The sequence below is a fragment of the Cheilinus undulatus genome, linkage group 16 (genome assembly GCF_018320785.1).
Source record: "Cheilinus undulatus linkage group 16, ASM1832078v1, whole genome shotgun sequence".
NCBI classification, from domain to species: Eukaryota; Metazoa; Chordata; class Actinopteri; order Labriformes; family Labridae; genus Cheilinus; species Cheilinus undulatus.
The window spans coordinates 17,321,530-17,437,803 of record NC_054880.1 but is presented as its reverse complement, the minus strand read 5'-3'; the positions used below and the strand labels follow the sequence as shown (position 1 = coordinate 17,437,803).

Below are 116,274 nucleotides of genomic sequence, written 5' to 3'. Positions count from 1 at the left end.
TCCTGAGATGAGAGGGGTGTAGCCGTAGACCATAAATCTCTGACAGCCCCTCTAACAGACCGTTCATCTGAAACTCTGTCTCTTTCAGAATGGAAAAACACACTGAAACTTTCAAATAAAATCAGATTAAACTTCCATTTAGAGTAAGGGTGAAGGTTAGGATACCAGAAGTTAAAAGTTAAACCTGACCTAAAAACCTGATTACAAAATGTTTAATAAACAGTCTGCTTACAGGAAAAAAGTTTCCTTCCATGAAAACACACTAACACAGCAAGCGTAGCTTATGTAGTTCCGTTAGCTGCATAAATTATGTAGATAGCATAGCTACGTAGCTAACATAGGTTTCCTGTCTACATAGCTCCCTAATCTATATAGCTGCATAGATAACAGAGCTACGTAGATAACAAAGCTAAGTAGCTAGTATGCTTAAGCTAAGCTCACAAAGCAGCTATGTAAGCTACATAGGTAAGTTACCTACATAGCTACATAGCTTTAGCTATGTTTGCAAGAGCTCATTTTGCTTAAGCTAACTTAACTACATTGGCTTATGTGGTTATGTTAACTACAGTATGTAGTTATGGTCGCTTTAGCTAAAGCTAAGGAAGCTAAAGCTAACCACGGTTTGTGTAACTACTTTTAAAACAGGTCTATACATATTTTAATCTCAGATTAGACCTCTGACCATTTTCTCTTATTTATGAAATGTTTCTTAGTCTGTTATGTTTGAAGTATTGTTATTTTCATGAATGTAAGTGTCAGACTTTGTTTATGAATCTAGTTGATTTTTTTTTTAATTGAAAACGTACCAGCCAATTGGGGCACTTCTGTTCTGGAATAGACGGCGTCCTAGGTGACGGGTTCTGTGAGAGTGGCCATCAGAGAGGCAACCAGACTGTCTTGTCGAAATTTGGGCTAAGCCCCGGATGTTGAACATGTTTGGGTCCAGCCCTGGCATCTGTAATGATTTTCTTTCTAAACATGTTTTTCATCCTTTTGCTCTAATCAGTCATGTTTTCTTCCAACCAGCGACTATTTCATAAACTAAATTCAAGTTTTTAAACATTTTCAGAAATTTGAGTTGTGATTTCTTTTTTAGGAGGTGAAGGTGAGTCCTGAGGCTAAACCAGTTGGGAACCACTGCTGTAGATCATTTACTTAACAAGATCTTACTGTTTCAAAGCAAGTGTTAAATAGAAGTGTGTAAGTATTTTGACAACCTTATGACACACAGTCTGTGAGGTACAAACAGTAAAGCTGTGTTCTGCAGTATATTTCCTTTTCTATCCAATAGCCTGGCTGTCACAGTTCACAGCAACTGTTAAACCTCACAGCGACCCTCACATTTAAGAATGTGTTTGCCCTCCGTATCCATATTCATCACCATGGCAACATCATGAGAAGTATGGACCTAAGAAGGTACAGGCCGCCTAAATACACAAGTGAGATCTTTGGGGCTCTGATAGAAAACGAAAGACTGAGAGCTTTACCACAAACAGACTGGTGTTCTGTTTCTGAATAAGTGACTAATGGATGGAACAGCTGAATAAAAGAGAGGTAGTAATGGAAATGTAAAAGGTCTGCTTCTCATTTAGGGAAAAATAATGTGCTTTGTGCAACCTGTAAAGTAAAAGGGGAAAACAGAGTGTAGAAGATGGTAAAAGTAGCATCCTATGGTGTGTAAATGTGCTCAAATACATTCATAGTGCAGACAAAACAATCACTTCCTAGAGGCTCACTGTAATGTTCTGTATAATAATACATACTAACACAAAGCCTAACGTAGATTTATAATTAATGTTTCCATTCATTCAAGGTGTTCCTGTATACTGTAAAGCTCTGAGAGACCACCCTGATTGGTAAAAGCCATAGATATAAAATATTGAGTTTATTTCTATGGGGAAAGTGCTTTTATAAACAACATATGAACAGCTACAGTTTTATGTGTAACAAGGATTTTTTAAGTTTCATTCTAACGCTGCATTAAACTAAAAGCTTGGAACCAAACATTGACACTGTCAGAGAAAAAAACAAAATGAACTCCTGTGGCAAACATCATCACTGTGCGTGTGCAAAAAGGCCTTGGTAAGGTGAAAAATAGAAATACTCTACTTTGAATAGTAATACTATTTACTGTTTATAAAAATCTACTTCTGTCCCAAGAGCTCCAACCACTTGGTCCTGGTTTTAACAGTGGAGATCCCTTTGGCACCTTGCATTTTCCTGTTTGTGTGTCACTCTGGGAGTCTCTAGTTCATCAGGACGCTGCTCCCTTTGTTTGACTCCCTGACCTCCAACCCAGGGTACATAGGCAGGAGCTCAATTATTGTCCGTGAGGGGGGAGAGAGTTGTTCTGCTGTCAGGTCGACTTCCACAGAGGGCTGTTGTAGGTCCAACCGTCTCCCTGCACAGAGAAAAATGGTGGATGAATATGAAAAAACCTGGGGAAAAAAATGAATGGAGGGTAGCGGTCTGATGCACAAACTTTGTGTCTATCTTTAACCTCATGAGTTTAAAGCTCAGCCTTGTCTTTGAACAGGAATTAGTTCTGACAAAAAATGATGTTCACAAATTTCTTGAAGGTTCTGTTGAAAAAACATCACTGGATTGGTTATGTTTTGGCTTATCAAATCCCCAAAAATGTTTGCCAAAAGAATTTGCAGTGAATTTCACCCAAAACCTCTAATGAAACATTTCACAATAACCAAACAAATTCCCAAAAGTTTCCTGAAAATTTCCACATTCCCCCCAAAATCTAGGAAAATTCCTGAAAATGTTATGGCATAATTTCCTCAATTTTTAAAATCAAATTCCCAAATATGTACAAATACATTTTCCAAAATTCAGTGAAAAAGATGTAAAATTCCCTAAAACAGCAAAACAAATTATCTGATATTTTCAAGAAAATTCTTGAGAATTTCAAACGACACAATCCCCAAATTCCTAATCAAATTCCCCAGAATTTACAAATAAATTCCCACTTGCCATGAAAATACTAAAGTTTTTAATGCAAATTCTCCCCAAAAAATTCACATTAAACTACCAAAAGTATCCAAACAAATATACCCCAAATTACTATAAAAAATCCTGAAAATTTCAGAACAAAGTCAACCAAATTTCCAATCTAATTCCCATTAAAAAAAATTTAAAAATTCAAAGCAAATTTCACCCAAATCCTCCAATAAAACTTTCCAAAATATACAAACATTTCCACATTTTCATTAAAATGCTTCAAAATTTTCATAGCAAATTCTCCTAACATTTCAACCAAATTCCTTAAACTCCAACAAATATTCAGGACATTCTCAGGAACTTTGAGCAGAAAAACTTACTATGAAAAGCTTAAGAGAGCCAAACTGTAAAGTTCGTAAATGTGCATGCGGGGCCTTAGGAGGTTAAGTTATGCTGTAAAGTCCACACTAATCCTTAAGAGTTAATCTGTGTCACCGGTTACACCCAATGGTGTAATGGTGCTTGAAAAAGTGGGTATATGCTCAATATATGCCCACATTTTGTAGTGACATGTTCAGCAAAGAATAAACAGCCTTTATTAGACTGCTCGTGAATATTTAGTAGACCTAAACATACAGTAAGTCTAAGAACTAGTTCCTTTGTGAATGACACATCAGGACGGCTCATAGGTTGTTGTTTGAAATGAGCTGTCATTTTTATAAAGTTTATTTATATTTATATTGATATAAAACATTACATAACCCTTTCCTTCAAATGCATGTGTATGACACAATGAAGGAGGAAAGCTGGTTTAGCTCTGTATAACATCTGGTGTGTTTTGTATTTTTCCGTTATTATCACTGTTGCACAGAGGAGGAAGGTTCTTTTGACCAATCAACTCACTGTAGTAAATCTAGCTCCCCACTTAAGGGTCAGATAGGTACGGTAAAGACCCAACAGAAGGGTGCCAAAAACATAGGACGATATGGAGCAGTTATTTTGGTACCTTTCTCAACTTTTCTCAGTGGACATGCAAATAACTGCATACTGTATACACAGCCTTCACCTCTCTTTACTGTACCTCCTTAGTGAAGTATTTGGGAGTCCACGGTTTGTTATCAGCTGCTCGTTGCCTCTCCTCCGCTCTCTGTCGCTCCTCCAGTCTGTGTTTGTGCTCTGTGGCCTCGTCCATGTTCCCTTCCTTCAGAGACTTGGTGACATGTTGCCATAATCGCCTAGAAACACGATTAAACCATGAAATTTAGGAACAACTTTCCATTTTCTGTGTAAATAAAAGCATCAAGTTCTTGCCTTACCTGGATTCTGTCCTGCCCTGTTTGTCCACCGCCCGGAGCTTCTTTCTGATGACAGGTAGTTTAGTCGTGTCGATCACTTTGGTTTCTCCGCTGCTGTAGGTGAACTCAAGCGTGCCGTTCCACTCCCCCTGAGCTTTACATACGATGGTGTTTGTTGGGTTGTGTTTGACCTCTGCCGTCACTCTGCAACAAACACATTTAAGTCAGGAATTTGTCTTTATTCCTAAGCTTGTTTTTCTGAAACTAGCATCATTATGTAAAATTATTTTCCTTTCTAAATTATGCTTGTTAACTACAATGGTAACAACAAACAAGCTTTCTCCACAATATCTGGATTATTGGTTGGCACTTGTGTATGGGTCGCAGAGGTTTAAACTTATTTCCTGCTCGATGATTTTAATTGCATCCAGCAAAGTCCCCAACAGGCCGTTTTTTATGTGTGGCTGGGTCGCTCTTCTAGTAACATCTGTTTTTGCCATCAAGAGTTTTCACCTCTGTCAGATATAATACGGTACTTTAGCTTTCAGACTGCAGTGATTGTTTGTGAAGTTTACAGACTGTCTGCAAGTTGTTCCGGCCAGCTCCTGTAGTCACTTATTGTCTTTCATTGAGGAGTCTTTTCAATCAGACCGGCACTCCAAAGGTTCATTTACTTAGCATCAAAACCCCATTGTCTTTAATTATGATCTTATAATGGAGAAAGGATCACGAGTAAAGTAGTATCAAGACTTATCATAGCACACTGTGGGCCGAAAAGCAGTTGCTTGCGATACACCATGAATTGGGGTGAATTTTCATAGCATCAGGTCTCGTGCAGTATGTGGTGATGGTGGCTGGTTCATACAGTCATGAATAAGTTTCAGGCATGTAGGGTGCTAAGGATTCATCACAGAGCCCCGATGTGCCACAACCCGGGGTTGGAGAGAGGGCAGAGTACCCTCCTTCATTTTTGGCACAAACATGCCTAAAAGCTCTGCACATTCTGTATATTGGAGGCACTGGCATAAAGGGAGGAAAAGAATGGTATTTAAAGTGCATCTTATCCTCAGATTTTACCATTGAAGTAGAAAAAGGCAACTAGAATGCATATATTTTAAATGGTCTACTTTAAATGATACATTTATGCAGCTAATGTGAGTCTGGAAATTTTTAAGAGGGTAATGAAAAATAAAATCTTCTTGATCACTAATGTTTTACAGCCAATATGTGCCAGATTCATTCCCTTAATCAAAGTCTGAATGATGCCACTTTAATGCAACAACATTTTGTAAAATAATCTGTTAATAAAGGTTAACAAAAACAACTGTATAACACACATGCAGGCCTGCTCACAGAATTTGCTGAGCCCCTGAAAAACTTGGTAAATGCGCCTGCCCCAGCTGTGATTCACTGATGTTTTCAATGTATGTGTTTGATCAGTATTGGTCCTAGCATCTGACAGTGACTTTTCGGGGCTGAAAAGTGTGTCAAGTTTTAGGGTTCTACTATTGAAAAATTTATTTGAGCTTTTTAAACTCTTTTCACCACTTTTTCCTGTCAATTTTGCTACATTTTGTACACTTTTCTTCCATTTTTGCCTCTTAAAACTAGTTTTTGCTACTTTAAACCAATTTGCGCCACAATTAACCCACATGTTGCCTCTTTCAACACATTTTCAACACCTCTTGACCCATTTTTACCACTTTTCATACCCATTTTATCTACTTAAATGCCATTTTGACAATTTTTTGCCCGTTTTTAGCAATTTTTCCACTCATTTTTGTCTCTTTATGTCCTTTTCATATCTTCTGAGCACTTTTCACCAATTTTCACCCATTTTTGCCTTCTTTTACCATCTTTGCCTCTTCTGACCCATTTTCAACACGTTTTTAACCCTTTTCACAACTTTTCCTGTGAATTTAGCCCCTTTCAATATACTTTTTGCCCATTTTTGTCTCTTCAAGCCAATTTTTTTGCACTTCAGACAAATTTCCGTCACACAGAACCCATATTTTTCACTTTTCAGCCCTTTGTACCATTTTCCTGCCTATGGGCGTCCTTGCTCACCTGTGTACCTTCCCTCCATAAAACGGCTTAGTGTGAAAGGTGACGGTGGCCGAGTAGCCGCTCTTGACGCAGTTGATGGAGACTTTGCCCCCCAGCTCTACCCAGGGCACGGTGAGGATGGAGCGGGCATAGGCACAGGGCAATGTAAAGACGTATTCCTCATCGTGCTCCAGGAGACAGAGGACCCCTGAGGAGAGAAGACAAACATGAAGTTGTGTGAGTTGATTTCTGTGAACACTGCCTTCCTTTTGTGCATGATTAAATATTTGAGAATTGAACAATAACTAGATCTATGAGCCTGAACGTTTAGGACCAGCCTGCTGATTTTATTATGCAGTGATAATAAAATCTAATAATAAATGAGCTGCTTAGTCTTTAAATCTTAAGTAATGTTAAATCTAATACAGTAGTGTTTTTATGCTCTGTGTGATTTTCAAACTAAAGCAACAACCTGGTTGGAGGCAGAAAAATTGCTCTGTGTTACATTACTGGTATAATACTTTGCACAATGATGTCCTATTGTGAAGAACATTATATAAATGGGTTGGTATCTCCTTCAGGCAGTTTGTGTTTGCGTCTCTCTGGTGCATGTAAGCCCAGAAGAGATGCTATTATACTTTAAGCTCCTGATTGACTTCCAGCATATTATTCAACATCTGAATCATTCAGTCAGTGCATGAGTGGATTTATTTTGTCCTTAACAACAACGTCTTTCTGATTCTCCTCACATGTCCATGAAAAGCTTACTGTTCGTACGCCATAATCACATGTTTACACGGGATCAGGAATGCCTGCATCCATTGTGGCGCCATCATGACACAGAGAGATAAAAAACCTATGTAGTCACGGCAGCATTTATGTGAATGTGTTCCAGTTTGCTCTTTTAAGATGTTACCATAAATGAAAAATGTCTGTGAGCCTCTGCACATGAAGAGCTAGGGGTTTAGATCTTTTTTTAATAGTGAAAGGAGAAATCCTTGAGTGTAAAAATACTCTCCAAGTCATGCACTCATAATTCCACTTGAATAAAGTTCAGAAGTTTCATAATTATCAAGTACTTAAAGTATCAAAAGTCAAAGTATGAGTTAAGGAGAAGGGTTTCTTTCAAGAAAGTTATGCAGCTCCTGAAGTCTTAAAATATATATTTCATCTAAAGTTTAAAAAGAAAATTCTCCTCAGGAAGTTTTAAGCTGTATTTAAACGAGCTGATTTGAGCTGCTTACTCATGACCTAAATTAGACTGTCTGATAAGGTTTTTACTAAGGCAGGTGTGAAAAAATCCTACTTAGTCATTAATATCAGTATACTGAATTTATATCCAAGCATAAGCTGCAGCAGACAGATTTTAGAACAGATTTTAGGCGTGATATGCAGGAGAAAGGGGGCAACTAAAGGCTTGTTGCAACTGATTTTTTTGCCCAAATAATCCTCAAGGTTGTGGTTTTTATCAGTTTATGCCATTGACTCAGTGATACATTACATGTAGCAGACTAAGGAGAACAATTGAACTCTGGACATTTCCACTATTCTACACCACTTTTCCCATTTGGGGCTGCAGGGGGTTGGAGTCTATCCCAGCTACCAATGGGCGAGAGAAGGCATGCAGAGACATTAAAAAAAGATAAAAGACAACCAGATGTGCTCACATTCACACCTACGGGCAATTTAGAATCACCATTCGATCAACAAGCATGTCTTTGGTCTGTGAGTGGAAGATGGAGTACCCAGAGAGAGCCCATGCATGCAGAACAAAGGAAGACCCAGTCGGACTGGGATTTGAACCATGAATCATCTACTGTGCCACCTCAAGAGAAATACAACATTTACTGTAGGTCAATATTTAAAAGAACTTTCTATAAAGCAACACTGACATTTTTAAATGAAAGCATTATTTTCTCTTGGGACTTGGCTTAAATAAGAAGATCAACACCACTGTGATACCTGTATGGCAAGCAGCTAGCAGCCAACTGAGCTAAGTATGCGGACAATAAAGGAGAAACTTTAGACAAGATCCTTGAAAGTTAAATAAATAAATCTGTTTTTATGAAACTTTCAAATATAATGAAGTACACTGTTCAAGTTTATTCAACTTGTACAGAAAACAAAGATTAAAATGATTTAAAAGATTTGTAAAAATGTGGTTTTGGTACTGGGACCCATTTAGACTGATGGAAAAATGCACCAACCATTGTTAATTCATCTGATAATAACTAAACTCCTAAAAGCTAAAGATTGTCAAACTTATTTCTATACCAACATTAATGAAAACATCATCAAAGTTACACAAAATGTGTGCAACATGCCTTTTAATCCATTAAATATAACAACTGTACTGTGTTCCTCCATCTGCTGACTTGCCATCAATCCAACAAATCCAGGCCATTCATAAGCACAGAATCCAGCACTAACAGTAAAGTAGCTACAGAAATAAACTCCACTAATCAATATCCTCAGTATACAGGGGTCACCATGTTCTCTGACGGCTGCACAAGCCCGCGCACACGATGATGAAGTGCTGCGTCACGACCTGCTGACAGGTATTCAGAGGAACACTGAGCTGTGATGTCTGAACTGATCAGCTCATGTATCCAGATTCAGTCAACGGGGCTCAAGGACTTCCTGTCTCTCTGCTCAGGGTGACTTAGGAAAAATAAATCTACAGAACACGGCGGGATGCTGCTGACAGAGAGGACTGGATTATTGATTGCCATGGGAGAGGTCTCACACTGTTTCATAAAGGACAGGACATTGTGACAGTGTAAAAAAATTATGTTTTGACATTTTACTCATTTTCTCTTATGTTTAAAAAGGTAAGCTTTTTTAAAGTCGATGTCCTTTTTGATTGTTTGAGGTACATCATAATGATGTAGATTAAACTTAGAGCTCCAGTGAGGAAGCTTCTTCTGGTTATGAAACTGTCTAAAATTAATATTGATGCCTCTGTATGAGCTACAAAAAGAAAAGGGACTGTCAGCATAAAGACTGATCCTTTTCATAGTTATTTTAATGCCTGAGAGCGCTGCTGCTGTCAAAACCGCTGTTTTTTTCTTCTTTTCCCTCAGTGATCTCTCCACACTCAAACCTTTTAACACAATGTTTGATGTGTGACAGATGCTCTGTGTCACCTGCTAATCACATGCATGTTTTCTTATGTTTGAAACTGGGTTTATCCTGGTCCTCCTTCTAGGAAATGCTGTAAAAAGCACTTGTAGTTCCCTTCCCTTCAATCTCAATTTTTTTGGCATTCCTGCATATTTTTCTTGTTTTCCTGGCAGGGACAGAAATATACTGCCTTCTTTCTCTTTTCTTTTAGAGTCTGTACTTTGTTTCAGTCACTTTGATTTAATCATTTCAGTTTCACAAGTCACATCAAGTTATATTTATAAACCTGAAAATTGTGAAAATATAATTTTACTAAATTAGTTTTACCATTAAAGGTCATTCATCCCATGTGGTGTCTGTTCTTTCCTGAACTTGACACAAAGGTTATGCTCTACCAGCGGTTCTACTATATTAAAATTAAATAAATAATTCAGCACCTCTAATTGATATATCATGTAGCATATGGAAGCTTAAAGAAAAACAAAAAAGCACACCTTGAAGTCACCTACACTGTACGTTATAAATAAAAAGTCCAAGAAGTCATGCTGGCTCAGCAGAAAAATGGAGCCTCTGTTTAACAGCTTTTACCAGCAATAATCACATACATTGAATACACTTTATATATGTAAGAACACTATGATAAATGCCTGCATAAATACTGGAAATTTTAATAAATTTTTATTATCAGCAGCACTCTTACTGTTTTAAACAATATGATGCATTCCAATGTATAATAAATTACAGTGTGATAATATGAGACAATACCATACAGTATGATAAGAGATAATCCAATATGATATGATGCAATACAAAATGATACAAGACGATACATAACTAGAAAAGCACTCGGAGAGTGCAGACCTCCGCCATTAGACCTATCTCCCAATAGTACAGAATCCTTTGAAAAATTCCTGGATCCAGACGGGGATCCAGATCACTCCCAAAATCCAATCAGTTCTTTCTTATGCCATTTCTGACATTTCATGAAAATTTCATCAAAATCCATCCATAATTATTAGAGTTATGTAGCTAACAAACAAACTAACAAACCCTGCCAGTCACATAACCTCCTTGGCAGAGGTAACAAGACCATACGATACAAGACATACAAGATGATAAATATGTGATATGATACTAAATGATAAAACACAAGACAATACAATACGATGCGATACAAGACGAAATGATATGATGTGATACATTACAAGAAGATACAATGTGATACGATATGAAACGACAGAAAGGACCGCTAATATTGTCCACTTAGAGAAACTTGCCTTGAACTCAATGTTATTTATTTGTTGTTCAAGTTTTGTCCAGCCCCTCTAGTTTATCATTTTTTGGGTAATGTGCTACAAAGAAATTCATTAGAGTAGTCAGATACTTTTCTTGTTCTAATTAGTACAATATTGCATTAGTTCTGTATTCAGGTAATCTGATAGTTTAGACAAGTTGATAGGATATGAAATGATGAAAGATTATACGAGAAGATATGAGACAATACAAGATGATACGATACGAGACAATACTTCATGATCTAAAGAGCACCATAATGCAGTCATTCTGTATTAAAGTAATCTTCTGCTTAGATAGTTTGCCTACTTTTTCATCAATAGTGATCTGTCCTTAGTGTTTGATACCCACTCAACAGTAATCTGTCGTTGGAAAAAAGTCTATATTTCTCTTTTCGAGATGATATGATCAAAGATGATTCCAACCCCACAGTATAAGATGACACGATACATTAAAAGATAATGCGAGATGATCTGAGATGCTTTGGTTCTGTTTTCAAGTAATGCCTTACACCAGAGGACTTTGCTGAAACCCTTAAAAGACTCTAAAAAGACTGACACCTGAGACCCTCTCACATCTAAAGACTATTTGTTGGCAAGCCCCTGAGTTTTGAGTCTCAGACTAAGATTTTGCAAATTGTGGTCAAGTGGATCACGTCAAGTCAAGTCAGGTCGGAGCGGGTCAACTTGGTCAAAGTGACAAGCTAATTGAACTAGATGAATGGCTGAGGGGAGTGCATTAATTTGTAAGAAATATGCCCACTTGTTTCAAATACAAATTCAAAAGCTTGTTTGGTATTGTTTTCATTGAAACAACCATGGCTAGTACTGTGTGCTTCTTCCCAGTTTATTGTCAGCTTGTTCCCATATTAAGGAGTTGGAAAGACTATGAGACTTATGAGGCCGCAGTTACAGAACATGGGCCTTAAACTAGGCTGTGCAATGATAATAGAGTCAGTACATTCAGAAATAACTGAACAGTCAGCTACACACCATGCCAATACAACCAACATATGTGAAAGGTCATAAAAGAGTTTCAGTTTTTGTTGGTACCTATTACCTTTTATAGCATGTAACACAATAACATTAGTTGCTTTTAAATGGCTGTTGTCTTGCGAATTACCTTTAACTTAATGAAGTTAGAAAAAAGCAACTTTGAAATCTGATTTACTGTGATTGATGTAACTATACATTTATGTACAAAAATATTCTTAAATTTTACTAATCATGCCACATTCTTTTACATTCCACACAAAGAATGAGTCTATTTTTGAAGTTCAGATAACTTTTTAAAGCAGTGTTTGTTTAAAAAAACATATTACTGAGTAGTGCAGAGTTTGTTCTTAAAAAAGCTCAGCTGTAATTACAATCTTGTACTGTTAAATGCAGCAACGGAAAGTTCCAACCAAAGTGAATAAATCAAACTTATCAGATGTAAAGTATTTCATTTATTTTTTGTGTCAGCTTACCTTCTCCCACCATGGACACTCCTATCGACATCCCCATGAACTTGCTCTTGGTCCATACATGGGCGTTGACGCACATCCTCCTCTCCCGGCACTCACAGTAAAAACTCGACACTGGTGGATGATGGGAAACCTGCTCAGCCACAAACCGAACCCTGTAACATCCTCCTGTTGAATCCTCGTCCTGTTGTGTGTTGTTGGGGCCCCTGCTAGGCTCCCATGAAGACCCCTGGTTAGATCTGACTAAAGGTTTGACTTTATCCCGGGGAACTTCCCAGGAACAATGGAAAGTCTCTCCCAGCACCGGGTTGTACGGCTTTTTGGCCACGGCTCCTTTCCGGCCCTCGTGGAAGGCGGTCAGGTAGTACTCGACAAAACGTACGATCCTGTCCTCGGCTGTGGCCCCAGCTGTGATGGACAGGAACATGTCAGGGTGGGCCATAAAGTTGGCATACATCTCCAGAAGTGATCGCTTTTCTAAAATGAAGGTAGGTAGAACCACCTACAACAAAACCGACAAAAAATTTTTTTTATTTATTCAGGAAAAGGCAGGATTTATCACAACAATTCAGCCATAAACATTGCAAACTTTATTTCTAAGAGCATGTAGAGTTTCTATTTTATCAAAGTTGCAGTGTCTCACCCGCGTGAGGTCCATGCCCAGTTTGAGCTGGGAGAGCAGGTGGAGGATGATGCTCCGCTGGTCGTCCAGGACACCCAGGTCCTCCTCTTCATTATCCTCCGTATCTGTCACCTCTTCTATGGGGCTGATGTCTTCAAGCCCTGGGTGGTGCTATGAAGACAAGAAAATATGAGGATCATCACCTTTTTAATCTCATCTTTAAAGGGAATATGGAAGATTACTTTTAAGCTTGTTAAGGGTAAAGAGATTAGAGTTTTTGGACCCAAAAATAGACAAATTGCAGTCTGCTGGCTGGTAACTAGAATATAAATGCCTCAATATTTTTTTTACTTCCACTTGAAGACATAAATCTTTCAAAATAAAACATGACAAATACACAGGTGCATAGTTTTGTGTTAAAAATGCTCAGAATTTTCTATTAGGAGTTGACTATGTGATGATATAGACAGCACGTCATATAAATCAACAGTGTTTTCCATCGATGTGCTTTATATTGTTTTGGAAATCAGGTATAAAACAGGACTCTAAAAAGGTTTCAATGAAAAAATATGACACCAAAACGGTCACTGGCTGTATGTCAATATGGACAGCCCTTCTCTCATCCCTTCCATTGTGCAAAAGTAAAACCCTGTGATCTGAACTGACTATTGCAGCGGTGACGTAATTTGAAGACGAGATGGGGACTGGTGAAACTGTAGGATTGATGCCATGCCTCCTCTAACAAAATCCCTCATTTAACTCACTGATAAAATGCCAAAGATCCCTCAGATCTATAGAGTCAGCAGCAGAGCAGATTCTTTTGTTTTCCAGAGCAGGTATTCTTTGTCATAGAAAGCCCTGTGAGTATTTTGTTAGTTTTTTATTGTTGCCTCTTGCTTGAACCAATAAAACCACTCAGAACAATGAAAATTTGGCCAAACATCAGCACATTAATAACTTACAATCACCACACAACTCAGGTTTGAAGCAAATAAAAGATTCTTTAACTTTGCACTTAATATAGCCCTCTCTGTTTTCTGTCTTTCTTTAGTTTTTTGATACTATTTCAAAATGAGTTCATCTGACTGAGAGTCTACTTGTGTTTGCAGCTCTTTTGCTTTACTACTGCATACCATTTAAACACCACAGTTACTTTACAGAGTGGCAACTACACACTTAATAAGAAGCTGACTGAAGCTGTTATTATCAGCTTTGCTGTAGCATACCTAGCTGTTGTTTGACAGTTGCCATGTGTACTTGGAGGTTGGTTGTGTTACTGCTGTATTTTACCTTGTTTTTTACATAGCTCGCATACTGCATGACTCGTCCAAATTCCAACTTCCTATAATGCTTAAAAAATCCACATCACTCCCACAGTCTTTTACTTTTGCTAGAGGTGGAAAGAGTTTGTCATCCATGCTTGTTGTTTTTGATTCATGACTCACTGCATCGTGTCCTAATTCCAAAAAAGTTGGGACATTATATAAAATGCAAATAAAACAGAACACTGGGATTTGTGAAATTACTCTACGATCTACACCTTACTTCAACCTCAGTGTTTATCCCAAACATGCCTTAAAGTTCTGTATAGTACTGCATACAAACATATTTTGAGTTTGATGCCTGGAATACATTCCTGAAAAGTTGGGACATGCACATGTCTACCACTACATCCTTTTTTCAAACAGTTTTGACAGCTCTCCCCGTCTTTTCTTGCCTCTGTCCCAACTTCTTCTGAACATGTTGCAGACATCAAAACAATGAAGTTTATCAGTTTGAAAATACAATATCTTATTTTTGTGCTGTATTTAATTGAATAAAAAAAGGATTTGCAAATCAGTTTGTTCTCTTTTCACTCAAATTTTATAAAATGTCCCAATGTTTTTGGAATTTGAGTCTGTATTTGGCCTTCTGTTGCTGGCTTATCAGCTCTGTAACATCTGTATCGATGAACGTATTTGCAAGAGGTAAATGACAATAGACAGTATTCTTATTGATATTTAGAGCACAGGCCTTTGATCTACACTGCTGCCATTTAGCAGGGAGAAGCTCCCAGGTGACTGTTGCTCCATCCATCTTTATGTACAATCAGTTGTCAGAAAAGAAATATAAGCAAAGGAATAGTACAACTTCTTTATTTGAACTCTGGTGAGGATCATTTTCAATCTACTTCCAGATACAGTGGTGTTTGCTGTGCCACATGTCACCTGTAAAGGCCAAATGAAGGAAGATAAAGGTGCTTTCTTCCACCAACATTCACCTGTCAATAACCGTGATAAGGTCACCAAACTCATTTAAGACCAGCTTCCAGCCTGTGAAAGAGGCAACCTATAAATACCAAAGGACATAACCTCATTTACTTCTCATGGCAGCCCACTCATACTCCATTCAGGAATGTCATCCCACCTTTCAAGCCCCCTTTCAAGCCTTTCATATGGAGCACCACGTGTCTTTGAGCAGGAGTGCCTCCTGACACTAGACCTACACAATGCCTTACTGGGTGTAGAATACAGCAAAGGTTGTAGTTGTGTCTTTCATTTGTGTTCCAGCATTCAACTGGAAACTGATCTAGCTGAGGTTAAAGAAGAGCTGATGCCTTTGATATCTCCTGCAGTTTCTCGGGGCAGGACGGAAGACTGAAAAAAAACAAGAAAGAGGCTGATGTATAATGCAGAAAGTGCTCTCAAGCCTGTGGGCAACAACAACTCTCTGTGCACCCCCACCACCACACTGCTCTTTATCTTACATTTAAATCTGTGCTCAATGCACACATGTCCTTTATTCCACTTAAAATACCTCATTTTAATACTTAAAAAGGCAAAAAAGAAAGGAATAATGAGGGAATTTTAATTGCATGGAGCGCTCCTGCAAAAAGGGAGAGAACAAGGCTAGAAGAAAAGCTTTATTCAAGACCGGAGCGACTGCCTGAATGTTACCTGAATATTTCATTCCATGCATGTATGCAAAAAGCTTGGCATATCTACTCTGAGCACACTCTGCACCAAAACATTTCACACATGAGACATGGACACACACAAAAAAAAAAACTCACAGGAGGGAGCATGCTTGAACACACAAGTACAGGAGTCCCTGGAGCTGGTTGGTTCAGCAGAGCAGAGTGATATATATAGACGTGGAGAGGAAAGGAGGGGAGGTAGCGTAGGGGGAGGACTGTTGTGATTCCAGTGGTTCTGATTAATTAAAGAGGTTCTTGACGGAAACAGGAAATTACTGCTGAATAGAACGAAGCATCTCTGCAGAAAATATTCTCCAGTGAATGTACCGCTGGACTTGATGGCTTTCATTTAACACACAACCATTCAATGCAGTTTAACTTGCCCAGAAATGATTAATGGCGTGTCTAAGATGATAAATTAATGCAAACAGTGTTTGTGGAGCGTAGCAGCACGAGGATTTAAAAGTTCACACAATCAAAAAGGTTTCTAAACTTTGTCTTTTTTTCATCAAGACAACATGAAACCTTAAAATTTGGCTTTTAATTTGTACCATTTTACTTGTAATATGTTCATGACATTCATTTTAAGAATGCAATGACATTTTATTTTAATTCCAGCATATTATAAATTAGTCAAAGCAAGGGTTTGATTAGGATTAAAATGCAGATTGTTAGTGATTAGGGTTAGGTTCTTGTGGAAGGGGATTAGGGTTAAGATAAGGGCTGAGAAGTGTGGTTTTAGGTTGTATTAAGCTTCAGTTGGAGTCAAGGTTCAGTGAGGGTTAAAGGGCTGGGGTCAGGGTCTAGATGAAGCTGAGCCTTGTTCACTGATTCTGTGTTGAATCTGTGCCATTGCAAACACTGCAGGTTTGCATAGCCCTTAACCTACACAGAAGCCTGCCCACATTGCCCAATGTAGCACTTCTAAAAAAGTGACTAATATGGATGCTTAACAATTTAACTTGTATAGCAAATTAGTTGGCACAAGATTTATGAGTCAGTATAAATAATAATTAGCATGTCATATAACCAGTGCGGTGTCAGGTCAGGTCAGGTATGGGAGCATAGGCACGTCAACCTTGGTCCTGTACTTCTTTGGCCTGTTGATGGCCATCCTCCAGATCTGCACCTGGCCCATGTCCAATTTCATCAGGTATCCTCCCAGCTGCTCTCTCCAACATGCAAGCAGTCACCCAAGGCGTCTTGGACGACCTGTATGCATTGAGCTGGATCAGGCTGGAACACGCATCAGGTGCCTGTAAAAGCGCAGCTGCCATTCCCGTTTCAGGCAGCTGGGTCTTCCCATCCCTGCTCTCCTGAGCATGTCAGCATTAACCATACAGTCTTACCAATGATACCCAAAGATGCGCAGAAGAGAAGTTGTCAGAAAGGAGTCAGGTCAGCGCTTGTGGCTATCAGTCAAAAATTCAAAAAACTATGTTTGAAATGGTTAGCATACAAAACATTTCTCTAAATTTCAACATTTAGCAGATAAAGCAGACCTCATGTTTATTCGTAATCATGCCGCCTCTCACAGGGTTGGGATTAAGGCTGTTAACAGGCCACGAAATCCCTATTCGGTTAAACATGCATTTGAATTGCATTTAACTGACTTTTCTAAAGTAGAGAGAAAATGCTCAGAAAACAGAGTCATCACACGGTCACTGTGTCAGTGGGTGTGTGATGTGAGGCTGCTGTGCCAGGTAAAATATGGCTAAAGTTAGCAGCTAGCTCCGCCAGCCTTTGCAGATTAATATTGTGGTTGTTGTGGTTACTCACCACTTTGGTTGAGTAGTGATGCATGAGTATAACCCTAAAAAGGCTACATACAACTTTGATACTATTTTCTAGTTCAAACTGCCAGACCATGCTGTTCTCACTACATTCTAAATGCTAACTCTTCCACAATAGGGATCAAGTGTTTTGATTGGTCAGATCTGTGGTAACTGGGGAGAAACTTTGAAAAAATCAGTGATGCCACCAAAAATTTCTGTCCCAGTTTTGCACAGTGAAGTTACATTGCTGGTGAAAAAAACACATTTGGTGTGCAAGGGCCTTAAGTACTGCATTTGAAATCTATCAAAATCTACAATGATGTTTTTTGGCAACTTGGTTGCATTAGAGGTTAAATGTGAGGACAATGTTGACACATCTTCATCAAATGGCAACCTCTAGTGTTAAAAAAAAAAAAACTGAAGCTGATGTGGAAGTGTTAAATCTGCAGTTCCTGAAGTGTCCACTTGAGGCTGGCTGCAGAAGCACCTGAAGTGGAGTAACCACCCAATATTAAAATGCTAAGTTTAACAGTAGAAAATTACATGTTTACAGCCTGGTTCAAAGAGGGATTTTGGTCAGAATAGTTTAGGCTTTCATGATCACACACTGTATGGGGGGGGGGCATAATTAGAGGCATGGCTAATATAAGTACCAGCTTGCTGGCCAGACCTCGGCTCAACCTCCTTTTTAATAATTTGATCAAAAATTCGTTTTAGGGAGTGGTGTACCATGTTAACAGCCATGGATTGGATTTTAAAAGGCAGCTTCAGCAACCACATGGTTGATGTTACTCGGACTAAAGTCCAATACTTCATACAGTCCATGATCTCCTCTGATCTTTCTATGGTCCATTTGTTAGAAACTGCTTTACATGTTAAGAAGAAAAACATGCTGCTGAATGGCAGGCCATAATTAACTCTCAGTTGCAACCAATTATGAGGGGAAATGCTGTCTAATTGGCTGCTTGGGTTTCCACTCTGTCACCAACTGTCTCCTATTTGGCACTGAACAGGAAAAACACAGAAAGCTGTTTTTTTTAGATTTTTTTTTTTTTTTTTTTTTACTTTAAATCATGCCTGATGCAGCCGGTAAAGTTAGGGTTCATTTAAAAAAGTCGTCAACCTCAAAATTAAAAAGGAATATAATAATAAGCAAAATATTTACATAACATCACCAAATTGAAAGCAGCCAGACAGATTCTATACATCCTGACAACCTACAGCTTTTCTGATTAATAGCTCATGTGTTATCAATAAAGTATTAGTATTAGTATGTATTGATTCAACAACCAAAGTTTTACCCATAAATTAAAAACAGAATTAAGAAATCTTCATCATGATAGAGGAAGAGACTTGGTATTTCATATCCTTTTGTCCAATTTAGCAAATTTAGAGGATGCCTTACTTGTAAATGTTTACCACCAGAACGAGCCCTGCTGGCTAGTTTGTTCTATAATTTATGAAGTCAACAAAGAGTCTCTGTGTCGGAGGAAAAGCTCACATTTTAGATAAGTGATGTTTACTGCTAAAATGCAGTAGCCCCTTAGGCTGCTACTTCCCTTTTCAACCCGTATCTTAAAAACAGATGCAAAGACTAACAGCAAACCATGTGAGGACACAGGCACAAACAGAAACAGCTTGTAAACACTCACACTGCATTGCTGTGTAGCTACAGGCTTGACTGGCATAAAGCTGGATCTCATCTCCAAAAAGGGTAAAAAGGGTAAAAAAAAAAAAAAAAAAAAAAAAAGAACTGTAAAAAACAGAAGAAGCTATAGGATCCAGAGAAAGGAAGATAAGTTGTTGCAGCTCAAACAAACTCCTCAAGGTTCAAACCAGTGCAAACTCCAATTAAAGAGGTGTAGTCTCCAAGGAGAGCCTGTCAAAATACTATATCTTTTCAGAAGTTTTAAATTCTGATGGTGCCCAAAGGAAAAAACAAGCCTTCTTCTTCCAAGCTGAAATCTCTGCCTGAATGAGCAGCCTTCCTTGAGGAATCCTGGGTCCTGCTTCAAGAGACGTACAATGTGACTGAGTTAAGGTGGTAAGCTGCTGTGCGTGACTTACAGAGTCTCTCCCACCACCCACTCTGACAAATCAGGGAGGAGGGGAGGGGAGAGGGGGTAGAAAAGCTCAGGGAAAGTCCCAGTGACGTTTCCCTCTGCATCCTCCCTTCATCCCTCTGGCGTGCTTCCCTTACATCTCTTTCCATTTTTACCTCCTCCCTGCCTTCACCATCCCATGTCCCTGCGCTCTCCTCCCTCCTGTATTCCTCTGGCAGGCTTCGCTGCTTTTAACCCTCCTCCTACACCATATTTCCCTCCTTGTATTCTGCTTTTATTTTATTCAAGTGTGTGTATCGGCTTGATCTGGTAGACTTGCAAACCTACAGTTTGTGTACACTGATCTGTGTACACATGTAGCATGTTAAGATGGCAAAAATTTACCCATGATGTCACACTTGATAGTCCTATTTCAAACTCTCAGACTGCCATTTCCTAAAAGAAAATTTAATTTCCACAACTTCTACAATAATAACCACAAAAATAAAATGTTAAGAAAATAAGGATCTTGACCTAGACTGCGTATCTTAAAATGTATTCAACAACCTGTTTGCTAAAATAGGTCTATAATAACAAGCTAACATGTTATTTTATTTAAAAAAGTGACTAAACATGACGATACATAATCAATAACTTCTGCATTCAAAGTGTAATGTGAGTATTCAGATAGTATTTTAAGTTACTAAGTAGCTAAATGTTACCATTAGCATTTGCTAATGCCCTCCTAGAACTCATGTTTTAACATTAATTAGCAAGATGTTGTCCTACTGTGGCTAGCACATTGAACATTAGCTCGCACAAGCTGCAATGGCAAACCGCGCTAAAATGTGCCATTTCCATTCTTAAATTGAAACACTAACTACAATTAGCTGCCAGTTTACTATGCGTAAAAATAAGCTAACACTGCTAATATGTTAATATAAGCCTATATTTGATGTTGCCCTGCTGTTCTACTGTATATATTATAAATATTGATACACTGTGTAGCTTATATTGAACATTATTCAATGTTCTACTGAAGTTAATGCATAAACATTAGCTAGTATTGGCTGTAAATATATCAACTGTGTCCTCCTGTAGCTAATGCAAAAATGAAAGGCTAACAATCACTGTATTCCTACTGTAGATCGCACTTAAAGCACGATCTAGCTTAAGCTGTTATCCGTCTATAACTAATGGTAAACAGAGCAGAAATTCAATTTTTATATTCTCACATTAAAACTTAAACTACCGTTACCTGTTGCCCTACAGTAGGTAGTTGGTAAAAACAGCTAATACTGTTGTCAAACTCTAGCTAATACATTAACACAAGCCTACTGAACTACTGTAGCTAATACATGAATATTTACTGTCTTACAAATCCCACCCTTTTTTACTGAATGCATATATTTTGAGTGCATAACATAAGTATGTTATCTGGAACACACTGTCAAATAATGGATGTTGTGTTTACCATAGCTGATGCAAACATTAGCTGCTGTCCTACTGATGCTTACCCAACAAAAATATAAATAAAGGCTACTAATCATTGTTGTCACTCTTTAACGAACACACAAATCACTAATGATCACTGTTGTCTTAATTATAATTCATGTGTAAACATCAGCAAACACTTGCTGTTGTCCTGTGGTAGGTAAATGGTTAAACATTAGCTAACATTGGCTCTTGTCCTACTGAAGATAGTGTATAAACAATAACTAGTCCTGAGTTCTATGATTAAAAATAGCAGTAAAACACAGCAGCAGTTTTTCTCACCCTCATATGACGTCAAAAATGGTTTCCATGTTAATGTTGTCAATGAGCTTCTGTCTGACTCTTCAACCTACTTGTGCTCCTTTTTTTTTTGTTTTTACAAATTCCCTTCTTTATATTCCACTAAATATAATTCTCTCTGTAAAAATCTTCTGTTATAATCCGTTCCAGCTCCACAGACTTCCTTTTAATTGACTCCAATCTCATATTTGATTCATTCTTCCTCTCTCATCCTCCGCCCTCGCGCTGTCATCTCAGTCATTGCTTCCTCCATTCACCCTCTTCATTTACGACATCCGCTAGTCTGTTTCATCACCATCTTTCTCCTTCACTGTCTCGGTTTGATTCTTGCTTCCTGCTCTTCTTCTTTCCTCTCCACGTCTCCCTGTATCCATCTCTCTCGCTCTCTTTCTCAAGTCATCAGGGGACAGTGTGGGCGTCTGAAGAGGGCTTATATATATGGCAAGTCTGCTCATGTTTTCACTTCAAAGACTTTTAACTTCACGCTTCAAAACAGGCTAGATAATTTATTTTTGGTCAAAACATCACCTGAGAAAAGGAGGATAGTGTAGTAAAGCTTTGAAACCGTCCCCCAACTGAAGTGTCCTCTTTCTGGCTCTGCCTTTGAAGTTTGTGTGTCAGAGCAAAGTGGATCTCTCCTCCTTACCCTCCTTTAACTCCTTTGGGCAAAGTGAGCATAAAAGGGGAATGATAGCCTGTGTTATTAGTCATTGCCAGCACAGAGAGGACAGATTTGTTGGGCAAATATATTTTTTTCATCTCCTTCTACCTCAACTGGATTTTTAATTGGCTGGATGTGTAGATATAAAATATCGCAGGAACTTGGAGGTTTAAGAGGCCTGCATGTTCTTCAATGTACAATTGTTAAGACTTTGAATACCCCACAATCTACAGAACATAATATCATCAAAAGATTCAGAGAATCTGGAGAAATTTATGTGCACAAGGCAAGAGTGAAGGCCAACAGTGGATACTCATGATTTTCAGGCCTCCAGGCAGCACTGCATTAAAGACAGGCATGATTCTGTGCCGGAAATCTCTGCATGGGCTCAGGAACACTTCCAGAAATCATTGTCTGTCAAAACAGTTTGCTGTGCCATCCGCAAATGTAAGTTAAAGCTGAATCATGCAAATAAGAAGCCATATGTGAACACAATCCAGAAACACAGCCATCTTATCTGGACCAAAGCTCATTTAAAATGGTCTAAGGCAAAATGGAAAACTGTTCTGTGGTCAGGTAAATCAAAATTTGGATTTCTTTTTTTCATAAACCACAGATGTCATGTCCTGCAGACTAAAGAGGAGAGAGAACATCCAGCTTGTTATCAGAGCACGGTTCAAAAGCCTGCATCTCTGATGGTATGGGGTTGCATTAGTACCTATTACATGGGCAGCTTACACATCTGGAAAGGCACTATCAACGCTGAATAGTGATTAGAGATTTTAGAGCAACATATGCTCTCATCGATACAATGTCTCTTTCAGGGAAGGCCTGGCATATTTCAGCATGAAAATGTTAAATCCCATACTACATCCATCACAACAGCATAGCTTTGCAGTAGAAGAGTCTGGGTGCTGAACTGGCCTGCCTACAGTCTGAGTTAAAAGTAGATTAGGTTATTATGGAGTTTGACTCCATCCCAATCCACCTTGTCATATGAACCACTATTTTTTTAGACTGTGTCCTTAGTTGCACATTTCCCTTTCAGTTAAAACAGTACTGGAATAACACCAATAAACCAACTGATTATTGCTATGATTTAAATTCTCCTCAAAGAGACATGCTCACTGTGCAGCCTTTGGGTTGACTAACCTGGCCCCTTGCTGGTAAACATGTCACTTAGTGTATTTTGAAGCATTTTGCTGCATCTGTAGCCAGGGCCGTCCTCGTTCTTATTTGCTCCCTCTCTGCTCCACCTTAACTTTCCTGTGACAGTTCATTTTGCCTGGTGATAATATTGTCAATGCCACAATGTTGTCAATGCCAATTAAGAAGCAGCAGGTGGACAGTTGATATATGGCAAAAACACTAAGGCAACAGCTGCTATGAGCTGCCCATAGGGGAGGATAAAGGGGAGAGTTTTCTGGGGCCCTGCCAAACTGGGAGCCCATGGAGATTGGCAAAATCATGGTCTGTTGTATAGTTAAGCTCTGATAACCATATTTTATTTTTAACCTGGATAATAACCACTCTTATCAAAGCAACAAAAATATATTTTATTTATTTTTGCTGTAGTATGATCAATGTAGTCTTTTTTAAAGTAAACCCCTTTTCTTAAAAAAGAATTACCATTTATTCCTAATGTTAACCATGTGGATGGGCACACTGAACTGAAATATTAGGACAGGAATGTCAGACTTCATAGCTAGGCCACAAAGTGCACATACATCAGGATGCTAGAAAATAAAGCAGAGGAAACAGGGACAACGCTAACGGAAAAAAATAGGTGTTTGAAAAAATGGCAAAAAAGTTTAAAAGTGGCAAAATGGATTTAAAGAGGCGAAATGGGTGAAATAGGCAAAAATGAGCTGAAACAGTGGGGAAAAGGGCTTAAAAAGTGTCACAACAGTTTCAACATTAGAACCCAAATATGGCTTCATACACTTTTTGCTCCTAAATGAAGTAACTGTTAGCCCAACTGTTTGTTGGGACTCAGCAGAAACTGTGGGCAGCCCTGATGATGTGTGCATTCAAAGAGGTCTATGTATATTTTAACCCTTTCCTCCTTTTGGAGCCATGTGGTGGGGGAGGTAGCATCAGCACTGTCACTACCTAGAGCTCACATGTACTGAGTCTCTGTTGAAGGTGGAGATGCTGTTGTAGCTAAGAGCCATGTGGTAGGTTATGTAACATCAGCGGTGCATAGGGGCATGATTGAGATTAGGGGTTTCTTCACTACTGAGCGCTTATCCTTTCATTAGGGCAAATGCTGTTCTCACTGACTGCACATGGCAGGCCAAAAACACCCTTAGGCCACTGGTAAATGTCCCAGTGCTCCCAGTTAGCTACCAATGAATGGGAAACAAAAAATTGGAAATAAAAAAAAGTAAAGTGTACCTTGCTATGATGGATGAGTATGATGGATGAGTATGATGGAACTGCAAAATTATGTTGATTTGACTGAAAACAATGATCATTTATATGAAGTTTAGATTCTGGACAAACCTTCCCATCCATACTATTTAAGCACCATTACAAACATCAGATACAGTTTTAGCTATTAAGTATAATATTTGGGGAATATGGGGCTACTTATCAAAACAAGGGCTGAGTAAAGGCAATGTTTTATGTTTGTACTGGTCCAACTAAATCACACAAATATAGGTTTAGTCTACAGCAAAATATTAATTATAGAGAGCAAGCAATCTACCACTGTGAAGCAGCATGTACATACAAAAAAAAGAATAAAAGCCATGAAAATGTCATGCAGAGATTTTCTCAGCTACCAAATATAAAACCCAATTTTGGTTGCTTTTAACAGCAAAATGAAAACACACTGTGCCACAATCAGACCTCCAAAATCTCAACCTCTTCCTGAAAAACATGAGGCAAGTAGGACTGACATGTTGAGTCTCAGTGCTTCATATATAAATCATAATAAGCTGTTTCATCAGCACAGCCTCTAATGAGAGGATATGAAACACTGCCAGTGCAGACACAGCTGTTACGGTACGCATCCGCTCACACAGGCACACACACACACACACGCACACATTTACACCACCATTTTTAAGAAATGAGCATCATTATGATGCACACTGTAGTGAGAAATGCTCAGGCCAGTGTGACCAATTAGACCCTTGAAGAATACAAATACATGGGCATGGCTACAGTTAAAGACCATCATTTGTATGTAGCTGGTTTCACCTGGTAACAAAGTGTTACAAAAGTTGCAAACTGGCTCTTACAACTTTAGTGACATGAAGGAAGTTGAGCAGGGATGGAGGTAATCGTGCTCAGGCACAGTCATGGTAAATGTGAAAACACTCTGAGATAAGATAGTAAGAACTTTATCAAACACTTAAACATTTCTCATTCAAAAGGTGACAGACATCTCTTTAGAACGGTTTTCTCTCTGACATTAAGTCTACTTTACTGAAACTTTAGTGGCAAACATCATCTAAAAGCTTTGACAGACTGCTGCAGTGATCGACATTGAACTCTAAAAGCCATTTTACTTCTATTCAACAACACTAAATTAAAGAGCAGCAGAAACCTTGTTAAAGAAGCTCTTGCACCATTTACAAACTAGAAAAGCACTTGGAAAGCGCAGACCTCTGCCATTAGCCCTATCTCCCATTAGTGAAGAATCCTTTAAAAAATTCCAGGATCTGTCCCCATGTGCCCCCCACCACACCATTCGCCGATTACCCCCTCCCCAGTGGGGTGGAAACATGGTGAGATACAGCATCGGCTTCGCTATGGGTGGACTGTCATGGTGGAAGCCGATGCTGGTGCCAACAGATGCACTGACAGTCTCACCCATGATCTCATCAGACGACTGGAAGTCATGGCAGAGGGTGAATATTCCTCTATTCTCCCCAGCATTGTGAGTATTCTCCCTACAATTGGCTGTCTTTCTCTCTGTTATGCTCTGACTCGTCTCCTCGACTGGGCCTGGGTCTTAGAACTATATAAAATCCAAAACTTTGAATAGAAACACACCCAACATGCTGCTGGGATTGAAGTTACTCATGTCCTCCATCTCCTGGTGTAAAGTGATAAGAGTGCAGACCTCAGTCATTAGCCCTATCTCCCAATAGTACAGAATCCTTAAAAAATTCCTGGATCCAGAAGGTGATCCAGATCACTCCCAAAATCTAATCAGTTCTTCCTTATGACATTTCTGACATTTCCTGAAAATTTCATCAAAATCCATCCACAACTTTTTGAGTTATGTTGCTAACAAGCTAACAAACCCACCCGATCACATAACCTCCTTGGCGGAGATAAAAAGTCAAACTATTTTCTCACACTGTAAACTGAGCAACTTGTTTAATGAAAAAGCTTGTGCATTTGGGCGGTAAAGATAATGAATTTTCTAAGTATATTTAGTGGTATTCAGTTAGTTTTATTGAGAAAAATAGTAAAATATTTTCATTCTAAATACATGGGTTGCTCTGTGTTTTACTAAAGCACAGTGAGAGACATGGGAGAAAATATTTTCCTACAGCCAGTATTTTCCAGGATCTCTTAAGTAAATCCTGAGTTCAATAAAGAGAGTGGATTAGAGAGCCGAGAGTGAGTCATGGGTTGATATTTTCCACGCTGAGCTCAGACCTGAGAACACGCAGCTCTTTATTTGATGTTTTCACCCTGGGACTGACCGGACCTTTGAGCCAGTTAATAAGACTGAGGTAAAGCTGAGTGGCACCGTCACGTGGACACTTTTTCATTACTTAGCTGATTACTGAAGCTTTACAAACCCTCATTAACTCAATTCAAATTAACAGTAGGGCTTATTATTTCATATTCATGTTGCCTAACAAACACAAAGTATATTTCTGTATTAGCCACTATTAAAGTGTTACAATTTTACCTTGTTTATGGTGAATCTATACAGAAGAGATGCTGCTCATCAGAGGATGATGCTGCCCTCTGCTGGTATTGAACCAAACAACAGATGGGGCAAGGGAGTATGAGCTCAAAGATGCTGCAGAAGGCAGAACAGAAGGAAAATGGAACTGTTATCCTAGTAGTTTGTCAGATAACTATTACAGGATTAATTTTCAGTGCATTTTACTGTTATATATTTGCTTTTTGATTTTCTAAATGCTCTCTTTTAACTGTGTAAATCACTGAATAAATCAATTTCTCTGTTGGTTGTGCTCTACAGATAAATTTGCCTTGCCCGTTCCTATTTTTGATTGGTGACTATTTATCCAGCTTCAAAAATCAAGGAGAAAAAAAACATTAAGAACAGAAATAATTGTGTTTATTTCCCAACTAAAATTTCTAAAGTAGAATGATTCTAATTTCTCTTGGATTTGCACAAATGTATTTTTGCTTTTATTTTTTCTCACTTAGACTCCTGTGGTGCATTTTTTAACCAGAATAGGTCAGAGCTTTCTCCACAGACTTAAGTTGTTCAGAAAGCTACTGTTCAACTTTTTATAGGAACCAAAAAATAAAAACATAACATTCCTGTTCTTGACAGCTTGCACTGACGTTTTATTTTTCAGTGATACTGATTTAAAGAAAAGAGATATATTACATAATGACCATTTTTAATTGAAAAGTGACAAATATATATGTTAAGTTGTGATTGGATGTTGCCTGTTGTAAAGTGATAATGTTCTTTTGATTATGTTTCAACTGAATTGTCGTTTTAGATGTGAGACACATTTGCACCATGAGTGAAGTTAGCCACCGAGTTCAGGTTCCTGTCTGTTTGGGCTCAGATGGCCTAGTTGTTTAAGGTGCGCCCCATAAACGCGGGCGGCCCGGGGTTGGAATCCGGCCTGTGGCTCTTTCCAGCGTGTCTCTCCCTCACTCTCTCTGCCCTGTTTCTGATTCTATCCACTGCTCTTTCTATCAATACAGGCATAGAAAAGCCCAAAATAAATCTTTTAAAAGAAAAGGATTCCCCTCTGTGACTTAGAGTATTCCCAAAAGATGCTTAGTGAGCATGCATTGCCTTGCTATGAGGTTGACTGCTTTGTTCTTCAGATTTTCAAGAGTTACTGCAACGCTGTCATATTGTAAAATATTAAACACTGTCATAAGTGCAGTTTATATGTAGTGCGGACCTATATAAACACTTCTAAAGTGTTAAATGTAACTCTTTATTATTTTAATTGACACTGTCAATGTTGCTGTGTATTTTACTTACTCATAAAGGTGTGACTTTACCTGAACAACCCGGTTGGAGATCTATTCTTTAGGTGTTCTCGCCTCTAAGGAAAGATGATTTTTTATTATACAACTCCTCAGTAGCTACTCAGTACTTAGTACTTGAACCAAACCTTATATTAAATACTTTTTACGAGTATTTGAGTAGATTTATAGACTAGTACTTTTACTTAAGTAATTTTTAACCAGAGTAACTGCACTTTTACTTGAGTTCAACTTGAGTAGTGGAGTTTTTCAACCTCTGCTTTTAAAGTCTTAAATGGTCTTGTACTCAGACATATAAGAGGTCCTCTAAATGTACTTGGGCATCCCTTCAATCATTGGTTCTGCTGGTTGTACCAAAACACTCACTTGTACCTAAAAACGAGCAGGGCTTTAAGAGCTAACCTGTAAAGCAGATGGATTGGTCAGATTTTATGTCTGTCATCAGGCAGATCTATCTAAACTTCAGGCTCAAATGACTGTTCCAGACTGAGAATTACAGACCAATCCGAATCATTTGAGGAGAAAAGGCGGTAAGAGTGAAGAGTTTAGCTGCTGTTTTATCCAAACCATACTGTATTTCTTTAATAGAAAAGTAAAGAATCGCACAGAAAAAAGAGACAGTTTTACTCTTCTTCTGAGCATGAGTGCAAGGAACAGTGATCAGTGGTATTGGTTGCCTGTTGGGCTTATGATAACTACTCCTACTGGTAGTAGGCAATACCGTCACCAGTTAAATTTGTTGCTGTGGAATGGGTTTCTGCCGCACCACCATCACCAGTTTAAATGCACGTGTTGTGATACATTGCACAAGTGCAATAGAACCGCTGCCACTGTTGAATGATAACAGACTACAGCTCAATCTGAGTCCAGTCAGTGTTACAAGCAGCTGGTTAACTAACTGGACGCCACCCGCTTGTGCTATTTTAATTAAGCAAACTAAACAGGTAAAACATGCTCTTTCCTCTCCAAGTTTGATGGCTGTAATAACCGCAACATACAGCTAGTTTGTGTGCTTTTAAGATGTCTGTCAGCCCGTCTCGTGCTTTAACGCAGGCTGCACAAGTTAGTAGTGCTGCATTTGTTTTTCTCAGATTGTACTGAGTCCAATGCTGTAGTGATTCATCTGATAAGGGCTTAAAGGCTGTTTTAAAGTTGTGTTTTAACTCGTTACTCTTTTTTAAGTCCATGATGATTTAAAGATCACCCGTACAGCAGCCAAAGCTAATTTAATCAATGATAACACGCTACTTCCGTTAAGTTCTTCACAATAAAAGTCCGTAGCAGGCCAGGGCGATATGGCATAAATATCACATCACAGTTTTTTCTTCTCTCCCCCCCCCCACCCCACCCCCCACCCCCCACCCCCCCCACCCCCACCCCCACCCCACCCCTTCACGATAAAGTTATTCTATCATGGCATTACAAATTCAGGTGTTACAATGCCCCTTCTTCCTGTGAAACAAACCTGTAACGGCTTACTAAAGTCATGTCTGAGCATTAGAAAAACTAGGATATTTTGTGTTTTCAGAAGCAGCTTGTGACACCTCAGCAAAAATAGGTGAAATTATCCCATGACATGGCTATGATAGTAAATCTGGCATGTCGAATTACTTTAGAGCTCAGGTTTTTATCCACAATGCTTCATATTCACTGCAAAACAGAACGTACACCAGCATACCGGCTGAAGCTGTAGATCGTTTTACACATTTGTTTTTGAAGCAATAAAAGAGATGTAAACACTAAGTAGTAATAAAATAGGAATAGGAAGGTGAAAAAACAATAAAAGAGACAACAGCAATATAAAAAATTCGACACTTAAAAATAAATGTAAACCACAGAACAAATAAGGCATTAAAAGGGAAAAGAGTAGTGAAAACATCTCCGTGTTTATTTCGTAAAGCACTTTGCAACCTTGTAAAGAAAAGAGCAATAAAATTAAACTTTATCACTCCTTACCTACTCTTCCTCTATCTGTTAGACCTGACTGTGGCTCAGTCTTTCTGAGCCGCAACAACTTGCATCCACAGAGAGACCATTGATGACACAAGTACCAAGCAAAAAATGTGTGCTGCTGCTGCTGTAAATGTATTTAACCGACTGGTTTATGCAAGCGCTTGCAATTTTTCCTCCACTTTCCCACTGTCACGCTCTGCCACGTGCTTTCTCCTGTTGGCTGCACACCAGGACTGAATATCAAACACTTCTGTGGGGCTAAATAATTCAAATAGCTAACCTTTATTATTCTGGGGTGATGTCTTTTCTTCCTTGCACTCACAAGATTATGGAGGAAATAGTCCCCTGGCATGGGACCAAGATAAGAAATTGAAGATTAGATCAAGAAGTGACCTTGAGCAGAAATGGATGCAAACATTGCGTCCATTATTTAAGCTGATGTGACAAATACGGAAATAGGAGCTGAAGGAGAACATTTCATTAAAACCATTAATAATTCATAGCGGTTCTCTTGTTTCTACTGTTGGCTGAAGGCTAAGAACAAATGTCAAAGGGCTTTTTTTTTTACACCATTTTAACTGGAAACTTCCTGATTCAGTGACCTGAAGCATTTAGCTGTTAACTCCATCTGCAGTGTGTTTCCCTGCCACAAGATGGCAAAATATCCACCTTTCTAGATCCAACTTCAACAGTAAGAACAATACATATTTAATATATTATCCACCAGATCTGTGTGCTATTCAGTCTAGGTTTAAATGTTTTTTACTAAAATCAACCCAAGGGAAAACTCCCCACAAAATCTCCTCCACATAGAGATATAACTCCCCATTGCGCTGATGAGACAGGAAGTAATCAGACGGATGATGGGGCAGAATCTCATTAAAAGATGAATAAACTTCACTGTCATGTCGGACTAATGTGTCTTGGCAATCTGCATCATCTCCACTGTCTCCCAGTCCCTCTTCTTCAAACATCGGCCAGAGCATCTTTGAAGACTAATGAACTCTGGTTGGAACTGCAGGGTAGAAATGAGGAGCAGGCAGGAGGTAAAGTGACAAATGTTACAGAGAAGCAGCATGGGGATGTATGAGAGCCTGATTTAAATGTGTCACTGCAAAATAAGATGCCTGTTTAACCTTTCCAAGATCTGACACCATCACAGGAGCACAGCTATGTGAGACAGCAGACATTGTTTTTACTGGCAAGGTGCAAACTACAGAGGAGCCATGGGGGGCAGCTCCCTTTAAAAAGACATGAGATCTCCTTGAAAGCATCACTTGGACAATTTTGTGAGTCTCTAAAATATTTACAGTTAATTAGTTTTCCCATTAATTTCTGTTTTCTGTCATAATCATCATTATAAAACATAATATCAGGCTGTATGCTTCCTGCATAAAAGTGAGTCTGATTCTCTTTATTTGAAGATGATGCATCATACCAGTTTTCCACCTTGTTAACAGTCTCCTGTGGTCTAAATGAAAGGTCTGTGTTGTGCTTTGGTAAAAATATAACATGGATAGCTACCTGTCGTGCCTGCATTGTGCCAACTGTAAAGTTTAGTGGACGGTTTAGGATAACGGTATGCAAGGCTGTCCATAAGGGGGGATAAAGGGGAGAGCCTTCAGGGGCCCATGGAGGATGATCCATTTTAAAGTTATAGGATAGGGCCGATCAGTTGGGCAACTTCAAGCTGGTGTTCCGCAAAACCAAATTGCGGCATTGTTTGGAGTGAACCCTAGCACCATCTCCAAACTGAAGGCCAAGTTCCATATAACGGGGAATGTCAGAGACAGGCCACAAAGTGGGCATCCCAAGATGACAACACCCCAAGAATACTGTTTTCTCACCCTGTCAGCAAGAGCTCTATCCTCCAAGATGACAACACTCACCCCCCAGAGCAGGTTTTATCAGAGACTACCTCCAGAATTTGGGAGTGGAGAGGATGGAATGGCCTCCCAGAAGTCCTGACCTTAACCCCACTGAACACTTGTGGGATCAGCTTGGGCGTGCTGTTCGTGCCAAAGTGACCAACACAACCACGTTGGCGGACTTGCGACAGATGCTGGTTGAAGAATGAGATGCCATCCCACAGCAGTGTGTGACCAGGCTGGTGACTAGCATGAGGAGGTGCCAGGCTGTTGTGGCTGTGTATGGTGCTTCCACACACTACTGAGGCTCCTGTTTGTTAAATTAATAAATTGTTAAACTGTCAATATGTCTTGTTTCTTCAAACTTCAATCATCCAATCCACCAAACACCAAACAAGAGTCAATGGCAGAATCAGCTGTTTGGCACTGGCAGAGAAGATTTGGCACATTTTTCATGGGCACAACCCACATAGTCAGCTCTGCTGCTCATCCCACAAATGCATGTTCCTTATAAATGTGGCACCATTTAAAAGGGTAATAAACAGGCTTTCCAACAGTATAAAACTTATTGCCAAGAAGCATTGTTACAACAAAGAAATAATGAACAAAACACAAATTTCCTTACTTTTTGTTTTATGTTTATAAGAGAGGATACAAGCAACCTTGCAACTGGTCCAACACATATATATTGATATCATCATAGAATCAAAACTGTGGTTGGCCAAACCCTTGCTCCAAATTAGATGCCTACATTTGTTTGCATTAACATGCACAGATATACACAACCATCCTAGACAATTCTACAACAGACGTCTTCATGCAGAAAAAAAAAATTCATTCAAAGCAGCCCCTGATCAGCACCTAGCCACCATGTTTCATTTAACAACCAAACATTCAAAACTGCCTCAATAAGCAGCTTACAATGTGATAACAAGCAATGTGTATGAGTGAATATGTCAGGAAAAGATTGTGCATTTCTGCATCTAGTAGGCACAAAGTATACTAAAAATACATAAAATGCCTTATATATTGAGAGGATGTTGGTTCTGTGAGGGTTCATTAGCATAAGTGATGTCTTCTCATATAGCACTTGTCATTATTTATACAAGTCATGACCTGGCATTAGTAATGACTGGAGTGCGGAGTCATAATAAAACTTTATTGGGTGGACACATACTGATAGTGGCAGGAGTATTAGATAGTCGGCTGAGGCTCCCTAAATCTCAACTACTATTACACTGTCTGAAACCTCTTAAAAGGCACCAAATCATGATTGTGAGCCACCTCCCCTTTTCTGCTTTTAATACAAACACTGGTGCATGCTGAACTGCTTAACAATTAGCTGTAAATGGGTTGACACTACAACACAGTAATAGCCGCTCTACACCCAAATGTCAATAGAAATTATCATTACCATGACAGTACAGACAGCTGCTGGCACCTCCATGGCAGTTTCGGAGAGTGCTGATTCACTGCTCACATCAAGGGTACAATGTCCCTCTCTGCTCCCTGTACCTTGTTTTGTGGTTGGATTTAAAGCGACTGACAGTTTGCTATAAAGTCTGTTCCTTTAATGACGAACCAATGAGGGTCAAGACAAGTAATGGCCCAAGCTTAACATTAATCATAAGGTTATCATGAGAAGGTGTGGCTGTTTGCTGGATGACACTTGGCCCATTGATCTTCATCTTGTTCCTCATAGAAAAGAATTTATTTTCTTTCAATGGTTAAATAATGTAATAAAAGGATCAGGGATCAATTGGGTTTAAAAGAAACATGACCTATATTCATATGACTTCGAAGCTTAAAAAGTTCCTTTAACTGTAATTTAATGGCAGTCATTTTCCTCTGAAGTAGAAAAGCTCTGATGCTTTACTGTACTGATGAGTCGAAGTGAAAGTAAATGTTGGGATAATTTATTTGATGCTTCAGGTGATTTTAAGGCACCTAAGAAGTAACTGAGAAAATTCATAGGGAAAATAGAGCATTTTTCAAAGGTATTAGCCATGGCAGACAAAAGCTTCCACCAGCATCCTATAACTTTTGCTAAAATTAGCCTTTTATTGTGTAACTAAAAATGTGTTCACACTGTCGGAAAAAGTGGCCTGAATTTAAGCAAAAACGCAGCAATTAACCTCAAAGTAGAGCTGGGAATGTGCTAACATTAGCATTTGTGACGTAGCTGTATAGGTTATCAATTAAGTTGTTCAACCATGAAATATGGCCTGATAGCGATTGGACTGTAAACTAAGGATGCATCAATACCACATACGAGTATGTGTACTCACATTTGGGTACTCGCCAATGAAGAACAAATACTCGTACAAATTACTGGCAAATATTACCCCATAAAAGTGTTGCACTGTAAGATAGGAAATATCCAGCCTCTAAGCTTCATTTGGTACCTTGGAGCAGGTTCTTAGTATTATTTGCTGTCAACTACATTTTTGTACCCTTAAAAATGGTCGGATATAATAGTAGTTTTCATCTTAATTCTCGTTAATATAATCCTTTTACATTTAAATAAGATAGGGATGCAAAAATTCCCATTTCAATGAAAAGCTATCAGTGGTCGATTTTTAAAGCTAGACAGTTAGCTAACACCCAAATCCTCCAAAAAGTGCAAGGCATAACATTTCTTGAGATTTATTAAGTTCCTTTTTTCATTTTTGTTTAACTGCAAAGAAGCAAACATTAAAACAACACATTAAAAACAACAACAGAAAATGAGGCACAGTCAAAAAACACAATTAGCAAACCCAAAATGCTGCTAGCTTACTGCTAAAAGCTCAGCTAACTACAAAGTTACAGATTCAAATGTTGAACACAACTCAAATGTTATTTTCTGCCTCTTTCCCTGCCATAAAATATTAAAGACACCATACTCCCAGACAAACTGTGTCCAATTCAACAATGCAAACGATAACCCTGACAGAAAGAGAAGCAACTGCTGCCTGCTCTCTGCAACTCTGATAGCTATTCAATCTCACGAGGTCACAAACCTGTTTTCAGCAAAGAGGGGGCAGTGTTAAAACAAAAACTTAACCCAAACTGTATAAAAAGATGTAAGAGGCAGGAGGAAGCGTATAAAAAACCTTACAACTTTACAAAGGACAAAAGAAGTCAGGTTTCTTCTCATGCTAAGGTTAGCTGGTGTCAAATTAATGATTTTACCTTGAAATATGACCTGATATCTGGCAGACTATTCACTTATCTTTTTATGTAAAGTCACATTAGATTTAACCTAATAGTAGATTCTACATGATATCTAGCAAAAACTACTCTTCTAGTGTTACCTAATAAGCTAGGAAATGCCAGGACTCTTAGCTTAAGGATAGCTAGCCAGGAATGCTATTCATGCTTGTTAGCTGGTATCATATAGCATCATCAGAAAGTGTTTTTACTCTTAAATATTGCCAGATATCCCTTTGATTTTTCAGTGAAATCTCTATTTTCTGGTACAAAGCATTTTTAACAACTTTATAGATCCTAAACCTAGCAGTAATAGTGGCTAACCAAGCACTGGTTAAATGCTAAAGCTAGCTGTTGCTCACTTGGCTGTCATTTCCTAATGTGTTACAAAATGTTGATATATCCTGAATTAAGAATAGATTTTAGGAGTTTGTTTTTGGTGCTTTTAAGCAAAGCAATTTTCTATTATAATGATGTTGGAAAATGAAATGAAAATTTAAGGGATGGGAGTAGAAACTTGCTAATTGAATTTGAAAAGCTAAAATAGTAAAGCATGTGATACTATGGTATTTTCTGATGTAAGCTAGCAGGAGCTGTGTTTCAAGGGTCCCCAGTCATAAATGTCACCACCAAGTAAAACTCAAATGTGTACTTCCTTTGAAGTTTAATCAAAGTATTTAAAAAAATTATAATAATTGCAACATCTGCTTTCCATTTGGTTATGAAACCACAGCGTCACCCGCCCCTCTTCCTCTTCCACCAGCCTTGACACATGATTGCGTCAGTGTCACCTGGACTCTATTACCACTCTATGATACATGGTGGTCCAGACAGCTCGACAGCCGGCCCCTCTCTGCAGTCGACAAGCAGGGCATGAATTCATAAAGCCCTCTCCTCTCCCGGGATGGGCTCAGTTCCAACTCTGTACTGTGTGACCCACTTACTTGACAGCAGCTCTGTTAAAACTTTCAGAAGCAACGAGTGCTTCTCTTGCCAGGCAACAAAGGCAAACATAAGAGAACGAAAAGAAAGTGATGCAGAAAGTGCCTCAACATCCTGATAAGCAACAGATTTATTGCAGGCGTATATACTAAAGAATGAAAGAGTTGCTTATTTCATTCACGTTTTTGTTTTAGCTTCCCTTATCTTGTAACTCGCCGTTGTCTTTCAAATCCCTTTACAACAGCTAGAAAACTGACTTTAAGGGCCTTGAAAAGATAACTTCATCCATAAAGTAATTATTCAGTCAGCTTATTTTTTATGAGATAGAAAAGCATTTCAAAGAAAGCAATCTTTAAAAAATGTCTCTGTTGGCATGTTTTCAAGGGCTTTTGAAAGTCTGAAATCAATTACTTGTCACTTAACTTAACAATCAGCAACCTGCTGAATGCAAGAAAAAGGCCAATGCACTGAAGCCTTTCATTATCATTTCTGCTACCTTTTTATTCCTTATACAGAATTTCCTACAAAGCAAAGATCACAATTATATGCCTTTGTGGCTCTATGTGTCCAATAAGTACTGTCTAGGCTTTTGAGGACAGTTTGCTTGAATATGCAGACACAGAAAAACAAAATTCATCATGCTTTTCTGTCTAGTAATGCCCATTTACATCTGAGCCACAGCTAAGAATTGGCAGGGACCTCATGATGTGATACATATTGAAAACAACACAACTGGATTTGTTTAAGTCAGGACCACTTTGTCAAGAAACATACATGATTTGGGGCTATAAATATATCTTTATTAGCAGATAATAGCATTTCTGCTGTTATTTCTGTTTGGCGGTGTGGCTCTTCTCCCCCTGCCCTTTCATGGAAAGCATCAAGCAGGAATAGCACACGTTCCTGCTCTTCCCGTGCTGATAAGAAAAGCCTAAGGCAGGGAGAAAAGCAGCAAAAACCCAGAGCAGAGCCGGTATCAGTGACAACAGAATGGCATTTTTTAAGTCAGAAGCAGAATGAAGGAGTAGCTGGGGTGGAGGAGGGTTGTAATAGCGGCATGCAAAGAGAGCAGCAGAGCCTAGCCAGGCTAGAGCAGTTTAAATAAAGGCCAGACTATATGAATTCAGCCAGATTTTGGCCTTACTGTGGAGCTCACTGTCAAAACTTGGGTCTGATTTTGAGCACTGGGAATGAAATGGTCTTGTAGTGTGACATAATTAACAATGCGTCCAAGACACCCCACAATCACATCTTGAAAAGACTAGCATGTCAGAAATTTGTGTGCATCTAAAATTATATGGGCAACTGATGTGTTCATTTTATTTTATTTTATTTATGTTATCACCTGCCTTATGAGTTCTATCTGATAAAGAGCCAGTCCATATCGTCCTCCTCTTAAAACATCCATAATTGTTATCCATAATCCAGTCTATAATCGTTTCTTGTTTTCTCCTTTTACAAGCAAAAGACCACAACAATCGCACAGACCACTTCTGTTTTAGAGTGACTGACTCTCTTTAACAAATTGCTCTTTAGAATAAAGGAAATTTCTAGGTATTTAACCTTTATTAAGCCAGGTTAGTCCCACTGAGATAAATGATCTCGTTTTCAAGGGAGACCTGACCAAGTATGGCAGCAATACACAGTTTTAGCAACCAGCACACTGAAACTATACTGTTTACAATAAATGTTGACAACAATAATGACTTATCATTTCAAACAATGGCAGAGAAATTTTGAATCGAAGAGTTTTCACTAAAGATTAAAAACACTTATGAAGTCACAAGATCTTGTGATTTAAAATCAGTCAGTTCCAAGTAGAAGATGCTGACAACCTGAAAGCCTTCTTTGCAAACTCAGGGAACAACAAACTGCACAATGTCAAACAAACGCAGGGTGTGCAAACCATCCTTCAAGATTAAGAGACAGGATAGGTAGTCCAGAATTTTGCCCAGAATGGCTTTAAATGGAGACGTACCAATATCAAAGAAATCCATAATCAGTGACAAATCTCAGAGCTCCATGAAACACACAAACAGTCCAACCTATGAAGACTCTGAGCAGAGGCATTCATGTACAATACATCGCCATAGTTAAGGACAGGTAAAAACAAAAAAACTCAACTAGAATAATCCCGGCCAAAACGCTCAATTTTTTAGCTCCATACTGAATCTGCTCCTTCAGAGACAAGTTTTCATCAAGTAAAATCCCTAAATATTAAAAAGAAGATGCTAACTCTATTTTTTTCTGGTATCTTGTAAAAATGTTCTTGGGCAGTGTTTCTATTTTGCAGCTCTTAAGGATGTAAAGAACATAAGCTTAGTTTCGTCAGCATTTAGAAAAAGTTGCATCTGACAAAGCTGATCTTGTAACTAATTTAAAAGCATGCTGAAGATTTGCAAAGCTAGTGCAGGTGTAGGTGCACAGCAAAAGATGACCATATCATCAGCATAAAAATGAAAAGAAGCATTTGGAATATCCTTTCCATGCTAATTGATATAAATAGTAAACAAGGGTGGTCCCAAAACCAAACCTTAAGGTTACCCTTTATGGATAGTACCTCTGTGTGTTACTCCTTCTAACTGAACAGCCTGAGTTCTGACTTTTAACCTCTAAAATCTTAGAAGGTGACCCTCAAGTCCAAGTGTCGATTTGTGCCAAATCTGACAAAAATCTCTTAATGTGATCATGAAATATTGTGTTCAAAAGATTTGTTAACCTTGTTCCTCCAAAATATATTCATCCTTGAGTCAGAGTGAACATTTGTGCAAACCATTACAGAGATGTCACATTCACAAAAATGGCCTGGATGGACAAACTAATCCAAAAACAAAACACAGCCCGGCTTCAAGCACTGAGGCATGTGAAGAAGCTTTGACTCAAAATGAGGTTAAATGTACACCTTATCAGAAACACAAACTTCAGTTTGTTCAAAATACTTTCATATTTGATTTATTTATTGAAACGATGCACAGGAAATATGTTTTAGAAAATGCTTAACGAAAGACATAGGTAGTATTTTAGATATTTATGATATGTATACTCATCTTTGTTGCAGTAGAAATATCAATAAGGCTAAGAAGCAAGAACTAGATTATCATACACAACCATGCCTTGCAACAAGCACCCTTTGCATAAGTCAAAAGCCTCCTACCATCAAACCATCAATATTCCAGTTTTAGTATATTAACACTGCAGCCTTATGTTGGTCTCAGTCCCACATCTTAGACTCTGATCTCTGACAGAACAAGACAACGTGGGAAGAAAGACGAGCGAGACAGAAAGACAGAGGTGATAATTGACAGTGTGACACGTTTCTCACCTCAGCACCATGGGACAGACTCCTTTTCCTGAAGGCCGGAGAGGGCTCGGCTGATCGTAGAGGAGTCAGACCGCCGTTCTTCAACAGCTCCCCTGAGGGCGACTTTGGTACAGTCCACACAGGAACACCATCTGAAACATTACAAGGCAGAGTCAGAGCTGAATGCTAGCTTTGGTTTAACAAGGGAGAGAAGGAGAGGCTGTGGATTTACTACTTTGGTCTTTTGATTTTTGAGTGAAATTATGCTAGATGCTTAGTTGGATGAAATAAAAGGTTAAAAATGTAAAAAGGACACATTATATCACCCTGTATATCCTATTAAATGTCTTAAATATTGTAACATCCACATTCAGTAGTAAGGTTTTCACAAGGGGAAAAAAAGAGTGTGACTGGCATGAGGAAATTGTGTGTGTATTATGTGTGCTTGTATCTACCCTTTATAGTTAAGTCTGAAGGAACAGAAAGATGATTAATTTCGTCACATGGCCAAAAGTATGAAAAATCTTTGCAGAATTAATTAAAATCAATATAGTCTCATCTTTCTGTTGACAAAGCTTTTTGCAGGTTCCTGCAGTGGTTTAGGAATTAAAATGAAACAAAGATTCTTTTGATCCTCTACTATCGTCCCCTTAAAGGGATGAACTGTCAGAGATGATTCAACTTATTAGTCTTTATTTAGATCAAAGCTTCCAGTGGTGTAAAACACAATCCTCCTAATGTCTTCCAGTCTGTTGTTGTGGAGGTTAAATTTGACAGTCATGCTCACATGCGGTTTGTCCTTGGTAAACACTGTCAGAATGTTTGAAACTTTTAAGATCTTTTCTGTTATGACCACATTACAAAAGTTTCTGAATGAAGAATCTTTGGAAATCTGGAATCTGTTTACTAATGTGTTTTTTTTAATCAAACAAACCTTGCACACTGAGTCCAATGCTTTTATTGTTCTATATTTGCAGTACGCCTATGCAGTATTGTCGTTCTTTCCCCCCCTCAAAAAGAGAAGAACACTGGGTCGGTCCACTTATAACAGAGCACTTCATTTACTGAGCTTATTTGTAAAAGCTTGTGTGATACGGTGCTGTGCCAAGTACTAAAAAGCTGGTTTGAGAGAAAAAAGGCATTTCCTCAGTTCAGCCTTTCTTATTTATGTTGTGAGTACAAATGTTTCTCTTAATCTATCATGTTCCACAGATAAAGTAAAAAACAGTAAAATTGGGCACTGTAGGATGTTTAAAGTTTCATTGCAAAAGAGAGAAAGGGAGCTGCAGTCACTGCTCTGAATAGTAAAATAATCCTCTAAACACCTCAGACGGATGCAAAAAACAGTTTGAGCATAAAATTGGACTCAGTGTGCAAAGGCCTAAAAATCCACAGCCACACTAGCAGCTGGCCCATATGCTAACAGCAGCATGCTAAAATGCTACGGGTGATAATGTGAGCATGCTGACATGCTCATGGTGAAATGTTAGCATGCTATGCTCAACAAGATTTTCAGGTAACATTGTAGTTTTTAAAAAATGTAATAAAAGCCACAAAATGTGAAAAATTTTAACTTCACATTGTAATAACACATCATGAATTTAATAATAATGTATATTGATCTTTATGATGAATACATCCTTTCTGGTTGTCTGTTATAAAATGTACCATAAAGGGGCATTTCATGAAAAAAGAGCAACTCTTGCATTTTGTAAAAAAAAAAAAAAACAGTATATGTCATGGTTAATGGGAGAATTAAGAGAAATGGATTTCATATTTTTGTTTGCGCGATTATTACAAAATGTGGCAGAGTATTACAAAATGCAGGGTTTTTTTTTTACATAAAAACGTAAATGTAAAATTTAGTGTAATTATTGCTTAATGCCATGTTAAAATTTAGCATGAATGTCATAAATAAAGATATTGTATAAACTATCAAATAGTCCTTACCATGGTTCTGAAACACTTCCCTAAATCCATCAATGCTAACCTTCAGGTGACACTGGGGAAAAGATACATCCTCTGGGGGACATGAATGTCTGTAGAAACTTTTGTGCCAATCAGCTGAGCAGAAGCTGTGATATCTCACAAGAGTAGCTGAAAATTTTACCTGCTTGCTGCACTTTAAGAAAGCTTAGAAGATTACTAGGTCAGTTGGTCCCATCTTCTGGGAACCATCTTCTGTACTTATGTTGTAGCAGTTTGTGTATTAAGCACAATTTACACAGGATTAGAATTACCTGTGGACCTCTGTGTGTGCTGAAATATGTTAGGTAATTTGCTCTGGATTTTATACTCCCCAAATTACAGACATGGACGATTCACAAATGGGGCTTTAGTTGTTATACACTTTGGAAAAAAAATGTGGGACTAGTACACAAACCAACAGACCCATATTTCCATCTTTAAAGATAACAGTTTCAGGTAGCTATAATGGTAAATCATGAAGCAAGGGTGAGTTATCAGATATAACAGATGGCAGTATTTCGGGTTGCCCTATAACAGCATTGAATTACATTTTATTGTGAAGAGAAAAACAGTTGATTTTAATGTTTCACCAGATGTTGCTGTCTAACTGTTGTCAACGTAATATGTACTGTATGTTTTTTTAAACTGTTATGTGGCAGCTGTTTGGAAAAATATTTTAACCACCAAGGGTGGGAATCACAGGGTAACGCCACAATATAATGTAATATGCTATGATCCAACAGGACACAATTTGATAGCATACGAAAAGACACCAAATAATCAAAACGAAATGATACTGCAACAAACAATGTGATGATACAATATGATACCAAACGATACAATATGATACAAAACAATACAGTAGGATATGATACAAATAAATACTATACAAAACGATGCGGCATGATCAGTACCATACAAAACAATACAACACAATATGAAACAATAGGAAAAAAAAATAATAAAGTAGGATATGATGCGATACGATGTGACAGTACATTTTGATACGATATGATATCAAAGTATCAGGATACTGGGATTCTGATATAACCCATTTTTATAGTATATGCATAGTATCATATTGTATTACTCCACATCACATTGTATCTTGCAGTATCCTTATGATTTGAGGTACATTGAATCTTATTGTATGCTATCAGATTGCATCTTATTGCATCGTACTGTATGTGTTGTATGTTAACTGTCCTGTGATTTCCAACCTGATTGATAAAATATTTCTCCAAACATTACTCTGATGCAAAACAATACGATACCATATGCGATACATGACCGTTACGATAGCATCAAGATACCAGGATTTTGAGGTACCAGTTTATAAGGAAATCATACTATGAAACATCACAGCTAATTAAGTGAAGAAAAGAAAATGTCCCTAAAAAGACACCAAAGTGCAGCATTTAATGTAAATTACCCATGGTAATAAAGTCTAATGACTCATGCCAAACATAGCAGGTTGGATTACTGGCAAAAGTCAAGCCATTAAAACAGTCACTGCCTTGGACAGGCTCCCACCGTTGTGCTTCACCCTATCAGAATTTGACATCCATTGCACTGGTCATATTTTTGTCCCTTGTATTTACATCCCACTGGAAAGTTTTCTCATTCTAAACCAATGTATAGTTTGTATATATCACAGTAGAAGATCCAATTTCTAAGTAATGTTAATGGCTTACAGGGATCTCTAATCTCTAGTCCCAGCACTCAAATTGTGTTAAAAGTCTAAAAGCTCCAAGATGCCATTCTTTGATATCCATTAGTGAAAAGCAAGCAGTGCTGACACGGGCCGACATGCTGGAGAGCCTGAGGCGAGTCTGTCTCGACAAAATGTGCTGATATAGCCCTCGGGCCAGGCCTCAGCTTTGGTCAACTGACAGATTCATTGACAGGAACCTGAAAAGTGTTATTGAACCTCCCCCAAAGATACTGGACTCCCACACAGCAGAGAAATAAGCAGGGGTAGGTCTGCCCCAAGGCACGTGGATGTGAGCAAGTTGTAAATACAGTGCAAATTGAATTTTTTGAAAAGGTTATTCTCAAGACATTTGAGGTTAATAGAATCGTAAGTGTTCAGTGGTTCAAGATAGAGTTTTAAAAGGAGCATTTTAGTTCATGCTTTTAGGATGATTTCCCACAGTTTACAGTCAGAACAATGACAGATTTGTCATGTCACAATGAAGCACCAGAAGTAGAAACACTCACTGAGCAAAGGGATGTTTGGACCATTGGATAGAGGCATGCAAGTGAATACAAAGGCTCTCGCAGATCAAACAGTGGAGGGACAAACTCATGCAGATGATGTTTCCAATGGTTTTACCTTCCATTTCTGGGCTGTGACATTAAAACTTTTAGATGCATTCACATTTAACTCGTACCCTTTTCTTACTACTCCCTTTTTTTCTGTTAAAAAAGTGCTTTTTATGCATCAGTCCATGTAAAGCTGCGAGGGAAGGAGTGAGCCAAGTTAATTTCCTTTATGGACTATCGTTCCCTTAAAGGAAAAAGGGATAAAGAGAATAAGGGTTGGGCTTCAGACTCTTTATGGCAGTGACAGAGAGGGAAAGGGGATCCGAAAGGGATTAGAACAAGTGGCAGAAACCCTCTGTGACATCAGCTGATAGTATGCTGTCTGGTTTGGGATTGGCCGGTTTTGGGTGGGAGTCTACACAGATCCTTTAAATTCTGGACTGTGTAAGTACTGAGCTTTCTGTAATAAACTGCTCTATTTTTGTAGGTAAAGGAGCCCGGAGAGACTCAGCCAAACTTAGTCAAACCTTATGCTTAACTCTCCACCAAAGAGTTGTCTGATCCATGCATTATGTTGACCTAACAAAACCATTGGACCAACCAACCAACCAACCCACCAGCCAGCCACTACCTTTATCAGCTATACCAAATCTGGATGCTGCCCATGCCAATGCACCATACTACCCCATCACTTGGCAAAACTGAGGATCCTAACAAAAACTCCTCACTGAGTTGAAGGGGGTACATGCCGAAAGCGAGGAGCAGATGGACCCCCACAGGACTTATCAGCCAAGCAGCGGAAGGAAATAGGTTTGTACTTGCGGCCCGGTGGTCCCACTCCACACCAACCCCTGTCTGATGAACAGGTACAGGGCAGGGTGACTGTTGGCGCAAAGAGAAGACCAACAAACTGTGAGGACCGGCAGATTGGCTGGGATTTGCGTACCCACTCAAATGCAGACCCCCAAAAGATCTAAAAGTCAAAGATTGACGTTTACAACAAATACTTAAAAATACTCAACAAAAAAGATGAACTTGTAGACATTAAGAGATGGCAGCTCTAACTTTGGATTCAGGGAAACTAAGGGAGAAAAATCTCATGGACCCCAGGGTAAATACACTATGTTATGCCCTAAGCATCCCTGGGGTTATCCCAAGGTACTCCTGATGTGCTTGAAATACCTCCACAAAAAACCAGCCCTTAGGCCTTTGAAAAAATGTGCTTACTACCTCAAATGATTTATTCAACAAGAAGGGGCTATGTTGCTGTACGTGGTTCTATGCAGATAACTGAACCTCCTAACACTGTCTCCAAAGGCATGTTCAGTCAGATAGCAAGGAGAATTTTAGAGGTTGTCGAAATGCATGAAAAGTCAGGAAAATGTAGGCGTCAGTAGTTGAGAGTAAATAGCATTAGAGGACTTAAATGAGGCAGGAATGCTGCTTCAGTTGTCTCAGGATTAATGAACAGACACAAGATAGTAAAAGCTAAGAGATAACAGAAATACAAGACAGAACTAGAGCTGCCATAAGCTGGTCAATGAGCTCTCGTTGGGCCAAAATCTCATAGCAGGTGAGCAGTGGTTGGGAATAAAGTAAGGGTGTGAGCACTGGCAACAAACAAACCAGTGATGCAACAAATTTGACAATATTATCTGAATTTTTCACAGTAGTTGCGCTCCAAAAAACTTACAAACACATCTAAACAACTGTGCAGGAAGGTCCAGGAGTTTGGTAGCTGCTAATGACACATGCATCTCCTCTCTGCCCTTTACAGTTTTATTCTTCTGTCAGCAATTATGTTCAATGAATCCAATTAAAAATGTATTTTTCAGGCTTTCCAACTTTATTTTTCAGAGGACAGGATAGTGGATAGGATAGGAAATCAGGGAGAGAGCGAGCTGGCAATGTTATGCGAGAAAGAAGCCACAGATCAGATTCAAACCTGTGCAACCTGACTAGCTGCTGTATGTAGGGCATGACTTAACTGCTAGGCCATTGGCACCCTTTCTTAAGTCCCTTTATCATCTCATTAACTAAGTGAACGTTAATATTTGACAGATTCCGGACAGAGAGACAGCAGAGGAGAGAGACTGAAACATATCAATTGCTGTAAAACTTTTAATCTAAGTCCTGACCTTTGGACCTATTTTCTGTTCACATCAGTAAATAAAGCTTCTTTGCATGCCGTCTGGATAGTGTTCATGTTTTTGGAAACCACACATCGCAGACTGGAACAAGCGGGTCCTGTTAATTGTTAGTGTTAAAAAATATCACCATGCTGTGGCAGCATCATGCTATGGGAGTAAAGGGTCTGAATACTTATGTAAGTGTGATATTTCAGTATTTTTCTATTAATAGATTTGCAAAAATTTCAAAAAGTCTTATTTCACTTTGTCATTATGAATTACTGAGTGGAGATTAGTGAGAGAAAATGAATTTAAATAAATGCAGTATCAGGCTGCAACATAAAAACACTGGAAATAGAGAAGGGGGTCTGAATACTTTCTGAATGCAGTGTATTTCAGTACAATGCAACAAGGCTAAGGATATTTATGATGTCAGAAAAAATCTGGTTTTGTGTTTGTTTTTCATCCTGTTTTAAATCTTTTTTATTTAATAACCAATTGGCTGGTTGACGTGGGTGTGATTTCAGTCAGCCGAGCTTTTCTTTGGGTGACTTCAGCCCGAGAAGAACTTCCATAAAAACAGTAATACACTTGGCCAATCGGCTGCTTGGTGGTAATCAGCGTGGACTGTAAGAAAAGTACTGCTGTAAAATTTCCCTTGCTTTCTGCTGTAACACATTTGGATCAAAGTTATCATTCATCATTAAAAGTATCCTAAAAAAGTTCGCAAAGAACAAAATAATCCACTTTAACATAGCTGAGAGACCAAAGGTAAACAATTCAAACAAATCAGGTACTTTAAAAGCTATTTTGTTCAATTCAGCAGAGTTAAATTTTGAACTAAATAGTGCAGTAATAGACAGGGACTTGACCTCTGCTGTGTCCTTTTCTGCTAGCACTTAGAGTGGGTTACAATATGTATTTAAGAAAATTTAATGGGCATCTTACTTAACCTCTGAATAGTCACTGGGATCAATTATAAAACAGCTGTTAATCTGCCATCTGACCCAGCTTCATATCTTTAGTCCTACCTTCAAAGCCCTTTGGCAGTGAGCATACTTAATGCATTTTTAGTGGAGTGCAGTTATAAATCAGCTCTAATTGTCCTTGATAAAAACAAGTCTTGCCCCTTCAGTGGAGGCTTAGTAATTAAATAAGACTGTTAATAGATTATAAATATTCTTCTGTACCTTGGAAACTTGAATTAATCCACTGGGCTGAACACATACAGATTATCTAGCTGTCCATCTGACCTTCTCTTGTTCTTTGTGCGGTCTAACTTCAACCTTAAGTTACTGATCCTGAACCCCGTCCTTGGTGTTATGTTAATAGAACCAACCACAGGCTTCAAATTGTTTACAGTGTAACAACTTTATTGGATCCAAAGACCTGTCACAGAGAGCGTTAACATGGCAGAGGTCCGACATCATTTTAGGCACCAGTGTGGATTCCTTTGGCAAAGACTGAATCCCTTGAGGAGATTTTGAAGTGCATAGTGTTAGTCATTATATTGAGGTTTTACCCATTCCCTTATCAACCCTGATTCATTCTGACATGCATGTTGGGAGAAATTATTTCAAGTATTCTGTAAACAATACTGACAAGAAATTCATGTTCAGACACACGTCACATTCATGCTTGTACTTGGCACTACCAGTTTGAGGAACTTGGCATTTCAATGTAATTGAAGACATTGAAGAAACACAATGAATGAAAGACAGTACAGAACAACACGAACAAATACAGAACACGACAACAACGTAAAGTAAACAAAACGAAACCATTAATTTAACACACAAATGCAACATTCAACAGCATTTACTACAAACATTTAAGTTCAAGGTACCAATCAGGCAGGGACAAGAGCCACAGTCAAGCTGCCCCAGCTGAACTTTGCCACTGGTATTTGGCTCTGGAACAGGGGACTGGAAAGACAAGAAGGATAAGGGAGATGGAGGGGTCGGGGGCTCCAGTAGCAGCACTGGAACAGGGCCTGGGGCGCACTCACCGGAGGGGGCTCCGTGGGGTGTGAGGTTGCAGTCGGAGCTCTGAGCGTGATGTGGTGCCTGGCTGTGGGTCTGGGTCTGTTGGAGGATGTTCAGGCACTCCCCGAGGCAGCTGAGGGTGGCAGCTGATGTGGCTTTGAGCAGCAGTAGATCCTGGTCCAGACAGGAGACGGGGCCTCTGGTAGGGAGAGAGTCGATGGACTGGACCAGGTTTTTCTGCTGGCCCTCTGCTTGAGACATCACCTGGAGGACAAAGATTCAAAACAATGAAAATACTATCTGCAATTACACGAGAGTCACAGATGTTTTTTTTTATATACTTTCGTACTACTTAAGATGTCCAGGTTATTCAGATAGAGAAACCTGGAGACACAACTGAAAAATGGGTTTTCTCATAGACTGTAGAAAAAACTGGACAAAACAGGGGTGACATCAGCAATTTGGTTACCAAATGGGACGAGTGAGTCATTTCCATGACGGCTTTCACATTGAAAACATTAGATCAGCCTAGTAACAGAGAAGAGGTGGAGCTGAGGTGTGCCTTTGGCGCCATGACAAACAGCTACATCATGCTGCGGCAGTTATATCAGCCACGCCCCTAAATATGCATAACTTTTATGGTTCTTCTTTATACTACAATGCACAAGCTATAAATAAATTCAACCTTCCTGCCATGTGTGGCTGGACTTGAAAAGAGCTGTTCATGCCCAGTCCTCATGCAAACTTGCATAGCTTGAGCAGTTTTGTAAAGAAGAATGGATTAAAATTGCAGTGTCCAGATGTGCAAGCTTGATTGAGACATTTCTGATTGTAGCCCCAGATGCATCTAATATTTATGCATCCACTGATTTTACATTATATATTTCTATTTAACTGACATTATTTTGTAGAAATCTGTTTTCATTTTGACATTAAGAGTTTGTTTATTATGTCGAATAAATCAAATTAGCTTTGCCCTGATAAATGAATAAAATCCACAGAAGGATCAAACATACAAAGAGTTTTTTTATAAGCACTGTCGAAGCTGTCTCAACTGAAAATTGTTTGTTACCTTGGGCAGCATGCCAATTATTTGTCCAAGAGGGCTAAAGGGTTAAGGGTTAGCTCAAGAGCTCAGTGACAGAGCAAATTCTGATGGTGTCACCTCAGTCTCAACAACAGGCAACAACTCGGCTCCAAGACAGAGGATTCAAAAACAGTAACTGATAAAACTCTTCAAGAAAGTTTTCCCCCTGCTCTTGCAGACACACAACATTTCCTTGTGTGAAATATTTCTGTATGACTCACCTCTCACAGTCGAAATGTATCATAAAAGGAAGGAAACAAAGTCAGCTCTCGCTTGTGGGTAATAAGCTTCTCCCGAGGCTAATGAATCTGGCTTGTTTATCAGCCCCGAAATGTTGTATTCATTAATATTGTATGGCTTCACACACGCTCGTCCTCTGCATGCACTTGAAAAGCACATCTGTCTTCCTGCATCACTACACAGATCTATTTTTGACTCACTGTGAGCTGCTGCAGTCGGATTTATGGAGCAGACATTCATGTAAAGGAGGTCTTCTTTTAAAAAATACCGAGGATGTCCAATTATTCAGCCGTTTACTCATCTGGGAGGCTGTATTCGTCAGGCAGGTGGAGCTCAAGTTTTTGTCTCCTGTGCTTGTTATAAATAGATTCTCAGTGTTCAGCATGCTGATAGAGTATCATTTTTACAGCGCCCTTCAGATAATCAAAGCCTGCCGTTTCCTTTTCACAGCTTAACCCTGAAGTCAGATGTTTCTCTGTCCATTCATGAAAAACAATTTTTACTCCACTTTATGGGATTATTACAGATGCAATGGCAGGTGTTTTTTTATTTTCTTTGTATGATGTTACAGAAATGTTAGCTGGGCAATACAGACAAAAAAAACTTTTCGAGGCATTTTTTTTTTAGGGACACACAATACATAGCAGGGGTGTCCAAACTATGGTGCAGGGGCCCGCAGCAAATTCTAAAGATAAAATGAAATATGGCCAACATTAAAACATGAAACTTGTTCTGTATTATTGTTTTAGTATATTCTCTTGGTTTTACTGGTTTTATTTTGAGCACCGGTAGAACAATAGTTTTGTTTTTAAATGATGTTTTGTGCAGCACTTTGGAAACATTCAGTTTATAAAATGTGCTATAAGAATGAAGTGGATTGGATTGGATTGGATTTAAATACATACTGTACATATTTTTTTGAGTATTACGTCATGATGAAACATTTCTATGGGAGTGGCCCAGTGTTAAGTCCCACCAAGGGTTAGATCACACATCCAGGGTTTAGATCGGCAGTTAGATCATGGGACCCATATGCAGGGGTTACAGTCATCACCCAACTTGCAGTCCAACATCAGCATTTATTCTCTCCACGCACTCTCAACTGTCATCAAAAAAATGGAAAAAAAAATCTTTATAACAACTGCCTTAAGTATTCAGACCCTTTACTCATTACTTAGCTGAAGCACCGTTGGCAGCAACTACAGCCCAAAGACACAACAAGTGTTGCAAACCTGGATTAGGGAATTTTCTGCGGTTCGTCTTTGTAAATCCTCTCAGACTCAGTCAGCTTGGATGGGGACTTTCTATGGACAGTAATTTTCAGGTGTAAGGGTTTGAGTCAGGGCTTTGACTGGGACACTGCTGAAAAGCATCCCCACAGCATGATGCTGCCACCACCATATTTCACTGCTGGAATGGACTTTGGGGAGGTGATGCCTGGTTTCATCTAGATATAATGTGTTGAACTGAGGCCAAACAGTTCAATCTTGGTATCTAAGACCAGAGAATCTTGTTTCTGACAGTCTCAGAGTCCTTCAAGTACTTTCTGCAAACTCAAAGCAGGTTTTCATGTGTTTTGCACTGAGGAGAGGCTACCAATCTAGCCACTCTGCAATGAAGCCCAGATAAATGGAGGGCTACAGTGGCGTTGTTCTTCTGGAGCTTTCTCCCTTCTTCACATAGATTCTCTGGAGCTCAGTCAGAGTGACCACCACTTTGGCCCTTCTCCCCCGATTGCTCAGTTTGGCCTGGTGACCACAATGGAAGAGTCCAAACTTCTTCCATTTGAGAATTATGGAGGCCACTGTGCTCTTTCAGTGTAGCTAATTCTTTTTGTAGCCTTTTTCAGATCTGTTCCTCGCAAAAATCCTGTCTCTGAGCTCTGCAGGCAGTTCCTTTGAACTTATGGTTTGGTTGTTGCTCTGTTATTGTCAGCTGTGAGGCCTTTTATTGAGGTATGTTCCAAATCATTTCCAATCAGTTTAATTTACCACCACAGATGGACTCCAATCAACGTGTAGAAATGTCTCAGCAACAATCATGGGAAACAGGAGGAATTGGTGCCAAATTTCACAGAGATGAAGATTATGAAATGTGATGTTTTATGTTTTTTTTTTTTTTATGAATTTGCAAAAATTCTATAATTCTGTTTTTAATTTGTCATGATGGGCCACTGATTGTGGATTAATGAAAGAAATTAATCTAGACAATTGTAGCACGGCTTTTCCTTTTGTTTGTCACAGTTTCCTGTTTTAGCCAAATATTGATAATCTGTGATAGACTGATACTAGCTTAGGCAATCAGACATCTGATCTGTCTCTGACTGTAATTGAAATAGATGAGAGGTTAAGATGCCATGGGAGAAGGTAAACTGAAGTTCTTTCTACAAACACCCATCTACAGGATGAGTTTTTGGTACTAAATGGAAACATTCGTTGAAGACTTAGCCATAAACTGTGTGCAAATATTTATATCATGCACTTTCACACTTCACGACACAAAATGCAATATGGAAAAGTAGGCAAAGAAATGAAGATTTGGAGGATGGCTGCATCTGTGATGTACCACTGAAAGCACACATCAGAGCTGCCTCAGGGTCTGTATTCACTAAAGGGGCCTTTAGCAGGTGGCTGTGCAGTCCTCTGAGCAATTGTGTTGCTATGCAACGCTAAGTAACTCTAAAAAGACCATACCATGCTCAAAAATAACACAGCTCACTAAGTTTTATGGTGTTTGAGGACAATTTTGCACATTTCTGGTGTAAACAACACCAGAGACTTAAATGAATGCTGTAGAGATTTTTCAAGAGAAAGAATTAGAAAGAAAGAAATTAAGAAATACATTTTAAATCATGTACAGTATCACTAAATGTACTCAGATCTAACTTTACATTTTTCCTATCCGTGTCTGTGTTTGATTACACTTTTAGTAATGAGCATAAAGAAGACATTAAATTACAGAGGACCTTTGTAAAAGTCGAGTCAGAGCGCTAACAGTGATGGCAGCTCGCCCCCCCTCCTCACACACACTCACAGAGCTCTCTGGAGCCAACAGGACCACAGTGCTTCCAGAAATAGCCTAACCCCAGTGCTCCAGCTCTGCAGCGGCAGTGCGAGTGCCCGCTGGTGCTGCTGCTCTCTGAGTCAAGGCGTTTGATGAGTCCACATCAGCCGTGACAAGCCGGCCGGGAGAGACGGTAATGTGGTCTGACTCCCACCGTCACACAGTCAGAGGATAGACAGATGCATGCATGGATGGACTGACGGATGAGAGACGACAGCATGACAAAGACCGGAACATCCAAAATAAGACTGCACGAATAAATTAGTACTTAAATGCTCTTTAGGGTATCTGAGGAAGAGATGTTACAACTTTATTTTGCAAAAATGTTACACATCAAAATTTAACAGGTTGGTTTTGAAAACACATCTTTTGAAAGTGTCTTCAGAATTAAATGCTTTGTTTTTATATCACACTCAGGTTGTACTGAATATCAACACTGCTGTGATGGTGTCACAGAAAATAATCGCAGCTGTTCTGAGTTACTGTACAACAACACATCATTTGGTGTGATATCTTTGTAATACAAGAGATTTAGTGTATAATAGTAACAGAAATAGCTCCACAACTTAACTAGAACTTAAATTTTCCTCTACTCTTTTAACTTTGTGTATCTCCACCACAAGCTGTATAAAAGCTGGCTGTATTCTCAGTGAAGTGACTCTCTCGTTTTGTGCAAATTTGAAGCCTATAGGTGATCACCAGATTTGCGCATAACTTGTATCCCCCAAAATATATTTTTTTAATGTGCTAATCAGACCAGATAAACTTGAATTTGATGCTGATTTTCCTGCTGTAAATGGGCTTTTAAATATGACTGTTAGTGTGGATTTCTTGACCTTTGCAGCCAACCTGAAGCAGACACTCAAGTCATTTTTACATCTTTTTATCCAACAAATCCTGACTTAAAGGGATATTTCAGTATTTTTAAAGTTAGGTTGTGTCAGGTACTTTGCAATACAAGTGACTGTTGGATTGGGCTTTTTCAGAGAGGGGAAAAAAAACAAAGATCCTGAGTTACCTGTTGGTATAGATGTATAAACTGTGAGCCCATGTCCACTTAGGCCCCGTTTACACGACAAAGTTTTTGAGTGAAAACGCAAAAGTTTTGTAGTGTTTTGGCTGTCAATTTACATGGCAACGGCATTTTGGTGCCTGAAAACGGACGTTTTTGGAAATGGGCTCCAGAGTGGAAGTTTTTCAAAACGCCCCTGTCTCTATGTAAACAGGGAAACCGGCACTTTCTGAAAACGGACATGCGCACTGCAGCTGCAGTAAATATCCATGCGCGAGTAGGGGGGGGGGGCGGGACGCCCAAAACAAACAAAGATTGCCGACACCAGTGTACTGTTTGTGCTCCTCACTTTTTTGAATTTAACTGTACTACTGGATCAGCAGAGACATATTTTGTGCCTGCAACTGATTCTGACTCGACCCATACGCCGTCGAAGTGCAGCCCGAAGGCTGGCTTGAAGGTTCATTGCAAAATCACACCACCATCTACTGGCCTGGCATGTATACTACATATACTAAGTTACAACACTTCTTCAGATAGATGGATAGATACTTTATTAATCCAGGAGAAAATTCTTCAGGACATTTCTGACTGAGGATAGCAACTCACAGATACTTGCAGCCTGCATCACTCCCCATCTAGAGTTCCCTGCCTTACAAGACACTGATGAGATGTCCAGAAGTGCTGAATAGAAATTTGTCATTCAAATGTCACTTTATTCATCTAATGGCTGATAACAAGAGAAGCGACAGTCGGCACCATATGTTTAATTTATGAAAACAATGTCAGGTGGTCAAGTTGAGAAGCTAGCTAAAACAGCTGGTTTTAGTTTGGTTTGTTGTTTTTGTCTCTGACAAAGCCCACAGCCCCAAACAGTTGATCAGATGCAATGAAATGGAAGAGTACGTAGCACAGAGGCTTTCTAGGTGAAAAATAAAAGGCTTCAGAAATACCTATATAGTGTACAACTTAGCCAACATTGTTTTTTTACCCATTTGTACCTAAAACTTGCTAAAGATAGCATACCTGTCTACTACGCTGTACAGCCTAGCTTTCTCCACACGTCCTCTCTAAGAGGCAACTCTCAGTGAAATCTTCTTAGGCTAATAGCATGAGTATTGCAAAGTACCTTAGACAACTCAACTCCTTCAAACAATCCTTGAGACAGTATTTCTGACTAGGTGCAGCTCCCTTGCTTCGAGCCACACTATTGATTTTGAATGAATAGGTTGCAATATGTCTGCTATTTTTTGTAAGACTAAAAACATGGCAGCCTCCTGTCCTATCGAGTCATATCAAATTTTCTCAAAATACTGATGGGTTTTTGTAACATACAAGTGATAAAAATTATAATCTTATAGGTGAAAATGTTTATCATGCAAGGTTCCTTTAAAGAGCCCAGTCTGAAATGTTAGTAAGACCCACTACAACTTTTTTCCTATTTCTAAACTTGTCTAAAATTAAGTAGACAGCATTACCAAATGATTACCTTTGTTTGGCTTCACAAACTTCTTTCTACACCAATGGTTGGTGTCACAGAGATGTCCATAATTTATACTGTCCATAGGTGGACTCTAGCTCTATTACGTCACAACAGTCCTGATGGTCAAACCATATATCTGTGCTTGTGCTGCAGCTTGGCACTCACACTGTATATTTGAGTCTATCCCCTGCTGAGAGGATGGTTCAGTGAGTTTAACGGGGCAGGGCTGAGAGGGAAGATCATGTGGAGAATCACTGAGGTGCAAATGCCACTTTCTCTTCATGGTTGTTTGAAAAGATATTTGTAAGCATTTGTAGCTGGGTGGGTGTCTTTTAGGGATTTTTATGATGTTTTTAGCCACAGCAAGCAGAAATAGACAGGACAGGGCCTACAGTACAAGATCCCCGATGCATCTGCGTGACCATAAATCCAATAATAATCAGCACGCAGCAGCTTCCAGGTTTCTACTGCATAAATAGGAGCAGAAAGAGATTGTTTTTTTTACTGTCAACTCAAGAGTCCCCTCAACCATAAGCCAAACCCGTCAGGCACAGCCTGAAATAAAAAATAAGAAGGAGCACAACAAATGACGAAAGAAGGGAGGCAAAATGAAGCGGATATGAGTCAGGACACATGGAGACGCAATTCCTCAGAACTAAAAGAATGTGAAAGGCTAAAGAGAAAATGAATCACACATCAGAGAGGGCTGCGTTTCCTCCGCCTGTAGAGAAAAAGCACAAGCACCAGAGGAGTGTTTGTTTTGCTTAATGATCACACCATCTGCTCTGTATTTACTCAAACCATCCCGGGTTCACTCGAGGAGACACACTCTGCTCTGGAGAGGTGAGAAATGACTCTCCCGCTCTCACCCTGATCGCTAGTTGCTCTCTTTCTGTCAAAGACTGAGTCACTTAGATGAGATATTCTTAGCGAGACACAGCATGGTGCATCTGTATGGGGAATTTAACGACTTGAAGCCAGCAAGGTCTTCAATGAGTGAGAAGGCATGAAAGAGTTTTTTTCTGTTGTTGTTTATTTGGGGGAGGGGGGGCATGAAACACTGGTGCTCTTCAAATGGTGTCATGAGAATGACGAGCAGTTGAACTGTCAGTGTAAATGCTAAGTTTTTAACCCACAGTTTAACTAATCAGTCTGTTTCCTGCTGTTTTAGCCAAAGAAAGGAGGCACAGTGATACAAAGGTGCTCCGATCCCACTGTGAGGGCTCAATGGCATGACAGGTGATTATGTAAGCGATGTTTTTCAGTTCCTATGGTGAATTAGAATGCTCTATTTGGCAGACACCATACAAAGATGCTTTGTCCTAGTTTAAGTCAGACAGTAAGAGAGAGCTGTCTTTGTTTAATCAGGGCAAGGATCAGGCATGCAAAGGTAAAAAATTGTATACTTGTCCCTCCATAAACAAATATCCAGAAAGACAGGAGGTCAGAGAAAGGGCATCAAGCTACAAAATGAGCAATAAAATAATGAGTCAAAAAGAAATTCTCCTATTTTTTTTAGATTAATGCTTTTCATCAGTTTCAGTCCTGATCAAAACTTACAAATATTTAGTTATTTTCAGGATTTCAACCCTTTAAATGCCAGTTTGAATGCAAGAAGTAACTGTTGGTTGGATGGATGGATGGATGGATGGATGAAAGCATGCATGGATGGATGGATGGATGAAAGCATGCATGGATGGATGGATGGATGGATGGATGGATGGATGGCTGAATGGATGGATGAAAGCATGCATGGATGGATGGATGGATGAAAGCATGCATTGATGGATGGATGAATGGATGAAAGCATGCATGGATGGATGGATACATGGATGGATGAATGGACAATCAACAAAAGCGATCAACAGCCAAAACTTTAGTGCTTAAAATTTCCCGTTTTCATGGAAATATCACCAAGAAACAAGAAAACAATGCAAAGGACAAAGGCACAACACAAATTAAAAACTTGCTCTAAAGAGTAAATCTAATACTTAAAAAAGCTTATTTGGTAACAATTTGTCTGGCATGCTAGGGAGGGAGAGTTCAGGTTACCGCTTGTGTTATCAGTTGATTAGTGAAATGATTCATGACCTTATTACCCAACTATTTCATATCAAACTACATCATACATTATAGCAGTTTTGTACAGACATTTTAGAGAAATGTTCATTCATAATGTTTAATCATTCAACTAGTCAAATAACCCTCTAAACCATATTAACTTTCCAAGTAATGAAGGAAAAGGACATCACAAAATAATGACGTTCATACACAATTTCCATTCAACAGTTTTTGCAACAGCAACAAAAACAAGTCAGAGAGTAATCTGTGGGGATGCAACAACATCTTCCACAACGACAGACATGTCCTCTTTCTTGTCAGCTCTTATTCCTCCTCTCTGTGGCTACATTTAATTTGGGCAGAAGTGATTTATATTTAGAAAGCCTCTTGTCCCTCCTTGTCCATGTTTTATTCTCATTCCAGCCTGTAAGTCAGCTTATGTACATAATTCAGCAGCCAGATGCACAGCTGCATGGTGACACACTGAAGATCCTGTTTCAACTCTTGAAAAAAGGGTGAAAGCAAATTTTGTTGCAGATGTTTCAGAAGTCAGGCGTAAAATCATGACTTCATCATGTCTTTATTATTTTCACTTCAGAAAACTCAACCATTAAGGGCTGATCTTTAGTAATTAATCAACATGAACCAAGTTCAGACAGGCTATTAAGAGGAGACGTGGAGAAACAATCTTCTCTTAAAAAGATAAGCACAGAGGAGGATGACTGCTGAGTTAATAGTGGCGTAGAAGATGAGGACCGAGTGGTAACCAGAAGTGACAGGTATGCTGACTGAGGCGGAGAGAATTAATGAGGATTTGAAGTTCAAAATAAATCAGACACTGATGGGAATTTTCAAGAAGGGGCATTTGTAATTAGCAGAGAATGTGCTTTCAGGTCTGTAAATTCAAACCTGATGGAAAAGGTGGGAAGAACTGTTAATATGTTTAGGTTCAGGGATTAAAGGACAGTGTTGTCTTGGATATTAAACGTTCAATTCAGATGAGCACACCTTTACTATTAACTACTTTTGTGAATTGACAGTTTTATATATCATATAATAAGTTTCACTTTTAATACTCATCCAACAACACCAGCTCTTCCCTTTTCTCCGTCACCAGCCATGTTAATCAGTATTGATAGATACCATAAAAATGCTAACAACGCTGAACAGTAAACATTGAGCACACTGCAGTCCGTGTCAAGGTTGCCAGGAAGCCAGAAATATCTGCTGAACTCACTGCAGCAGTGTCCCACCTGAGACCAGAGAGCAGGCGCTGAAGACACAAAGGCCACAAAAAATACAGAGCAGAGTTTGTTGCAAATAATGAAAACAGACAAATTTTTTAGGTGGACTTTAACCCAAGTTAGAGTCTGTGTAATACTCTGACTCCAAAGGGGTTTTTAAGATAGCTCAGTTCTGTCAAAACTATCTAGTCTATCACTAAGAAAACAACACCAGAATAATGGCTAAGAAAGAAAGAAAACTTTCTAGAATAGTGCTTCCTAAAGTGAGAGCCACAGCCCCCTGGTGGACCCTGGTGGTACTGCATGTTACTGTGGTGATTTACAATTTTAAAAGTACATTCAAAAATAAAATTTCAAATTTAAATTTGGCTTGATTAAATTTCAATACTTCGTGAAGTCCCAGATGTAACAAAAAAACAACCAGAAAACTTAACTATTACGTTACCATTTTATCCTTGTTGGTCTGATGTATAGAACTGGTGTCATGGTTTAACTGTTGTTGAGTTGACTGCTGACAATTAAAAATTGAACTATATTTGCAGAATCATAAAGTAGAGTGAAAGAGGGAAATACGAGTTAACATGAAATATGGAGGTGGATGAAACACAGCAAAGTTGTTAACTTTGATGGCTGCAATGCAATCACAGAAACTAATTAAAGCTACAAAACATTTACTAACATGTATCTGCCTGAGGTCTACTAGCCTGACATGCCAGGCTGTTTCATATATCCATTGCAAGAATATATTCTACATTCATATGGGAAACCTCCCATAGAAAGCATAGGAAGGGCGAGACTTTAAAAAACACTTGAAAGGTGCTTGGATGGACACTCTGTCTGTCACATTCATTACGGGCCAGTCAAGGGGAAAAGACAAAAAGACAAAAGACAACCCTGTGTTCAACATTCAAACACATCTTTAGTTTATGAACAGTCGAACTTGATGTGGATAAAATTCATGCCAAGACTGAGATGAGCATCTTCTCCTCCAAGAGAAGCTTTCAGTGTGGCTTATTGTTCTTGTTTAAACAAGAAATTTGGCACGATTCTGATTAAGCTTCTGCTGTTGCTACATTTGAGCTAATACCTCCACCAGTCACGTCAGGTATAGGAGCATATGCCAGCATGAAACTTTAACGTGTCAACCTTTGTCCTGCACTACTCTAACCACCTGGTGGCCATCGTCCAGGCCTGTGCCAAGCCCATGCCTCATCTCTCCAGGTATCCTCTTAGCTGCACACTCCATGACACCTCCGGCATCTAGACCAGCCCACCAGATCCTTTGCATCCGGTATGCATTGAGCTGGATCAGACCCAGGAAAGTGTGCCAAGCGCAGCTGCCATTCCCGCATCAGGCAGCTGCCACTTCCCACCCCTGCTCTCCTGAGCATGTTAGCATTAGACACACGGTCTTGCCAATGATACCCAAAACTGTACCAAAGAGAGGTTGTCACAAAAGAGTCCAGTCAGTGTCTCTAGCCATCAGTCAATGTCCTGGCCTTACAAGAGTATAGAAAGACCGGGAGGATCAAGGACCAAAAGCCTCTGACTTTCGTCCGCGTGCTCAGATATTGAAATGCCACACTGTCTAGCTCAGTGAACCCATCGCCCCAGCACAAGACCAAATGTGCGGTTCATCTCAGCCTCACAGTCAGCAGATTGATGAGTTATGCCATCAAGGCAGGTGAACTGCTCTATAACTTCCTCGCTCTCAAATTCTCAGACGCAGATTCGATGGCAACTGCCAACAGCAGAATGCTTTATCGGTGGCATAGCATGACACTTTTAAAAACAATGCTAGTAAAATGAATAAGCATGGCAACAAAATGTACATATTCAGCTTCTCTGGACAAACAGTGCAGCTCAACGGGAGTTCACTGTGACAGCAGAGGGTAAGTGGTGCTGCTGCACAAATTATGGGGCACACAGTCATAACAAAAGTCATAGCAAAAAAGTTGAGGTTTCATGAATTAACGGAAGTTAAAATGTAAATGTATCAAAATATGTACTCAGAACTTTGCACAAAAAAGGGAAAAATAAAACCTGAAAAAAGTAGCAATGTGCTAACAAAAAAGCCCAACATGTAATTATGTTTTATCCTTGACGTAAAGAGTGTTATTAAGAGGGTATGATTGCACACTGGCTTTGAAAACTAGTGAGTTTTAAGAGTAAACACAAAATAGGAAAACTTTTCATGCTCTACAGTGTAATTTTCTTCTGTTGTATTTTACATTTGTATCTCAGTGTTATCTGGAGGAACATTAGCAAATGTAGATTGAGCTGCCAAATACTTAAGCAGAAGTAGAAAGGTTGCCTCAACAGTTGTTCATCTATAATAAAACATAACTATCAAAATAATACCACCGCAACAAAGAGAAATGCACTGCATTAGTGGTACAAGACAAGAAGTAGCTTGCTTGGGAAACTAGCATACTAGCTAGCCAGTAGCTTCTTTAGCCTCATCGTTCACGTGACAGTTCCCTAAGTTTAAGTCAACAATGTTCAATGTCTGTGCTATAGGAGAATGAAGCAACTTTGTAATGGCCGAAATCATATTTTTAAACGTTTTGGGCCTAAGGACTTATCACTTTTTTAGCTGTAGCAGCATTGAGCCAATTTTTAATAAATTAGCAAGCTAAAAATAATGAGCATTAAAAACTAGGGTCAAAGATGAAGTGAAATTGGACAATCCTTTCATGTTGTTTCAGCTAATCTGCTTCAGATTAACAAAACACTTTACAAAAAGTGTACCCATCATTTTAAAATCTTCCTATCTTGAGCTGTTGCCTTGCACACCCACCTCTTTGACCTCCAGCAGCCGTCCTGGATACTGACTCTTGGCCCGCCGAGCTGCAGCTGGAGATTTGTGATGGGTGATGGTGACGATGTTGCTGGGTGAGGCTGTGTGGCTAAGGTGCCTCTGAGAACCCGGAGATGAAGATGGGGTTAGGTGGGGGAGCAGGGAGAAGCTACGGGTCCGACCTGAGGACGAGGAACTCTGGAAGAGGGGAGAGTGTGAGAGAGCAGAGAGAGAAACTAAATGTTAAAAGAGCATGATGATGTAAACAGAAGAGAGCATGTTCTTTTAACATTATCTTGAAGTTAAAGGTTAAATGCCAGAGTACTTCTCCCTAAATTGAATAAATGTCTGCTGTAAAAAGAAACAATATTAGATTTGTACTCAAGAAAGAGCCTTTACTTCCCTGTAGCCATTAGCCAATGTTGGAACCAAATTATATTTATTTATTTTCTTAAGATTTATTTTTGGGCCTCTGTTGCTTGTATTGTGGATGACAGGACAGACAGAGTTTGAATCAGAGAGAAGGACCAACAATGTGGAAAAGGGATGTGAGTCTGAGCTGAACCAGGGTCACCCACATTGAGGATTGCAGCCCACCAGCTAGGCCAACTAATATTCAAAGACCCTCAACTTTAATCAACCATTCATATTACTGGTTGGTTTTTTTTTTAGACTTTTATTTATCAGTTCTTTCTGAGTAAATGATTTAAATCTTGCTTTAATGTGCCAATTCAAAATGAAATTAAAGCCAAAAATAGCAAGAAATAAGCCCTATAACATTAAATATATATTAAAGCAGTTAAACTAGAAAAAAAGGGTAGATATAATTTAATGTGCAAAGATCCTTGAGTGCTTTACACATTTTTTTCAGTGTTTTTCTTTAATAAAAAAACTTCCTACTTTTTTGATAGCTAGCTAGCATTAGCCATGGCTTACCGTTAGCCAGTTTATTTGTATAGCCAAATTAAAGCCCATTATTTTACAATTTAACCAAATCACAGAGAGAACTCAAACAATCCCATTACATCGCTTTCTTTTTTTAATCCAACAAACAATATGAGAAAATATTCAAGTTGTAATCATGTAGAAAAGATAAATATAATGCAGTGTCTCATAAAATCTTAAAAAGAGATGGATAAGAAAAACTGAAATAATATAAAGTATCATTTGAATAATATAGTTTTGGATATGACAACCTGTTGAAATAAACAAAGCTGCCAAGCAATAAAATCTTGCTGGTCAATGTTGGTTAAATGCTTTTCATTGTTGGTCTGATGCTTGCCAGTGCTAGTTTGATGTTGGCAATTGCTGGTCAACTGGTCAGTGCTGGTTTACACTGGCCATTCTTGGTCTGATGCTGGTTAGTGCTGGTTGTATGCTGACCATTGTTGGTTTGATGCTGATCAGTGCTGGTTTGATACTGGCCATTGCTAGTCAACTGGTCAGTGCTGGTTATGCTGGTCATTGTTGGTCAACTGGTCAGTGCTGGTTTACGCTAGCCATTGTGGGCCTGATGCTGGTCAGTTATGGTTTATGCTGGCCATTGTTGGTCAACTGGTCAGTGCTGGTTTATGCTAGCCATTGTGGGCCTGATGCTGGTCAGTTATGGTTTATGCTGGCCATTGTTGGTCAACTGGTCAGTGCTGGTTTACGCTGGCAATTGTCGGTCTGATGCTGGTCAGTGCTGGTTGTATGCTGGCCATTGTGGGCCTGATGCTGGTCAGTTATGGTTCATGCTGGCCATTGTTGGTCAACTGCAGTGCTGGTTTATGCTAGCCATTGTGGGTCTGATGCTGGTCAGTTCTGGTTCATGCTGGCCATTGCTGGTCAGCTGGTCAGTGTTGGTTTATGCTAGCCTTTGTTGGTCTGATGCTGATCAGTGCTGGTTTATTCTGGCCATTGTTGGTTCAATGCTGGTCAGTGCTGGTAAAATGCTGACCGTTGTTGGTTTGATGCTAGTTAATCCTGGTCCTTGACGGCTTTGATGCTGGTCAAATGTTCGCTTGTCCATTTTGTTTTGATGCAGGTCACTTATGGTTAAATGCTGATGTATGTTTGTTTATGGTTGGTAAGTACTGGAATAACACTGTCATTGTTGGTTTTCATGCAAGTTAATGCTGGTCTTATTAAATACCATCAAACAGATTAACAGATTAACCTATTTTTTCCATTAGCCAGTAAATTTATATTCCATCTGTTCTTCTTGTTCAAATATGTAAATTGTGAGAGTTCCTTAGTAAAGTAATCCCATTATATAACCCACTGGTATTTAGCCCACTTTGAAAGTAACACATACATTTATAAAGACTTTCTTTGGCACCATCAATGAATAAAAAAAAAAGGGGCAAATCGTAACGCAGAATGGGCCTGAACAAATAAACGTGGTATTTTTTCATTTAATCTACTGTAAAATGAGCCAATTATCAAAATTTGATAGAGATATTTCTTAAGGGTGAATGCTATTTGCAAACTGAGCTTATTAACTGCAAATAATTGTCTTGCCATTAACTGTTTAAAAGAGTGTGTTGTCATGGTTGTTTATCAACACTTTGCTACTCCTTTTGAACGACTACCTCTGACAAAACACATCATAACATATAGACATATTGTAAATATAAGCTGTATTTGACACATCCATATACAGTATGTTTCAAGAGCTCAGATAATGGCGAGGGACTTTAAGTGACCTGAGTTGAAAAATAAAATCTGCACATTGTCAGAGAAATCAAGAATTTGCGGGTACGTTATTTTGACAAATGCATAATATTCTGATTTACCATAATGTTCATCTGGGTTATATAAAGAACAGTCATCCTTTGTGTTTTTCTTTTGTAGTTTTCTGGGTTGAAGCTTAAGTCACTTTTCATTCTTCACTCTGATGCCTTCTTCACTTCCTCTCTGTGACTTTTCCGCTCGCTGACCTCTGTGCTCACACTGCAGTGATGTCAGAACAACATCCCTCTTTTCTGTCTTTACTTTATATTTGTTTACAGCAGAGGAAGGAGAAAAGAAACTGAGATTAATCCCTCACAGGGGCGTGAGGGTCTGGTCACTGCAGCAGCAAAATCAAATAAAGAACTTGCAACTTAGCAAAATGCTTACTGAGAGGTAAAGAATACGCATTTTGTTCTCATCAATGACCAAGGAAGTCAAAACTAACACTTTCACATCTGCTTATATCATCATCTACACGATCAGGATAAAATTACTTGTTTTTTTTTTCATTATCAGTGTGGCAATACAGATAAAGAAAACAAAGCAAACATATGAAATATAAAGGATGTTCTTTTGTAGTTGCAGAACATTCTCCATGTTGTGATTCATTTGCATTCAAACACTAAATAGAGGAAGTTATTAGGGTATCATACAATGTAATCACAGGAAATTGCCAGCCTACACCAGAGAACCCTGTTTGTGATGTGTAAAGCTTAGCCACAAGCTGTGAGTAAGCAGAAAAGTAAACAAACAGTCCCTGAGAGATGCGAGTGCTTTCATGAAATGGAACAGGAAGATGTAAAAAAAAAATCAAAAGGAAAAGGAAAGAAGGGAATAAATTTAGTTAAGTGTTGGGCACAGATGTGAGGGTGGAACATGCTAAACACTGAGTCTTATGTAAACAATTTCAATCTCTGATCAAATTATGGCTAAATATGTAGGGAAATATTCAAGAACAAAACTATATATAGCTGATTCATTCATTAGTTTCATCTCTTTTTCCTCCAGGGTTTCAGGGAAAAAGGGTTTCATTTCCATAAGTTCTCTGTTCAAACTTGAGAAAGATGTGGAGCAAAAGTTTGCCTTGATAATTTGTTTTGTCAGTGGAAAAAGCATGTGTTTTCAAAGACAAAAATGTTTTTTTTATATGCTTCTGTTAGGCAGTGAAACTCAAGACTCAATGTGGTTCTGACCGAGCACTTTCCATTTTATGAGCCACTTCACCTTTGTCACATTGGCTCTCTTTACACGCTTGGCTCCTTTGGGCCTTCAGTGGCTATTTGGTCTGGAACAATGCATCCATGACTTTAGCCCTTTTGCCATCCAGTGACTGGTCGAACCGTGTTTTGTGTTTTACTATGGGGGAGAGGGTGAGTGTGATGGGTAGAGCTCCCTGATGTGGTTATTATGTGTACTGCAGACATTAATGTCCCATTAAACACTGTAGGAGGGAAATTCTGAAAACTCTATGGCCACCTGTTGGTCCTGACCCAAACTTTGGGAATGAGTGGCCTAGGGCAGTGGTTCTCAACTGGTGGGTCTGGACCCAAAGGTGGATCACAGAGCTGTTTCCTGTGGGCCGTGAATATGTGCCAGCAACAAAAATGGTCAAAGAGTCCATGAAGCACTTTTAATTTTTTTTCTGTGGTTTTATGTTTCTGACAGCAAAAAGAAAATCAAAAGAGTGCTTGGCAGATTTTTTTAGGATTAGTCAGGAATTTTCATTTATCTAAAATTTTTGAAGACTTTCCCCTGTAAACCTCCTAGAAAACTTAAAGTAATTTCTCCCAAAAAGTTTCAGAATTTTCCCTCTATTTAGGAGAGTTTTCAGTGGCAAATTACTCTAAAATTCTCTATGGTTTGTCCTGTGAATCAAAAGAAATTTTGCAAAGAATTTTTCCTTTTTTGAATATTCCACCATGATTATTAGGACTTTTTCAAGAACCTTTCAGCAGTCGTATCCAGGAGTAATTTTCACAGGAAACAGAGAATTTTTTGCAACTTTCCAGGACATGTTTTGGAATTTTATTAGGAATGTGTCTCAGAATCTTCTCTTTGGTTTTCTTCTCTTCATTCTGTACTGTCTTAACTCCAAACAACAAACAAACATTGAAGGAATCTGATAAATCAAATAGAAATAGTTGCTCATTAGTGAGTTGGTGTTGGGTCCTGAGGCAACACCAGTTGAGAACCACTGGCCTAGGGCAACAGTTCCCAACCTAGGGTCCAGGATCCCCTTGGGGGGGTGGGCACATTGGTCTCATGATAAATCCTACATGCCTAAAATCTATGCACATGACTGTGTATCTAAAAAAAATATTGTAAGAACTGTTTTACTCTGCAAAAAAGTAAGAGAGCTTAAGAAAAATAGAGTCATCATAAGTAAGTCCTCCATTGAAGGCACCTGTGTTTGAAATTTATGAACATACATGGGATTGGTAATACCATCTCCCAATTGGAGATTAGTTGAGCATGTCTGACAGACTCAACTCAGGGGTAAATTAATCTCTGTGCTTGCACTGCTTTCAGTGGACTGTGGGTGGACTGAACCCTGAGTGAGGCAGCGTGGGTTGATGGTTGAAGGGTCAGCTGCTGACCTGTTAATTCAACGCTACAGGGAAGAGGCACTAATTACACATAATTAGGTACTCTCTAATAACCTGAATAAAAGGAAGAGGAAATACTTTTTAAATACTGAAGCGAAACACTTTGTACAATAGTATATTTAAAAATTGGATAGGCTGATAGGGGGGACATCTAAAGCAGCTGTTGATTGTTGTAACATATTTTCATATAAATAAGTAAAGGCTCAATCATGTTTGTTGTCAAAGTAGATTTCAAATCCAGAATAGACAGAGCCAGCAGTATTTAAGGGCTGGACTGCACACATGCTCTCTGTTTAGTCAAGCTGTAGGAGAGAAATAAGGATTGGTTTGGTTAGGACACTGGTAGGATATTTCACTGGATTCACTCAGGTGTGTCGGCCAGAACACCACTTAAAGCCAGAATATTCCAGAGTAGACAATAATGAGCGTTGAGATTAGATTATGGATGTTTACTTCCTTTCCATCACAGTAACATATACAATCTGCCAGCGATCATGCAGTACAACTTTGCTGTGGGTTTTCTGTGGCTTAGCTGTGGTTTAGCTGTTGTTTAGCTGTGGTTTCTATAAGGACAGAGCATAACACAGAACTATATGTAAGTATGCATCATCTTCAGCAGAAATAATATAGAGTAAATAAGGAAGCTATCTCAAGCTTTAAACATAAAGTCACATCATGTTAGCTGAGGAAACTATTAATAAACATGCCTGTGCTGCAATGTTGACTAATTAGCAGGGAGCTAACATCTAAACACAAACTTTACTACACTTTACAGAACTATGTTAGCGAACATAGAATGAACACAACATAGCTCTCATTATCACATTTATCACAGCACATCAGTACTCACTCCTCTCATTCACGCACAGCGAACCTCTGATAGAGTCAATCCACAGCACACTGACCGCATGGCACTCTGCACTACACTGCTTATTTTCCTGATATTATTTGCTGGTAGCCAGCAGGGGGAGCTCTTTCCTCAATAACCCTGCTATACCGAGGAAACTTAACAGCTATCTAACGATGAATGGAACAGCAGAACTAATAACTTTAAAGTAACTTTGGGGCCTTTTCTACAGCCGCCCCAAATGTATATAATACATTTGCTCATCACTAAAGGTCACAAAGTTCTATTGTTTGGCTGCAGGTGGAGGTGTAGCATTGTCCTCATCCTTTCCAGAAGGAAGCGCAGGTAGAACCACCAGTCTGGACACTGGCCGGGTGTAGATCCTCTCCTTCACTCTCACATCAGCTGACCTAATGTGTCCATCAGGGCTGGAATGAGTCTTCACCACCTTTCCAATTGGCCAGAGAGCCCTAGGGAGATGTGGGTCAGTGATCATTACCACACAGTCCTGTGTAATGTCAACTTGTGAAGCCTGCCACTTCTGCCGAACTTGTAGACTTGGGACATATAGCCGAATGAAACGGGCCCAGAAGTGGTCTGCCAAAACTTGGGAGTGTTTCCAACGGCGGCGACTCAAGAACTCACTCTCAGGGTAAACAACTTGAGGCAGTGAACCATCAGGCCGCCCCATCAGAAGAACATTTGGTGTCACTGGGTCAGGGTCACTAGCATCTGAAGACACATAACCTAAGGGCTTACTGTTGAGGATTCCTTCTACTTCAGTGAGCACGGTGGAAAGTACTTCTTGAACAGGTTGAGCACCTACTGTGGCATAGAGTGCACTCTTTACAGAGCGTATCTCCTCTCCCATACCCCGCCGAAGTGGGAGCAGCGGGGGTTAAAATGGAAGGAGATATTCTGTGGAGCAAGGAGCTTCTGTAAGTCATGTGCCAACCTCTGGAATGTCTCATTAAGCTCTCTCTCTCCCCCCTTGAAATTTGTCCCTTGATCAGAGAACAGCTCCGCTGGCGTCCCTCGTCTGGCGATTAATCTTCGGAGAGCCATCAGGAAGGCATCCGTATCAATAGCTGATAGGAGGTCCAGGTGCACTGCCCTGGTGGTAAGACACTTAAATAAGATCCCCCATCTCTTCTCCAAGCGTCTTCCCACTTTGACCTCAAGCGGTCCGAAGCAGTCCATCCCGTCGAATGAAAGGCAGGTTTAAACAAGCGCAGACGGGCCTCGGGCAAGTCAGCCATCTTTGGTACCTTGGGTTTAGCTTTCCAACGTTTACAGTCAGCACAGCTCATCTGGTAACGCCTGACAGCTTCCGTCCTCTCAGGATCCAATAGGAGCGGCGAAGCTCCGAACACATGGGCCTGGGTGCTGAAGGCGGTTGTCGAAGTCCTGGATCAGGAGCCTAGTCACTGGATGGCCTGAGTCCAAGATAATGGGATGCAGAGCTGTCAGTTCTAGATCTCCAGCTCGTCGGAGTCGTCCGCCTACACGGATAAGACCTCCAGCCTCGTCCAGCTCTGGAGACAGGGTGAGGAGTCGGCTGCTCCTGGAGACTGGCTTACCTGCCTTTAGGAGGTTGTACTCTGGCTGAAAGGTATCCATCTGAGCTCTTTGAAGGATCAACCTCTCAGCTTGGCGATAGTCGTCTGCAGTAAGTTGATCATTAGGACCATTAGCCGCCCCATGCAACTCCTGTGCAGTTGCTCCTAGGAGCTTCCTCCATGAGTCATACTGGTTCAGATCTGAAGAAGGAGGATTCGATATGGTAGCAGTGACTCCACAGAAGATTGACTTTCGCAGCTCCGAGGCATCTTCTGCTTGATCAACAGCAGAGATTTGTGGCCATTGATCTGGACTGAGTAGGAGAAAGGGGGGTCCGTGACTCCATCGGTTTGGCTCTGCAAGCTCCTTCAAAGTCTTTCCACGTGTCACATCATCAGCAGGGTTCCTTGTGGAATCGACATATCTCCAGGTGTGCTTATCGGTCAACTCTTGTATCTCTGCCACGCGGGTGCCAACGAAGACCTTAAACCGACAGGACTCCGATTGCAGCCAGGTCAGCAGCACCGTTGTGGAGTCAGACCACAGGACTATCTGGTCAATGTTGATGGTGAGCTCTTTCTCCAGCACCTGCAAGAGCTGTGCACCAGTAAGTGCAGCACATAACTCTAACCGAGGCATGGACTGAAGTCGCTTGGGGGAGACTCTGGAGCGAGCCAACAGGAATGATAGATGCACCTCACCGTGTCTGTCCATGGTCCGCAAATATGCCACGGAGCCATATGCCTCTTCAGAGGCATCACAGAAGATGTGCACCTCTCTGTGAAGACCAGAAACATCCACCTCCTTTGAAAGGAATGGGCGAGGCAGGGTGATTCGAGGGAGGACTTGTAGTTCTTCCTCCCAAGCCTTCCACTGCTGCAGGAGTTCTTGAGGAAGAAGTGGATCATCCCATCCTCTGTGTTTGTCCCACAGGTGCCTGACAAGTACCTTAGCTCGAGTGGTGTATGGTAGGATGAACCCCAAGGGGTCATATTGACTCGCCAGCACTTTATATATGTTGCGCATCGTGGGCTCACCATACTCAACATGGCGATGCTTGTAGCCAAGGATGTCATCATGAAAAAGCCAGCTTAACCCTAGAGTGGATTCTGGGGCATCGGTCTTGTCATGGGCCATCCACAGCTCAACACTGGCAGAGCGAGCTTCGTCAGGTAGGTGGCTTATAACATCTGGCTCATTGCTGGCCCACTGACGCAGCTCAAAGCCTGCAGAGGCAAGAAGGGCTCTGAGCCTGTCGACCAGATGCCTCGCTTCAGCAATGGTGGGGACACTCTGGAGACAATTATCCACATAGAAACATTTCTCTACCGAAATCCTCACATCTTCACCTGGCTGGGTGTTATTTGTGACATGGCGCTGCAGGGCAAATGTAGCGCAGCAGGGGCTACACGTTGTTCCAAACGGCAGCACCTGCCACTCATACACTGCAGGGGGCTCTCCTCTATCGGCATCTCGCCAAACAAACCTGAGCAAGGAGCGATCTTCTGGGAGGAGTCGAACTTGGTGAAACATACCTCTGATGTCTCCACTGACTGCGACAGCATGCTCTCTGAAGCGCAGCAAAACTCCAAGAAGCGTGGCTCCCAATGTTGGTCCAGGAAGCAGGTAATCGTTCAAGTTGTGCCCTTGATACTGATAGGAACAATTAAATACCAGTCTGTTCTTGCCGTTATGACTCACCAGATGATGTGGGATATACCACGCTTCACGACCTTCTTCAGCAGGTGCTTCAGGGCCACACTTGATCACAGAGCCAGCCTTGATCAGTTTCTCCATCTCCACTTTGTAGGCTACAGATTTGGTAGGGTCCTTGGCCAGACGCCTTTCCACACTGCGTAAAGTGGGCATTACTGCTTCTGGAGTAGCTTGAAGCACTGGCATGGTCTTACGGCGGAGCAGAGGGGTGGCGTAACGCTGTATGCCGTCGACTTCCACTCTGACGGTCTTAGCCTCGAGGATAGTGAGGGCCTCTGTGTCCTGCTTTGAACGAGTAACTAGCTTCTCGCTTCTAAATGGAACTGTATCGACCAACCACAGCTTCTCAACATGCTTCATGAGCTCACTTACTTGGGGTGCTACTGTAGTCAGTAGACACTGTGGTGGATGGGAGAGGTGGCAGACTACACTTGCTGGTCCCTGTAGTGTCCAGCCCAGTCTGGTGTGAATGGCTGCAGGTCCTCCTGGAGGACCCAACCTGACTGGTTCAATAGGGGTGACCAAGTGGGGGTGGTCACTCCCAATGAGCAGCATGGGCCTGATGTTGGTGAAGGTGCGTATAGGGAGACCGACCAGATGCTTATAATTCTTCCTAAGTTGCTCCATGGGGTAGGTATGGCTCGCTAGCCCAATACGTGCAGTGGTGAATGCACCTGTGATGCAGAACTTGGTCTTTGGCTTGAAGGGTGAGGAGATTGAGAATGACACCGACGCTCCACGAAGGGTCTGTACATCCTGTCTGATGGTTCGCAGGGGTAGATCCTCTTGGATGCCTTGCACACCTAACTGCTCTGCAGCGTCTGGCAACAACATTGTTCTTTCTGAACCATCGTCCAATATGGCGTAGGTGTTGATGGTTCTGTTACCGTGGTGAATGCGGATTTTAACCACCTTTAGAAGGACCCGACTGCCTTCTGTGGGCCTATCAAGGTACAGTACCTCTGTCGTGGCTCCTGCTCCACGGCTCCCCAGTGTTGGTGTTGATGATGACTCCTTAGGTGGCCTCACATTGACATCATGCAGCACCTGGAGGTGTTTCCCTTGACAGAGGTTACATGGCCTTTTCAGGTTACACTGGGCTGCCTGGTGACCCCTTGCACAACGCCAGCACCTCTTGTTAGCCTTTATCCATTCTGTCAGCTGATCCTTTGTGAGCATGGATACTGCAGTACACTGACTGAGGTGGTGTTCCTCATTGTTACAATATGCACAATATGGCTTGCTCTTATTTCCTCTGTAGTGGGAACGTGGCTCGAGAACCTCAGGTTTCTTGTCTGCATCCTTTGAGCCATGAAGGACTGTGGTTTGGCGCTTTGATTGTCGTCCCTCAGGTCGGAAACCCTGTTTCTCTCTGGCCCCTCTTACAGCTAACTGCCCCTCTGAGTCCTGGCACCATGACTCATATTTTAGCCACTCTGAAAGGTCAGTTAAGGTGTGGGTTCGCACACCCTGAGACAACAGGCAGCGGCGGAATTCTGCTCTCTGCTCTGGTGGGAGCTTACTCAATAGACGGGCGACATGTGAGCCACATTGTAGCTCTACTTCTCCATCAGAGCCTAGCGTCCTAAGGACTCCCACAAGGGACTGTATCTGAAGTGCAAACCTTTCAAATGCAGCAACATCTCCTCTTCTGACATCCGGTGCATCCATCACAGCTGCAATCCGCTTAAGTGCTATCTGATGCGGTTGGCCAAATTTGTCACTGAGGGCAGCCATGGTGTCTGAGAAGGGTGTTGGTGAATTAAGGTATGCATCTGCTATCAATCTGGCCTCTTCTAATTGTAGGTGATCAACCAACACTTGGTATTTAAACAGCTCGGATGCTTCCTGAGGTAAGAGGTTCTCTAAAGAGATCTTGAGCCGTGCAAACTCACTTGGGTCCCGGCTGGAGAAGTTGCGGATGGTGGGGCGTGGACCATGGTAACTTAGCTCTGAGGTGATAGGGTGAGTGCTCTGAAGAAACCTCTGAGCTGGAGGCTGTGTCCATGCCATACCAGGTTGCTGCTGGGGGGCTACTGATTGATAGCCAGGCTCATTCTTGTGGCCACCATAAGCTGCAGTACGCTTTGGCTCAGTAGGAGGAAGCTGTGTGATGGTGGCCGAGGCTGGACAGGCCTAAACCAGGCAGGTGAGGCGGCCAGTCTCAGCCTGTGGCTTTGCAGAAGGGAGGGCATCATGTGTGAAGTGTTGAACTCTTGGCTGGCTGACTCGTGGTTTAACAGTTGAAGGTAGCCCTATCTCTTCCCTTGGATGTGGAAACTCATCCCTTCTCTGATTAGGATGGTGTAATATTGGTGGGTCCCCAGGCTGCCATTCCTCCTCTACTGGGTCTGGCCATGGAGGTGGGGCAGGCCAGTCATCCATTTCCTCACTATCAGGTTCACTTTCAACTAGGGGTGAGGGCTGCGTCACTCCTTGCTCTAATTTGGGGATATTCGGTGAATATGGACTCTGTAGGTTCCGGACAGCATCCACAAGTTGCCTCATATCTTCTCTCAGGGCTCTAAGCTCAACCATGCCCGATGACATGCGCTGCTGAGTCTGTTGTAGGAGCTGCCTCTCATAACGAATGTCCTCCAGCTCTGATCTGTTATCCTCATGTGGAGGTCGGTGGTGCAATGCTGCAGGCTGGGTGGTGGAATGGTCCTTTAACTGCTGCCTTAACTCCCTCTCTGATGGCCACTGGTGGGCTAGCTGATTTCCACAACTGTGCTCCTGGCTCATAGTACTGTAGTCAAGGAGCATCTCTTGGGGGTCAGCATCCCATCTCAGCAGGGGACTATGCGTGGGAGATGGTAGTGAGGTGAGGAGGTCATCCTGGCCTTACCCTCCTGGTCAGCAGCACTCCTATGTCTCTGGATGATGTGGTCTTGATAATCCACCTCATAATCTGCATAACGTGCAGGGGGACGAATGTTTCGTCTGGGACGTGCACCAAGGGTCTCATACTCTGAAAATGGTTCCATCTCTGACGTAAACCCAGTGTATCCGGCTCGAAGGACCATTTAATGTAGGAGAGAAATAAGGATTGGTTTGGTTAGGACACTGGTAGGATATTTCACTGGATTCACTCAGGTGTGTCGGCCAGAACACCACTTAAAGCCAGAATATTCCAGAGTAGACAATAATGAGCGTTGAGATTAGATTATGGATGTTTACTTCCTTTCCATCACAGTAACATATACAATCTGCCAGCGATCATGCAGTACAACTTTGCTGTGGGTTTTCTGTGGCTTAGCTGTGGTTTAGCTGTTGTTTAGCTGTGGTTTCTATAAGGACAGAGCATAACACAGAACTATATGTAAGTATGCATCATCTTACGGCAACAGAAATAATATAGAGTAAATAAGGAAGCTATCTCAAGCTTTAAACATAAAGTCACATCATGTTAGCTGAGGAAACTATTAATAAACATGCCTGTGCTGCAATGTTGACTAATTAGCAGGGAGCTAACATCTAAACACAAACTTTACTACACTTTACAGAACTATGTTAGCGAACATAGAATTAACACAACATAGCTCTCATTATCACATTTATCACAGCACATCAGTACTCACTCCTCTCATTCACGCACAGCGAACCTCTGATAGAGTCAATCCACAGCACACTGACCGCATGGCACTCTGCACTACACTGCTTATTTTCCTGATATTATTTGCTGGTAGCCAGCAGGGGGAGCTCTTTCCTCAATAACCCTGCTATACCGAGGAAACTTAACAGCTATCTAACGATGAATGGAACAGCAGAACTAATAACTTTAAAGTAACTTTGGGGCCTTTTCTACACAAGCACAAAATCAATAACATCACCAGAACAACTTAAAGTCCACAGCTTCTCTCTTTGTGCACTTCCTGTCAGGAGTCGTGTGAGCGTGTGCTTCCACACTAAACAGAGAACGCATACAGGACTGCTCATTTATTTCCACATATCAGCTCTATCATGAAAAAGGTCAGAGACCCCTAGTTTAGACTCCAACACTGAGGAGATGACTGACATTTTAGCTCCGTTAAATGATGGCCAAAGCAGCTGCTGGGAATGTTAAATTACACATTTTAAAGCACATGCAGCCTTAGATTTGTTAAAGCTGGGTTCAGATGTTTGTCCCAGTTGTTACAGGCTCAGGTCATAAAGCAATCAGAGCCTTAAATTTGTGTTGCAATTTGATCAATATTTGGCATAGCAGTCAAAACAGAGGTACACGATCAATCATCACGACCAACATGATGTTGGAATGTAGAGGGACTGGGCTAGAAGACATCCGGAGAGACGACTGTAAACAAGCATGTATTTATTGAGCTTTGTCTATTCAAATGCTATGGTTAATGATTCACTTCGCTTGATGCTAATGCTAATGGCTGTTGCTCAATAAGTTCCTGAAGTACAGCTGCTTTTTCTCACAATATCTAAAATTTTCAGTCTGCAATCATAATAGTTCCTCTAAGGCAGCTGTTCTCAACTGGTGGGTCGGGGAACCAAAAGTGGGTCGCGGAGTCCTTTCCAGTGAGTTGAGAATGTTTAACATTTCCAAGAAATAAAAATTGCTCTAAAAAGTCTGTGAACTCTTTTAAAACATGCATGTCCTCTCTGATGTCTGATGTGTACTGTATGAAGTCCAAAATTCTATTTTTCATTAAACAAGTCAATTTCTCATTGAGGAGTTGATGGTGTATCCTCAGGCCAGACCAGTTGAGAACCACTGCTCTAAGGCTCTTCATGCAAAGGTTGTTGCAAATTAGCATTCACTATAAACACTATGATACTTGCATGGGATGGCTGTTCTCAGTTGTCTATATATACACCGCTTTCCACATTATTAAGCAAATGACATTTTTCTCTTATTTTCCTAAATATTGATGCAAATGACAGTCAGAATATTTTTCAAGTCATCAGCTGTTAGAGCATAACTCAAATGTTTCTGAAAAAACTTTATAATGATAACCTTTTTTTTTTATAAAAACCTCAAAATGCACTGTCCCACATTATTATGCAAAACAGAGTTTTAAAAGATTTCATAGGTTATAAAGAGCTGAAAATGGTCATTCATTGAATTTGCAGCATTAGGAGGTCATATTTACTGAAATCAAAAGCTATTTCAATCAAAAACATCTTAAAAGGCAAAGTTACATGTTACCATAGAAGACATTTGTGGCTGATTCATAGCACAGACGGGTTCCTGCAGATAAAGGCATGATGAAGAAGGTTTCTGACAGACAAATACAGCAGATTAAGAGAGCAGCTGCTAAAATGTCATTATAAAGCAGCAAACAGGTATTTGAAGCTGCTGGTGCCTCTGGAGTCCCACCAACTTCAAGGTGTAGGATCCTCCAGAGGCATGTAGTCGTGTATAAACCTACTATTCAGCCACCCCTAACCAGTGCTCACAAGCAGAAACGTTTGCAGTGGGCCCAGAAATAAATGAAGACTCATTTTCAAACAGTCTTGTCGACTGATGAGTGCCGTGCAACCCTGGATGGTCCAGATGGAGGAGTAGTGGATGATTGGTGGATGGCCACCATGTCCCAACAAGGCTGCGACGTCATGTTCTGGGCTGGATTCACGGGGAGAGAGCTGGTAGGCCCCTTTAGGGTCCCAGAAGGTGTGAAAATGACCTCGGCAAAGAACATAGAGTTTCTGACTGACCACTTTCTTCCATGGTACAAAAAGAAGAGCTATGCCTTCTATAGCAAAATTTTCTTCATGCATGACAATGCACCATCTCATGCTGCAAAGAATCCCTCTGTGTCATTGGCTGTTATGGGCATAAAAGGAGAGAAACTCATGGTGTGGCCTCCATCCTCCCCTGACCTTTAACCCTGTTGAGAACCTTTGGAGCATCCTCAAGCTAAAGATCTATGAGGGTGGGAGGCAAGTTCAATGGATGCAAGAATTGTGAAGGTGATATCAAAGAGGGCTTGCAGATGTTTTTGATTGAAATAGCTTTTGATTTCAGTAAATATGACCTCCTAATGCTGCACATTCAACAAATGACCATTTTCAGTTCTTTACAACCTATTCATTCGCATTAATATTTAGGAAAATAAGAGAAAAATGTCATTTGCTTAATAATATGGAAAGCGGTGTACTGTATCTGCCCCTAACAGATTAACTATAAATAAATAGATAAAGGTAGGGATGTTGTTGCCGGAGCTTGTCAAGTTTTTCCTCTGTCTTATAGGTCCATCTAAGTTGGGCAATTAAAAAAGAAAAAGGAAAAAATCATGATTATGAGATGAAAAGTCATAATTATGAGATTTCATCTCATAATTATGACTAAAAAAAGGTCATTGTTGTCATTGTCATTGTTAAAAAAAAACACAAATAAAGAACCCAAAAACCTATCCAGATAAATTGCGACATTCGGATAGAGTGAATGTGATTGTGGTTGGATGAGAAGTATAAACATAATACCATTCTGACACCCTATTGGTTTGTATGCAATCCATCGCACCTGCGCACGACACAAATCACGCCTCACTCCAGCAAGGAAAGAGCAGACATATTTAGCCTAGAACGAAGAATGTCTGTGGCAGAGACTCAAGAGAACTTGAGTGAAATGTCCCAACCAAGCACCAGCGAGGAGGTTGGTAGTACACATAAATGGTTCTTGAATGTATTTGCATTGTACTAAAATGCGTTCTTTTTCAATGGACATAAATGCGGCTGAAACAGGTGCATCCCAAATTTTTCAACATTAACATTTTAATGTAAAATTATAGTCATTATGGCCTTCAGAAAAATGTTTTTTGGGGAGGTGAGGTACTGGTAGTGCACTATAAGCCCCTGTGGCGCTGCGTAAACTTTTGTCCTTAATGGCATTTTTTTCCCCCTTACATTACTTTTACTTTTATACTTTCAGTAGTTTTGAAACCAGTACTTTTATACTTTTACTTGAGTAAAAAGTTTGAGTTGATACTTCAACTTCTACAAAAGTCTTTTTAAACCCTAGTATCAATACTTCTACTCAAGTAATGAACGTGAATACTTTTGACACCTCTGAATACCTGCCGTATTACCAACAGAAGAAGAAGAAACAGTGTTCTTTTGGTGGAACAAAACAGTGCTTAATCCAGCACAGCTATTTAACATCAATGAATCAAAACCCTGTGTCATCATCTCTAGAAGTAACCCTCAAACGAGTAGCTGAGTTGTGGTGCAATGCAATATGCAATGCATATTTTTTCTCTTACTGGTAAACTTTGAAAAATCAAACATGTTAGACTTCCTGTCAGGAGGTCGGCAGGTATCCTAGACAAGACCTTGATTGTCAATCACTATGAAACATTACACTGATTTTCAGGACCCCCCCCCCCCCCCCAACTGTAGGATTGGTTGTAATCATGCCTTCAATATGTCGTCTGGCCTTAGCTTGAGTGAGTCTCATTCCTCATTCTTGATTTTGGTAACAGAGGCTGACAAATTGGAATTCATCAGCAGATGGAGACTGCTCAGTTTTTGTAGATTTTATATCACATTTGTTTGTTTTGTTGTTAAGTTTTCTTGAAATTGTATTATATTTCACCTGAGTTTGATTTATATGTTAGTTCTATTCCTGGCTCTATCTGGTTAGAATACTATGTAATAAGGTCAGAGCATTTATTGCTCCCTGCAATCGGGATCGCGGTGTGTCAAATGTTTGTATGAAAATAGTGATTCATATCCATGTCAATTATTAAGACTTGTGGTTATAACACAAATGCACATTTATTCAGTCTTATTTCATGTGGTCGACTCTAGATAAGAATTTAGTATTATCTATCCTAAGAAGAGAAGTAGCTTCAAACACACCCACCCTCTTATTTGGTCTTCTTCTTCATCAGTTTCATAATAAGAGCCTCCCACGGCCAAGTTTGATAAATGTGTTTACTGCCTCTGTATCGATCAGCGATATAAAGGGTGTCAGTACACTTTTATTCAGTTTCTTATAAAGACTCTCCCTCATGGCTCCTGTTTGCTACAATAAATAAATCTTTCTACACCTTTTCCTGTCTAAGAGGTCTGTTATCAGAGATGTAGCCGAGCCTCCACCGCTGGCTGCCTCATCACCACAGCGGCAGCGATAATGATCTGAGAGGCAGACAGCGGCGCTCTGGGACGGATTAGACCACAGACGTGGGGACAGTAATAACAGCTGCTGCCGTGGCAGAGCCTCGCAGTCACCGAACAGGAACAAAACACCCGTTCAGCTTCGCCTGGTACTGGGGAAAAAAGATGTACTGTCCTTCCACTTTTCTTTGCGTATCCAATTTTCTCCCTTATCCTGATTGTGTTTCTCATCATGGCTGAGCAGAGTAATTGGACTTTGCTCTTAACTCCAGCTGTGCAGCAGTTTGAAGTGCTGACGATCCATACATGTGGAATAAATCAGGCTGATGTCTAATGAGACTGCAGTATTTAACGGTTTAGATGGACACATGAAAAGTGATTCTGTGAAGTATAGTCAGCATGGGGAGGAAAGTGACTGCCCCTTGTCCTTTTTAGCCCATGTCGGGGTGCAGATGGCCTTGTGGTTAAGTTGCACCCCATGTAGGTGAGTGGCATGGGTTCAGGTCTCTTTTATCCCTGTTTCCAACTCTATCCACTGCTCTCCTCTATCAAAAAGGCACACACACCCAAAAATAAATCCATGGGGCTTTTATTAGTTCTCAGGAATGGATCACACCTGGTACTGTTTCTGGTATCCCTTCTGGTGCTCAGCGAGCTGAGCTGACTCTAAATTGTGACACCAACACACTGCTGGCCACCATGTGATCAGGAAGTTATCCTCATCAGGAGTGTCATGAATGTGATTTTTGATGTGGGGATCAACGCCCTCTCACTGTCGGGTTCATACTCTATGACTCTTGGACGTCATGGCATTACCAGAAACATGTGATATGACGCCCCCACCTACATTTGGTGAGGTTCTACCAAAGTATATATAGTAATGGAAAGAAAATGCCTGAAACAGAGTTGAGTTCTGGCGAGTTGAGTTGCACAAATGGTGGGAACTCACCAATAAGTCTGAGCCTCCTCCAGCTCTTTCCACACTAAGATGTTCATCTGAGCCCTTTAGCTTCCTCACCTGAGAAATAAAAAACAAAGACAGACAAACATATTTAGTTACAACTACAGTTAAGTATGACAGAAATGAGTTGCAGGTCTTTACCTGCAAGTAATAAATGTCTATGATGGCATCTCCTCAGGGGTAGCACATACACCTATGCAAAAAGTAAACCTTAATGCTGAGGATGATTCAATTTAAGAACGGAGCCAATAAATATTAGCCTGCACATCAAGCTCTGAATTCATTGTTAAATACAAAGAGAAAATGTACACTGTATTAACTAAAATCATACCATTCATATTTATCTCATTTCTTGTCAAAAATATGTCAGTCTTAGTCCAGATAAAAACACAAAAACTCAAGGGCATCAAGCCTCAATCACATGTCAAACTGAGGTTGTTTTAATCTCCATATTTTAAGGTCTACATAGCCATGTCAGAAAAACAAAGGCATTTTGACTGTTTAAAGAGTGTCTTGTCTCTTCTATGGCCCTTTAACAGCACAGAACTGTAACAAGGCTCAGCTGTCATTTGGCCTGAAGAAAATAATATTTTTTCCACAGCAGCATAACACCGCAGTTACTTCACAGTCCATTACGATGCTGCAGATGCATAAGAGAGCACAGCACAGCAGGAGATTCACATACACACTGTCAGATATGCAAACATATACTCACCCCATTACCTTGCTATTACTACCTGCTAAGCCAACATGCAGGCTTTCACTTTGACCCCTAGTTATACTTTCAATACCTTTACACAGAAGGCAGAAAAAAAGAAATCATAACATTTAAAATGTAAGCTTTTTGGAGGTGAGGGAGAACTCCTGTGTTTTGTATCAAGTTCAAATAAACATCTGATTTCAAGAATTTACATGCAAAAAAAAAAAAAAAAACATGGCCTGAATCATCTGGATTAATTCACATACTGTATGTAGTCGCCTCTGCAGCAAGCAAAATTTTGTCGTTTAGTCTTTTGAATAATAAACAAAGTAAATAATAATAAATATTTTCATATTTACTAATTACATACTAATAACAAGCAAAACAGGCTTTATTTTTCACATATAACATCTAAAGATAGGATGCTTATCTAGACCTAGCACTGATGGCCTAGTGTTTAGTGTTTAACTTTTGTCCTCTAGCTGTGCTTAAGTCTGGCCTGTGGCTCATTTCCCACATGTCCTTCCCCATGTCCTCTCTACCCAGTTCCTTACTGCAAAGGTTGTTTGCAGTCACATGATCCATGGTGGGCTGCTAGTGGGGGCCGGCCATTATGAATGAACGGGAACAGAGTAAAGTACTTTAGAGCTCTAAATGACCTGTACACAACAATTATCATCAAAAATCTCTATGTGCTGTACATTGAGTACGATCCCTACACTGCAAAAAATGTTATTTTACCACAGTTAAACCAATTTACCTGCTGTGGAGGCGATCAAAATCACAATTTACTCAGTCCAGCAGATCCTAGCGAGAAGAAGGGAGGCAAGAGTTTTGAGGGGCCATGTACTGAGCTAAGAGGCTAGCTAGCTGTGCCCCTTCAATATATATATAAAAAAATACTCATTTGGTCATAGACATGCTTTTAATTGAAACTGTGATGTACTATCAACCTTGAGGGATGAACACTGGAGTAACGGTGTGGCGTTCACAAACGAGCCAGTTCTACTAAATGGCCCTTTAATGTGAGCCATGGTAGCTAGCTTCTGTTTGAGAGCCAGTTTCCTTCCCTCTATCTTTTTCATAATTTAACTACATTTAAAAAAAACAAACTGCTAACATATGAGCTGTTTGGGGGCCAAACAACCTTTTCTACTGAGTTGAGTCAAATGATCCAGATCTCTAAAAAGAGACTGATTTCCCATCACAACCACTGAGACTCGACAGACTTCAGCTGAGGAACACATGCAAGATCAGAGTTTACTGTACTAAACTATGACAAAACCCAGGCTTTAGACTGAGGTTTTATATTTTTTTTCTTTGCCTGTTTCTAAATGTGCTTCTTTTTTTGTTTACTTTTTTTGCCTTATTATTTCACTACTTAAAGGGCACAAAAGCAGCTTCAGAATTCTTTTTTAGTGTTTTATTTTTTTTAGATTTGTTTTGGGGCCTTTTTGGGCCTTTATTGGATAGAGGAGGACAGTGGATAGACTCAGAAACAGGGACAAGAGTGGGGGAGAGACATGCGGCAAAGGGCCTCAGGCCAGATTCAAACCCGGGCTGCTGCGTACATGGTACACGCCTTAACCACTCGACTACCTGCAAGCCCAATAATGCTTTTACTTGTGCACTTTGAATGCTTGGCGTAGTTGTAAACAGCTCAAGACGTGGTCTTTTTGTAGCGTTTCTCTGTGCAGAAATCATTTTTTGGCCCCCTGAAGTTCTCCGCTGCTGTATGGCATCATCTGCAAAGAACCTTCACTGTCTTATGTACAATAGGCTATAAGCCCAAAAATCAGTGTTAAACAATAAAATAAAAAAGTATACTTGAAAAGAGTTGAGATTTTAAAGCGTAGGGAGATTGTAATCCTTTAGTGTCTCCGCTCGTCTTGCTTGAACTGGCACAGTATGAACCCAAGGTCCTTGCATAATCCCATCCCACATTTGTAATAATGCTAATGTGGTGATAAAACAATAGAAACATCCCTCAACTTTATGACTCCCATCCAAGAATGACCATAAATTTACTTTTAGAAGAATCAATACCTCTCAGACACAGTGCATAAAAACAAAACTATCAGTTTTCCATGATCTGGATTCATAGCAGGTCAGTTATCGTGGATTGCACAGATGTCCCCAATAAACTGTTAATTTCCCCCCTTCTTTATAATAGCAAACAAATATCTGAATACAGCATTTCACAACACTTGGAAAGACCCTGAACATTATTGTGAAAGCCTCTGATGTGAGTTAACATTAGAGTTCTTAAATCCATATTTACACTGGTTTCATTTACATCAGGTACTCCAATGTTAGCTTAAAACAACAACTGGAAAAACATCAGGCTCAAAATTTAACACCAAAACTTTGCCAAGGTGATAACAAAGTTTGGATTATTTTATCACCTTCTTGCCCTGCTGATTTACCTGCAGCAGAGAGTGAGGAGGAGCCTCATTCTCCACTGGATCAGGGGAACAGGGATGAACCCCTCAGAGAAACAGACAGCACATAAAAATACACCAACTAATCCCTCCAAGCACGGGATAAAAAAAAAAAAAAACTCTAAAAATGCACATGCCTTAATTTTAATCCTTGGAGCTCATACTGGAAAGGAGTAGATGTGGAAAAGGAAGATACTACGAACCTCCAGCAGAGTAATCTCCGAGGAATGAACCCGTAGAGCTATGAGGAGGGCAGTTAAATGGGACATTTATTCAGAAAGACTTTCATCCCTTTAAAAAGCAGCAGGAGAGAGCTACCCTGTTTGCCTAAATCATTTCTGCCAATGGAAGTGCTAAAAATATTTCTGAATTAAACAAGCACGAGTAGTTACACATGAAGCTCAGCTCTGCAGAAATATCAGCCCTTACTTAGGATTTTAAATACTGTTTTTCAATCTAAATGATGTTTCATGCTGATTCTATTAAATCATTTTTTTAATTTGGATGTTTTTGTAAGAAACTGATATAAAGCCTACAAAAAGTATTCGCCCCCTTGAATATTTAACCCTTTCATTGATTTTTAAAATTAATCATGGTCAATATAATCTGGCTTTCTTGACCAAAAGAAATATTAAAAAACAATTTAATGCCAAGGTAAAATAGATTTCTACAAAAAATATAGATAAAAAATATGTCGTAAAATAAGTGACTGCATAAATATTCACCCCTTTTAAGTCAGTGTTTAGTTGAAGACTCAGGGGCTGCAATCACATCACTGAGTCTGTGTGGATAGGTCTCAATCAGGCTGGCGCATCTGGACACTGCAATTTTATTTGATTCTTGTTTTTAAAATTGCTCAAGCCCTCTCGGGTTGCACAGGGATCAGACATGAACAGCCCTTTTCAAGTCCAGCCACAAATTCTCTACTGGACTGAGGTCTGGTCTTTGGCTCAGAACACCAGAACATTCCCCTTGTTGTCTTTAAACCACTTTTTTGCAGTTTGCTTCTGGACATTTTTCTTGCTGGAAAAGAAATCTTCTCCCATGCTGTTAACTGAACAGGATCATCCTCCAGGATTTCCCTGTATTCTACTGCTGTAATTTTGCCCTCTGTATTTACAAGCCTTCAGGGGCTGGCTGATAAGAAGCATCCCCATAGCATGATGCTGCCACCACTGTGCTTCACAGTGAGGATGGTGTGTTTGTGGTGATGTGCAGGGTTTGTTGTCCACCAAACAAAGGGTCTTGTCTGATGTCAAAAAAGCACCATTTTGGTCTCATCAGACAAAAGATCTTTCTTCCACTTGACCATGGAGTCTCTTACGTGCCTTTTGGTGACCTTAAGTCCGACTTTTTTATCCATCTCCTAACTTGTGCTTTTCAGTAAACGTTTCTGAGTTGCTTGGAGTGTTCTTTCGTCTTCATGGTGTAATGGTAGCCAAGAATACTGATTATTGACTGGACCTTCTAGACACAGGTGTCTTTATACTACAATCACTTGAGACACACCATGTCACTAACTGAGAGACTACTAGTACCAATTGGCTGGACCTCTGTTGAATTAGGTCTGTCACGTAAAGAGGGGTGAATATTTACAGTATGCAGTCACTTATCTTACATATTTTCTTTTTGTTAAACTGATATTTCTTTGTAGAAATCTGTTTTCACTCTGACATTAAAGATATTTAAAAATAAATAAATAAATAGATTGTAAAAAAAAAAAAAAGCCAAATTATATTAGCCATGATCAATCTATAAAATCAACAAAACAATAAAACATCCAAAGGGGTTAACACTTTAATAGACACTGTATAAATGTTTGGTCATTCATCTTAATCAGTTGTTTTCCCAACAATTGCATCTGACCACTGGGTGCAACACTGTACCTACCAAAGAGCTAGTCTGTGTAGTAAACTTCTGACCTAAACATTTACATAAGAACCAGGTTAACTGGTTAGCTATGCTGCTTTAGCCTAACACAACAATTAAGAAAGATAACATGTTTTCTTAGCGGGAAACACATCTTAAAACTAATTGAAGTAATCAAACATATTTGTTTCCATTTACAAGAGAACTATTTGTTGGGGGCAAAAATTACAAACAAGCAAACTAGTGCAGAGTTCCTCTTGCAAGATCTCAAGTTGAAAACTTCTTTAATGACAGGCCAGAAGTGTCGGGACAATAACATACAGGACTGTTTGCAGAGTTTAGTCTGTTGGATCCAGTTTTGGTGCTTCATTAAACCCATTAAATACGTCTAAAATTCTGTCAGTTTGTCAGCTCAGTTAGCTAAAGAACAGTTACACCTGGCAGTTACTGATGCTATCTAACTGCTCAAGAGTGTTGTGTATACAACAATTGTGTATACATTGACATTAGAACCAGCTTAACATGTTAACATACAGAAAGGGTTTTCACTGGGGCGTGAGGCGGGTGCAAACTTCATAGAGAAAACAAGTCATGTTAGAAGGCTGCAGTTAAGGCCTGTGTCTCCAGCTGACACAGTCAGTGCTCACAACCACAGTTTCAGTAGCTCAACTTCTTTGTAGTGTTAGAAATTTACTCTCTCAGTGGATCTTTTCAAACTATTAAAGTGTTATGCTCATATTAACACTGTGAGGTGTAAATATTCATGTAAATAATCACAAAAAAAAATGGGAATATTGCTGAAATAAAGACTTAAACACAACAGTGTGTTATAAAAGTGAAACACCTGTGGCAAAGTCAGGTGTTCTGTAAGGATGAAGCAAAGAGACAAACGAAGTGTTGGGAAACATCCTTTGATAAGAATCAGCCCCTCCCCTTTTCTGAAGACCACCACATGGTGGAAGTAACTCAGTGGATAACTTCACCCATGGTGCAGAAGTGTCTAACATCAAAACAACAACAATCCACCAAAAACATGAGCAAAGGAGTATCAGCAGTGATCCCTGCTCAACTTTTTACAATATTCTGCATCCCACAAATCTCAGCATTTCATAAAGCTACAGTCATGGACGAAAATACTGGCATCACATGCTTGAAATAAAATGATTTACCCACAGTTTTAAAAGGGTGCCAATAATTTTGTCCAGCCCAATTTGTTGAGTTTTGGGTAAAATTATGTCAATTTTGTCTTTTTTCTTCTGATTTTTTTGTGTTGTTCCAATGCACATAAAGGCAATAAACACATGTATACCAAAAACATTTGTTGGTTGCAACAATTTCTGGGAGAAATGATGTATTTTCTGGAAAAATTCCAGTGGTGCGTATAATTTTCGTCCATGACTGTATATCCGCAGAGGAGATATAGGACACAGAAAACTTTTTTGATGGAAAAAACATAAGAATTCAAAATGCATATCAAACACTGGATATATCTGTATTTTCAGCGGATCACAAACTTCCAGTAAGCAAACATTTACTCTGATATAAGAGCAGCTATGACCTTACTTAGAGCTGTTCTAGTGGTCTAAAAAAGACCTAGCAGAAGCTTTAAACTATGTGGGTTATAGGTTTATAAATGGTACTGGTGAAAGAGGATGCATTTTAAAGTAAAAAACACCACAGACTTACAACTGAGTTTAAAGTAGAATAGAAAAAATAGTTTGTGCACGAGCTTTCTGGCCTGTAGAGGATATTAACCTGTAGGATGACCTGCCTCTGTGCACAGACCAGCAAACTGCTGAACTCCTGAACCCGCTCTAAGGTCGGGTAAACTCTCACACACATAAACAGACACACACAAGAGGGGGATCTCGAGGGAAATGTCAAGGCTTTTCCAGTCACTTCTGTTCCTGAAGAACATATGCCAAGAGCTTAGAGCAGGATCATGTTAACATCTCTCTTACTTTCTTCTACCTAGTGTGTGAGAGCTTATGTGTGTATATGTGTTTATACCTTGGCGCTGCTGTCAGAGTGACGTCTGGCACATGCTTGTAGCTGACTGATCCAAAACTGCTGCTCCTTGGCATCAGATGCTGTAAAGACGCAGAAAAAAACACATTAATGAAATTACAAGCCTTAACTTAATCGAAAAGACTAGAGGAAGCAAACCCTGACAAAAGTTTACAGTAATGCCAAGGTCTGCTTGTAAGAAATCAACCCGCTATTATTTGGAAAAGAGTCGGCTTTGGCTGTGAATGAAATCAGTGAGGATGTCATCAGGCAGCAGCCTCCAGTGTTGAAATATGCAGCTGGAGCTGGGTTAAAAACACTGCAGGTTCTCAGGTGTCCACTTAAAGATTGGCTGCAAAAGTCAAAGAGTACACATTCAGGAACACATGATTCCAAAAATCATCAGCAGTTATTGTCTATTATGATGCATGCCTTTGCAAATGGATGCCTATTTTTCCCACTTTTATAGCTGAGGAAGGAAAAATCATAACTCCCAGTGGCAAAGCACCAGTATGGGTTGTTTCAAAGGAATTCACCCTCAATTTAGCAAGTGCTGCACAATTTTCTACATCAAGTTTTCATCTAAATGATATTTTACATTTTAATTTATATTTTCTGAAATGTCCTTGCAGAGTTCTGGTACCTCTTGTACTCTTTGTAGTTGTTCTTTGTAGCCAGGTGAAGCCAAATTTGAGGCTATAATAGCCTTTACACTCGCTGTTCTCTGGGAGACTACATCAAAGATTCATGTCCTCTGAAATGAGTCTATTATGAATGACTCATGATGCCAATAAAACTCATTTTAAAAAATGGGCAGATTTATGAAATAATGAGAATTTCAGCCATGTTGGCTGTTAGTCACCAGCTAACAGCACATCTAACAACACTGAAACTAAAAGACATGCATAGTGATGTTAAGCCAAGGCTCTACTCTGCTCTGTGTCAGTTTTTAAGTACATGAGCCCCCCCCCAACAAGATGCCACCAATCCTATTACTATGTAAGTACCGATACAGAGCTAATGAAGTTAGCTTATAATACCAGAGTATATTTAATGAGGCCATTTCTTCAAGTTGTCCTCCCATCCCCCAACAGTAGAGCAGGAATAATCACATTATCTCATTTAAGGTGTGACAATGACACTCACACATTTTTATCTCTAAATGGCTCTGATAATCAAGATTAGCCACAGATAAGATTGAATTTGGCTAATTTGATTTTGTAGCCATTTTCAAATGTGGTACAGGAAAGCCTCAGTGCTATCATTTGCGAGTTGCAGGTTAAAAGTCAAACTACATAACTATTCACACAGGATTAGTATTACCTGTGGAGCTCTGATAATTTGTGAATCAACCCCTGACGTCAAAGTCTGTAATAACCTGAGTTTATTGACATTTCTGAAGGAAAATATGATGGTGCAGCATGGCTGCAGCAATGAAAACACAGGGAGTATTTATTCCTAATGTTCATACAAAAAAAAGCAGTCATGCACATCACATTCTGCAGGTTACGTTTTCTTTGTGTGTGCTATGCATACTTATAACCAGAGTTTCGAAAAGATGTCTGGTTCAATGTTTTTTCTCTCTATATATTTAAAAAACATTTTTAGATCTGTAGCAAGCTGTCTATAACCAATAATCCAATGCCCCCTAACTCTTGGGCATCAAAGCTTCATCTGAATTTATGTGATGCTGATCAGATGAAGAAGAAGAGGAAGAAATCATAAATCCCTCCCATTAATGTATGAGAGAAGAGAGATGTCTCATGTTATTTATGAACATTTTCTGTTATTTTTAATAATTTTTTGGAAGTTGATGCTATAGGTATTCTGCACTCTATTAATTTGGGATTGTCACACACCAACAAAACATACACTGTGTTGTGCATGAGATATACAGCTAAATAATACAAACATTAGAACAGGTACAGTGAGAAACTAGCTGTAGGAGACAGAGTAGAAGCCCTGTTTGTATTATGAGAGCAGTGGCGCACACACATGCAGCTGGAAAGTATAGATTGATTGAATGAATACATTACATATAAAAAACAGTCCTTTTTAACCTAAGATAAAATTAACTGACGGAAAAGCACTATAAACTAGAAAAGCACTCGGAGATCACAGACCTCCGCCATTACAGAGTAGTACAGAGTCCTTCAAAAAATTCCTGAAATCAGACGGTGATCCGGATCACTCCCAAAATCTAATCAGTTCTTCCTTATGCCATTTCTGACATTTCCTGAAAATTTCATCAAAATCCGTCCATAACTTGACATGACAGGACAACATAGAAACAAGAAAAGATGAAACGTGATGAGATGAGACGAAACGTGACAAGACGAGACGAGACAAGATAAGACTATAGATCCCAAAGGGGAAAATCTGGCATTGCAGCAACATAATAGAAAAACACTGAAAAAATACAAAAAGATTCAAATACGCATAGGCAACATAAATAAATTATAACACAGAATTAAAAAATCATAAAGACGGTATGTACAATGGACATTCTGTGCAGTAAAAACAAATTAAGGTAACATGAGTTTACGTAAAAGGCCATAGTATGCTAACTAGAAGCCACTATGTAGACAGTTATGTTGAGAGTTATCGTTGATGTCACTGAGACTACGTCCATCTTTAATACAGACCATGGATGTCTGTGATCTTATTTTCTCTCAGATGATTATCCAGGTTACCTGCTGCTCACTGAATTTGTTATCCACTGAATAAAGTATTCAGCACCACCGTGACATCTAACCCTCTTCATTATCCCCTCTGTGCTAAATTGAACAATCAGTATTCAAGAAGCCAATTTTTAAGCAGCGCAGGAAGCAGAGTGATACTCCCTGCATGCTTGTGGTTTTCCCCTTTGGCAGTAGATACAATACACCCTGTTATCAGAACACAAACTGCCAGTTGAAGCTCAGATTTGCTGACTAACAGAGAGCAGTGGGCTGCACAGCTGAAACAAGGAGATGCTGACTGACTGTTTGAAGTGACCCTCTCCAGGTCAGATTGGAAAATAATACCCTTCTGCTCCCATTTCACTGACTAATTATTAGACAATGATGTCTTTGACGGGGCTGAGCACCGACAGAGCAGAAGATTCAAAGATGGAGGATTATTTCGCCTGAATTCTTTCAACGAGCCTCTGTTCATCTTTTTTCCTATATTTCTATACAAGGTCAAAAGCAAGACACAACTCCAAATTATTATAAAAAACACTTGTTTGTTTTCATCTACTGACTGTTAAAGATCTTTGAACCACGGTGTCACATGCAGATCACTTCTTATGGCCAAGCAAAATCCCTAAACTAATACTACTATTGAATTATGAAGCTCTGAAATATAACTGTAATTTCTTGTATGTATTTTCCTCACTAGTTAAACCTTGCATATCTCTATTGCAGCCTCACACTATGAAGAAACCAGCCGTATTTGTTTTAGACTTTGAAAAGCTTTGTACTGGCTCATTTTATGACTTCAAGGAACGATTAAGGATGCACACTAGCAGATATTAGCTAAAAAAGTGAATTACCACTATAGAAAGAAAATTTCTGCTGATATTTACAACCAAAATGTTAGCTATAAAAATCTGCATATATCAGCCCTAAATTTAGGCCATACAAATAATTATTTTTTTGGGAATTTTGGGCATTACCAGCAGACCTACATCAATTGAAATCTTTTTCTTTATTGATCACCATTCCTTACACTTTAAAGTGAGTTTAAGGACTTAAATTTGTTCATTTGTTAATCCTCAAACTTTACATTGTGTGTTTTAGGGACCAGAGTTTTAGGTCTGAAGCACATTTTAATATCTGTATTGATATCAGCAAAAATGCATCTGTAAATACCGGCATACCGAATATCTGCAAAAATCTAATACCCCTTTCCCCCTGGCCGAAAAAAAAAATGTTTCAGCACGCTAACAATCTGCTCCTGTCTGCAGTGGGAAAGGCTCTAATCGGCATTCAGACCCGCGTCGACTGACCCTGCAATGGACACAGCGATTGGCTCCAGTGGGACGCGGGATGACTTTGGCGTAACGTGCCTACGTCATAATATCGCGTCTCTAACTTGGGGCAACAAAAGGACGCTGGCAGCAGAGGGATGAGCATTGTTGTCTCCTCCGTCTGTAACTTCTGCGACTCTTTGCCACCTCAGCAACAAATTCCATCCGCCTTCATATCATCAGCCCTTGAATGTTGTTCAGTCTGCGCTGGGTTTTTATATTTTGAAAGAGGGACTAAAGTACAAAGTACGGAAAACAGTTGACCACTGTGTCCATGGCTTCCATGCTCCTTTCCATTGTTTACCTAGCTCTGTTTTGGTACGCTGATGACGCACTAGAAGAAAAAAAAACGGCCACGCAGCTCGTCTGCCGGCGATCAGACACAGGTCTGCTGGCAATGGGAAAGGAGTCACTTGCAGATTGTTAGAGGGTTTACCCACATTTAAAAAAACCCACTTTTACATGCTTATTTTAGTGGGAAAGCGGTATAATATTCTATATCCATAGAAACAACACCATATTTCTTAGACCTAGACCCTAGACAGGGGTTGAAAAATAGGAACACAGCCCAAATTCTGCCAAAACAAGGATGTCCAAATAAGTGTTTAATCTCCAAGAGTATCAGAGTGGAGGCTTGTTTTCATAAACCTTATATCTCTTTAACAAGCCTCCTCTTTCTGTCTTGCTGCCAGAATTCATACTAGAAAGGTAGATAACAATGTTATTGGCTGTTCTGTTTCTATTTTGGAGGATTTTGTGGCTGCATGCATCCTGAATGGACACCTGTAGGTGTCACTTAGGGAATGATAAAGTAAAAAATCTAATTAGCAACCTCAACTGAAAATTGAAGCAGAAATTCAGAAGACTGTTTCTTATTTGTTCATTGGAGGCTAGCCGCAAAATCTAAAATAATCAACATTAGATCCCATATCAAAACAATTTTTAGATGAAAAATGCATGTCACGTTACGTTACATTACGTTACAATATGATACGATACTAAACTCTATGATACGATCGAATACAATATAATAAGAAGCGATACACAACACGATACAATAGGATAAGGTTGGTTACGTTATGTTACCAAACTATATGATACGGTACAACTTGATCATAGACTGTAAAAAGAGTGGGACAAAGCCTGTGTGACGTCAGCTGTTTCATTACAATAGGTGGACTCAAACAGCTTTTGAAGCCAATCCGTAGCTTCCATATCGAAATTGCTGTCTCAACCGAGCTTTGGATCAACCTAACAGCAGACAAGAACCCCCCCACTGAGTTCGACGTTCTGTTAGCTAAGCTATCACTAAAGCTAGCATTCTGGTTGACAGATAGGTAGCGTCTGCCTGTCAAGCTATCTGTCAATCAAATGAGACGCGCCAAATCACCCCTCGTACAGTGAGAGGACATGAAGACATAAGCGAATGAGTCATATTTCTAGGGGAAAAAAACCATCTCTTTAGCATGTGCACACGACTTCTGGTGTTCCTGCAGCCAGCCTCAAGTGGACACTTGTTGTATTGCAATATTTTGCACTTCCGCATTGGTTTCATTTTTCAGGACCTGAGGGTTGCCGCTTGGATATGACACAATTTAATATGACAGGACAAGTCACAATACAACATAATATGATAGGATACCAAACTTTGATACGAAGAGATATAATACTATACGATACAATAACTTACAATACGATACGATACCAAACTATGAGATACAATACAATAGGATACAATATGCTACGATACCAAATTATGTGATAGGGTATGAAATGGCAAGATTCAACAGACACAATATAACACGATCCAACACATTATGACATGACAATATGTTGCAATACCATACCAAACCGTAGCACCTCGACTGTCAAAGAAAATTCTAGTGCCAGACTGTTTCAAAATAAGGACACAAATCCACTCTTTTTAAAAGTGGAAGCCCAAAATACTTTCCTGTTATCATGTTAAACATTAAATAGAACTGCTAGTAGAGTCTCCTCCTGTTTCTCTTCTGGAGAAAAGCTTCAACATATAAAAGATCATCACACTCTCACCATTAGTAACAGGGTAATGAGGGTGGATGGCTTTGTCAGCTTTATACACAACCCAATCACAATTGATTTTTATCAAATGTGACAAGTGTTATTCTGTCATGCTGATGTAAATTATTCAAACGTATGGAGAATTCAATTTACATTTGTCAGTCACTCACACTGAAGACATCTGCCATAGTAACAAGCACACCACAGAGGACCTCTGAAGAGACAGTTTAGAGAAAATGAGACTTTACAGAAACTCTTCACAAGTGTAGCATTCATGATGTGATCCCTGAACGGGAGTGATTTCTAACCTCTCCAGAAGTTAGGAGTATTCAAACAGAAACATCTGTGCAAAGCTGTCTTTCTGAAGAAATAACAACTTCACCAAAATGAGTCAATCTGAGGGAAAAACCAGAGAGAGGGGGTCTAAGTCTGATATTTCTCTCCATGATGTGCTCATCCTGTCTGTGATTAAAGATAATTAGCTGTCTGTATTGAATGCATCGCTGTGTGGCTATGCTAATATGCACCTGTTTGCACGGTGACGACAGAGATAAGACGTCGAGGGCAGGACGAGCTGTTCCCGTTCAGGGAGAATACTGATGGAAATTTTAAAGCTGTTTTTTGTGTCATAAGAGCTGCAGACCTTCAGGGGACATGCTGACAGCTCTATTTATTTGATGAATGCACGAGTTGTGAACTGGAAACCGAGGGGACTAAAAGCAAAATGAGAAGCTAGTCCGTCTTCCAATTTAAAATGAGCGACAATAGACGCTCACACTGGGCCTGTGTGTCACATTTAAATGTCAATATCTGTCCCAGAGAGACAGCTGAGCGAGGATGACTGAGTCTGACAGAGAGAAACCTCATTTCTAGTCAATCATAGCCCACCATCATCGTCTAATTACACCCATCTTAATTAAAGCATAGTTAGTAGGAGATTTCATTGTAAAGATGATGGTGAGTCAGAGGATTAATGTCAGTAATGGTAGTTAGATGTGATTTAAATGCAGAAGATATTAAGAGCATGTACTTTAACCACGCATTTTAATAGGACTTGGCTACAGACCAACAGGGACTGGAGACAGGTAAGAAACTTGCACAACCATCAATGTTTGCAAGGACCCTATTGCAAAATGGTGTGTTGCAGCCCACTGGTGTGCCTTGAGGAAAATCTTGTATCTTGTTGTATCATGTAAAAGTGGCTGCTTTCCATAGTAATGTATAGGTAGACATGCCCCAATTTGGAAATGGAATGGAATGGAAATTAGTTTATTTGTAGAACTCAGAAAAATCTGAGGTTCATAAAGGTCTCAGAATGGATATAGACAATTGATTTTATAGTGCAACCTTTTGTGATCCTATGGAAAAGTTCCTGAAAAAGGGATTTACTTCGATTTTAGAAATGTAGTAGACCAATGCATACTGGGGAGATCTACAAGCAAGCCTCTTGGGGCTAAACCCCAACTCCAGTGAAAGAAAATAGGCTATTATGGACATTTTCAAGTTTCATTACTCTAACCCTAAACATAAGTTCTCACATTAACAGCCTGTGTGAGGGGGGTGTTTGAGATGTCCAGCCTCATGGTCTCGGGCCTGTTTCCAGTGGGTCATGAACTGGTTTCAGGCAAAACAAAAAGAGTTATTGATATTGAAGCCCTAGGCAGACATCTATCCATATACTACATTTTGCAGGAAAACCAGTAAATTCTGATTATTTTCTTGCGATTTTCTCTTATTTATCCTGTTATCTTGGATGCAAACATTTTCAAGAAAGTTAGTTTTCATATGACAATTTGTAAATGTCTTGTAACTTTTCAAGAAAACAACCAAAATGTGTTATAATGGTAAAACATAGTGAAATTAAATGTTTGCATGCATGTCCTCCCCAAGTTTTAGCCAGTCTTTTTGTTCAGCCATATGTTGTGTTCCTTCCAAGGTCAAAATTTCAACATTTTTTTTTGAATTAATGTAATAAAAAATCAGAAATTTGGGTCCCTACTTCGCATTATATGTGGTATTACTGTATTAACTTTGAGTAATATCAGCTATATCATAGTTTTAGGGGTAATTTCTATAAACATAAAACTACTAACGCGGTAAGTTCAGGAACATTTTCCAGACTCAACAACATCTACCAGAAGTAGAAGAGGCTTGTATGTTGCTCAAGAACATTTGAGAGATAAAGGATGAAATCTGGTGAACTATATCTGCATGAATCAGTCTGAAAGAAAGCAGCTTTCTCAAAAGGATGTCTTCCCATTTTACCATCTATGCTGTATCTTCTTCCACCAGGCAGTGATCAGGTTATGTTTATAAAGAGAAAAAAAAGCTCTGGTGAAAAGGTATCAACCTGAGAATAAAGTTGACATTTAAAGCTCTCCTCACAGGTGAGATAATATTCTGCAACTAAGCCAAGAAAAAACTGAGGAAGGACTTTGAAGTGAGTTTGTTTTTCACCCCCGGGGGTACATGTTAGCAGCCAAAACTACATCTGAAGCGTAGCGGCTAATCTCAATCACCAGCTGCTGTGGACGTTTATGTGACCACTTTGTCTCCTGCTGTTTGAAAATTGAAGTATTTTAGCACAAATATTGCCTGTTTCAGAATTACACAGCTTCAAAAGTTATTTTATCATCCTCCTGTGTAGTCTGGGGTCCTGACACCAGTCTAAGCTTTAAGAATGACTCATGTTTGTTTGGCTAGACTGTATCAAAAGACTGTTTTATCTAGAAATGACTTTCTTAATCTCTTGATTCTCCCTGAGGAGCTGGAAATAGAAATATCACTCTTCCCGTGAGCTGCACAGCACAACTCTATCTTTCATTGTTTGCTCTTAGTCCAATGCACACGGATCACTGAGTTATTCAAGGAATATAGGCCAAGTTATTCTGATATCCTCCCCCTCTTGAGTTTAAGGGGACATTCCAGTGGCTCAAGTGGAGCAACAGTAAAAAGGAGTCTCTGACGCCTCAGTGGATACAGGTCAAGGCCTTCAGACACAGTGACCAGCCACAGGCTCTTTGTCTGGAAGTCAGTCTTAAAGAGATATTTCCCATTGGTGGAGATTTTCCAAGTGTTCTGGTGAGACAGATCTCAAATGTAATATTCTATACTCGGATATACAATATTCGGAGATGGGAGGCATTTTTCAAAAGTTCCTGAGCTAAAGAAAAGAAACTGACATAAATCCACTTCATCAAAGGTACAGTGCATTCAGAAAGTATTCAGACCCCTTTCACTTTTTTTAATTTTGTGATATTGCATCCTGATGCTACAATCATTTAAATTCATTTTTCCTCTCTTTAATCTACACTCAGTAGATAAGTTGTCCAGTGTTGTCCCCAAGCCACTCCTATGTTGTCTTGGCTGTGCTTAGGGTCATTGTCATGTTGGAAGGTGAACCTTCAGCCCAGTCCAAGGTCCTAAGTGGTGCAGAACCGGTTCTCATTGAGAATTTCTCTGTACTTTGCTCCATTCAGCTTTCCTCAATGAGTTTCCCAGTCCCTGCTGCTGAAAAACAACCCAACAGTATGATGCACAGTGGCCTCAAAATGGATGAAGTTTGGCAGATCGGGTCAAAGAGTCTACCAAGGTCACCCAGCAAAGCTGAGCAATCAGGGGAGAAGGGCCTTAGTAAGAGAAGTGACCAAAGAACCCAATTATCACTCTTACTGAGCACCGGAGATCTTGTGTGGGGCTGAGACAAAGTTCCAGATGGACAACCGTCGCCGCCGCCCTCCACTGATCCGGGCTTTATGGCAGAGTGGCTAGGCAAAAGTCTCTCTTCAGTGTAAAACAGGTAAAACCTTGCTTGGAGTTTTCAAAAAAGCACCTTAAGGACTCTCAGACTGTGAGAAACAAGATTCTCTGGTCTGATCAAACCAAGATTGAACTGTCTGGCCTCAATTATAAATTTTATGTCTGGAGGAAACCAGGTACCACTCATCATCACCTATAAAATACCATCCCAGCAGTGAAGCATGGTGGTGGCAGCATCATGCTGTGGGGGTGTTTACCAGCACCAGAGACCGGGAGACTGGTCAGTGTTGAGGGAGAGCTGAATGGAGCGAAGTACAGAGATATCCTCAATGATAGCCTTTTCGGCAATACTCAGGACCTCAGATTGGGCCAAAGGCCAAAGAAGAATGCCGTCCAGATGTACAAAGTATGTTGCTTCATATTTAAAAAAAACTTAAGGGTGTAATTTCTGCCAAAGATGCTTCAAGTAAGTACTGCGTAAAGGGTCTGAATATCTAGGTCAGTGTGATATTTTAATACATTTGCAAAAATTCTAAAATTCTGTTTTTACTTTGTCTTGATGAATCTTGAATCTACTGAATGTAGATTAATGAGAGAAATGAATTTAACCAATTGTAGCATTAGGCTGCAGCATAAAAAATTTGAAAAAATGACGGGGGTCTGAATATTTTATGAATGCACTGTATCTGTTACAGATGTGCATGACAAGCTAACTATAACACTGTCATCCTGGCCAATGTGCTCCAGAATAACTTGCCAGTTAAACAAATTATTAATATCTATATGTGGCCCTCAGTGGTGGTCAAATGTCTTTCCTTAATTTTTCGTTCACGATAAATCCCATTATGATCCCAGTATCTTGTTATGTGTTGTATTGTGAGTTGAAAGCATTGTTACATCCCTAGTGTAATGTTTTATAGGAAAAACAAGAAAAAAAAACAAAAAATACTGCAACTTGCACTGCAAGACTGCTGCTAAATCTGACATTTTCAGGCCACAGTAATCAGAAAAAGGCTGCAAACTCCTGGAGGGACTAGAAAAAAAAAACATCACAGCTTTAATACTATCAAGTTCTTTCCACAGCCAGCTGTCATGTGCATTCACAAACACTGGGCAGAACAGTTAATTCATAACACCAGTGTGTGGGTACACTGCACTCCATGATGCCTCATCATAAAACACTCACTCCCCTCCACAGTGTTTGTACTTTGCCATATAAGGGCGTCCTGAGGCCAGCATGAGTGAGGGCATACCTCTGAGTTTGTAGAGCTCTCCATTCACAGAGTTTACGATGAACATATGCGGGGCCTCGTCGCTCGGGGTTACCGAGGCACCGATCAGGGGCAGGGACCCTCGGGGCTTCTGGCTTCTTCCCTGCTCGTTGACAAAGTAGTGCAGCTGTCCCAACTCTGGATCCAACACAAAGTACCTAGAACACAGACGGAGAGGGAGGTTAGGAGAGTAACGGGCCGAGGAGAATAAAGGGAAATAATAGAAGCACTACTGATTTTATAATCCTTTTGTTTATGGTTTCATTATTGCTGCTTGTTTACTAGAAAACTTTCTTTTTATTCGTTCTGCAGAAACTTTTTAAGATGCAGTGAGTGAGAGAAATAATTTCTCCCATCCGATGTAACAATGCCTGCAGGATATTATTCACAGCAGATCTCTTCATGCAAGAAGTAGTTAAAAACACCCCTCTGTGCACATTTTCACGCCTGCTTTCACCAACATCCAGCCAGCAGCTCCACTCAAAATTACTCAAGGTAGCAATTAGTGCGGTCATCTCATCTCCAGGCGTGGAAATTAAACTCTGCATTTTCCCCCTTTGTGATTAATGAATCACATTCAATCATAGACTAATTGAATGTCTGCCTCGCTCCCTGCTGACTGGAAGATTCAAAGACCGACATATAACCTACGACATGGAGAAGCAGACGCGTTATATTTCCTGTTCTGTTGACGCTCCACTCACTTCCTGGGGCCAGATTAGCAATGCGTGGCTTTGGATCTTTCTATGTTTGGGCGCCCATGTATCAATACTTTTCCCCCTTAAATTAACCCATGTTTACAGTCAAGTCTTTCCTTCCACCACACAAAGAAGCTGAAGTATTGATTCTTCCACTCTCACTCACAGCTGCTGCCTCTTTCCTTTGCCACATCATAAATGTCTGCAGTCGTGTCTTCCAGGTGTCATTATTTATAATGTGGCTCACATTTAAAAGAACAGCAACAACCTCCACCAAACTGTTGTAATGCGACGGAACCAAACTGTTATCCATGCTCCATCCATAATTGTTTCTTTTCTTCTCTTCACAAAGCAAAAATGAGCCAGCATCACTTAGAGCAATGGTTTCCAACATTTTTTCCTTTGAGCCCCCCCTACTTGTATCTACGAAAACTTGAGCGCCCCCAAGACCAACATTTATAAGTGTTATACTATGATTCCTGTTAATATGTACAATTCTAATTTTAACAACCTCAGGCCTCTGGTTAAATTAATTTAGTTTTTTTGGTTTTATTTCACAGGGGCCAAGCACAATACAACTGTTGAGCCACAGTTAGCTAAAAAGCTAATATTCATCCATAGCCCCAAGGCAGGAAGATGTAAAAACATACAAAACAAATGATTAAACACAACATGCAAACAGTTAAAAACACTTTAACTACAGTGACACAAACGGGTGACATATGGCTTTCATAATAATGCTACAAAAATCCATTCTGTTGTAGAAATGTTACCTGTGATTGTATTGATACTAGTACTTTCTAGAGTATTTATCAAAGCTTCTATGAGGACCTTTAAATCTGTGTCAACATTGGCACCCCCTGTGGATGTGTTAGATCTATGTTGATCTTGTCCTCCTGTTCATGTGTAAGGCCAAAGACAATACTTGCTTTAACTATGCCTCTGTACATCCATCATGGCTGCCATGAAACAGGGAAGATTGTTAATATGATTGTGTAAGTTGGAAAAACTTGGTTGGTGGCTGACAACAGCAATCACTCAAATTCTTCATTGTAAACTAAACTAAACTGATAAACTGTTTTAGCATTAGAAACAGCATGTATTTCACTATGAAGAGATATATCAATGAATGGCTTCTGACTTCATATAAGCTAACAATAAATGAACAAAGAACTGTGCCAGTGCATCCTTCACATCAGCCGTTTTCCCATGAACCCTCCCTGGAGACGATGCAGTGAATACAGCTCTCTGAAAATTGATCCTCGCTCCAGTCTTGCCCCCTTCCATCAGGAAAGCTTGTGATTTATGTCGACCACAGCCAACCAGGGAACAATCTGCCTACGTCAGTTTCTATCCAGCCATCTCTTTCTCCCTCTCACACACTGTACTGTTAGTGAGGTATTCTCCATTCAGTCAGCAGAGATGGAGCTTTTACTGTTGACCCCTCCAGACGTTCTTGCCTTTGCGGCTGATCCACAATACAGACCTTTAACATGATGGATGATGCCCAACAAAACCTCTGGCGCTACGCTCAGCCTCTTGTGTCACAGCAGCGCTGATAATAGCTGACCTGCGATGCCACAGAGTCTGTGGCTCACGGTGAACACTTCACCTTTGGAAGCATGAGAGCAGGAAATGAAAACATGAGTGATACAGCGGTCTAGATTTACTTGTAACACCAACAAATTCACTAAACAAATACACTAGACCAGGGGTCAGGAACCTCTTTGGTTGAAAGAGCCATTTTCACCAGAAACCCCTTCCAGAAAATCTTTGAAGAGCTGCAAAACACATTTGAACCTTCCAATGAAGGTGATGCAGTCAATTAGCCTAAGTCTTTGTCTAGTGATATAACTGACTGAGCAAAGGGATGTGGCCATCCACTGATATGTTTTATCACACTGATAACATTCCACTTAGTTGTTTTTTTTTTGTTTTTTTACTTGGCATTTTAATCATAAATTTCATTGCGATGCATTTATGGATTTAGAACTACAATAGAAACAATTGTGTACATATATATATTTTTTTGTTGATAAGTGCTATCATCAGCCAGTGATTATTTATTTTCATCCTTAATGATACTGATATAATCATTATCATTACTTCTTTATTCATCAAAAAACACTCCTGCTGCTAGACAGAGTTAATGCAGGATATTGTAGTAGCCTACTGTTCATCTATGAATGAAACCTCCACTTCATCTCCTCTCTATGCTGCTGTCTGTCTGTTTACGTCACATACAGGAATGCAGTAGGAAAAACTGTTTCGGCCCAATCAATAAACAATAGTATCTGTGATCACTGGGTCACAGACTGCATCAACAATGCAGTCAGAAGGAGAAACCGAAGCAATCACGATAATCACTCCAAATATCCATGAGAATCGAATCAGCTGTTTACATCCTTTTCTCCCTCTCTGTGAGTGACACGTCAGCACCATGGACAGCGCCACATTAACACACGGGACATTTTCAGCTCAAACATCAACAATCTGATCTTTTACAGCACAAATGCACACTCCTACACTGAAACTTACCTTCATTACACGCCAAAAATATTTAATTCATGATCAAATGTATCAATCTTCTGAATGATAATATCGAATTCACAACAGCAGAGTAAAAATAACAATAAAACATGAGCTTACCTGTTTATTTTGATCAAACAGCCCTCTATTAATCTCTTGGCCTCCTTCCTCTCTCTCTTTACCTGACTGATGCTGTTAAGTGTGAACTTGTTTTAGTTTCTCATGCTATTATTAATGTTCAAAATTCTCCGCTAACACTACTTTAGTCCAACGGACTTAGTATGAAACTTATCAAAGCTGATCGTTGTTTTCACATTTCGACCTTTCCTCTTGCTGTGCTAAACAAGATCTCCAGAAATTCAAAACTTAGCTTGCGTGATGAGCAAAACTCCTGCTTCAGGTGTCTTTTGTGACAAGACAGGAAATCGCCAGTATACACTGCGCCATAGAGGCACGATATTACGCATTTTTAAGTTGATAAAATAGGCCTATTTGTAAATATAAAGTAAGAAGTGAAAGAAAGAGCTATATTTTTTGGATAAAATACACAAAAATATCTCTATATAGGCTAGCATTACAAAAAATATTTGTCTAATGTAAAAAAAAAAATTTCTTCATTTCAAATTTGGCACAGCTGCAGAGAGCCACTTGGGAGGGGCAAAAGAGACGCTCTGGAGCCACGGGTTCCCAACCCCCACACTAGACCTAAAATAATAACTTTAATGTTATGAAGTCATAGCGGCTGCTGCAGAGTCACTATGATAGGCACAAACATGTTATTTTTGCCATGGATATAATGTCAAAGACAGCTACAGAGGGAAGTTTGAACTTCTACTGGAAGCTGTATCTCATTCATGTTTTGTTCCGTTTACTTGTGATTGACCACAATTATTCATTAGTTGTGCATACACTCGGGTAAAGTCCCTCATAACAAGTATTGGGGGTACCACATTATGAAATTATCAGATAGAAGACTGAAATTACTTTTTTGTTATGATAAGTAATGTGACAGCTTAGTTTTACGATTCAATAAAGGCACAAAAATGCCCAGAAACAAAAAAAATTTTTAGGAAACCCTATTATGTTACATTTTTGGACCAAAGGTACAAGAATAATAGGGCAAAATTTAGTCTTAAAGCTCCTGTTGTTAATTTAAATGAGGGATACAGCTTTACACAGCCTGTGTGTAATACTGCATACCTTTGTCAGTTTGTTGTTGGACTGTCAGCAAAGTAAAGAGCTGTCAAGGTTATGTCATCATCTGTTAAGGCTGCAGCATAACAGATTGTGGGTAGTAAATTATGCTACTAGAGTCAAAGCATCCAAAAGCAAAAACTGTTTTTACAACTGGTGTGAGGTTTTGATCAAGGGATGTACAGTTTTACTTGGCAGAGAAAGCTCTGATTAAGGGATGCTCCTGGGGTTAGTCAAGAAATATGCTTTGCAGCTAGAAACCCTCATATAGATAGATACGATAGATTATGACAATGCATATTTAATACAATAAAATCAGTTCAGAAGCAATTAATCTGTGGCAGCACGAAACTGACTTTAAGGGTGCGACAAGCTTTATGCTATGAAAGAGGAGGCTGGGGTGGAGGAGGTGAAGCTTTGCCAGCAGCAGCATTAATGAAAGCAGAAATTAGTGAAAAGGACGTGCTTGGCTGTGGGAGCTGGAATCAGCTGGCCGTTAGCTGATCGTGGCTGGGCCTTTGACTTTCACATCCTGCATGAACTTAAGCTAAACTTCATTCTATGTTACGTTTTTTTTAGTATGTAACACAGGAACCTATTTAGTTACTTTTTAAAGCTACCCAGTCTGCACCAAACTCCAACTCAAACAAGGGAATAAAATCCAGATAAAAACATTATAAATGCTATACATAAGTGTCTGAATCTGCAGTTTAGTAGTATAAATGACGAAATGTTTGATGCATAAATGTTCACTGCGATAGTGTTGTAGGGATATTTTATGAACACTCTATAAAAAGCTCTGATTTATACAGTCATGAGCAAAAAAAAACTCAAAATGACAAAATACTTGCTGAGAATGGAGTGATTTCACTACTTAAGTTTTTTCTGTTTTTTTTTGTTTTGTTAAATTAAGAGTCACCCAGGGGATTAAACAACACTAAAAAAATAAGTAAATAAGCAGGAGAATTTTTTAGTAGTTTTGTCTACAGCTCAGCTTAAGTATTTGACAAAGAACATTGCTGGTATTAGTTCAAATCTGAGCACTGGTTCATTTCTTGCTTAACTGAGATTGATAGTTAACTTCATACAGTGAAAACAACAGTTAAGAGAGCTGACACTAACACCGAATCAATCACATGTTCTCTGCCAGCAGATTAAGCAAGCTCATTTGCAATGGGACTATAATCTTTCTTAACTTTCTTCATCTAATCCAAAATGAAATCTAAAGTTTGGGCATTTACAGTTCAATGTTAACCAACAAATTTAATTTAACAGTGATAGAAATGAGGCATAACTGCAAACTCTGAACAAATAAGCAAGACCTTTTGCTAAATACACCGACCAAATACAAAGTTTTCATTCCTGTGAAAAAAAAAAAAATTGAAAGCCAGGCCAGACCTTTTTTAATCAATAAGAAATCATCACCATAAGATTCTTTCTCACCAGAGCTAGACTCTTCAGACTCAGAGATCGAATAAGCCAAGCAGCGCCGCTCTCCAACACATCTGCAAAGAGATGATTCATTCCTTGCAGTGTACTCCCCACCCTGCTGACCGCTTGGAAAGACATAAATTTAGAATCTACACATGAAGCAAAGCCAGCTACCAAATGACAGATAATGAGATATCTAACAAGGGGCTCTGAATGTTTCATTTTCTGTGATTTGCATGCAAATGTTAGTGCTCCAACCTAGGATGCACAAACATTCATTAGGCCTGTCAATGAAAACCAGTTTATGATCTTACAACAGGGAAATATCTCCAGCATCAAAGCTTTTAGTAAACTATGATCACCCTGGAAACTAGAAGTACCTCCATCCTCAATTTATCCTCAATTTTTACCCTTTTATCTCTTAATGCAACCGCAATAATGTTCTAATTAAAGTAAATTACAGTGTGATCAGTCAAAAACATGTCAAAACTCCAACAGATGTACTCTGTTGCATCTTTCTATGTCATCCAGCAACAATTTTCAGTTTAATACATTTACAGCAGGGTGCCATTTTGGTTCAGCTGGTATTCCTTATACTGTCTGTTAAATGTCATACCCCACTATCTCCTCCAGTACCACTTGTCTCTGGAGTTTTCCTCTCTATATAAAAAGAAAAGTCCAGAAAACATTACCCAAAGAATATGCATTCATGTTCCACATACAATCATATCAGAGCATGGCAGCTTGATCGGGCAAGAGGGGCCTAGACAAAGACCGCAGATCTCAGACCACTACTCTGAGACACAACCGCAGTCAGAATGGAAGTGGAGTTATTTACTGGTACATTATTTTTCCAGTTTTAAAATAAAAGAGAAAATAAACTTTATTTTATAAACAAAGTGTAACAGTTACATTCAGGAAATAACCACATTGAAAATATTACAGACTAAGCAAAAGCCATAAATGAATCAGATAAAAAAGGTCAGAAGTCTGATCCAGGATTAAATTATGCATAGACTAGTTTTAGAAGTAGGTACCCAAACAGTGGAGTACTTTATCTACGTTAGCTTTAGCTAAAGCTAACATAGCCATACTAGCTATGTAGACATTACTATATAAGCCAATGTGGCTACATTAGCTTTAAGCAACTTAAGCTTTAGCAAATGTAGCTAAAGTTAATAGGAGCTACATTTTCAACATAGGTAATGTAGCTAAAGCTATTGTAGTTAAGACACTAACGTAGCCAACATTAGGTATAGCAAACAAAGCTAAGCTAGCGTACCGAACATAGCTTCTTTAGATTTAGCTATGTAGTAACATTATCTGCATAGCTAACATTACTATGCACGCAGATGTAGCTATGTTAATTTTATCTTTAAAGGTCACATATTATGCAAAATACACTTTTTCAGGCTATTCTAGCAAAAATCTGTGCCCCTGGCATGTCCACAATAACCCCAAGAATCAGAAAAATCCATTCCCTCCCACCCTGTCTTTCTCCACCTTTCAGAAAATGTGTGCTGAAACAAGCTGTTCTCAGATGTTCCCCTCATGATGTCATGTGGGGAGTTAGCACCACCCCCAGGTTTGACTGGCCCTCCCCGCTTGGAAGGAAGTTCCCCCCTCCTCTCCTGATCCTCCTCTCAGCTGGCAGCTGAGAGGAGGATCAGGAGAGGAGAGCCATTTCCATTAAGCCACATCCATTTTCTGAGAGGGGTGTAATCAGGGGTGGAGTCAGACAGCTCAGTAACATTTAAAGCCACAGAGACAGAAACAGCTCGTTCTGAGCAGGGCTGAAACAGACGGGTTTTTCAGACATGCAAGAATCCAATACTGGAGTGTTTTTACAGCAACAAACTTCACAGGCATATTTTGGGGTAAAATATGTGACCTTTAACAACGTGAGCTTGTGTGAAGAAATGTTTGTCTACGTAGGTAACATAGGTAATGTAGGCAATGTAGCTAAAACTAATGTAGCTAAAAAGCTTACGTAGCATTCAATAGGATAGGTAAATGTAGCATTAGCTAACATACCTAACAGAGCTTCTTTAGTGTTGGCTATGTGGCTACATTAGCTACATAGCTTATGTAGCTCTGTTAACTTTAGCCTTAGCTACAATAACTGCATTACAGTGTACTTCATGGAGGACAAGTTTGGAGCACAGCGTATCACATTATTTTGCTCAGTTTTATTTTCCTTTCTGTTTTTAGCACAGACATGGATGAGTGAGTGGAAGTGTCCAACAGGACAATTTTCTCTTTTATTTTCATCCAACAAAGCCTGTTAGCCTGTTATTAAAATCTGGGATACCAGTGCATTGATTATAGCCTAATCCATGCTTAAACTGTAGCGCTCTGAATTGTGTTATAGTAGACAAATTATTTTGCTCACCATTAATAAAGCAGTCAAATATCACTTCCTGCTCTCCAGAGCGACCATGCCCTCATCTGAGTGAAATTGAGCCCTGAGATTGAATTGTAGATTAGAAATCAGTGATAACAATGCAATCAAATGCTATTGTATTCAACCATGTACTTCAACAGTTAAAAAAAAAAAGACGAGATGTTTTTCATTCTCAAATTATGACTTAAGCCTGCAATCCCTCTGTTACAGCTGGAGGCTCTGAGGTGTTATCTGCCCACCTGTTCACAGATTCTTTAAACATCAATACATTCAAAATATTTTTAAAAAAATCAAGATCCAGCTTATAACAACTCCAGGAACAAAATGGGGTCTTTGGATTATTTTTTTTTAATGTAAGAATTCCAATCACCCATTGGCCACTGAGTTTAAGCTCCTAACAGGCGTTACACTGAACAGTTTTCAAACTTTCAGCTCCTCTTTCGTCTTTAACATCATTCATTTTGATGGGATGCTCTCATTCAGAAAGGGGCAGAGCCCGCATAGTTTGGGCAAAGCACCTGGCTGGATTTCTCTTATCAGTCGTCAAAGGCTCATCAAAACAATCCACCACACCTCCATTTCTCCACCTTTAAAAAAGTGTTAGATTTTATACTCTTTGCTGGGGGAAACCAAATTTGACAGAGCACAGAAGAAAATATTTAATGAGCACGATGCACAGCGTTATTCAACACTCACGTGCTGTTACACCTGATGCAATCAATAGAGTGAATTAAAAAACTGCTTGTTTACTTCCTCTCTGGTTTCCAATAAACATTTGTGAATGTGTGAGTAACACTAACATAAAAATAAGTATAAACACAAAAATGAAATTAAATACAAATGATTTCAGTGAAAGCTGAGATCATTGACTCGGCTGACCTGCTCTCCTTGTTTCATATCATCATTTGCATTCAGGTCTTGGTGTTCGACATAAATTCAGTCATCTAGAATTCTCACAGGCATGTAGAGTATATTTATGTGCATAGAAATGTCTATCTACAATTTCTCCAACACAAACACAAAAGCACCTACACAACATAACAGCACTTCACACTAACACATGGCCTCCCACACAGAGGCAGAATTAGCTCCTCTCAGTTCTGTTGCCCACCAGGACAACGCCTGCCAAACTCATACAATGTGTTACTCCACGTGAAGAACGTCAGAACGTGACTGACAACTGTAATTACTCCAACACCGTCTGCCATTGGTGCACCGCCTCTTCTCCTTCTAATGTTACTAAATATAAAGACTGTAAAGGTGGGAACCGTCTGACAAAACTGATCTTTAATGTTTTATGAAGTTAAAGGTTTGGTTTTCAGGTTCTGTTCATAAAATCAGGTCTGTATTTACTGTATAGCTGAAAATAAAAATCTGGATGAAAATTGAAGGGTAAGATTTATGAATAAAGAGAAATAAATATTGAACAAGTTTAATATTTACGATTGTCGGCCCAACCGTTTTCGGAGCCGTTTATAGGGACAAATTCACTCCTAACACACCTCAGACCACAGGATAATCTTACAGGATAATCTTATAAGACATAAGATAATCGGGCGTTTGCCGTCCTTGGTCGGGAAGGGGGAAAATCAGGACAAAAACAGCCCGATTATCTTTATGTGTGTACCCCGCTTAAGTCAGCATGGTGTAGCTGTTTTTCTGACCTACCTCAGTTCTGACTCTTTGGTTTTTGTTGAGTTAATTTGAGAGAGTGGCTGTGTCCGAAATCACTCCCTATTTACTATATAGTGCACTATAGTCAATACGCCATTTTGTAACGGTGTCCGAATTCTGAGTTAGCATTGTAATTGACTATATAGTGCACTCATTCTATCCCACAACGCATTGTGAAAAGTAGTGAACAGCCGATGGTCCCTAACCCAGCAATATTTACCATCATGCATCACGGTTGCTGCTCTCAAACATGACAGACGAATGAGAGGAGCACAGGAACACATGTAAAAACTTTTGGTTTGGTTTGTTGGTTTTAACCAAGTATTTAATCTGTAAGAAAAAGTTAAACAGAGTAACTTTTTCTGCCCTATGAGGATTACAAGACTTAAGACCATCATCTTTATGCAAAAAAAAAAAAAAAAAGTGATAATACATACAAAAATGTATACTACTTTACCACTAAAGACACAAAACATTTTTATCTATTAGTATTTTTTTTTTTTTTTGTGAAAATACGGTACATTTAGTATTAGTTTTCAGTGAAATTCTACCGTTAATTTCAATCCTCAGCCGTTGCCATGGAAATCTATGAGCAGTTGTTGCTAAACATTTTAATTGTGAGATGGCGATGACGACATTGCCCTCGGCTGGAGTAGTATCAGAAATCATGTGTTTTGCAGTTGTATCCACTATATGCTGATCAAGATATAGTGGATAAAGAGTAGGGGATGAGTGTGTGGTTTCAGACACAGCCAGTATTTTCCTCAAGGCAGCCATCATGGACTTGCATCAAATATGCAGCTGAAATGTCTCAATCGCCCCCTTGTGGCTGGCAGCCGTATAGGTGATAGGGACTGATCTCAGTTAAGTAGGGATGCATATTATTGGCCTGATATCGGTATCAGCAGATATTAGCTAAAAAAGGCAAATATTAGCAGATATCGAAATTTCTGCCAATATTTACATCCGATATATTTTGACCATGAAAACCATGTAAAATTTGGACATATATATGTAATAATAAATAAGTGGCATTTAAAGCTGGACCAACAGACCTATGTAGGTTGAGATCTTTTTCTTTACTCATCCTCATTCTTTAAACTTTAAAATATGTTTTAAGGAAAAAGCTTGTTTCTTTTACATCCTCAAACCTTAAATTTTGTTCAAAGCAATGAATTTTTAGTTGTGTAAAACATAATTAAATATTGGTATCGTTATCAATATTGTGTAAAATGAATTTGTAAATATTGGCACATCAGATATTGGCACAAATCCAATATCTTGCATCCCTAGAACTAATACCTTAAAGTTAGGTACACTTTGAATGAAAACATTAATATTAATACAACTCTATGCCCACATTTTTATTTCACTCCAGTTTATTTTAACCCCACATCATCTGTCAAGACAAAATCTGGCCCTGATACAAATGAAGCTGATGACTTCTGCCTTATGGTCTTGCATTTAAGACTTTTTAGCACTTTTAAAGCCTTACTTTTTGCTAAATTGATTTATCAACTTTTTATATTTTTTAAGACCCTGTAGACATCCTCAATAAAATTGAGGCCAAATCATATTTGGTTGCTAATGCTTTAATTTCACCTTAATTTAAAAAATAAAAACATTTTCCTTTCCTTATAGACTGAGATTCTTTATAATTACAACCCGTAACAGCAGACGAGGTGAAACAAGAAAGAGTAAAAGCAGTAAATACATTGGGGACTGTGTGCACATAATAAATTATTAACTTGATCTGATAGCGCAGAACAAAGAGTCTTCTAGGTGTTCATGTTGTTTTAGTCTGTACTCACTATGTGTGTTTACTTCCTTTGCACATGTGTTTGGTTTTTTTACACTCTGGTCAATGATTCAAAAGAAATCTTTCCTTGAAAGTTAAACCTTCACTTTTAAACTGAACCTGGACAGGATATATCAGACAAAATGAGCCTTTAAATCATTTCCTTCAGCCTGTAAATTAAAACAGCCACACTCGTATCACATCACTCATTACACTGTGATATCTGTTTCCATTAGTGCGTTCAAAAGACTACAAATCCCACATGAACGTCAAACACAATTCAGATCTCTTTTCATCAACACCACCTCACGTTTACCTCTGTGACATGAACATGTGAGTCTTCTTACACTCAGGTTTTCCTGTGGGAGCAGATTACGCTGCAGTTCAGTGCATCATCCACCTGTCAGTTTAATGGGAGAGAATGGAGAAGCCATACTTACCCTCCGCCTCCGCTTCACACCCCCCTCCTCTCCAAGCTTCACCCCAGATAATAGCACACGCTATACCTTCCTTCTTCTCTGCAGCAACACTCCAGAAAACGAGTCTGTTATTTTGGGGAAACTCTGCACAATCCAAGAACCCAGCAAGTCTGCAGCTTTCAGCAAAATTCACGAGAAGCTGTTTCCTATTCTGTCTAAATACCCCAAACACAGCCTGAGGTGTCACTCAGCTCACAACAACAACAACAGGTGAAGGCTCCAGTCATACGTTCACATGGAAAAACTCCCTCATGGCTCAGGATGAAAACACTCAGTCAGACAAAGCAGAGGCTGAACCCATCAATGCTGCAACAAGCACTTAATGAATTGCTGTGATCTCCAGAGTTGTTGCTGCTGAGATGTTCTTTATTATGAGCAGGAGAGTATCAGACAACCGCAGGATATGAGCACAATGTCTGTCCTGAGCAATTATATAAAGCAACACTGTGATTTAAATAACTATAGTGACCTGTGACAAGCAAGTGTACAGGGATGGTTGGAGGCTGGAGATGATTACAGCAGAAAAATTTAGTTTTAAGCAGAACCCACCTCAGCTAACGTTTGTTTCTTTTTTCATCCTCCTACACCAAATTTTAATCCTTTGAACCCCAAGATAGTTTTTATTGTTTTTGGTCCACCTGTGTATTTTATGCAAAAATGGCTGTAGAATCTCAACCCTTTAAAGTACAACCAAGTTATAGACATCAATTTTTTCAGGACAACCTTGACTATCAGAACATGTCTGCTGCAAGGATGTAAGATGAATGTATCAAAGTTGTATGGCAAGAAAGACCAAGTAAGGAATCACACCCATCTCAACAATGACCAAGCCTTTTCACATCCTCATTTAGTTCCAACAGGCCTTGTCTTTCAGTACGAAAAAAGCTTTCTAAAAAACACAAAACAGAAAATATCACTGTCATTCATCTCATTTATCATCAAACTAACTCATATTTTAGTATTCCAGCATGTAAAATGTATATGAATTCTACGCAAGTCAACTTTTCATCATTTGGGCCATTGAGGACTATTTTTTTCTTTCCTTTCCAAACTAACAGATACCTATTTTGTCCCTTGTCGATCTTTGGCTGGCCTTTATTGGTTGCTACTGCCAAGAAAACAAAAGAAGAAGAAATTAGAGAATCGTGCTTGGTGATGGGCTAAAAAGAAGTTTTTGTCTTGGTGTAAAAATGGGGGACTGATAGCAAAACTGCAATAAATTCAGAGGGTTAAAGTATGTTCTTTGGACAACAGTTTAAGACTGAGCAACTGATATTTTACTTTATTACACTTGATAAGACTGTGTTTTTTGTTTTATTCTGTGCACTCTCAGGATTGTCTTAATGGGCCACTCTGCAAACATGTTTTTCAGTTTGGAGAATTAATTCATTTTGAAAAAATGGGCTCCGTAAACAGGGTTGTTTTTATTTAGTAATCAATAGAGCTCACTGTCTGTCTACGGGGTGTAAATTTGCTGTTTGTAGCTCTCAGAAAGGCAGAGAAACATTTGCTTAACTCATACTGTAAAAAGTGTATTTTACATATCCTGTGCATGTTGTCCAAAGAAATAACTTCCAGCTTTCTATTACTGAATGTCCATATTGCTGAAGATTAGTAAATCTATTATCTATGACAAAATAAAATGTTTTGTTTAATTCCTGTTTTATTTTGCTCATTTGATCAACACAATCAGAGGAACAGAACAAAATTTTATTACAGGAAAGACCTGTAAGACTTCATAATGACTAGTATATCAGATGTGCAGTATTGTGCATCTTATAGGGTTGTCATGACACTAGAATTTTATGGATATGGACTTTTTTAAGTCCCTCCCCTCTGGAAGGCTGCTGAGGTCTAGTACAGGAAAGACTACCTGAGGTCCAGTAGGACCAAAACCTCTCACCATAAGAACAGTTTCTTCCCCTCTGCTGTCAGTCCCATGAACATTACTGGATTGGATGATTCAATCGTCCAATCCACCAAACAAGAGTCAATGGCAGAATAAGCTGTTTGGCATTGGCAGAGGAGGTTTGACAAATTTTCCATGGGTGCTACCCACATACTCAGCTCTGCTGTTAATCCCACAAATGCATGTTCCTTAAAAATGTGGCACCATTTAAAAGGGAAATAAACAGGCTTTCCAACAGTGCGAGATGGATTGCCAAGAAGCATTCTTACAACAAAGAAATAAAATATCAAACACAAATTTCCTTACTTTTTGTGCTACGTTGATAAGGGAAAAGTCAAACACAAAAACATTGCAAAAAGCACAGATGTTACTCAGAGCTCTATGGAGAGACACTAAAAAGCAGAGCAAAGTCAGAATTGGACCCAGACATTACATAGTTCAGTCTAATTTTGCTTCCTGTTGCTGTTAATGCTTTGCCTCTTTTTAAGATCCAACATAAAAATGCAGAGGGTACTGCATATGTTGGCTTCATGCAGGAAAACACCCAAGAGCCAAAGAGGTAAAACATAATCCACTCAAATGCAATCCAAGAAATCAGCACCATCTAACAATGATTTAGCTAATATTAATGTCTTTAAACAGACACACCATGCAACTGAAGCTAAAGGAGAACTCTTTAACACTGTTACCAAATACCAACTTAATTCTCACTTCTCAAGTAGCTGGTCTGACTGTAATGACACTTGATCAAGGATCAGAAAAGAAAGTTATGACTGGAAGTCATCAATTACCACAGAGACTTCAAAAACTTGGTCATCTCTCCCAGAGACTAATCTCCTTTTAGATGACAGTTTTAGGGCACTACAACTGCTGCTTCTGTGCTAGAAGCCAACAGTGACACAGGATTTCATCTAAACCAAAAAAACATATGGTAGACATTGTAAAGTAGCTGCAGCTTGGTTAGAATTGAGCAACAACACAAAATAGCATGGCCATAAATATGGGACAAAAACACGTGTTATGTTGTCCTGCATGATAAAAGCATGTCTCTGCTGTCAGAGTCTTCTAAAGGAAAGCAAAAGGTTAAATCAGTATCTAACAGTGTCAGTTCTACTGACAGCATCTCTTTTATTTGTTGTGTTTGTGTATTTAGATTTGTTAAACATACCTGGGCGTTTCTGTGTTTGGTTTGGTTTTACATATTTGCATCATGTGGGGGTGTTTGTATGCATGGGTTTTCTTAGTTACAGTGTAACCTCTCTTGGGACATATTTATATACTAGGTACAGTTGCCATTTTAATAGGTACACTTGTACAATAACTTAAATGAAGCCTATCTTCATGACTTTTAGGACATTGCCTGAAAACACTTTTTCAAAACGTCACTATTTTCCTCACAGGTCCAATAATTCACAGTTTAATCAAGATTATAAATTAAATATTACTTTTTAGAAAACTTCCTTATTTAAAAAAGATTTCATTTAATTTATGCTAAATGACATTGTTACAATAAATTAGGAGCTGTATGGGCTTACTAAAGTTTACCAAATAAAATGTACACAGTAGTGACTGTACAGTTATGTGAATAAGTTTTAGGAATGTAGAATTCACCAAAAGCCCAGTGTGCCACAAGGCGGCCAGAGTCCAGGTAAACACACGAGTCATTCAGCAGTCAAGGTCCAGCTCAATAGCATCGCTTTTGTCTGAGCCTTTTCACCCCTGTTAATATGCCTGGAGACCACCAGCGGTTTTGGGACAGCCACAGCACAAGCAGGGGCTCATGGAAAGCTTACTACCCACCATGCTTATTCACCGCATCTCACTCTTACGCTGTCCTAAAAAGGTGTGGACTATATTTTTTTCAACATACTATTTTCCTATGCCCCTGATAATGCAAAGACATCCAGAGCACAAACAGGGTTGTGTCAGTCCTCTTTCCCACCCGATGGTGGCTTACTCACTGCATCTACGCCTTACTTTGGCCCCAATTTTGGCCCAAACATGCCTGAAAGTTTTGCACAGAACTTGTAAAATCAAAAGAGCTTTATGCATTGAAACTAAGAAAACAATTTTTATTTATTTTTTTTCTTAAGTATTAAGGTTTAATTTAGTTTTACTTGTTCTGCTCATTTATATTAAGGCATCAAGATGATCTGCTTGAGTTGAAATGAAGCATCATAAGGGGAATAAAGGTGGTCTATGTGACTTTAAACATGCCGGTTGCTGTTTGCCTATTCTGATGCTCAGTTTGAACCTCAGCTGATCATCTGAATCATGTCTACATGCCTAAATGCATTGGTGGCCATGATAATATACTATGACAACTTGTCTTTAATGAATTTTTATGGGCTTTTTTTGCCTTTTTTTATCAAGGTATCTTTACTAGTTTCACAAACTTAAGCAACATACAATCTGTCATACAATTGGATACGTTTTTTGCACAAAACATAACCACGAACTCTCATCCCACTTTCCCTATTACTTTTTGTCATTTTTTAACAAAACTGCCTGAAGAACAATGAGACAGATGGAAATACGAGGCCAATAGCCTTTAGCTAAGAAAGGCAATGTAACATCACTATTGGGTGTACTGTAAACTTAACTTTTTCCCATATTTCCCATCAAAATTTAAGATTGGCCTATTGTTGAAGCTTTTTAGCTTTAGACAATAGAGCTTCTGTTATTTCAATAAATAGTTTTATCAAAAAGAGCCAAAAATGTTCACAAACTATTTCTATTTTATAAAATAGGTGCTTATTCATACATGCTGTCTAACTGTACAAAAACTTTTATGCCATTTAGACAACTATAGATGCTGTAAATTAGACAGCACCCATTTTTTGGTATGTAGGACTCCTAAAAGCTGGGTCATAGGCTACCATTTGATTTTATTTATCAAAGTTTAAAAATTTTGTATAATGATAAGTTGAACCTGAGAAAGAAATGACAGAAAAAAGGACTAAACTGTGAGTAAATCGTGTTATCTCCTCAATGTTTACCTGTTAACTGTCAGTTTTAAAAGCTAACATATGTGCAGCCCCGGTTTAACCAACCCCCCCCGGCGGTGACGTGGTGGCAGAAGTGCAACGTGGACGGGTCAAATAACAACATGAAGCCGTGAAGACGTGACCCCATAACATTTAAAAGTGAATCTTCTCTGTCCACATGAACTTCCCCTCGTGTTGTCACTCACCTGTTCTGCCACCCTTGGATAAGGTTGGTGTATTTGCTCAGCACTCCTTCCAGCTGCCTCCTCCTCGCCTGCTGCTGCTGCTGCAGATTCATGCTGTTCCCCAGCAGCAAGGCTCCCCTGCCGCCCCCTGCTCCGGCCGAGCCGCCCAGAGAGCCGGAGCCCGGGCTGTGAGAGCCGCTCTTCCCGGGCTTCCTCGACGACGAGTTGCCTCGGTCCGCAGAGGAAGAGTTGGATTTGTTCACGAGATGCGGACTGCAGAGCGTCTTGTCCATCCTGGCGACGGGACGGTGAAGAGGAGGAGGAGGAAAGAGGGGGAGGAGGGGACGGGGATGGACCAGCAGCACCACCAGGGACAGGGCGATGTTTGGAAGCCGAACTAGAGCTGAGGCAGTGGGGATGCATTGACCGCGCAGCGTCCCTCGTCGCGTGACAGAGCTGACATATTCCCCGGTGGAGCTCGTGTCCTCCTGCTCTCGCTCTCCTCTGCAGTGCGCGTGAGGCTGCGTGTGTGACTCCGTGGGTCTCCTCCAGCGTTTTCCTGGTAGGAAAGGAGAGCAGCGCTCGGACACGCCCACTCTACTCTGCACCGCCCCCGGATATTACAATGCAAACCTATTACCATCAGACCTCCCCAAAAAGTCACTAAAAATACCGCTGAACCCCACGGGAATAGACTGATGACTCATGTGAGACGTTGAGAGTCGAGACGTTTTTCATAACGTTTGGTTTGCAATTTTTTTCTACTTTCTCGTTGTCATGTTCCCTGATGTATCATTTCACAGCTTCAGAGGGCCCAGACCTCTGGGTTTGAATCAAGGTGTTTATCTTGCTCAATAGGCAGAGGCGGACTCAGGATGTTTGAGGGGCAGAGACGAAACTGACTTAAAAAAAAAAAAAAAAAAAAAAGGGCGGCACCTGCTGTATGCAGTTTGGCAACTTAGAGGGCAATTTACCAGTTTTGTCCACTGGAAGGAAACCCCAAGAGAAGGCATTTTATCATGCAATATTCACTAGAAGACCAGCATAGAGGGCACTTTGTTACAGTGCCTGTTAAAAGTATTTACCTACCTCCTTGGATGTTTTACCCTTTTATGGATTTATAAATCAGTTATGGTCAATATGTTCTTTTTTTACCCAAGACAAATACAAGAAACATCTGTAATGTCAAAGTGAAAACACATTTCTACAAGTAATAACAACAACATAAGAATATGTAAGGTAAAATAAGTCAGAGTTCAGTTAAATCCATCATCAAGAAATGGAAAGAATATGGCACATGTGAATCTGCCTAGATCAGGCTGTCCTCACAAACTGAGTGACTTCTCCCACTTTTCGCCAGCACCTCACAGAGACTTCTGAGTTTTGCAGCCCAGAGCCGAGCAGCTGTGTTGCGAGCTGCCGCAACGTCAGTTCAGACCCCTATTGTTGTGTGTGTAGCTCCACCTTTTCAGTACAGATAGGTAAGATTGGTACCCCTACAGAAGGGTGCCAAAAAGTGAAACAGTACAGGTCATTTTTTGGGACCCTTTCGAACTTTTGCTCAGTGGAAACACAAAAAAAATGTGTACCATGCCATAAGAACTGAACAGGACCACTCAGTGGA

General features: G+C 39.6%; 1 protein-coding gene across 1 annotated transcript; it reads right to left on the bottom strand.

Annotated features, from left to right (window-relative positions):
* Positions 1 to 1,866: 1,866 nt before the first annotated feature.
* Positions 1,867 to 115,340, bottom strand: LOC121523720 (oxysterol-binding protein-related protein 10). Its single transcript, XM_041808720.1, has 13 exons — positions 114,672 to 115,340; positions 97,345 to 97,520; positions 86,284 to 86,363; positions 79,252 to 79,320; positions 60,792 to 60,989; positions 47,825 to 48,065; positions 39,476 to 39,606; positions 12,815 to 12,964; positions 12,175 to 12,673; positions 6,312 to 6,498; positions 4,266 to 4,448; positions 4,031 to 4,184; positions 1,867 to 2,401 (listed from the first exon to the last, which is right to left on the bottom strand). The coding sequence occupies exons 1-13, from the start codon at positions 114,941 to 114,943 to the stop codon at positions 2,357 to 2,359; spliced, it is 2,385 nt and encodes a 794-aa protein (XP_041664654.1). The 5' UTR covers positions 114,944 to 115,340; the 3' UTR covers positions 1,867 to 2,356.
* Positions 115,341 to 116,274: the final 934 nt, after the last annotated feature.

What these genes read in the sequence shown, in the direction of transcription:
- LOC121523720 (XM_041808720.1), bottom strand. Translation starts at nt 114,943, where the DNA reads ATGGACAAGACGCTCTGCAGTCCGCATCTCGTGAACAAATCCAACTCT. An exon ending in AGAGCTCTACAAACTCAGAG is followed by an intron (nt 86,364 to 97,344) that starts GTATGCCCTCAC and finishes GCGTCTTTACAG; the next exon opens with CATCTGATGCCAAGGAGCAG. An exon ending in AGTGTCCATGGTGGGAGAAG is followed by an intron (nt 6,499 to 12,174) that starts GTAAGCTGACAC and finishes TTCTCTCCTCAG; the next exon opens with GGGTCCTCTGTCTCCTGGAG.